Source organism: Erpetoichthys calabaricus, chromosome 5 (genome assembly GCF_900747795.2).
Source record: "Erpetoichthys calabaricus chromosome 5, fErpCal1.3, whole genome shotgun sequence".
Lineage (NCBI taxonomy): Eukaryota > Metazoa > Chordata > Cladistia > Polypteriformes > Polypteridae > Erpetoichthys > Erpetoichthys calabaricus.
The window spans coordinates 229,804,118-229,948,296 of record NC_041398.2 but is presented as its reverse complement, the minus strand read 5'-3'; the positions used below and the strand labels follow the sequence as shown (position 1 = coordinate 229,948,296).

The 144,179-nt window shown below is 38.7% G+C and overlaps 1 protein-coding gene across 2 annotated transcripts; it reads left to right on the top strand.

Annotated features, from left to right (window-relative positions):
* The first annotated feature begins 30,766 nt into the window (after positions 1-30,766).
* On the top strand, positions 30,767-123,199 carry amacr (alpha-methylacyl-CoA racemase). Of its 2 annotated transcripts, XM_028802630.2 has the most exons (7): positions 30,767-30,853; positions 33,893-33,944; positions 35,445-35,693; positions 51,020-51,163; positions 62,429-62,589; positions 83,486-83,672; positions 122,358-123,199. In XM_028802630.2, the coding sequence occupies exons 2-7, from the start codon at positions 33,923-33,925 to the stop codon at positions 122,765-122,767; spliced, it is 1,173 nt and encodes a 390-aa protein (XP_028658463.1). In that variant the 5' UTR covers positions 30,767-30,853; positions 33,893-33,922; the 3' UTR covers positions 122,768-123,199. The 2 variants fall into 2 exon arrangements, with proteins under 2 accessions (XP_028658463.1, XP_028658464.1); XM_028802631.2 differs by lacking the exon at positions 33,893-33,944 and having other exon boundaries at positions 30,773-30,853.
* Positions 123,200-144,179: the final 20,980 nt, after the last annotated feature.

The window sequence follows — 144,179 nt, the reverse complement described above, 5'->3', positions numbered from 1 at the left end:
ACTTCACTTTTTAATCCTAGTTACGACTTAAATATTCTGGCTAGCTTGTCTCACACAATCCTTTCTTTCTTTCCACTACAAGAAAACTTTAAAAACTCCAAAAATAACTTTTTTGTGAAATTGCATGCAAAAAAGTTTTAGTGTGACAGGAAACTCAGTTGTTTTGCTCATTATTACCTAACATATATTGTGATGATACATCATACATAAGCTATGGAGTGAAATTCAGGATATTGGACAAGGACAGTGGCAGTCCGGAGCACGTTGGTGTTCAAATAGGAATTACACTGTACTGTGGTCATGTGACAATATATCTGAAATGAGATAATAACACCACATTTTTAATCAAAGCAAACTAAAAAATTTTTTGAAATAGCTAGCGCTATCATATTCCTGCATATCTTTGCTAAATGATAAGCCACAATGAAACAGAATGAAGCATGTTTTTGTGTTTTTTTTTATATCAAATGCTAAGCAGCCATTCATAATATGGTAAAAAGAGAACAATTGAGGATTGTGTTAATAACTTTTACTGTTTCTTTTCAGGATATCTTTACTTAAATCATTTTTATTAGGCAGTTATAATTTAAGGCTTTGATGCCAGCACATTGATTGGTAGCAATTTTAAATCCATATTCAACAAATCAGCTCTGATTCATCTTTGTAATATTACTGAATAAAACCACTGGTGCTGCCTCCTATAATAATATGGAGTTCTATACCGATGTGAGTGAACCCACTGCAGATGTTTTCCTCTGCCCTTGAAGACCAATACTTCATTACAACACCTTTGACCTTCTTCCTGCTTACCAAAACTTGGACCACAATTCCTGGTATGGATTTCCTATTCTTGTGCGGTGACTATTACAGAACTCAAAATAATTTTTTGATGTGTATTTCAGTTGAATTCCTGTTGCGACTTCATTTTTCCCAGTTGCATTAATTTAAAGTCGATGGGTTCAGATTCCAAACGTATATTGAACATTTTATTGAAGGAAGTTAAATGAAAAAGAAATAAATATTTTTGATATAAATTGAAAATGAAGAAAGGGATGTAGAAATGTTTAAAAAGTTAAGTTTCTTATGTTTCCAATAGCAAGCTGCAGTTACAAAATTTGAACCACTTTTTTGAACTAGGTATTTTTAAATACATTCAAAAAGACAAACTTCACTGGCAGAGATCCATACTCACACAAAAACACAATGACTAAACCTAAGCTTTTTAAGAAAGCACATTAGAACATTAGAATGTGCCAAATTTAGACAGCATGTGCTTTTTCTAAAACTAACCAAGCTTACTATACATGAAATAATACAAGCAAAAAAATGGCCCCGTCCTCTAGAAAGATCTCAATGTTGGCTTTTCAAAAGAGTTAATGAAGTCCTCATGGCCTTTAAACACCACCACAAGTTAGATTGTGATGAACTGGGTCATCTCCACAATCCCTGGTAGTTCCAGGAGCCTCTCAAACCCATAAGCATTGAAGGTCATATCCTGAGATGAGCCGGGCAAATGAGGACACAACACACCCTCAGCAAGTGGTTGGTGCAAAAGTGTTTTGTGCTTTAATTAAAATCCAAGCAGAAAAGTGTTCAAAAAGTACAGTGCACAAAAGTCTTCCATAAACAAATAAACAATCCCATAAAATCTGAGTGTTCAGTACACGTTAAAAGCAATAAATAATTCCATTAAAAGCGAAGTTAAAAATCACGACAGGAAACCGTTCTTTAAAAATGCACAAGCCCTGCTGCGTCCTTCTAAAAAATGACGTCTCTTCTATGTAGCCCGAATGGGATCCTGCAGTCAGAGGAAACATCCTCCCGACAGGCATGGCCATCCCTTAAAATTCAGGCTTGGGTCTCTGTTGCCATCTGAGGCTCCCAACAGTGTGACTCCCTCTGCCCTTCCTCTGCTTTACGCGGAAGCCCAATTCAGCAATGGGTCACTCCAGCAAACTGAAGACGCTCTACTGGAGGAACCCTCTCATTCCTTCCTCTCTAACATCCATCTCTCTTTCTGTTTCTTGTCTCTTTTTTCTTCCCCTCTCTGTTGTGCCGTTATACTGGACGATTACGTGCAGGTATGTCTACTCCGACGTGTAAATGAGGCGCCTGACTGATCCACTCGCATTTGCATGTGAATGCAGAATCAGCCAAGCACCCCAATTAACCCTGTAGTAACATGTGCTCACACTTACCTGCACTCGATTGGAGCTTGCATGGTTCAGGACGCGATTATTTATTTAAAATTCTTGCTTCTTCACAGACTTCATATAACATGGATTTGGCTCTAGGATTAAGTGCACCACTGAACGTCCTGGGGCTGACCGTTTAAAGCTCCAGATTGCAGACAGAGGTATGTCTATGCTCCATAATAAATGGCCAGGCAACCTTGCCAGCTTTCCTACTCTAATATGGCCACTTGGCATTGAGGCCACTGGAAAATGGCAATGGTGGATTATGGTTAATCTTGAAGCTCCTGATGCACAGTTCTTGTGATTTGTTTCTTACTTTCAGAGGTAGTTTGACACTTTGTTGTGAGTGATGCAACAGAGGATAGATGAAAACTCCACATCATGTCACTTGCAGAAATTCGCAGATGATTCTGCACTTAATTGGTAAGGGAGATGAGACACAAGAGAGGAGTCAGGTGGAGAACTTTATTTCTTGGGGCAAAGAGAATTGGCTGCACCTTAATATCTGCAAAACCAAGGAACTGCTTATTGACTTTCACTGCACCAAAGAGCCTCTATGTCCAGTCACTGTTCAAGGAGTGGATGTAGAGGTGGTGCACTCCTACAACTATTTGGGGGTCTACATCAGTGGCAAGTTGGACTGGTCTCATAACACAGAGAAACTACAGAATATAAGAATATTTAACTTAGGAAGTGACATCCTTCAAGAGATGGCCACCAAATCAACAAGCTTATTAAAATGGTCCCCTCAGTTCTGGGACACACTCTGGACCCCCTGGAGAACTTAGCAAAGGAGAGAATTAAAACAAAACACAACAATTATGAACAGCACTGCACATCCTCTCTCTTGACACAGAAACACTGATGACTTTTAGCCAATGAATCATTCAGTATAAGTGTGTCAAGAATTGCTACAGGGGATCCTTTATACCAATAGCAATATACCTAAATAATGTCTCTCTGGGACTGGGACTGTCAAGTCAGATGTTTTCTTTCTTTTAAAATTTCTCTTCTTTTTTAGCTTTGTTTGTTTAGACCATAGCATATCTATCTATCTATCTATCTATCTATCTATCTATCTATCTATCTATCTATCTATCTATCTATCTATCTATCTATCTATCTATCTATCTATCTATCTATCTATCTATCTATCTATCTATCTATCTATCTATCTATCTATCTATCTATCTATCTATCTATCTATCTATCTAATAGTTAAACGATCTGGACTGTGCCTAATAGGGCAGGCAGAAGGGATATGTAATTGATAACAGGTATTCACCATTCTGTCACTAACTCGACACTAAATGCTATGCTGTAGTGAGTTGAACAGAATAGGGTAACTTACTTGGCAATTTTTCTAAAACTAATTGAAGTTTTTAAGATCCTAGGATTTAAGTGAAGTTTCTTGAATGGCATATAGGAAAGTTCAAAGAGTCTCTTTATTAAGAGAGCTTTATAAATGCAGAAGCACCAGCCTATGATGCCTATATGTGGGAGTTACAAAACAAAGCAATTACAGAATTTGAAATGTATACTTGAAAGACACAGAGATAGCAGGAAAAAAGACGTTTTTAGAAGTCTATGAAACCAGTGCAATAAATGACATTTCTACTTGTGTGTCCTTCACAGAGAATAGATGATGTTGGTTACATTCTTTATGCATGCTGCATCCTTCAAATACAAGGACATTTTTATTCTTTAAGCACAGAATGGAATGCAAATGTCAGAAGTTAAAGTATAATAATATAATGAGAAAATATATATATATGGTCACACACGTGCGCATGGGAGGCAGCTAAAGGGCTTGAGTAAGGGCAGTTCCGAGTCAGACCGGGATGTGGCAGAGTACACTGATTCTTTTTCTCCCGTTCCTGCATATCATTCACGGGAGATTCCACCTGCCCTCTTGACATCACTTCCGGGTCTGAGCCTATGGAAGAAGACCTTGCCGGCTCCAGCCCTGGCCCCTGTGATGTCACGTCCGGGCTCGAGCCTATGGTTGAAGACCCTTATGAGCCCGACCCCTTTGATCTCACTTCCTGTCTTCCCCTTTAAAAGCCTCCACCTTTATCCTATTCCCACAGTTCTGTTTTGGACTTGGTTTTGTGCACAGCAGTGCTGTGTAACATTTTTATGATTTTGCAGCCTGGATACCAATTATCACGGTGGCGCAGTGGTAGCGCTGCTGCCTCGCAGTTAGGAGACCCGGGTTCGCTTCCCGGGTCCTCCCTGCGTGGAGTTTGCATGTTCTCCCCGTGTCTGCGTGGGTTTCCTCCGGGCGCTCCGGTTTCCTCCCACAGTCCAAAGACATGCAGGTTAGGTGGATTGGCGATTCTAAATTGGCCCTAGTGTGTGCTTGGTGTGTGGGTGTGTTTGTGTGTGTCCTGCGGTGGGTTGGCACCCTGCCCGGGATTGGTTCCTGCCTTGTGCCCTGTGTTGGCTGGGATTGGCTCCAGCAGACCCCCGTGACCCTGTGTTCGGATTCAGCGGGTTGGAAAATGGATGGATGGATGGATGGATGGATACCAATTATACAGGTGGCTGCCCCAAACCTTGCTATGACTTGTGGTCAAGTTTGTGACAATATACAATATATTTATATATATAAAGGTGCAAAAAAAAAAAAAAGATGGCACAGAAGATGGTATGTGAGACTTTTAAAATGTATCATGTATTACTTTGAGGAATATGCAACACTTGAATATCAAAGCACCACGAATGCATTTGTATGTCGGCATTTTGCTTCATCACATCGAACCATTCATTAAACATCAAGGCACGCACATTGATCCCGGAGGATCCTAAAAGCGGCTGGAGTAGCAAGAAATTCAGGGTTTGAATATGGAGAGTTATGACGATATTCCAGAAGAAGATGACTTGACTGCATTTGGATAAATATATATTGTTGTACATGAATAAATATAAGATATCCCCTGAAAATAAGCCCTAGTGCATCTTTTGGAGCACAATTTAATATAAGACCCGGTTTTATTTTCGGGGAAACATGGTACCAGTAATTAAATGGTAGAATCAAGTCCCAACTTATCCACGGAGGATCTTATATACGATAATCCAATTATTTTTAAATTAATGGGTCTAATGCGAAAGTAGTTTCAGCCTTTCATGATTCAGTGTTGCTTGCCTGGGTGTCTGTGCTGCTTGTTTTTAATTGTCATTATTAAGATACAATGAAGGGAGCAAACTGCACCGAGAAAGGATAAAATATAATGAAAGCAACAAAAGAGAGTTAAGTATTTAAATCTATAGCAAAAACGGAAATATTTCTAAATGTCTTATACATGTAAAATCATGCTGCTGTGCTTTCTTAATGTAGAATAAAAGAAGAGAAAAAAAATACCAGCTAATTAATTGAGCTCAATGTTATCAGCTATTGTCACTGATTATGAATCTGGTTGAAGCAAAAACCTGAAGCCACAGTGGACCCCCAGGACGGAGTTTGAGAACCCCCTCTGGCTTAGTACATTTAATTTTTTTTACCAAACTTAGTTTTCTAACTTCTACATTGTTCCCAAAGACAGAATCTGGGAAATAACAGTTCAGCCCAGAATTAATTAGCCCAGAAGTCCAATTAAAAATAAATGCTGCTTGGAACAAAAACCTGCAGCCACAGTGGGTCCCCAGGACCGAGTTTGGGAATCCCTGATATAGTAGATTTATTTTTATTCTTACCTAATTTAATGTGTTTTCCTTTTCATGCATCACTTCTTTTGAGATCATGTAAAGCACTCTGAGCTATGACCTGTGTATAGAAATGTGCAATAGAAATAAATGTTGTTGTTGCAATGGAGAAAGTGGCTGGAATGATAACCTGCAGCTACAGATCCCTTCAGAAATTGACTCTGATACCATTGATCTTTGTGACTTTGGCATGAGGTAAATTCCATTACAATTTAGAAGCAAAACTTTTTCAGAAATAGGTTTATCTTTGTTTTATTTGCTTTAAAAGCAAATAAAAAAATCTCATCGTAGTTTAAATCCCACAGTTGCCTCACTGCTAGACCTCTGACAATCAGGTAATCCAAGAATGACTGATGTGTTATATCATTCATGTAAAGTGCCTAGAAAAGATTAAATATCCTGTATAAAATAAGTATTGATTTATTTATGAAAAAAGCCAAAAATCAATATGACATGCAGCAAAAACGGGCCATCCAGTTAAAGGCTGGCAACTGGGGTAGCTAAGAAATGGATTGGCATAAAAACAAATAGCAAGGGACCCCGGGGCCAGAGTTGTTCTAGAGAATTCCCATTGATGCACAATGTCTTTAAAAGCCCTGAAGGTACAAAATACATGAAGCGGGAACAGGAACGAATCTGAAACATTTTATTAATCTTTAGGGAAATTAAAGTGTTGGGATTTTCTCAGATGCCGTAATGTTGGTGGTTTACATTGTAAATGAAGCTGTAATCCCCTACAACAAAGGAGTTTAATTGCCAGGACCGAACAAGCAATTTGGTTTCAGGGTAAAGATTTACATTTTAGAATATTTATCTGAAAATATGATTTGTTTACTTAAAAACAAAAATCCTTCATTAGTCTTCATTCATGATTCATGCTTCACATTTATTTTTTACAGACATGTGAAGACAATTTACAGTAAGCACATTTCTATCTCTGTGTGAATTGCCTATCTGTTGCTCCATTTTTTTAATCTGACTAATCCAACTTGAGGTTCATGTGTAGCTGGAGACTGCTCCATCAGTTAATTAAAAATGAACCTTTAAGGATCTTGGTAACAAAGTAATCTGTGAGACTTCATGTGCACCTTTTAATATACTACTCATGGCAAATGCGTTTATCCTTCTGACATCTCTGACACTTGCAGCCCTGAAGTGGATTTGAGAATGTTATGCAATATTCAGAATGACTTAGATACATAATTCTTGATGAAAATTGTTTGAAAAATTCTCTCCAAACAAATTAAATACTTGTTATGCATGCATGTTAGAGGTCAAGGTGTGTAATAACCCGCCAGGGTGAGAGGAGGCGCTGTCGCTAACATTCTGCACTCCTTCTCTCCCTGCAGCTCTGACAAACTGCCCAGTGAGGGCACATAGCCACACCCCTTCCAGTTTCCCAGATATAAGACCTCCGGCTGCCCAGAAGGAGGCGTCTTTTTTGACCAGAGTGACCCACCGGAACCGTCCTGACTTACAGACCCTGAATGTGCGGCTATAGCCCAGACCTTTTTGTGAATGTGAGAAGCCTAGATGCTATGAGGCACTGTATTTTTGTTAAAACTTTCAGTTGAATTAAACGTGACGACCCAGTTGGCATCCCAAATTTTATTTTCTGTCATTCCTGCACTTGGCCACATATTTTTGGTTTATTGTATACATGTTAATGATTTATGTATTTTACATTTATCAGCTCCCCAGTTTATTTTTTGTCCTTTAATTATTGTAATGGATGGCTGGCATGGACTGGCATCCCAGCCAAGCCAGTTCAAGATTCCTTACCTGCACGGAAGGATGGCCCACCCTATAGGCAGAGTGCTCCATGCTGCAAACAGGAGATGGACAGGAATGAATATGCTGGCATCCTATATGGACTTGATAAAGGATCCTTAACTGGCTAGGATGCCAGTACAATGGAGGAACAGAGGGAGGCAGCTTACTTGGGTTATTTACTCCCCTGAAATGTTAGATGCTTTATAATGCACTGGTGAGGCCTCAGCTAGAATACTGTGTGCAGTTTTGGTCTCCAGGATACAAAACGGACATAACAGCATTGGAGGAAGTCCAGAGAAGCATGACTAGGCTTCTTCCATGGCTACAGGGGTTGAATCATGAGGAAAAATTAAAAGAACTGAGCCTTTACGGTTTAATCAAAAGAAGATCAAGAGGTGACATGATTCTTCTTCTTCTTTCAGCTGCTCCTGTTAGGGGTTGCCACATCAGATCATCTTCTTCCATACCGTCCTGTCTTCTGCATCTTGCTCTGTTATACCCACCACCTGCATGTCCTCTCTCACCACATCCATAAACCTTCTCTTAGGCCTTCCTCTTTTCCTCTCCCCTGGCAACTCTATCCTTACCATCCTTCTCCCAATATACTCAGCATCTCTCGTCAGCACATGTCCAAAACAGCGCAATCTCGCCTCTCTGAATTTGTCTCTCAACCGTCCAACCTGAGCTGACCCTCCAATGTCCTTGTTTCTAATCCTGTCCATCCTCATCACACCCAGTGCAAATCTTAACATCTTTAACTCTGCTTCCTCCAGCTCTGTCTCCTGCTTTCTGGTTAGTGCCACCGTCTCCAACCCGTATAACATAGCTGGTCTCACTACCGTCCTGTAGACCTTCCCTTTCACTCTTGCTGATACCTGTCTGTCACAAATTACTCCTGACACTCTTCTCCACCCATTCCACCCTGCCTGCACTCTCTTTTTCACCTCTCTTCCACAATCCCCATTACTCTGAATTGTTGATCCCAAGTATTTAAACTTATCCACCTTCACCAACTCTACTCTGTGCATCTTCACCATTTCACTGACCTCCCTCTCATTTACACACATGTATTCTGTCTTGTTCCTACTGACCTTCATTCCTCTCCTCTCTAGAGCATATCTCCACCTCTCCAGGGTCTCCTCAACCTGCTCCCTACTATCGCTACAAATCACAATGTCATCAGCAAACATCATAGTCCACGGGGACTCCTGTCTAATCTCATCTGTCAGCCTGTCCATCACCATTGCAAATAAGAAAGGGCTCAGAGCCAATCCCTGATGTAATCCCACCTCCAACTTGAATGCATCCATCACTCCTACCGCAGACCTCACCACTGTCACACTTCCCTCGTACATATCCTGTACAACTCTAACGTACTTCTCTGCCACTCCCGACTTCCTCATACAATACCACAGCTGCCCTTGAGGCACCCTGTCATATGCTTTCTCCAGGTCCACAAAGACACAATGCAACTCCTTCTGGCCTTCTCTATACTTCTCCGTCAACACCCTCAGAGCAAACATTGCATCTTTGGTGCTCTTGCATGAAACCATAGTGCTGCTCACTAATCATCACCTCACTTCTTAACCTAGCTTCCACTACTCGTTCCCATAACTTCATGTTGTAGCTCATCCATTTTATCCTCCTGTAGTTACTACATCTCTGCACATCCCCCTTATTCTTAAAAATCGGTACCAGTACAGTACACTTCTTCTCCACTCCTCGGGAATCAAGAGGTGACATGATTGAAGTGTTTCAGATATGAAGGGAATTACTCCAGTGGATCAAGAGTTTTATTTTAAAATGAGTTCATCAAGAACAGGGGGACAGAGTTGAAAACTTGTTAAGGGTAAATTTCACACAGACATTATAAAGTTTTTCTTTACACAAAGTACGATAGACACTTAGAATCAGCTACCAAGTAGTGTGGTAGACAGTAAGACTTTAGGGACTTTCAAAAATAGACCTGATGTTTTCTTAGAAGAATTAGGTGGATAGGACTTGCAAGCTTTGTTGGGCAGAATAACCTGTTCTGGTCTAGATTGTTCTAATGTTCTAATATTGTAATGGCAGCACCCTGGGTTATGGAACCTCTATGGATACCCATAGGGTATGTTGGGAAATGTAATCCTGTGGGGCTGCCCTGTTGGGTTCTGTGGTTGCAATCAGGGGGCACTGAAAGAATTAATGGTCTGTACTTCTTGGGACTCTGACATAATCCAGGAGTGCTTTCGCGGGACAGTGTCATGACACCAGAAGTACTCCTGGGTTCTGCATAAAATAACCGGCTGTTTCAGTACAATGGTGTTGGGCGAGAAGGTGGGTGATACTCACCAGGGAGAAGAGAAGAGAATACAAGAGAAGAGAAGAGAAGAGAAGAAAGAAGACTCATTCTGGTATTGTGTTGTATTATACAGAGAGAGAGAGACCTCTCAATGGTAGATTATAAAATAAATGTTCATGTTTCAACCCAGGACTGTGTTTGTGAGATTGTCTTTGGAGTCTGGGGATCAGTCACACTATTCAGCTGTTTTGCACTCTGTTTTCTTTACTTGCTCTTTTACTTTTTAGGCTCACGCGGCTCTATTTCATGTTCCTGAAAGTTCACTTAACTTGCAGCTTCATTTCACTTTGAATGCCTGTAGCACCTACAAAGGAATTCATTTCTAGTTTTACAGCTATATTTTCCATCAAGTCAAGTAATGTGGAATGATGATTTTTCTCAAAATTCATTCTCAAATTTCAAGGTAATATCTGATATAAAACTGTTAGAATTTTTTTTTAAACTGCAGCTTGTTTAAGTGAACATCATGCCCACTATATAATGTAATGAGGTATAATCCTGGAAAGAGACAGTGTCATGTTGTTAACCAACTAAAATACATAATTAGCAAGACAATTAAAGAAAAAAGTTTTCCAAAAGTGTTGCTTTAAAGTGCTATTAAGAAGGCTGTAGAAAATTTAAAACTGTAGGAATGGTCAATTTAGAGAGAAGAATAAAGAGAAGGGAAGAGACCACCATAGTGGAGAAGTAGTTTGGTTTTATGCCAGGGAGAGGAATAATTGATGCAGTCTTTGCATTGAGACAACTCATAGAAAAGTATCGAGAAGATCAGAAAGATTTGCATGTATTGTCTATTGATTTGGAGAAGGCTTATGATAGAGTGCCACATCAAGAGGTCTGGAGGTGCATGAGAAAGAAAGGAGGATTAGAGAAGTATGTGAGGATTGTTCAGGATATGAATGAGGGAGTGTAAAGAAGTATCCAGTTAGAGTAGGTTTACACCAGAGATTTTCTTGAAGTCCTTACCTCTTTGACATGTTTAGGAAGGTGATGAGTCATATGATAAATGACCAATTCCCACTGGTGCAGGCTTTTTGCTGATGACATTGTGTTGTGCACCATAAAAGAGAAAGTGGAGAGGAAGTTGGAAGAATGGAGATGGGCTTAAAAGTAGAGGGTTGCAGATAAATAGGAAGATGGAAGAATATATGAAGTTTAATGATGATCAGGATTTAGAAGTTAGCCTGCAGGGACAGCAATTGAAAAGAGCAGATACAGCTAAATATCTAGGATCAATAGTAGCCCCAGAGGGAAATTAGTTGTAGAGATAACTCATTGAGTGCTGTGTGGATGGAACAATTGGAAGAAGGTATCAGGAGTATTCTGTGATTGAAAGGATAAAGGTCAAGTTTATAAGAACAGTGGTAAGACCTGAAATGAAGGATTGAGTTGAGACATTGGCAGTAAAGGGAACACAGGAGAAGAAGTTAGATGTGACAGAAATGAGAATGTTGAGATGGATGTGTGGAGTTACAAAAAAGGACAGAATAAGAAATGAGACAATCAGAGGTACAACAAAGTGGGAGAGACATGTAAGAAAGTACAGGAAAGGAGGCTGAAGTGGCATGGACATGTGATGAGGAGAGATAGTGAACGTGTGGGTTAAAGAGTGAAGGGAATGGAAGTAAAGGGAAAGCAAGAGAGGCCAAAGCAGAGGTGGATGGATAAAGTAAAAGAAGATCAGTTTTTCAATTTGGCTTTTTCTTAAATGCCTTTCAGTTGTACTGCTAATAGACTATGCATAGACTATGTAGTCCATATATCAAATGGACTTCAGTCTTCACACATTATACACTCCATGACAAAATTTTGTCGTTAGTACTATAACATGAAAAAAGTGTCTATTTTAGGTGTTTGTTCAACATTTCTTGTGTTTCTCGCATTTCCTGTCATCCTACACTTACTCAGATATTTAGAGACACGGAACACATACGAAATGCATATGTTCCAAATAACAATATATTATTTACTCTATGCAACTATGCATATAATATATATTTATATATTAATATATTAATATTATAATATATATAATAATATAATATAAATATAATAATATAAATATATAATATATATTTAACTAAGCAACTAACTCGTGAACTATGATGTTTGCTGATGACATTGTGATCTGTAGTGAGAGTAGGGAGCAGGTTGAGGAGACCCTGGAGAGAAACAGGACAGAATACATGTGTGTAAATGAGAGGGAGGTCAGTGGAATGGCGAGGATGCAGGGAGTAGAGTTGGCGAAGGTGGATGAGTTTAAATACTTGGGATCAACAGTACAGAGTAATGGGGATGTGGAAGAGAGGTGAAAAAGAGAGTGCAGGCAGGGTGGAATGGGTGGAGAAGAGTGTCAGGAGTAATTTGTGACAAACGGATATCAGCAAGAGTGAAAGGGAAGGTCTACAGGATGGTAGTGAGACCAGCTTTGTTATATGTGTTGGATACGATGGCACTGACCAGAAAGCAGGAGAAAGAGCTGGAGGTGGCAGAGTTAAAGATGCTAAGATTTGCATTGGGTGTGACGAGGATGGACAGGATTAGAAATGAGTACATTAGAGGGTCAGCTCATGTTGGAAGGTTGGGAGACAATGTCAGAGAAGCGAGATTGCGTTGGTTTGGACATGTGTAGAGGAGAGATGCTGAGTATATTGGGAGAAGGATGCTAAGGATAGAGCTGCCAGGCAAGAGAAAAAGATGAAGGCCTAAGAGAAGGTTTATGGATGTGGTGAGAGAGGACATGCAGGTGATGGGTGTAACAGAGCAAGATGCAGAGGACAGAAAGATATGGAAGATGATCCACTGTGGCAACCCCTAACGGGAGCAGCCGAAAGAAGAAGAAGGAGGACCTCACACGCAGAAAAAGAAGATTTGAGCTGGGAGAACTTTATGCCCGAGTTGGGTGGATGGGATAGCAGGCTGCTTGCTGCCTGTGCTGATCGACACATTTACAAAAAAAAAAGATGCTGATGGAGAGGTGCTAACGGATTTAATGTGGGCCGGGATTACAAGTTTTTTGTAGGCTTCAGGGATTCTAGTGTTAAGCACATTTATGGAGAGATATCTAAGAAAGTACAGGAATGTAGGTTTAAGTGGCATGGACATTTACTGGGTGGAGACAATAAATACATGGGCAAAAGAGTGATGGGAATGGAAAGCAAGGGAGGCCAAAGTGGAGGTGGAAGGATAAAGTAAAAGAAGATCAGTTGAAGATCAGAAGGAAAAGGGTCTGACTGGGGAGGAGGTGCAGGACCGAGCAGTTTGGAGAAGGTTGATCAAGAACATCGGCCCCTCATAGAAATGGGAAAGATGATTAGGAAGAAGAAGAAGTAGGATTACTCAGTAATCCATAACACTGAAAAAAAAACACGCATACAATGGATTCAGAAAATATTCATTCTGCTTCACTTTTTTCACGTTGTTATGCTGCAGTCTTGTGCTAAAATCATTTAAATTATTTTTCTCCATCATAAAGCAACATTCAGTACCTCAGAAAGATAAAGTAAAAATTGGAATTTAGATATTTTTGCATGATTTGTAATTTAGCAGTGAATTTATAATGATGCCTAGTTTCTTAACATTTCACCTTACTCGTAAAAGCAGATGATATTGTCTATTTCTAACACTTCTTTTGTTTCACTTCTTTTGCGCCCAATGATTAACATATAAATGTAAAGAATTATTATTATTATTTCTGTTTTTCTTTTATCTGTAGCTTTAAGGAAATTAATGCTTGATGTGGCCACCAGTGGGAGCTCTAGCTCCCCAAACACCTAATACAAAGGCATGGACACGAGTGTAAAAAGCACAAAGAGAGCTTTTTTTATTGCAGATAACTCTTCAGCAAGTGTTTCCCACGCCATAACCACAAGGACAATATTCACAGTAGGCACTCAGCAATACTGTTTTCTTCTTTTCCTCTGTTTTGGTCATTGCCTCCACACGTCCTTGCAAGCGTTGTCCTCCTTCCTTCTGAATCTGGCTCGACCCAAGTGTGATAGGCAATGCCTTTAATGTTACACCTGGCAGCACTTCCGGTGTTCTGAAACTGCAGCTCAGAAGCACTTCCAGGTGAGGTGAGAGCTTGACAAAGTAGGGCTCCTCCAGGCTGTGAAGGAAAAAGGAGACAAGACTATCAGCAACAATACCCCCTCTCATCTTGGGGTGGTACCAGATACCATAGGTGAGCCCAGAAGGTGATCCTCTGGCATTTATATGTGACACTACATCACCTGTTTTGGCGGTGGCAATTAAGTTTTGAAATGATCAAGGTCTGCATGTCCGTTGAGAATAACTGGGGGCCCAAAATAAATCCCTGTAGCAAGCCATCATGAATTACTGAAACATAATCACCATAACAATTGTCTTCCAATTGGGAATGAAAGCAACTCAAGGTACTGCCATAAAGGGCCATCCACTGTGTGACCTCTAGGGGGTGCATTGCAGCACCCCACAGTCCAGACACAAGTTCTGGTATAATAAAAAAGTTTTATTTATGTAATACCTTATAAAAGGTTTGGAAATCACAAATAACAATTCTTCTTCTTCTCTCTTTCTTTTTGTTCTCCTTCACACCTCCAAGGCAACCATTGTACGTCCTCCAAACCCTACTCCAACTCACCTGGATGAGATTCAGCAGTTTCTTTTATCATGGGCTCAAGAGTACTTCGAGTCCTAAGGCATAGGCCATTGGAAGTACATCTGGGTCAAAGAGAAGTCCTACCAAGTAGGTATCATTAACCCTGGCAGCTCCCCCAGGTAGCCCCAACAGAACCCAACAGGTCTGCCTCATGGGAACACAGGTCCCAACATGCCCTGTGGAAGTCCATATGGGAATTCTGACCCTGGGATGCCGCCATCTAGCATACTGGGGGAACCCATAGTCCTAACAGGTTATCTCCCCCTGTCCTTCTATCACACTGGCCTCCTGCCCAGGTATTGTTCATCAGTCCAACCTTGCTGGGATGCCAGCATGCCCACTCCTACACTACCATCTTCTGCTACCCTCCTGGCTAAGGTACGGAACACCCTGCCACTCTTTTTGACCATTTACCACCTGGACCTTCCAGCCAGGTAAGGGAAGAGAGTCCATCACTGCATATCATCCATTACAACTGTTAAAGCTGGTCAATTAGAATGAAGTCATCAATGATATCAAATGGTACTCTCAGATCAAATAGAATAAAAACTGGTATATTATTTGCATTAGCATTAAATGTGCTTATACACTCCATGCTTTTACTGCACAATGAAAAACAAGCTAACTTTTGTTTCATTCAGCTAGGAGGTTTGTAAACTATTTACAGGAGAGGGGAAATATTTTTAATCACCTTTCTACACCAGTTTTCTTACCACTGAAGTCAGTTTTATTTGACCCCAAGCAATGAATAATACATACTTTGCTTCTGTCATCTTTGTCTTTTGAAATGTAAGTGCAATTAATTGTTTCTATCATCCTCACATATAGTAATACTCAAAGAAGCTATGGATTAGAGAGTGGCAGGTATCGGAATAGCTGCAATTTTACATCAAAGCCAGAGCTTGGGGCTACGTTGGCCTAAGAACACTTTTACAGTAGGAATTTCTGACCCCTGCAGTCACAAAATTACATCCATCTCTTGAGCTGACTGTGTGGTATTCTGTCCAATTTATTTGATATTTCATTGTGGGTTTCTGTCAGCAGATTGACATCCAGTAGTACTGGAAACACTAAAAAGAAGCAAGAAGCTGCCTTGTATGATGATTTTCTATATCTGCCTTAAACCTATAAAACACAATTACTGAAGCAGATTTATTTTCGATTTTTAACTTTACCTACTAGGATTCTATGTTGGCTGCATTCATTTTAACAAATGTTCAACTCGTTGGGTGAAAAAAGGGCATACATTTTATGAACTAAAAACTGACTAAAACTGATCACAGTATTTCAGCAGCCTAGGAATGATTTCACTTAGAAACTGCAAAATGCAAATTCCTCTGAACCACAGTCAATAACTTATCAGATTTAAGAAATACCTCATTCAGTCATTTATTCATTTTCTAACCTTGGTTATTCAAGTTCAGGATGTGAAATAATCAGCCTTGACACACACAAAAAAAGGTTTGGGTCAGCCACCCGTATACATAAGCCTGGCTGCAAAAGTGCAAAATACGATGCACAGTTGTGTACAGGTTTGAGTTTAAAACAGAACTGATCAACTGAAGGTAGTTGGCGAGGTTTTAAGGCAGATAAGGGGAAGTGGTGTCATCGAAACAGGAACCAGAAGTGACATCATCGGAACATGATCCGGAAGTGATGTCATTGGAAGTGACATCATTAGCACAGGATCCAGAAGTGATGTCCTCGGCACAAGAACCTGAAGTGACATCATCGGACCCAGGCTGGATTTTCTGTATTTGGCCTGCAGAGATAATAGAGAGAGGATTATTGCACTTTGCCAACCCCTGGCCTGGCATGGAATTGCCCTCTTTTGAACCCTTTAGCTGCCTCTCATGCGCACAGGTGTGATAAAGGGTAATGAAGGGCTGGAGACTATCCAGGCAGCATCGAGAGCTACTGTACATAAAGCCGGACCTTCGACAGAACAGCAGTCCATCACACAGCCATTTTTTGTCAGGCAATGTGTAGATTGAAAAACTTTTTTATTGAAAACTATGAGTCCACTTGTGGGAGACCACCTTTAAACACTGTAGTTTGCCTATTGGACAAAGCCTGGAGTGGAGGATGCAATTATCTATCTGCTCCACCAGGCTGGACAAAGCAATCAGCACTGGGAGGATTATGTTTTTTGATTTCTCCAGTGACTTCAATACAATCCAGCTACCCTTGTTAAGGGGTAATTAAAATCAGAATCACTTGCTGGCATGCAAAATTTAATAGAATTGACTTTGGTTAGGTGCAAAAATGTGGGATGCAAGACATTACCAACTCAAGATAACAAAATTTCAACCCACCATTAACCTGACACTGTGCAAACAACTATACAAATACAAGAATTTCTTGAAAAAAACATTTACAAACTTCAATAGTGAACTGAAATAAAAGGAAAAACTATGAAAAATAATATAGATATCAAATAGTACAAGATGAGCAAGTATGAAGTATTTACAAAATAGACAAACAGCACAGTTACAAGTTATATGTTGCAAAAACAGTTAGGAGTAACCCTATGTAAGTTTATTTAGGATCTGAATAATTTCAGAAAAGAAGTTGTGGAGATGACATGTAGTTTGGGGTGCAATACACCTGCACCTCCTCTGTGATGGCAATTAATGAACAGATGGCTGCTGGGGTGGGTGGATCAGCTGCAATCTTTCCTGCTCTCTTTTTTTGCTCTGTCGATGAACAGATCTTTTAATGTTGGTAGACAACAGCCAATAGTTTTCTCAACTGAAAAAATCATATGCTGCAACCGAGTCTTAGAAAGAGAGAAGGCAGAAGGAAAACCAGACTGTGATGGAGGAGGTCACAATACTCTCCATGATGGCTGAGAAAAAAAGTAATAATATCTGCCTTGATATGCCAAGCTTCTAAAGCTGGCGAAGGAAGAACAATCTCTACGTGTTTTTTGATGATGGAGGTGATGTGCTTGCCCCATTATAATGTATTAGGGAAGGTAGTCCCCAGGAACTCAGTGATATGCAGTTGGATGAACCTATGGTGTCCTGTATAATGGACTATCTGTCTGGCAAACCACAGTTTGTGAGACTCAAGGACTTTGAATCTGATAATGATGTGAACAACACTGGAGCACCACAAGGGACAGTCCTGTCTCATTTTTCTCTTCACTCTGTACACCTCTTTCTATAAATACTGTATAACAGCAGGTCATATCATTGCAGAAATTCTCAGATGATTCTGCACTTACATGGTGTATTGATAAAGGGAATGAGACAGAGGAGAGGAACTTTGGAACTTCGTTTCTTGGTGAAAAGAGGATTGCCTGCACTTTAACATCAGCAAAACCACGGAACTGGTTATTTACTTTCACCGCACCAAGGAGCCTCTATGTCCAGTCACTATTTAAGGAGTGGATGTACTTGGGGGTCCACATCAATGACAGGTTGGACTGGTCTTGAAATTGGGGAGAACTATATAAGAAAGGGCAGAGCAGGCTCTTCTTCTTTAGGAAAATATGTTTCTGTAATGTGAGAAGTGACATCCTTCACATCTTCTACAACTCTGTGATGGTGAGTGCAATTGTCTATGCAGTAGTGTGCTGGGATGGTAACACTGAGGCTCACAATTCTTTTAAAGGGCAAACTCTGACTGTGTTTTATCTTTGATTTCAACCTGGTTTGGAATATTTATGGAGTATGTATTGATTGATTCTATGCTCCCCCAAGAACACTGTTTTCTTATTGTGGCTTACCCATTTATTTATTATTGAAGAGACCACACTGCACTTTGTTGGACACTGGATTTTTGTTAAAGAAATTTTCGCAATCCATTTTACATCATCTCTTGTTGTTGTGTATTCTCTTTCGCCCTAGTCCATCTCAGTTCATGACAATTGATGTCCCGGGTTCAAAAAGAAAATGCCACTTGTTGGCAACCCAAGCAACACAGACTACTGTGGTTTAACAGTACTTTTTTAGTATCACTAAAACCTGATGCAGGTGTTGATTGATTACACTGTCTAATTAGGCAGCACTATAGGCATTGTGGGGATTTATCAGTTTATTCACTAGATTCTGGAAGGTTTTTGGTGCCCCGTGAACCCCAAAAGGTAGGACATAAGATGACAGAGATGGGAGTAGATTCATACCTGGTGGCATGGATTGTGGACTATCTTACAGACAGACCTCAGTATGTATGTCTCGGGAACTGCAGGTCTGACATTGTGGTCAGCAGCACAGGAGCGCCGCAGGGGACTGTACTTTCTCCGGTCCTGTTCAGCCTACATACATCGGACTTCCAATACAACTCGGAGTCCTGCCACGTGCAAAAGTTCGCTGACGACACTGCTATCGTGGGCTACATCAGGAGTGGGCAGGAGGAGGAGTATAGGAACCTAATCAAGGACTTTGTTAAATGGTGCGACTCAAACCACCTACAACTGACCACCAGCAAAAGGAGGACCAGGCCCCTCATGGACCCCGTGATCATCAGAGGCGACTGTGTGCAGAGGGTGCAGACCTATAAATACCTGGGAGTGCAGTTGGATGATAAATTGGACTGGACTGCCAATACTGATGCTCTGTGCAAGAGAAGACAGAGCCGACTATACTTCCTTAGAAGGCTGGCGTCCTTCAACATATGCAATAAGATGCTGCAGATGTTCTATCAGACGGGTGTGGCGAGCGCCCTCTTTTATGCAGTGGTGTGCTGGGGAGGCAGCATAAAGAAGAGGGACGCCACACGCCTGGACAAACTGGTGAGGAAGGCAGGCTTTATTGTAGGCACGGAGCTGGACAGTTTGACATCTGTGGCAGAGCGACGGGCGCTTAGCAGGCTCCTGCCAATCATGGAGAATCCACTGCATCCACTGAACAGTGTCATCTCCAGACAGAGGAGCAGCTTCAGTGACAGACTGCTGTCACTGTCCTGCTCCACTGACAGACTGAGGAGATCGTATTGAAAATAAATTAATGCATCTCTTTCTAATTAATTAATTAATTCATCTCCGGCGCCGCCGTACTTTTCTACTTTTATTTTTCTATTTTTATTTATTGATCACTCCTATTACTTTATTTTATGTGGATTCGTTCCCTGGACACACTTACTTTTTGTGAATTTCCCATTGGGATTAATAAAGTATCTATCTATCTATCTATCTATCTATCTATCTATCTATCTATCTATCTATCTATCTATCTATCTATCTATCTATCTATCTATCTATCTATCTATCTATCTATCTATCTATCTATCTATCTATCTATCTATCTATCTATCTATCTATCTATCTATCTATCTATCTATCTATCTACTAGTGTCCACTAGTTGTGCTAAACAAGTTTTTTTTCCTTAGATCCAGGAGCTACTGGAACTTGCCAATATCACTTGGTCACATCGAAAGCAGTGAAGTAACATGTGGACCCTCTGCCTGAGGCATTGGATAGGCCTCAGACTGGGAAGACAAATTTCCAGTTCCCATCAGGTTTGTGAATCTACACAATAGAAATGTTATCAAGGCCTATTGCTCTCTTCAATAACTCCCAAATCTAGCATTTTATGGAATTCAAGCTCAGTCTCCACAAGTTTGCAGAAGGGATACAGTAGGGGCAGTCAGTGATGATGGTGTGAGAGATTAAAGAGGTAAACCCCAGTTTGGCAACCACAACTTCAGCCACTCAGGTGTTGGGGTGTTTGACATGGAAGTTGTGGTATCTCTTTGGTCTGTCCATAGCTTAGCAAACTGATGTGATATATTTTCTCAGCCAGACGGCATTCAGGCTATTTCAGGACTCTTTGATTTCATGTGGTCCCTGCCAGTGAGCCATAAATTTCAAGTGCAAGATGAGAACCAGCACCATGATGCAGTTCCTTGCCTGGAATTCATAGATTGTTGTTTATTGTTTTTATGGATGGGCTTGCATCTAAGATGATCCTGGACAATGTATACTAAATATTAGTTGGCTGGTATTCTTGCCCTTCCCATGCCTCCTTGACCAGTTTCAAAATACCCCTCAGCTATCTTTCATACAGCAACTTGAATAGGAAAACCCCAGTAAGGAAGGAGAAAGAAGGAAATGACAATGGAGCGATTGGCTATGTGGCAGAGGTAGTCAAAGCCTCAGAATGGCAATAGACTGTTATAAATAGGAAAGATAGGGACAATATTGCCTCTTTAAGAGGAAGACAAATGGAGGTTGAGTAAGTGTCTGGAATACCTAAAAGACTATCAGTAGGTGACAGAAATATTACACAGTTTCACAATCATGGGGAGCTAGTGCCAATGCTGGCAGCAGTGGGCAAGAACCATTCCTAGACAGTATGCTACAATGAACACTCATGTGCATAGTGATAAACAGCAACTATGGGCTAGCATCCCTTGTGGAATGGGTATTTGTCTATTACCCACTTGTGAGGCCAGGGTGAAGAAAGGACAGAATGATTCCTGCTTTTGCCAAGGAGCTGTAGTGCTGTAGAGAAGCTCTGTTGGGTTCCATGGGTGCCGCCAGGGTGGTGCCGCAGGGATCCGTGATCCCTAGTTTGTGGGGCTGCTGACTGACCCAGAAGTGCTTCCTACAGGCAATGCCCTGGCACCAGATATACTCTCAGGTCTTCCATAAAAACAGCCTTATTGCTTGATCCAGGGGGTTAGAGTTGGGAGAGAAGGTGGACAACACTTGCCTGGGAGAAGTGTAGAAGAAAAGAGGGAGAACTGTATTGCTGTGCTGACTGTGGGGAAAGGAAGCCTGTTAAAGGTATTTTGTAAAATAAAAATATACTTGTTTTGAACCCAAGACGTGTGTCTGAGGTACCATGTCAGGGGTTTGAGGTGCTGCAACACCCTCGAGTGACCACAGCATATTAACACTTGGTTATATGGGACAAATTTGGAGTAACCAATTAACCTAACATATTATGAGGAGAACAAGCACACAACTAAGATGGTATCTGGACTGAGATTTGGAGCCAGTGTACCGGTGCTATGAGGGAGCAGCACTAAACATTTTACCACTGTTTCATCTGTGATAAAGACAAATATGAACAAAATTTCAGATATTTTTCAAGTTTGTGTAGCTTTATACATGCAAATGTAGGCCAAATCAAATCTTATACACGATGCTATAAACCTCTCAGCACCCAGCTTTGCCTTATGCATACCACTGGGTTGTGCACAATTGTGAATTCACATATTGTTTTTTTTTTTTATTCATGCTTTAAAAGGTATATTTAATTTTTTTTGCCGCCACAGTCTCTTTTACTAGGATTAGATGTAAAGCAGGGACCAGTTCTAGACAGGAGGCTTCTCCATATCACTGCACACACTGACTGCCAATGTGTTATAATCAATGTACATAACATTCTCATTCAGGGCCAGGGCGTATCACAGCAGCTTTGAATATAAGAGAAGAATCAACCCTGACAATGAGAGCCATTTCATTGCCAGACCCACCCATTCACACTCAAACTGACACCAATGGACTAACTTGTAAAAAAATGGGATTTGGGATGAACATGTGTAACAGGTAACTGTTAATTTATAATGCAAAAAAACACTGGTTAATGGTTGAATGTTATGAAAGGCAGATGCACCTGTGTTCATCTTGTTAATCGTTTACAACCATGTTGCAATTCTCAGTAAATATTACCTCAGATATATAGGAAGAATGTACTATTCTGTCTGTCATTATAAGAAACACATTCTCCCTGGGGCGGCACGGTGGAGCAGTGGGTAGCGCTGCTGCCTCGCAGTTGGGAGATCTGGGGACCTGGGTTCGATTCCCGGGTCCTCCCTGCGTGGAGTTTGCATGTTCTCCCCGTGTCTGCGTGGGTTTCCTCCGGGGGCTCCGGTTTCCTCCCACAGTCCAAAGACATGCAGGTTAGGTGGATTGGCGATTCTAAATTGGCCCTAGTGTGTGCTTGGTGTGTGGGTGTGTTTGTGTGTGTCCTGCGGTGGGTTGGCACTCTGCCCAGGATTGTTTCCTGCCTTGTGCCCTGTGTTGGCTGGGTTTGGCTCCAGCAGACCCCCGTGACCCTGTGTTCGGATTCAGCGGGTTGGAAAATGGATGGGTGGATGGACATTCTCCCTGGAATTCACTTTTCTGTATTCTCTGCAGTCCTCTCATCATTATACCGTACATTGCCTAAAGAACCCTGTGATCAGAAAATTAATACTTTTATATCTTTATTAGAACAATTTCAGAGTGTAGTGTGCTTTTCAGATGTTATACATATTATGGTTTTCAGAGGTAAAAATATTTTGAAATTCCTACTTTTGAGCTACTAAGGCTACATTCAGAGTGCAGTTAAAAATGTCTAAATTCCAATTTTGGCTCATATGCAGTTTTCTTATTTGACTGTTCAAATTATTTTTTCAAGCAATTCAAATCTGATATGACTGTGCATCAATGTCTATCCTGAATCTGCAAAATGATTACAAATTCATTAGAAGTGATCAAGCAGAAGTGACCTAATAGAGAACCAAGAACCCAAGTGACATGCAGACTAATGACAAACTGACTTGAGTAATGGATGTATTTTGTCAGCTTGAAAGCGCTCAGAGATGCTTTCAGTGGGATCACCATTGTCATACTTGTACACAGAAACCTAAGGTCACGAGAGAGGAGCCATTACTGGAGAGAACAAGTTGTGGATGGGGTTTAAAGCAAAATAGTGGTTTGACAGTTTGAGAATGTTGCTGAGACATTTGATTATGGCAAGATCTGACTGAAAGAGAAAAATGCATGCTTGAGGCATGACAGTGGGTTGCATTAGCAGGCTTTTTTTTTTTTTTCAATTCGCATATTTCCAAAAAGATTAAATTCCACTCACATAAGTGAAAACAAAACCTGCCCTATAACCAAACACATATGTCTTAAGTTGGGTGCATCTCTATTTAAACCACTAGCCTAAAATGTAGCTTACAGTCACAGCATAATCAAGCTGTTGTTATGCATCCGCACAAATCATACAGATATAAATTAGATTAAGGTCTCAGATTAAACTGACTGTACTAATATAATCGCAAAATTCAACAAAATTGATTATCTTTAAACACTTATATACAAATCCTACGAACTATTCCATGTCTATGTATGCAAATAATGCAGTATCACCATCCAATCAGTGCACAACACTAGTGAGCATTTTTCTAATAAAAGGCTATGGAAAACATTTTGTAGCATGTCAAAGGTGAAGAATGTAATCAGTCAAGGTGTACATAGTGATGAAGAATGGAGGACAATATTTGTCATGTTTGTGTTTTATATGCTATGCCAGTTTGAGGATTATAATTCTTATTGTCATTGTTTTTATTGTATTATATTGGATTATCTAAGATGTAGTCTATAAAGCTTGCCCACCATATTAATGACAGGCCAAGGTTTAATAAAATGCGTGCAAAATGGCCGCAAAAAAACTAATTTTACATGCCCCCTTAAAACAGCTTGTTATGCCCCTGATTCTGACTATAAAATTCTAAAAGTAATAGGACAATAAATGATTACAGCTGCATTAATATTTCTTCTTTAATTAAGGTGTTGTACCATGTTAGCCATTATGAATGTGAAGAAAAGCCAAGCAAAATGACACCTTTTATTGGCTATAAGAAGAAGATGTCACTGTCCATGTGTGCCAGTTTCTTCCACTGGGTCATCAGTTCCATGTAGTAGCGGTACATTTCGGTGTCTTGTATGTCTGTAATAAAAGGTGTCATTTTGCTTGGCTTTTCTCTACATTCTTTAATTAAGAAAAGTATACAAAAATGTTCATTAGAGCACTCAAGCTTTTATCTTCACCAACTGGACATTTTACCTTTAAAAGCAAAATGTCATTTTAATTAAAAAAAAATTCACACCTCTTGTAAACCTTAACATAAAAAGATAAATTGTGCCTTTCTTGAATGTGCAGATGAACGCATGGAAACAAGTCATTTCAAATGCTTTAGTTGTAATGTGCAACATGCCAAATTTTAAATAATATTGAAGCACCTCATCTTTAAAGTGGATAGTGAATTTCCTAACAAAATTGTCTATACAAACATTCACAGAGGGTGGCACACCTCACAACTTCACAGTCTGTGGTTCAAGATTCGGCCTTGTCACCATCTTTGCAGAGTCTGCACATTCTTCGTGTACACCTGTGTAGTGATGCAGTCTTTAAAATGTATTAAGAATTTAATACATCTTTATCTAAGCTTTTCTCCATTTTTGTATCTATTTCATTGCAGAGTACCGTTCAGTATTATTATTTGATCCCCTCCTCCACACATTTATCATAATACTATTTTGAAAGATTTGCACTGAAAGGGATTTGATCTGAAAGGGATTTGGACTGGTAATCGGAATGTTGCCGGTTTGGAACCCGTAAACGCCAAAAGTGGCTCTACTTCGGTAGACCCTTGAGCAAGGTCCTTAACCTGCAATTGCTCTGTTCTGGGTATGACGTTAATCTGCGTCCAGCCCTGCATGTAGGCCCTCCAACCTGCAGGGAAAAACCTGGGGATAGTGGCAGAATTGGCATTCTGGCCACCATAAAAAACCTCACACTGGTTCCATTCCATCTGAACTTGTGTGGTGCTGAGGTGTCACCCCGTTGCATGGCTACACTCGGGTCCTAATCTGGGATCCTGAGTTGGTTCGTCATGAGGTGGGTGCGGCAATGCGCTGTATCAGTGTGTGCTCCTAATCTCACCTCTATTTTGAAAACCACATTGCCAAGACACAGAACCTGGTTGCTGGGGGACGCTGTTCCAGAAGTTGATGCCACATGACGTCATTGGCTCGATGCTTTATAAGTTGACACTATATATACATTACAATTTAAGACTGTGGATAAATCAAAATGTTTTTTATGAGTTATTACAGGGGGTTCTGGTCTTTAAAAGTTTTGCATGTGTTTTGACTTTGATTTTAGTTCGTTTTTTGAGTTTAGGCAACAGCTCATTTGACTTCCCAGTTAATTTATCGTTTCTGGCTTTAGCCTTACATTTCAACGCCAGGCCTGTTTTAAAAATTTTAACTGCTTTGTCCTCATAGGTGGATTGGTCACACTTAATTTGACCTGGGTAAGTAAATGTGACTGAACCCTAGGATAGAGTGACAATGTATTCATGGTTGGTGTAAATTCTGTTGTCCATCTTCATAACTGACTGAATAACTAAGAACCCTTGCACCACTGGGTTAAGGTAAACGTTCTAACTGTTCGCAGTCTTTAAGGGATTACCAGCAAACTCATTACAGTGAACCCTCATTTATCACGGTTAATCCGTTCCAGACTCTACCGCGATAAATGAATTTTCGCGAAGTAGGATTCTTTATTTATAAATCGAATATTTTCACAGTTAGAGTATAGAAAACCTGTTTACGACCTTCTAAATACATTTTTTAACATTATTAGAGCCCTCTAGACATGAAATAACACCCTTTAGTCACCATTTCACTCGTATTACCCAATATATTAGACAAAATAAGAGAAAATAAGACATATTAGACGTTACAAATATCATATTATTATTATTGTACTGTACATTTAATTACACACACACACACAGTTCTTACACACAACCACTAACCTATGAAGGCCCGAGCTCAGTAGGAAAGTCTTCAGGTGGTGCAGTATCTTCAGCAGGTGCGTCGTTGTCTTCTTCCGCTGAAGGAGTACTAGGAGTAGGCAGTGGGTGTCTGGGTGCGCAGCTGAAGAACATCTTAATAGGCAGTTGCTGGCGCTGTCTTTTCATATGAGTGAGGAGGCTTTTGTAGGGTATTGCCATCTTTGATCATATCCAAGAGTTTCACCTTCTCCTGGATGGTAAGCATCTTCCTCCGGCACTTAGTTTCATTGTCAGAAGGCTTAGAAAAAGCAACACGTTTAGGAGCCATCGTGGGGCTTAGATAAAAGTTCTCAGAAAGCGCATGCGTAGTGACGTAAGCATGTATGAGAAAAAATCACGATAGAGTGAAGCCGCGAAAGTCGAGGCATGATATAGCGAGGGATCACTGTATTTCATACTCAGACTTAGCCTACACTAAAATGGATAAATTGGAAAATTTAATTTTCATTTCAAAAGTTTACCATATTTATTAGTGTTTTCAGATTGTCAGTAAAACACCAAAAATGTATACTGTACATCTTATCTATTGGGGAGGTGTGCTTTGTCAGCCAAGAGCAACTGTTTTTAAATTTTTTTTTAATGAAGGAAATGCAAAGTAAACTGAAATGATAAAAGCATGAGAGTGTGACAGTCTGGTTTGGCTCCAGCCAAACTTCACAAGGACATCGTCCCACAAAATCCAAAGACCTCATATACTGTATATACTCACCTATAAGCTGGGTCTTGAAATCAGAAAAATTGATCATAAAATCATACCCCGACTTATACGCCCGTTTTAAAATGCGACACTTAAATTTTTTTTTACATCTTCTTGCCTCCTCTAATCTCACACCAGTTTCTCTGACGCATCAAATTTTGTTGCACTAGCACAGTTACCAATTTTTTTCGCTACTTCAGCGACATTTCATTTAAAACCAGCTTCGTATTTTCTTCTGATCGAATGCTCCAAGTAGATAAGGGATGCTCTTACGATAAATGTGTATAAGGGTGTGAGATACCAAAAACACAAATCAGTGAAAACGTTGCTTTGGAATAGTTCAGGTATTACCGTGTGGTCACGTAGGCACAATACATAGGTAAAAAAAGGCAGTGTGCTCCGTGGTTACTCTCTCAGGTGGGCATGAGCATATCATAATCTCTTGGACCAATAACGTGAGTTTTCAGCATTCGACTACTATGACCAACATTATAAAATACGGGAAAGTATACGGTAAAATCAAGCCCGACTCATCCGCGGGAGAACTTATCCGCGAGTATATATGGTAATTATAGTTCTGAAGTAATTAATGTGCTATTTAATTGCAATATTTAACATGACAGAAATTAGCTTTTTCAGTACTGGGACTGCAACTGAGCAGAATTGCTTGCAGTAGGGGGGTGAAAAGATCAAAATCATGTGAATTAAACACAGTCGAAGTGAGAAGTATTCTATCGATAGAAATGGCTCTACGGCTACGAAGCACAAAGAATTGTGAGAAATCTATGTGCAAAGCCCAGCCCATTGACCCACACTCTTTGCATGCTGAGAACTTGAAAATGAAAATGCAAAGTGGAATTGCGTTTTACTTTTCATTTTTGCAGCTTCATTGCTGTTCAGGCTGAAAATGAAATAGCAAATGAGGTACTTAATTTTATTTTTAATTTTTGCAACATTCTTGCGCATTCACTTTGATAATGAAATTGCAAAAGAGAGATTGCATTTTCATTTTATAATTTTAATTTTCTTTTTTTGCAGAAAATACCTCCCATAGTTCTAGATGAGCGACCAGTAGTAATTAAATACGTGATGAATTTTACATTTCCATTTAGAAAACATAAATATTAACAGTTCCTTATCTTGAACTTAGTTTTTATTTGCATTTTTTAGGACCATAGGTATGAGAGTTTTTACTAGTATAGTGAAATATTCAAGAGCTTTAAGATGTAATACTAGTCAGCTGATGCAGAGAACTAAACACAGGATTATTCCCACAGTACAGACAAAATCACAAATGGCAATTTCACAATAAAACTGAAGTCAGTGCCTTATCACATGATAATCATACGTCAGCATTTTCAAAAAGATTAATTTACAGAAGTCAAAAATGCTGTTTCTGTGTGGATGAAAGGTGAAAACTCATAGAAATGATGTGTTTTCAAATGTATCTACAGTATGTTAGTAGAGCGTACCCCATAGACAATGCGCAGGGGCCGCACCTGACCCTGGTGGGAAGTGAGTGAGGAAGGTGTAGGACCAAGCTGAGAAGGATTGTCAAGCACATTGACTTTACATAATGTAGAAGTGGGAAAAGATAAAGAGGAACAAGAAGAAGAGTTGTTGATGGACAGAAATAACTATCACTTCAAACATCTTCATTTTATGAACAACTACAATACGTACTCAACCTCAGTAAAATTCCTTCTACTCTTCTCTCCACTGGTGTTTGCAACCACTTCCTTTATTTCTTTCAAAAGCAAATTTTTAAAAAAGTAAATTAAGCCAATGGCTAATCTGTAGCCCTTTTTTGTACTCTTCTGAAACGTTGGCCTTTTCATGAAGGACACTGGAATCTCTGGTAATACTGCAGAATAAGTTTGTTGCTATTTTACTGGACAGAAGAAAAATAAGAAGTTAAGGAAAAGCTAATCAGATCTAACTCGTGTGTTTTCTGGTTTACCCCAGGAATCAGTACTTGAGCCAATCTTATTTTTGATCTGCATGTTACACTTTAGCAAAATCCAGTGAGTTTATCATGTCCTCTCACTTTCATGCAACATAAAAACTTCTTCCAGCATTCATCTGGCATCATCCTGAGCTGTTCAAAGTTTGGACAGCATCTGAAAATTAATGACTCACACCTATCTCTGCTTTCTTGGCATCTAAATTTGAAACAGTTCTGAGGTAATATTTACCAGATTTAAAAAAAAAATGGAATTAATCACTTACTATCAATGTCCAGACACTTGACCTTATGAAATAATACAATATGAAATACCTTCAGAATACATAGGCATAGCAGACCATCCTTATCCATGCTTAATACTGATAAGTGAGTACATCCTTGCATCCAGGCTTATTGTAGCTCTCTGTGTGCTGACCTGCCTACAAGGTCTATTGAGAGAGTACAATATTCTCACAAAAAATTCACAAATGCACTGATAGATAGATAGATAGATAGATAGATAGATAGATAGATAGATAGATAGATAGATAGATAGATAGATAGATAGATAGATAGATAGACAACATCAACCACCAGTTGGATGATGCAGAAGCAATTAATGTGCCAGAATTGTCACAAACATTACCTGATAATTGGTGAAGGAGTGAAAGACATGGAATGATTTAAAGGACAGATTATCCAGGCTGTGGTGAACAATTTAGCTAGGGTGTCTGAAAGAGAGAAAGAGAGGGTTCTTAGTTTTTGTACAAATGTCTGTTTGTACCCATATGTACCTTTACAATCATCAACATGTTGTCTAAAATCTGGAAACTTAACCTCCTGGCTTTACCGAGTGTTAACATTAATGGGTGTTCATGTAAGTGTGCTCCTTTCCAACACTATCAGCATTGAACATTAATTGGACATTAACCTAATGATTATCATTTGTAAGCTCATAATGATCAGTCTATATTATACATTTCCACATATCAGAGTAGTTTCTTCATCCTGTTTAAATTAATCTATCCCATTTTTATATCTTCTTTTTTTATTTTTTTATATATTATTATTGTAAATAGCTGTGGTTAGGCAACGTTTTTAAGTTACTTTTTTTTAACTGTCTTATTTCGGGTACTGTGTTGCTGAGAGCTAGTGTTCATCAACGTCAGGCGAAAGGCAGAAATAAATTATACTACAGTACCCTGCTATACAAAAAATAACATCCGGTAGCTTTAAACAATCAGTTATTAGTCGCTTTCTAGCAGTTCAACTAAATTAGATTTATATTGAAGACCGGGAATTCTCTCAGTCATTGCCGGTCAATCCATTGGTGGCTGCCTGGGGCGTCATTTATGAAAGTTAAGGGGCGCACATTCAGACAGCTAGCGCGATCAACCCCAATGCCTCTGGCTCGATATGGGCTTCGACCTGCACCGCTCTCAGTCTCTCAACTGGTATGTTTGTCACTCTGATTTCCGGTTTTAATCGAACATTACAGATACGTATAGATTACCATAAGTAGTGACTTAAAACTGTCGGTTAAGAAGTGTTTATGTGTGTGCTTTGGCATGTGCCGAGCGATGGGCTGGCACTCCAGGATGGCATGATCCTGGCTTGTGACTACCGAATACCCGATACTAGAGGAAAGGTCTGGCTAATTCATGTGTTAATTATGTGGGTTCACGAAAGTAAGTAGGCTATAGGGCATAAAACGAACACTTTAGTTTATTGTCAACAAAACCTAGGATAAGATCATGTTCTGTTTAATTAAGATACTGTACAAGTTCACTAACCCAAAGGGCAAAAACTGCTACGCTAACTGGTTACGCGCTTACCCCTGTCCGTACAGTTGAATAAAACATCATTTCCCATAATGCAGCAGTACATTTTACCGGCGGAAGTACACTTTCTCTGTCTGTCAAAGAGTCACTTTGCTTCATCGCACCTTTATAGAATCCTACAAGCAAGGTATTCCTTTATATTCGAAAACATATCTATGACACTGTAAATGTAGGCATTTGTAAACTAATAAGTTTGAAGGATGCATGACGAAATTATATGCTTGACTGCAACAGTACTAGTGACAACTGATTAGACCGAACTTTGTACTGAGGCTTAATACGTAATAGAACGAAAGAGGACAGGCGAGAACCGTTTTTTAAAATTAATAGTTAATTTGTAATTAATACGGAATTAGTAAAGCCATGCCTAATTTCTGTTTTTTCCTTTCAAGTCTTTATGCATTATTCAGCAATGCAATGATTCATTTTGGAAACTAAATAACAAACAGCCTGTTTCGACTGAAGAACAGTATGTTCTGTCATTGTAAAAGTTTTGATAAACTCTCTCTTATCGTTTCATTAGATTTTATACTGTGCAAAAATTTTAAACGGATAAAGTATTGCTTTGTTCCATATTCAGAGTTTGATTTGTAGGTGCATTGTAGTCTTTGAAATAAAAATGCGCATAGCTGTTTTAGGAGTTTGAAATAAAATGATGCGTTTGGAAAATTATTCCAGATCATATTAAGGGCTATTCTGTACTTTTATGGAAAGCGCACTGTTCTTTGTGTGGTATATTAAGTTAGTTAAGAAAGTTTAAGCAAATTCATCTCTAAGGAAGGCAGTGCAGTTATTGTTAGACTAATATTTCAATTCTGCCTGCTTCCACTTTATCAGTTGTGTCAAATGTACGTCACACGTTTTTTTCCATCCATTATATTGTTTACGCAGTTTAGTATTTTTGAGCTGTGGACTTAAAACACTCCTTTGGGTTGGAACCAAGTGTACACTTTTAAAGTTACTTTTATTATTTTATTTTGTCACCTATTTTATATGCTGTTGCCATTGATATGTCTCATATACAGTTCAAATGAAATATATACATTTTATTTTGTAGGCAGTTTTTGGGTTTAATAGTGTCCTGTATATTTGAATAATTTTCCTTAAGTCCGGGCAGACATCTTTTAATATAAGCTTCCAAACACCAGATGAGCAATGTGATACTTTGAACAGAAATCTTTTTTGAATACCATCTTTAACCCCACACTGATCCTAAATACACACACCCTTCAGCCCTTTTCTATACTCCCTGTTCACATATGACTGTATAGTTAAACACAGCTCCTGATTAATCATTAAATGTGCTCATGACGCCACTCATAGGCCTGATATCTAATATTGGTGAAATGGCTTGCAGCAAAGAGATTTGTCTTCAGTGGTCCAAGTGCAACAATCTCTACTTTAATATCACCAAAGCTAAGTGGCTGCTCACAGACTTCAGGAAGCATGAGACAGATCACAGTCGCATCTACAACAGTATAAAAGTGTTTTTGAATTACCATTACTAATGAGAAAACACATATTTTTTATCAGGAAGGCAGAACAAAATCCTTATTTCCTCAGGCATTTTTAAAGCCTAGATATGCCAATCTATGCTCACTAATTTCTTTAGGTTCACAGTGGAGTCCTTGGCAATTGCTCACCTCTGTGACTGCACAGGGTGGTAAATGTGGCTCAGAGTATTACTGAAACACAGCTCTCTTCAGTTCAGGACATACAGTATATGAACATATTCAGCATTACTGAAAGCCTCAGCCATCCTGTTACTGTATCTTTACTTGCTCCTGTGTTCCAGTAAACAGTATGGGGCCAGTAGTAATCACATCACTAGATTAAGGGCCATATTTTGATGTCATGTTGTAAGATTGCTCAGCAGCGTCTACCTAATGTCATAATCATAATTACAACTGTATTTAATTGACTTGGATGTGTGCTAGGCTGGTAGCATCACTTCGGGTGAGTCCCACCGAATCAGTAAGCTAATTAAAAAGTCAAGCTCAGTTATGGCATGCACTCTGCAGTTCGTGCAAAGGAGAGGATTAAAACAAAAGTTAGTGTCATTATGAACAATGCTGCACATCCTCTCTGTGACACACCAACACTGAGGACTTTTAACCAATGAATCGAATAGCAGAAGTGTGTCAAGAAACGCGACTGGGTGTCACCTACATAATGCCTCACTGGGACTGTGACAGTCAAGTCTGAACTTGTTTCCTTTTTATTTTTCTTGCTTTGTAATCATCCAGGGTGTGTTCAGACCAAAATATATGTGTATATTTATTTATTTAGTTACATACTTACCTACTCATCTACTAATTTATGTATATATTTATTTATTTAAAGAGCTTCTGTAAAAAGGCAAATTTACCCTTGGGGGCAAATAAAGATCGATCGATCGATCGATCGATCGATCGATCTATCTATCTATCTATCTATCTATCTATCTATCTATCTATCTATCTATCTATCTATCTATCTATCTATCTATCTATCTATCTATCTATCTATCTATCTATCTATCTATCTATCTATCTATCTATCTATCTATCTCATTATACCCTAGGTTAATGATGTAGGCATGACTGAACCTGTGGATTTATTTATTGTCTGAACTTCCATACTACTGTCACTAGTGTGTAGGATTTCTGCAAGTAACAATCTCATTATACTGTCTGGTGATTTACAATATACTTCAAGATTTGCGTAAATGTTTTTTTCCCCTGTTAAAAACTTAAAAAAAAAAAAAAATACTGTATACAGAACTGCTGTGGGCAGACAACATTAAAACAGAAGCAAGACTTGATTTCATCATATAGGCTGTTGGAGATTAAGTGTAGTAACCCAACAGCCTATTGACATTGGGATTGTGTAAATTAGAGAAGCGATACATATAATTTTACATTATAGTTTCCTGGTAGTGCATAATGTGAGCATTTTACAGCTCCAAGGCAAGTGCTGCTATAGTGGTTGTCCTCCATTATAAAAGATACCATGCTGCTCTAATATCTTAGTCAGTCTTCACCTGTTTGCAGATTTATTTGAAAGTGTTTTGCCTCCAATTGCTCTTTAATAATTATAGATATGCACATTATGTGTCTAAATTCATTACACTCAAGCCAAATCTCCAGTAAAGTTTTTTTTTTCTTTTACATTTTCATTCTTACAGTGTGGTACACGCAGAACATTCCTAAAACCGATGCCAATTTACTTATTCATTGGTGAGTTGGTACAATCACCTGTACTCTCTCTTGTCAATAAGACCCCAGGTACTTTGCCCAGATGTTTTCTCCCATAAGGATTGAAATTATTATTATTTTTGTTTATCCTACTGATGAGTGGTGTGATTACACAGTGATTAGCGTTACTGCCTCAAGGCCCCAGAGAGCTGGGTTCAAATTCCAGCTGGGCACCGTTTGTGTGAACTTTGTATGTTACCTTCATATTTATACAAGTTGTTTTCTGCCTGCCCATATCCCAGTGATGTATATGGTATATTAACTGGCAACTCTTACTTGGTTGAGTGAGTATGCTTTGGGATGGACTATCTATTGTCCATTGTTGGTTTTGGCCTTAAATATGACAGATCTAGGCTATATTCCCTGAAACCCTAAAGTAGTTTTAAGTGTGTTTCAGTATGGATGAATGGGTTTTTTTGCAAAAATATTTTTCATTCCACAGTATTTGATCATGGTTTAGGTGCTTGCATTTGTAGTTAATCTTCAAAGTGCTTTATCCTCTTCTGTATTTAATCAGAAATTTGATGAGCTCAGAAATGCTGTATGTCAGCTAATTGCAAAAAATAAAAATAGCAATCATAATGTTATAGGCAGTGTTTTAGAAGCTGTGTCGTAAAACACAAAAATAGATTAAAGTAACCATCTGTAGCTTAATGTTGAGGGAATATGCATATTCTGGTTTTGTTCAGAGTTCTGCCTTTATATTTAAGATGAAAGTAATAATTAGTGCTATTCCAAAATGAATATCTAATATGCAAAGATGAATATAATATCCGTATAGACAGGTTGTGCTTTTTATATATTTGGCAGTTTAAAACCAATTGGCTTTATTTTTTCCCCACTGGGAATGGATTACAGACAGATCTTTTATTAGAGAATAGAGTTCTTCTTAGGCAAATGATGGTTTGTACAAAGTGTAATGTAATGCCTTTGTGTTAAGTTATCACTTCCTCCCTGAATCTAGTTTACATTATATTATTACTAGATTAATGGTCAAGTGTGAGTGTAAACTGAGAGGGATCAGTGACCCATCTTGGGTTGTTTTTCTGGTTAATTGCGAGGCGTAAGCTCCCCACAGCCTTACATTTGTATTAAATGGTTTAGAAGATGAATGTGTGTATAAGACATTTTACTTACTTTTGCCCTAAAGTTAGTATGTACAGTACATTTAGGGTAGCATGGTGGTGCAGTGGTTAGTATTGCTGCCTCATGGATCTAGCAAATATATTTCAAATCCCACCCCTATTTACTGTTATCTGTGCAGTTTGCTTATTCTTCCCATGTCTGCTTGGGTTTTCCTCTGGACTCTTGTTTTATAGTCTAGTAATACTTGAATACTTTTCATAGGTCTTTTACAAGGTTGAGTATATTTTATACAAGATGTAAGTGATATTTCTTATTTTGAATCTGAGCAATTTAAATCTAATTCATTGTGAAGTGTACTTTTTTTAAATATATGTTATGTTTCTTCTGATTCTCTAGTCATGGCATTATCTGGCATTCGTGTGATAGAACTGGCCGGATTGGCTCCTGTGCCATTTTGTGGAATGATCTTATCAGATTTTGGTGCCAAAGTGATTCGCATAGATCGAACAAACACAGTCTCATCAGTGGATGTACAGGGCCGTGGAAAACTGTCAGCAGCCTTGAATCTGAAGAAACCTGAAGGGGTGGCTGTGCTGAAAAATCTCTGCCTCAGATCTGATGTTCTAATTGAGCCTTTCCGTAAAGGTTGGTGGTAGATCTCTATTACTTGAATATATAATTTGTTAATGGGTGCACTCTGCTATGAAATTATTATTTGCAGATATTCTTTTCTTTCAAGCTAACTGATGTGATATATTATGTATGTACAGTATATGTATATGAATATATATTGTGTCCAGTAGGGGGCAGATGCAGCTGCACCCCAAACCCCCAGACACAACTACAACCCCACTTCCAATGAAGTTGGGATGTTATGTAAAACGTAAATAAAAACAGAATACAATGATTTGCAAATCCTTCTCAACCTATATTCAATTGAATACACTACAAAGACAAGATATTGAATGTTCAAACTGATAAACTTTATTGTTGTTTTAGCAAATCTTCACTCATTTTGAATTTGATGCCTGCAACACGTTCCAAAAAAGCTGGGACAGGGGCATGTTTACCACTGTGTTATATCACCTTTCCTTTTAACAGCACTCAATAAGCGTTTGGGAACTGAGGACACTAATTGTTGAAGTTGTGTAGGTGCAATTCTTTCCCATTCTTGCTTGATGTACAACTTCAGTTGCTGTATTTTGCGCTTCATAATGCGCCACACATTTTCAATGGGAGACAGGTCTGGACTGCAGGCAGGCCAGTCTAGTACCCGCACTCTTTTACTACGAAGCCACGCTGTTGTAACACATGCAGAATGTGGCTTCGCATTGTCCTGCTGAAATAGGCAGGGACGTCCCTGAAAAAGAAGTCGCTTGGATGGCAGCATATGTTGCTCCAAAACCTGTATGTACCTTTCAGCATTAATGGTGCCTTCACAGATGTGCAAGTTACCCATGCCATGGGCATTAACACCCCCCCATAACCATCACAGATGCTGACTTTTGAACTTTGCGCTGATAACAATCTGGATGGTCCTTTTCCTCTTTGGCCCGGAGGACACGACGTCCATGATTTCCAAAAACAATTTGAAATGTGGACTCGTCAGACCACAGCACACTTTTCCACTTTGCGTCAGTCCATCTCAGATGAGCTCAGGCCCAGAGAAGCCCGCAGTGTTTCTGGTTGTTGTTGATGTATGGCTTTCGCTTTGCATGGTAGAGTTTTAACTTGCACTTGTAGATGTAGCGACAAACTATGTTAACTAACAATGGTTTTCTGAAGTATTCCTGAGTCCACGTGGTAATATCCTTTACAGAATGATGTTGATTTTTAATGCAGTGCCGCCTGAGGGATCAAAGTTCACGGGCATCCAGTGTTGCTATTCGGCGTTGCCGCTTATGTGCAGAGATTTCTCCAGATTCTCTGAATCTATTGATGATATTATGGACAGTAGATGATGAAATCCCTAAATTCCTTGTAATTGTACGTTGAGAAACGTTGTTCTTAAACTGCTGGACTATTTGCCTACGCAGTTGTTCAAAGTGGTGAACCTCGCCCCATCCTTGCTTGTGAACGACTGAGCCTTTTGGGATGCTCCTTTTATACCCAAACATGACAAACACCTGTTTCCAATTAACCTTCACCTGTGGAATGTTCAAAACAGGTGTTTTTTGAACATTCCTCAACTTTCCCAGTCTTTTGCTGCCCCAGTCCCAGCTTTTTTGGAACGTGTTGCAGGCATCAAATTCAAAATGAGTGAAGATTTGCAAAACAACAATAAAGTTTATTAGTTTGAACATTCGATATCTTGTCTTCGTAGTGTATTCAATTGAATATAGGTTGAAAAGGATTTGCAAATCATTGTATTCTGTTTTTATTTACGTTTTACACAACATCCCAACTTCATTGGAATTGGGGTTGTATACAACTCAGTCCTGGGATCAAAGACAAGATATATATACAGTGGTACCTCTGGTCATGTCTGTAATTAATTCCAAAACTCTGGATGCGACCCGATTTGGTCACGACCCGAACGTAATTTCCCCTTAAGATTGTATGTAAATACAATTAATCCGTTCCAGACCGTACAAACTGTATGTAAATATATATTTTTTAAGCACAAAAATAGTTAATTATATCATAGAATGCACAGTGTAATAGTAAACTAAATGTAAAATCATTGAATAACACTGAGAAAACCTTGAACAACAGAGAAAACTAACATTGTAAGAGTTTGCGCTAGACCCTTATGAACCGCTCGCTGTAAACACTTTTTTTATGAGTTTTAAGTACAGGGAAAAAAAAATGAAATGCCACTTTTCTTGCAAAACTTTTCAAACCATCCTCTACTGGCTTTAATGTCTCACCTTCGCCACTCGAAGAAGGATTTTTTTCAGCAAATCACTATGAATCTTCCTGGCTTTTGCACATATAATCGGCTCACTTACGCTATCCCCTGCAAGTTGCTTTTCGTTCAACTACACTAGCAACAGTTTTTCCACCTCTTCCAGCACTTGAAGCCTCTGCTTGGTTAACATTGTAACTTCTTTTGAAACATCAGCTGCTTTGTTAGGCCCTGTATAAGCAAACAAAAGAAAATGGGAAATCATTGGCGCATACAAATGCACGTAGGGAAACCAGCCGCCAGTGTTTTTGTTCACCATCATAGCGTGTGGTCGTGAAGAGATGCAAAATTTTGGTAAACTTTTTGATCGTAACCCTATTTGTACATGTTCGAAAATGTTCGTGACCAGAGTTTCTACTGTATATATACAAGTGTGTGTGTGTGTATATATATATATATATATATATATATATATATATTGTAGCAGTAGAAGCGTGGAGCCACCTCTAACACCCTCAGGTACCACTCTTGAGACCAGGTGAAAGTATAATAATAATTATTTTTATTATACAATAGTGCACCAAGCACTCTCCTCACCACACTCATATACACAATAAACTCTCTCTTAAATACAATCCTCCACTCCCAGACACTTAGCCCACCTTCCTCCCAGCTCAGCTCAGTGTCTGGGCTTACCCAGAGTCCTTTTATAGCCCCTGACCCGGAAGTGGCTCCAAGCCAAACCCACAAGTCCGTTTTCCTTCCGGGTCAGGGCAAACAGTCCTTTTCTTCATCCCGGGAGCACGTCGCTTCCTCCAGTCACGTGACTGTGACGCACTCCCGGGTTATAGGGCATGCAAGAGTCCATGGGGCCCTTCACAGCGACTCCTGGCGGCCCCCAAGGTATCCAGCAGGGCTGTGTATAAAAACTACAGAGTCCATGAGGCCCTGCTGGAACTCGGGGCACCAATATGCTGTCCGGAGGGCTCCTCCTAGCGGCCTGGGGGTGAGGGCCGGACTGGAAAGCCGGCAATCCTCCACAATATATATATATAATATATAATTATATATAATATATAATTATACAATACCTTCAAATCCTTTCCGCAACTGACTACTTACGCAGGAAACTCGGCTTCTTTTATGCTAGATTTGAGTGTACTTCCGTTGCCACAGCATTGAATACTGAAAGCATTTCCGGGTCAGATGGAAACCCTTCAAAGAGGGTATAACAATTCCCTGCAGCTCCCCCTGGTGGTACCCAGGATCCCCAACTGGGCTGTTTCATGGGATTACAACTCCCAGCAAGCCCTGCGGGTATCCATATGGGAGTCCCACCACTGGGATGCTGCCTTTGTGTGCATGGGAGTAAACATAACTCCGGGGAGTAGTCACCTTCTGTCCTTCCATTACGGCCTTCTGGCTTGGCAAGGACTCTGCCTCCTTCCTGTTTAGGATGTTAGTTCATCCAACATAACACTACAGTATGTATATACAATGATTACGCTAGAAAAGTATGTCTGTGCTTTTAGAAAATGGAAGATATCTGAAATTAAGTTCTTTATAATGAAACTCATTTTAAGGTGCAACTTATTCTTAATATTTTCTTCCAACATTCTTCTTTTGAAACTTTTCTAAGAAATATGTCCAGTTTTGTCAAACAGCATATACATTTAATGTGTTATATTTTTTACTCTATGAGAACACAAAAGAAGTCTGAATTAGTGCAAGGAGCCCTAATTCATAAGAAATGTAATGACTTACTTCATGAGATAAAAGTACATAATAATCAAGAATATTTGCATCATTTATTTGAAATATTAAAATGTGTTCCCTACTTTAAATGCTTAAAGTCTAAATATTCTTGATTGTTATTATAATAGAAATATGTCATTTTTCACTCTCTGATAGAGGTCTAGAACCTTGGTAAAGGATCAAAAATATCATCATATTCGTAATTACAGACCTTGAAATAGTTTAAAACTATATCCCACATCCCATCTTATGTTTAAAATTTGTCATTTTTAACCTTCTGGGAATGGCTCTTAGAGGGCTAGGACTATCGATAAAGAATCAAATGTTAAAAGTATTATCATATTTGTGCTCAGCCACCTGAAAATAACATGAAGTGACACTCCACATGCCTATATTAAAAATAACCATTTTTTCAAAGTTTTGTGAAAAGGAGTAACTTTGATCTCTTGTGTCCCATTAGTGGGTGAACCACCAGGGTCAGTTGATTTACATGTACACCTTTAAGCCCTTATGGTCATTTCTGCTGAAGACACCTATTAGTTTATTCTTTATTATAAAGGTGTAACTTCCTGCATAAACTGTGGTTTAAAAATGGTCTAAGAATGAGGGTTTTTTGGGTCTAGAGAGCAAGAAATAGGAGAGGAACCCCAAATAGCTTTACATTTTGTACATTTAAATATGAATGGTATATCATGTATTTATTTTGTTTATATTCATTGCATCATACCACTAATACCATCAGGGTTACCTTTCACATTGCATTTTAGAGGAGGTAAAGCAACACCACATCACTTCAGTGGAGGACATTTTATGGTCTACAGAAGCTCTGGTGGACAAATTACAAGCAAGAATGAGATGTTACACTGTCCAGTGTCCATGAAAGTTATGATCCAAAATAAAGTACAATTTTTGGTTCAGTATTTTAATTTATTACAATTTACATTTAGTTTCTGTCTAAGGTCTGGAATGTTTAGCTGTGGCTTGCATCCATTACTAATATTGAATTTGGTGCCCTTTGTTTTGAGAACATGATAACATTTTGCCCTTTATGCAGGTATGTTGTTTTAAGTCTGTGACTTTGGGTTAGAAAAAATTCACTTAATTCTTTGGCATCATAAAATGTGATTAAAGGAGGTTGATGTCAGGAAGGGTGTCTAGCCATAAAAATGTCTGCCTCAATACCCACTTTGTGGAGAGCAACCTGGGTAAACCTGGAAAATGACTACTGGCACAGAGAAAGGTGGGTTGTTGTGCCTTGTACTCTTTGACTTTTTGCAGACTCGTTTGCTATACTCTTTGTAGTAATTAAAGTAATTTTTTGTACAGAGTTTGCTTATTCCCTCTTGTGCTGCTTCCTTATACCAATGATTATGCATTTTAGGTTATTTGGTGAGTTTGTCCCAGTATGTGTGATTGTGTTGGTGTTTGTATTTGTAAGGGACAATCCAGCAATGGAGTGGTGTTCCATTCATGTCTAGATCCTGTCTTGAATCAGATGTTGCACAGATGGGTCCAGCATCTCCACAAACCCATAATGGGAAAAGAGGTCTTAGAAAATCATTGTATGGATGTGTGACATATTTAAAAAATGTATTACATTGAGTAACTTCTTATATTGATCAAGAAGGAATAAAAATAGTCTTGTTTTATCTGAATTTTCAAATTCTTTCCTGTTTTACCATTATATTTTTAAAGATTTTAAACATAACCTGAACTTTAGCTACTTTGCACAAGTTGAAATGTTGTTTTCTATGTGAACTGATATTGTATTAGTATGAGATTGACCAAAAAGAAAATTACTGTTAATTTGATTATAAAATATCCAATGTCTTTTTTCACTTAAGGGCAGTGAATAGATTTGGTCTGTACAAAATATTGATGATTTCTGTACCAAACTTTAAATTCCATTTTAAAATTATATGACTTTATATGTTTTATTGCATGTACCAATATCAATATTTGTATTTTTAATGTTGTCTTATCTGTGTTATTTCTATACTTTTGCAATTTTCCTCTTATCATAATTGCAGTTATACTGGTGAGTGTGGCCCTGTCTTGCATATGGGTGCAATATTCAAACACACAGTATTCTGGGAATGTGTGTTTCCTGTTTATCTCCTAAGTATTAGTAATAATTCCGTTAAAAAATGCTTATTAAACTTATTTTGCACACTTTGAGCATAAGACAGGATGACAGACATGTGGATAATGTGACACCAGCTACATGAGAATTCTTTTTTTTTCTTCCCATGGACATTTTTCACATTACATTGGTCAGAACTGGTTACCGTTACCCTCCATTACATTGTAAACTGCTTACTCTGCATTTTGCATGAAAACATGAGATTACATTTTTTTTCTCAGCCAGTAAACTACCTATCAGAATATTCATTTATTCAATTTAGAATATTCATTTAAGGACTGAAGACCAATAGCAACTTGAAAAGTAAAGATCAGGAGAAGATGCATGACTACAAGTTATTTAGGTTTATGAATAACATTGTCTGGCATCTCTGCTATAATTTTCTATTGTAGTTATGCATATTAAAGGTAGAGTAGATGACACAATTGCCTACAAAAGCCTTTTGCAATCTAAAATACTGAGTCAAAATATGCTGTGTATTGTAATTCCTAAAACACTGACATGAGGAACTTTTAAGTCAAAACTGCAAAAAAAGCATCGGACAATAAAACAAAACTCTCTCCATCAAATAGAGAATTAGAATGTACCACCGTTGGACTGTTATCTTGGCTGCATTGGCATTTATATTAAGTATTTTACATCAACTCAAGTGACTTTGGTTGTCACATAAATTAGCATGAACGCACAGATGAGTGAAAAATCTGTGTGCAAGGTCCACAACAGTACAGTAATATAAATATGAATGCAAATTTACACAACAGAATGGCTTTACTTAGACACTTCCTAACCATAAATATCTTGTAGGTTTGGAATATCAATGCCAAGGATTTGTTGGGCAGAATACTTTACCTTCTGCAAAGCTTTAGCATTGAGGACAATGAAGTTCTCATTCTAGGCAGTGACAAAACCAGTTAGGATGCTTTCAGGAGAACCTGAAATGTTTTTTAGGAGACTGGTGCAGGTGTAAAGTCATCTGAGGGTGCCTGAGCTCTTGCCAAATCTCTTTAGCTGCCTGAGATAAAAAAGGCATTGTTGTGTATTCTTACCATATTTTTGGTGTGAACTGTTCATATGAGGTGTTCTGCAATATTTACACTGAGGAACCTGAAAACTTCTCACATTTACAGTCTTTGTTATGGTGCCGCTTTTTTTAAAAAGACAAGTGCCGTGAAATGCAGTTACCCTGCGGATAAAGGTGGTGTGGGCAAAGACAGGCTAAGATGGCGCAGCTGGCAGTGGGATTGGCTTGCGAAGAGGCATGTGCAGTTGAGATCAGTATGGTCATTCATTATTTGACTGTGAGGTAATTGAGTCAAAGTCTGTATTGGCTAGGATGAATATAGCGATGAATTGAAAGGTGTTGGTCAATTTTTGGAGTTGAGATTTTAGTATGTCCATTACAAAAGCAGTTGGAGAGGCAGAAGGCAGTTTCCTTTGGCAAGATGTAATTACCAAACCTGTGAAGGGATAGTGTAGGCAGAGGAGAACAGGATTGTGCTCAGCATTTTTGCATCTATCAAGATGGACCTACTGACATTTTTCCCCCTAACCTCGTCATCACATCTGTGAAAATTAGGAAAATCCTAGAATCAAGGACAAGGCAATGTTTTCCCAATTTTCCATTTTACAAAGAATGAAAAAGTCTTGTTTCTTACTGTTTGGCTTATCTGTTTCACATCCCATTCATGACCAAGTACTCAATGATATTTTAAGCCCATTTTGTTGTGACAGTAATATTCTGCTTTTAGTTGATTTACTGCCATCTGGCTATTGCCCTAAACAGATAAAGTCAGTTTTAATCTTACTCTTTTATGAATTAGCAGTTTATGATTACATTATCGCCATTGACTTGACATTTTTTTGGGTGTTACGTCTCAGTGGTCCAATAACATTCAGTTAATTCAGTATTATTCTACTGGGGTGGATAGTCACCGTGTTGTGTCTCAGGGACCACTTGAGCTATGCCAAAAGGCACGTATTTCCTGGCAGGTCCGCCCAGGTCAGACTATTTAAAAGGTAGAGATCAGACAAAGAGTGATCCCTGTGTTCCAGGTTTGGGAGTTAGGCATGAGGCTAACAACATGTAAAAAGCCCCGTTGTTAGAGAAACAGCAACGAAGGAATCAACCACAACTGTGTGTAACAGCCTTTCAGAGTTATCACATGGTACTCATATGACTTTCAGAGGTAAAAGCTGAAAAGAAGCCACTGACACAAAGACTGAATTCCTGCATGGCAAATGCAATTCCAGAATCGGTTTCTGGAACATGAGAACCATGTACAAAACTGCAAAGTGCTGTATATTACAGCAGAGGTGAGGTGCTATAAGCTAAACATACTGAGATTTACTGAGAACAAATGGACTGGATCTGGAAGAATGAGAACACAGACTGGAGAAACAGTACTACTGTATACTCAGGAAGAGAACATAGTCAATGCCATGAAGCAGTGTCTATCATTTTGAGGAAGGTACAGAGAAATACCAGATGGTATGGAAACCTATCAACAGCAGACTAATCGTGGCCAGAATGAAAGGAAAACATGCCAACCTCACATTGATCCAGTGGTATGTGCCGACAAATGATTCTTATAAGACCATTTACATATAGAAGTTAAGAAAATAATTACCATACCTTGATATTTTGGTACTAATGGGAGACCTAAATACCATATGGAGAGAGTCATGGGGAAGAATGGATGGGGTACCATGAATGAGAGTAGGGAGAGACTTGTGGAATTGACCACAGCCTACACCTTCACTATCAGTGTGCAGTTTTCCCACACCGAGACATACATAAATTGACTAGGATCTCACCCAATGGCAGAGCTTGTAACTAAATTGATGATCAGTGGTACATGGAGACATTCCCTACTAGAAAGATAGTTAAAAAAGGAGCAGATATAGAAAGTGATGGTTATATTGTGACAGCAATTTTGAAGATGAAGTTGAGAAGAACACAGGATGCAAGGTACACATATCTAGTTGAATTGATGCTGAGTAGTTACAAGATCAAAAGGTGAAAAATGCTTTAATTCTCCAGGAGTAGAACAAATTTCAAGCCCTGGCAGAGATAACAGATTTTTGTGAAACAGACACTGGCTCAGTAAAGAAGCTGGTAAGATAAATGTATTCGAGAGAGTAGTTTAGTTTAGTCGCAAACTTATAAAGAAGAAAGAATGGATATCATCAGAAACTTGGAAAGTCATTAAAGACAAGAAAACTGAAGAAGAAGCTTGCAGATACCAAATCAAAAAGACTATAGGAAAGATATGAGCTACAGTATAGGGAATTAGACCAGAAAATTAAGAGAATGGTGAGAAGTGACAAAAAAACACACATGAACGATCTTGTAAGCCAGACAGAGGAGGCAGCTGGAAAAGATGAACAGGGAACAGTTTATACGATAACAAACTTAGTGTGAGACGAGTACTGTGGCAACAATTACATTCCCGTAAAGAACAAGCAAGGAAAGTTACACGCAAAAAAGAAAGAGCAGGGAGCACACAAGTACCGAATGGGCCTCTACCAGCTGTAGAAGCAGATGTACAAGGAGCAGAAATAGACCTTGATGTCCAAGTTAACCTACCAGACAAGCAGAAAATTATAACAATAATGGAATTCGTAAGTCTCCAGATAGTCCCAGGACAAGAATCGGACCAGTCTGTTCAGCACAGTTAGGCAGGATAAAAAAGCTGAATGTCACCTTCAAAATAGGCTGAACAAGGCAAGAAACATTTTTAAACCACTCAAAAACATATGCAGGTCATCACAGCACAGCACAACCACCAAGCTGAAGTTTTACCAGAGCAGCATCCTGTCTAAACCCTGTACAGGTCAAACTCTGGAGAATGACAGAAAAAAGTGACATCAACACACTGTCTACATTCCACACCAAGATTCTTCTCTTGTTCATCTTATGGCCAAGAACTATTCCAAACCATGAGCCCGTTGCCAATAAGCTACAATATCATAGATACTATTCTGAAAAAGAGGAGGTGGGGTTGGATTAGACATGTGAACACCATCACCAAGACTGCTCTTCCCTGGAGCCCTGAAGGAGAATGCAAGTGAGGGAGACCCAGAAGCACATGTTGTAGATCTGACAGAGTTAAGGACCCTAAACCACAGCTGGGGAACCATAGGGAAGCTAGCTTAAGACAGACAGCAGTGGAGGACCTTTGTTGCTGCCCTACATGGCAGTCGGCATAACAGGCAATTCGAAGAGAAGAAGAACTATATATCATTAAGGAGTTTCCAATTTAGTAGCACTTTTTTGTTGCTCACTTCTATACTTCATTCCAAGCCATTTAAATCCCAGTGTTTGCTAATTTACCTCCTAAGTTGCTGACTCACATTATCAGATTGTATTTCCTTACCTATTACAAAGAGGATTTTGACATTTACATTGCTACAGTCCATTATTTTGGAACATTAAAAATAAAAAGGTGGCTCAGAAAATGACCATTCAATGTACTGTAGATATGATGTACAAGCAAAACTAAGGTGATAATCAATAACTTTCATAATCTATAAAGCCATAGTATCAAAAAGCCCTACCTTTTCATTTGAAGCTTACATTACTAGGGATGGCATAGTTGTGCATTGGTTAGCACTGTACCAGAGTTCTTGTTTTCAAATCCCAGAGAGTACTCTGTGTGTGTGGAGCTGACACCTTCTCCCAAAGTATCCATATCTGTTTGTGTTTTTCTTGTTACTCTTGCTTCCCCTCATATACCAGAGATGCAAGCAAATGTAAAGTGGCCTTGTTGAGTGAATATGAGTGTGTACAAGAACATGTCCTATAATGGTTCTGGTTACTCCTCCAGTTCAGATTCTTGCCTTGAATTTCATTATGCCAGCATATGCTCTGCCTCCCTTGGCACTGTGTTGTAATAGTTATTTTAATTCATCCATTTTGCAGTATTACATCAAGGCAGATAACCTTGAGGTAATCTAGAAGAGATTGTGACCTTACAGAATTGTTCTGAAACAAGGTTAGTTAATTAAAAATTCAATCTGGTTTACCATGATGTCTAAGATCAAATTGTTTTTCCCCATTTGCGTTATTCATACTTTCTTAACTGATAAGTGAGTCACTGTTTGATTCAAAAAAGATTATAAATAAAACTAAACAAAAGCTGATAATATACATGGAAAATGCAGTAAATGATAATGCAAATGTTGAAATATCTGATTTGCTTAATAAATTCTAATTTACACAAGATGCAGAAGAAATTATGATGTAGTTTGTCTGTTTGCAACTCCATTGTAGTGAGTACGATAGAGACTTGTAAGAGAGAGCTTAAAGTTGCCATTTCTGGCTCCAGCACACCTTCAAGTATCAGTGTAATTAGTTCAATTACCCATTTTCCCCAGAATGCGAAAGAACAAGAGTAGGGAAAGCCAAATTATCATTTAGAGATACCATTTAATAATTTAATGATATCTTGAAATATTTAAGTATATTTATAAAAGATTTAAAACTACAAGTAGAGAATTCAATACTTTTTTGGTATTATGATTAGATACTTTTAAATGTGCAGGAGCTAATGTAGTGCATTATAAAAATAAATTGCACCCTTCCTGGTTTCCACTCTTGTTGCTTATTCAAGACACTTAAATTGTTTCTGATCTCCAGAAACATTTAGTGTAATACAAAACACCACCTGAGTGAACTCAATACACAATTATTATATGATCACTTGAATAATATGATTATTATATGATCACTTGATTTATTGGAGGAAAATAATTCTCCAACACCTACAGTATATCCCCCACGTGAAAAATTGTCCCCTTAAACTTAATACTTGGTTATGTCATCTTTAGCAGCAACAACTGCTATCAAACACTTCCTGTAACAGGAAATCAGTCTTTGGCATCACTATGCAGAATGTTTGTCCCACTCTTCTCTATCGAATTGTTTTAATTCAGTCTGAATCAGCCAAATTGGAGTATGTCGATGATATTGTCCATCGTTGATTGGCCCCAAACATTTGCAGAAAATTTCTCGAAGTGGCAAACTATAGTCATCACTTTTTTTTTTTTTTTTTTAACTCTTGTGCGCCTCACAAGAAAACTGTCAGGTACTTATTCACAGTAGGGGCACATGCGTAGTTTCTTTAGCAGGAGTGCACTATATTTGAGGGAAGGGAGCCTGATTAGTGGAAAATGGAAAATGCTGCTGTGGTGCTTGCAGTCTCCACGTGGTCCGAGTGCTTGAAATGGACTGATACCAACGGATCTTGAAGCTTCAAGGGGACCCCTTAAGTGGATGACTGAGCATTTGTTTTTGGCACTGGCCAATACAAAGGTCTGCGGCCAATGGACTTCAGCCTATGTAGATTAAAATTGTTGAAACAAACTAAGGGCTGAGCTCAATGTGTTCCACGTAACCAATGATATTCACAGGAAAGGGGCTTTCTGTGCAAAAAGGTGAAAGGTTTTGAAATAGGAGCTGGAGCAAGCTGTGACAGTTGGAAGGGGTAAGTGTGGTAAATTGAGGTTCGATGCTGTTTGGTGGTTTAAATAAATAATCTCTGCATTCCCGTCTTCTTGGGGTGTTGTGGTGAGAGTGGTTCCCATGCGCGATGCGGGTGCGGACTGCCCTCTACTTAGTGCACAGGTGTAGGATCGCCCATGACCGTAATTTATGCTGGGAGCTGCTGATTACCACAGCTGTGCCACGTCCCCATTTTAAAAGGGAAGTGTGAGTGCGAGAGGAGGGAACTCAAGAATCGAAGAAAACAAGAAATGAACGGAAGTTACAGAAAGAGAGAGAGAGAGAAAGCAGGAGGCGGAAGAAGCCAGTGTGAGCGAGCTGAAGGGAGCAGACTTGAGGGAGAGAAGGCAGGCAGCTGGGAAGGAGAGCCCCTTGAGCAGAGCGAGAGACTGACACCGTGGGCTGAAGGAGTGATTGCTGTGGCTGAGCAACCTTGGGAGCCAGAGCGATCTCCATAAGAAGGAGCGACTCGCCGTAGAAGACCAGGAAGGCAGTGGGGGTCTTGAAGGCTTGGGAGGAGTGCTCTAACATGAGCACCATGGCCGCTGGGGTCTCAAGTCTAGGTCCAGAGAGGGAGCCTTACTGTAGCCATGGGACAGCAGGGACCCAGACCTGCGGAAGGACAGCTGTGTTTGTCAGTAAGGCCTCTATGGGATGAGCAGAGGAGTGAGGAAAAGGCACTGGGCTTTTTAGTAAAGACAGTTTCCTGCCAGTTGATTTTAACCTTGTTTTTAATGGATTTATTTATTTTGATTTTAACCTCCACCTCACCTTGGACAGTTTTGAAGCGCTGCACTTTTTATTTTGGGGCACCTTGTTCTGAGAATTGTTTTTAATAAAAGCACTGATCACTTTTACACCATCCTCATGCTCCAAGTGTGGTTTGTCCTCATCTGCCAAGCTCATCTCAGTTACAGTACTGATGGTGTCGGGTTCAAGAGGCTCCCAAAAATGAAGAGGGAACAAGGAGCCCACACGCACCCTCACATCAAGTAATGAAGAGGACTGAAAGGATCAAAAGTGTGCAAGTCACAATAGCGAAACAGTGTGTGTTGGGGCCGAATGAAACACCAGAGAAGCAGTCAGGGCATTCTCCATGGCCATAACAATGGAGAAGAGACAGTCGGGGCTGTAAATAGTAAATAGCTTCCTTCTTTTCTTACTCTAACATTGCTAAGAAAGAAAGAGAGAAAGAACTTTATTTGTTTCCTTTAAATAAACAAATAAATACATAAATAGATAAGTCAATAAATAAATACATATATACATGCTTTGGGAGAATAAACCTTTCAATTTTTTATTATTGCCGCAATCCAAATTGTCCTTACTTTCTCCTCTGTCCACACAGAGGGTCTCTCCAATAGGAAAGTGATCGTACTATGTAAACCAGATAATAAGTCTGAAAAAAAACTGAATATACTATATATCAAAGCAAGTCTTACATTTTTAAAAAAGCTACTGTCATTGTCCTGCATACACATTATACATTGGGAGCTCAATATACTAATCAACACTTCGCTTTATGCATTTTAGGCAACATGTCATCTGTATGCATAAGAAAAGACAAAATATATATTATAGCCAAGCCACAGTCAAACATGAAGTACGATTTTTTTTTTCTATAATGCATGTGTGTCGCTTTGTTTGTTCATATTGTAGAAAGAGAACATCTGAGAATGTCATAACTTCTAGTTTCCTGTTGGTAGACATTTATTCAAATCCAATGAGGCATTTAAAATGAGGCAAATCTTATTTTAGAATTGTGTGTGAATACGGCATCACGATTTGTAGTATTTTTAAATGATCTTGGAGCAAATCACCTTCAAATCATAGGAATAACATTACCGCTACATATGCAATGTATGGTTGCAACAATTTGTGAGACAACCAAGCTACTGAGTCCCGAAAAATTCTGCCCACCCAATGCCCTGCCATAGCATTGTACTGTATATTGACAATGTTTTGGAATGACAAGGTGACCTTTGGAAAGACATCGCAGAGCCCTACACTGAGTTTTCGGCTATGTACTGCCCATTTAAGGTTCCGCCACATCTCAATGGGGATCAAGTCAGGATTTTGAGTAGGCCGCACCAAAACCTTACTTTTATTTTTGTTTTTTTTTCTGCCTTTTAGAGGTGGACTTGCTCTTTTGCTTTGTATCGTTCTCCCTCAGCTGAGCTTCAGATCACATACTAATGACTGGACCTTCCCCTTCATTACTTTCTGGTAGAGAGTTGAATTCATGTTTCCCTTAGTTGTGGCGAGTCACCCAGCCCAAGAAGCAGCAAAGAATCCCCACATTGTAGCACTACTTCCACCATGTTTGACTGCAGGTATGATGTTCTTATTGTGGAAAGCCGTGTTAACTTTATGACAGATGTAACAGGACTCACGTCTTTCAAAAAGTTACACTTTTGACTCACAGAACATTATCTCAAAAGTTTTGGGAGTAATCCATTTGTTTTCTGACAAATGTTATATGACCGTTTATGTTACAACTCTCCAAGTATTTCTTTAAGAGTCACTTAATTTTTTTTTTTTTAATTGATCTTATTGGTATTAACTTTTTATTTTTAGCATGTGGCTGTGTCACACTGAAAATGTTTTCAGGGTAAGTTTACTATGTGATCTGCACAATGTTTTTTTTTGCTTTCTTTAAAGCTGTAATATGCCTTAAATGCTATGGTTTCATATATAAAGATATATCATTTTTTCCTTCAAAGGTGTAATGGAGAAGCTTGGACTTGGCCCCCTGGAACTGCTTAATGAAAATCCTCGATTAATTTATGCAAGGCTTACGGGATTTGGGCAGAGTGGATCATATGCAAAAGCAGCTGGTCATGACATCAACTATATTGCAATGTCAGGTAAATCTCAAAAGCAAACTCTTTTAAGCAGGTGACATTGACAAATAAAAGTGTAAACTACATGTCATTTACTTGTTGTGCTTAGTCCTTGAACTGAATGAGTAGTTCTTGTATTTTTACACATTTGTGAGTATGTTTAAATCTTTTTAATTTGTAATAATGCATAAATGAAAATGTTTTTGAATACACAGTCATGTCAAAAGATAAGTACACCCCACAGAAATTGTTGACTTTTTCAACATATTTCAGAAGGCAAACAGTACATCTTCATGAAAACTTTGCCTACGGATTAAGGTGATATACTTGAACAAGTGACACATAAAATTGACATTCATTCTCATCTAAATCAACAAAAATTCAGAATTGTCATTGGAAAAGTAAGTACACCCCTATATTTATCACCACTTCAGAATCAGGTGTTCCAAATTAGGTGCCAATTATTAGAACCTTGTTATGGATTTGCCCCAGGACCGTAACAAGAATCACTATCTACCAAGTACTCTACCTCAGCTGGTATTATATAAAGACTCGATATTACATCTGCTGCTGTTTGTCTGTTTGTACATCTCATAAGCTACTCTATAATGCACCTTGTCATTTTTTTTTTACTGTAATTGGCTTTTGCACATTGTACACAGGTCTACTTACAAGTTCTAATGTTATTTATTTTCTATGTTATACTTTTATACTTTTTATATTTTATTGTACTACGAAGATGAGAGAGAAACAGTATTTCGATTCTCCTGTATGTTCTGCACATACTGTATAGTGAATTGACAATAAAAGGCTATTTGATTTGATTTGATTTGAGATGCTCGGTGGTTTTACATCTAGATGGCGGTATCAATTTAGAAGCAATGGTGCCCAGAGAGAAAACTGTAATTTGGTGGTAAGACAGACTGAGAAACAATAAATTTAAGAGTATAAATATAAGGGGAGAGGGAAGAAAATGAACTACCACTAAAGAGGATAAAATAAGAGCAATAGATTACAAAGTGATATGAGCAGATAAACTGTTATAATTATTACACTGCTGGCCTTCACATTATACTGATTTTAATAACATGGTTTAAGACTGCAGTTTGCTCTTTGTTTCCCTCCAGTTCTCCTAATCTTTTGGAAAAAGGTTCTTTATTTTTTAATATATTAGTGCTATTGTGGTCCTAAAATGCAAGACCTACATGTTTTGTGCATACCATAAAGATGCCTCCTGAGTGGCTCCCCCTAGAGCTGCTCCAGGCACGTCCCACTGGGCACAGACCCTGCATTAGACCCAGGGCATACTGGAAAAAATGGCAGGTTTGAGAATACCTGTGAATTTCCCAAGAAGAGCTATAATCAATAGTTGTGGCATCCTGCATCCACAACCCTCACCAGGAAAAGCGATTTCACATGACATGAGATTTAAAGTTCTTGGCTGATATATGCTCATCTCCTTGGATTAGTAAAAGTGCATTTAAAATTGGTCTAAGATTTTGTTTTCCAGCTCTTGCTAATGATAGTGTCTGCTGTTTGTAATTATGACTACATTTTTTTCATTGAATAATCACCTAAAATTAAAAAAAAATCAATTGGTTATAGTTTTGGCCAATACTGACCTTATTGTATTGGCCAAAAGTGAGAAATCTGCAACTGTTTGCATAATAGGGTATTAACTTCTAATATGCAGTTTAATTTAAACCAGGTTGGCATTTTTGAGAACATTGGCTTTACTGAATTCTCAGATAGAGTGGAGATGGGAAAAAAAAAGCTTGTGACTGGCTGAACATGCTTTAGATGCCTTAAATTATGTTGTGTACACATTTTACTTTACTCTGGTGCAGATCCCAAACAAGATAGAGTGCAGCCCCAGTCTTATGGCAGAATGTAAGATTCATTCATCAATTTATTCTCTAAACCCACCTGTTCTTCTATGATGTAATTGCTGGGAACCTTTTTCAGCAGCAGGAAGTACAGAGCAGCATTAGGCTACTATATAGGAAATCCGTTCCTTAGAAGGCCCACTAATGGACACACCAAAAACTCAGTTAAACACGTACTGTATAGTATTTAATGCAGTGTATGGAAAGGAACTCGAGTACCAAAACAAAACTCAAGGTTTTTGACTATGCTGAATTGATTTCTCTGATTTTATGTATAGCACTGTTTTGAAGGTGGTAAATATATTTGTGTCATTCTGCAGCACCATCTTTTATTCTGTGGGCACAGCTGTTTTGTATTAATTTTGCTAGCAGCTGCTACTGTGTTGTCAGGTAGAACGGCCAGAGATGTTTGACGCATGACGTCATGGAGCAGATGGGATAAAGATTTGTGTCAGATACTTCCAGATCGATCGGATTTCAGCATACAAACTCCATAAAAAAATCTGTGTGTGTGTGAAACTTTGTTTTTTTGGGATTTCTAGTTCTCTTTGTTGACTTTGAGTTTAGGATTACATATTGGGTTTATTGCTAAGTATTCTGACTTACTGGTTCAACTTTTACTGTACATGTTTCCCCAGTCCTTAATTCTGTCAGTGTGTCTTGATAGTTTTCTGTCTTATAGCAGAACACTATTAAGTCTTGTAGTTATGATGCCCTTTATTTCTGACAAAACTCAGCTTTCTCTGGAATACAGAATATCAAGCATTATCAATTTAACTTTCAGTTGGTGAAATAGTTCATTGCAATTAGCAAAATTTGTATTTTCTGTTGAAAATAATGAATTCCTAATAATGAATAATAATGAATCTTCTGCATTTCATATGGAAGTAAATTGCAAACCAGTAGGGCAGCATAATTAATCAGATATATCTCTAAAATGAATGATGAGCATACAAGATCACCCACCACTAAGATTTCCAGAATAAAGAGTGGTGTTGCAAGGAGTATAGACTATTGACTGCAAGAGAAAAGAAGCAACTATTATTTACAGTAAATAACTTCATTCTTATTATGAACATGGATAAAAGACTAATAAGATATAAGTTCATCAGACATAATGAAGAACTATTCAAATGCAAATTTTACAATTTAATGTGAAGTATCAGTCAAGATGTTAATAGATGGTCATCTATTCAGCATACATTAGCTAGGAGAAATAACAATGTTAAAATCAATATTCTTCCCATCTTTGCTGTATGGTTTTTAAAGTATTCCTATATTTGCACTGTGATGGGTTGGCATGTTACTCTGTCCAGGGATTGTTCCAGCCTTGTGCCTGATGACTGCTGGGATATGTTCGGGCTGCCTCACAACCCTGCCCTGGATAAGCAGGTTAAGGAAATGGATGCATGGATGTAACTTTATTTTTATAAAAAAAAAAAACAAAAAAAATATCTTTGCAAAGACCTATATTGCTAATAATATATGTACTCTGAGACTGTGATAGAAAGCAACAGTTAATACAACTGCAACTGTTTAGTTAGTTATGGAAAGGAAATTCTGCCTAAACTCACAACTTTTTCATTTGCTCTGCATATGATCCATAACTAGCACCAGTTTACCAGCAATCCAGTGGCATATCATTTGCTCCAAATGTGCTACAAAGGTATGGGAGACATTTTAAAGTCTAAGCATTTCTGCTAGTTGCTTATGAGCAATAGCACATTCAAGTAAGAATTTTACTTTTCTCTGTATACGTGACAATAATTGCATTATAATCATATATTCTAACCATCCTTAAATGATACAGTATTTAATTTATGGAAGTCTCCTGGTTTTCAGACCTTTAGACTAATCTGTATTGACAGTATGTAGGACGTGAGATAAATCGGAAACTTTGTAGAAAGAAGCCTGTCCAATGTTTTTAATCTTCCATCGATATTTACAGTATGTTTGAAACTGTACTGACTAGTAATAATAAAGATATAAGCAGCATTTCCAGACTCTTTCAACACACTTGAAACAGAGTGCCCCTAAGTGATGTAAGGAAGTGGTGGGAACAGGGAATTCAAACTAGAATATCAGATAGGGAATGAAACTCAGCCTCATCAATTTGGGCAAAACATGACATAATCCAGTTATTAATTGTACATTGCACATACGTATGTTAGACCAAAATAATCTGAAGTATGTCTACGACAAGGTCTGAATTGTGAACATTGTCACTGAGTGTTTGCCTCACTAGGTCATTTGTTGTAGGAATACCCTACACCCAGAACATTATGAGCTTTGCATATTTACCAAACAGCTTTGCGTTTACTCCTTATCCTCTAACAGCATTATTCAAAGTCATACCAGATGGGACTAGATTATGCCACGAAAAGTCTATTGTGATATCTTGCACTACACTCTTGCACTTCATTTTATTTTACTCCATTGGAAGAACTGTAACATAAATTAATGGGAAAGGGATGCCATATTTTACCTAGAATCAAAGAAAAAAGCAAGTTTTGTCTGGAACTCATAGTCTAAAGCTGGGGTTCCCAACCTGTGGTGTGAAATTGCATTTCAGGGGTTCTGACAAAGATGAGGGTTGAGTCGCGATTCACCAAAATTGAGCTTGTTGTCCAACTTTATCATAGTGCAATTAGTGTCATGCAGTGTGCTCTCATTTGTAGGTTATTTATTAGATAGTGCTCCTGTTCTATGATATGAAAAGAATCAAGCATTCCACACACAATTATCACCTGTGAATGAGCCACAGAAATGCACACTCTTGTGGGTTCCTTGCTGCGGGTAGAGTATTCATAAAAGTGAATAAGAGAATAGAATTTGGACCTTACAATGATCCCTAGAAAAGGGTGAGGTCTCGTATTGATTTGTGTGCAAGTCCTGATTGTGAAATGGCATGGCTTCTGAGGTTTGAGTGACATTTTGCCAAGTTGCAGAGGGGGTTGAATCGGATGCAACACCTACTTCTTACACGTAGCCCATCTCTTCTGCTGGCAGTCGTGGAAGTAGCACAGCAATTTAAACTGTTTTTGAACTGCAGTGCAGGCGTTATCAGGGGACAGTGCTCTTCGACTGTGTTTCTTTGCCTAGCAGCACACTGACACCTGTTGCTTCATGGGAAACTCTAATCCCTCAAATCCCTCGATCGTAAATCATGTGTCATTTCCATGCAGTGCTTGATACTTTGCGGGATACTCCAACCTCTTGGTCATCAATCAAGCGTCTAAGCTTCACAAGGGACACATTTACAAGATTATTGAGATCTATAAAGGTAAATTGCTCAATTTATATTTAAATTTTATGCACTAAGCTAAAAGCTTATTTTTCTGAGTTCAATTTATTCACCCACAGTACTGTATGTGGTTGAATTTGTGGTTCAAAAATGAGAAATTTGACTTCTCCATTTTCAAATATGATATTACTTTTGTAGGAGGTGTAGGACATAGAAAAGGTTAGGAACACAGAATGCATTAACACTGTTCTAAAGTAAAAAAGTAGACCTCTGGTTAACCATTTTGATGTCATTGTATTGTGTTTTCAGTACACTTCACTAACCAAATTAAGCAGGGAAGGGATGTTGAGTTTGAATTAATTTGAAACATATGCCTGGAATATAGCACTGATTGTATGTTTTATTGAACTGCACTTAACCTAAGATATTTTTTATTTTATTACAATAAATTGCTCTACTCATAATGAAAATAAAGTAATACTGTAAGTAAGGATTTTTTTAATAACATAGAAATGCTACAGCAGCAGGCATAATGTACAGATGAGCTGGATAGACATTTAATGTCCTACAAAGCAGAAAATCTGGAGGTTTAGATGGTTACCCAGAAGAATTCTATAAAAAAAAAGAGCTCTACTGATGCCAGTTATGTTTATGGACGGTACAGAAGGAAAGATTCTATGCAAACCTCTACACCAGATGTTAGTATCCGATTTCCTCATAAGAAATATAAATATTTTAGAATGCACGTTAGGCAAAATATGTGTTGAACAAAATATTTATACAGTATTTTCCTGAAAATAAGACCGGGTTTTATATTAATTTTTACTCCAAAAGAAGCACTAGGGCTTATTTTCAGGGGATGTCTTATATTTATTCATGTACAACAATCTACACTTATTAAAATACAGTCATGTCATCTTCTCCTGCAATATCGTCATAACTCTCCACATTCAAACCCTGAATTCCAGCCTCAATTTCTTGTGACTCCAGCTGCTTTTAGGATCCTTTGAGATCGATAAGTGTGCTTCGATGTTTGATGAGTGGTTTGATGTGGTGAAGGAAAATTCCTATATACAAATGCATTTGTGGTGATTTTTATATTCAAGTGTTGCATATTCCCCAACGTAATGCCACAATATAATTTTAAAGTCTCACATACCGTCTTCTATGTCATCATCAGCATGTACAGCAGAGTATTTGAGCCATAGAGAAAAAAAAAATTAAAGACATGGTGAAAAGGTTTGTTTTGTGATTAAAGTAGAAATTTCATCTTTAATCTCGAAATGTTCACTTTAACCTTGTACAGTAGTTTACTTTACCATTGACCATTGTAAACGTCATCTTAAAACCGACTCAGTTGTTAATCGCTGCGTGCTTCTGGGGCTTCCTTCTGACCTGACAGCAGCGGCAAGCAGCAGTAGATCACCACACAGAACACATTTATGATATTCCAACTCTCTGCACTTTTAGAATCCTTAGATTTATACTTGATATCACTTTCATAATGAAATGCATTAAAGTATGTATGTTACATTTTACAGATAAATCATTAACCGTTTAAATAATGAATACTGTTAATAATTGCACATATGGGGGCGGCACGGTGGCAGAGCGGTAGCACTGCTGTCTTGCAGGGAGTCATGTCGCTGGTGTTTCCTGCCTGAAGTTTGCATGTTTTCCTGGTGGGTTTCCAAAGTGTGCTCTGTTTTACTTCCAAAGACATGAAGGTTTGGGGATTTGCTGATGCTAAAGTGACGCTAATGTATGTGTATGCTTATGTTCAGCTTGTGATGAGCTGATGCCCCGTCCAGGGATTTTGTTTCTGTCTTGCACACGATGCTTGCTGGAATGGGCGCATCCCTGGATTGATGGATGTAAACATCCTTTTCAGTGGTATTGTGGCAAGGTGTCCTCAGAATTTAATGGATGCTTAGGGCGATACACAACACAGCGAAGCTGAACGTCTTTCTCACTGTGATGATATCTCGCACTGCCACCTGGTGGAATCTTCCAGATTTAAAGAAAGTACACATGCAAGTATAAACAGTACAACGCTTGCGTAGCAGTAGCATCCACAGGAGCACGCATCGCGTTGCGTGAAGTATAAATCTGGCCTTAGTCGCCTTACTTTTCAGCTGACGATCTTGACTAGGGCTTATATTACAGAGCACCCTGAAAATCATGCTATGTCTTATTTTCAGAGTAGGTCTTATTTTTGGGGAAATACGGTATTTTGTCTAAAGTTCTTTCAAAACGAACAAAGAAATTATTTCCATCTAACATTTCACAAGATCAGGATTGTTTGGGGTATTACCTGATAGAACACTACTGCTTAATGACTAACCAATTGTTATGCCGTACACTACATTGCTAATATGTGGTCGTTGTCTTGCTCAACTGGAGGAATCCTAACTCACCTAGTATAATACAATAGGAAATTAAAAAAAAATGTAATTTACTTTACATGAAACTGGCAAAAAAACACTTATTAATGTTGTCCTCGATTATTTGGGCAAGTAGAACTATTGTTAGCCTTGTGAACTTCAAGTTAAGTTGGCTCCTTTCTCTCTTTGCTGTCGGGATGGGTCATGGTGGGAATATCTGATGCGTTTTGAAAAAGGTGTTGTACTGTCTGTGTTACTGACATGGAATACACCTATTTGTAATGCAATCATTCACTCAATAACAGAGTACAAAAATAAACAGGAGAAGTCAGTTTTGTAAAGTTAATCATTATATTGTGGGTAATAATAATGCAAGAATAATAAATACTGTAATTGCAAGATTATTAAACAATATACTATATAGTCTGGTAGACAAATGATACAATTACAACTTAATTTCCTTTGCTGCTGACACCAGATTTTGGATTAAGAGCAGTGGATATCAGGATTTATATATTTTCATGTACAGTATTATATTAACTTGCTCATTAATTTGAAGAGACTCAAATTTCTTGATCGCTTTTTGTAATTTCAAGGTTGACTTAGTTTTAGTAAATTTTTCTAATGAAAAATAATCATCTTCCATGCACTATAGGTTTTGTTTTTCTCCAAAGACATTTTTTTTTACAGAAATAGTCCCTGCTTTTAAGATAATACTGAAATACCAACAGAAAGTGCTTATGCAATTGAATCTTTCTATTGTGTGCTTAATTGATACAGTAATTGTGGACTGTATGTCCACTTACAGGTTTTCAAGTTTACATTATGCAGTTTCATTGTGATGGACTAACATGTTGTCCAGGACAGTTTCCTACCTTTTACAGAGTAACAAATATTCCTTCAATTCATTGATTTTTTCCCAACCTCAGAAGTATATTTTTGCAGAATATTCTTACTTTTTAACTTTTGAAGTGAAAATGTGAACTGTATTAATAACATAGAGGGTACATTGGGGAAAAATTGTACAAAGCTTATCGCATCATACAGTCATTTAACATAAGTATGCAAGGGTGTTAAGTGATTGGGTGCTTTGGGTACTGCAGCACCCCTAACTTTTGAGCATAGCAGTGAAAGCTTGAAGTACGTAATGTGATAAAGATGATTCGTAATCATTTAAGGGTGACTACAGTTAATTGATAATATGATTTTAAATAGTGGTGTGAAGGGTGGATATATATACAACACTGGATGATGCATAGCAAGAAATAGCCTTGGATGAAAATTAGTCCAGCACACACTTATATAGGACCAAATTATAGCTGCGAGTTATCCTACCCAGCATCTCCTTGGGTATGTGAGAGGAAAAGTGGAGTACCTGGAGGAACACCCACTTAGACACAGGAAGAGCATGCAAAATGAACACAATGATTGTTATATCTCAGCCAAAGTTCCTGCTCTGGCTGGGGTTCAAAGTCTTGTTTTATGTCCCTTTTGTTCTTTGCTGATTCATTTGTTTATGTTAATGTTACTTTTGTTAATAATCTCTATATATAATCTTCATTTGGATCTTGATCTTTGTTTGTCCGCGAATGAATTAAAAGAAGAAGCACTAGATGGCAGTAGAGAGACAGCTAAAACATAGGCATTGCATTAAGAATCTCCTCCAGGCTTATACTACTGAAGACTGTAGTACTCCAGTCACACCTCAAAACACAGACATTCAAACTAAACAAATTGTTGTGCTTTAAATTAACTAATCTTTATATACAATCTTCATTTGGATCTTGATCTTTGTTTGTCCGCGAATTCCATGCATGCGTAGACCACCTTCCAGTTTAGTACGTTGTTGTTACTCACGGATGTCAACAATGTGCCGGAACAACGAAAGGGGTGGTGGACAGTGTTACACTGGTTAGCTCCTGAGGCCTGGTTAGAGAATGAGATTGCCGAAGATAAAAGGTACGTGCCTACGTAACATATGAATGAAAGAAAGACAGTGCGTAAAATGAATGACAACGTAACCGCACGTTCCGGAAATTATTATTGGTACGTTGTAGCCGGAAAGTGCTGCGCGTCTCACAATTGTACCGTGGCTTGCTCACATGTCAGTGAAGTGATCCCTATTTATGCTTTAAAGAGCCTGGATACCTATGTGTCCCCCTTTTATAACTATTGCTCCGTGTATATTGCCTTACTCTTTGGAGTGCCACAAAGCAACCTGCGAGATTGGAGAAAGGTTGAGAAGAGATCGTGAGAGGAAACGACAGCGTCGTGAAAACGAGACGGACTGTGAACGGAGAGAAGCAGAAATGCTCCTACACCACCACATAATTACTATTCGGACAGTGATTCCAAGTAGGCCGTTCCTATCGAATCAATGTCCAAGGGTTTTCTTTTGTTTCCCTTATAAAAAATCATAATGCTGTGCGACGAAGGGCCCAGTTCACGACTGGCAGCCGCGTTCAAACAGGGAGCCCTTCACAGACAACTTTAACATGCGCAACGTAGTTGGGCGCACATGGCTAGTCTACTATATTTTCTTTGCCTATTTTATGCCCCATGTGTTTTGTGGGGAATCCTCCGAGAGGTGGGGCCACCTGCCAATTGCTGCCAGGATCTGCCCTCTGCCCTATAAATTACAGGGGTCTCCCACAGTTCCTGGAGATTTATTATGAATATGATAGGGAGTTGGTGAGTTTACTTGTGTTTATTGTTATTCTGGATTTTTGACTTTCTGCTCTGTGTTTTGACCTTGATATTGGAATTTCTTTTGTTTTAGAACTGGTTTGATATGGATTGCCTTCATGCTGCAAGCAATTCCATTTTGCCTTTGTGCTCCAAAGAGATTCATTGTGATTGGAAAACATTTTTTTGTGAAGAATAAATCTTTCATTTTATAACAATTCTACTAGGCCCTTTGTGTCTAGTCTGGGTTTTTGGCAATATTTCCTTCTGTAGTGAGCATTTCTGGAAATGGTTTTGGAACTTCTGTACTTTGGGACTCCTAGTTCACAACAATGATGAAAAGGCAGGATTCAAACCCATGACTCTATATCTGTAAGGCAGCTGTGCTGACCACTGTTACACTGTACCATCAAAATATGGACTAGAAGAAACCAAATTATCACTGCACACATCTCAAGTTCATATTTATTGTCATGTGTACACAGCATTTAGTGCACATAGAGAAATTAATATATACACTGTGTATATATATATATACATACACACAATAATTCTTATATGTCTGGCTGTTGGTTTCCTTGATAGTATAAATGGGTAAATATTATTGGAAATGGATATTATTAACCCAATACTGAGGTTATGTATAATTTTGCATTTACCAAAGTTTTTCTGTAGACATTACAGAAATGGCCCTTTTCTGTGTCCACCCATATTTAAAGTACAATTTGCTGATTTTGGCAGTTTAGTCAAATATACAGTCTGTAAGATACCGTCTGTAAACGCACATCTTACCATAAACAGTTACTGTATATCATCGGTTTTAGCATGAGTTAAAGCTCAGTGTTCTTGTTCTTTAAAAGTTTAAATTATGTTTCCAAGAAGAGGCACTTTATGCCTAACCTCATTCAAAGGTTTTCCAATGGATTTTTTTCTGATTATTATTATTACAAAAGGTAGAATAAACTGTAACATTAAGATTTGTAAAGCATTACCAACAGATTTTGTGGCTCTCAATATTTTTTTTTATCGCACTCTTTTGTGGAATGGCAAAAGTCTGCAATTCTTTCTGTTTTTGTTTGCTTGAATTCAGGTCTGTTGTCCATGCTTGGCAGAGCACATGAAAACCCATATGCACCACTTAATCTGCTGGCTGACTTTGCTGGAGGAGGACTAATATGCACCATGGGCATTATAATGGCTTTGCTTGAAAGGACTAAGTCTGGAAAGGGACAGGTTGTAGATACAAGTATGGTAAGTAACCATCTTTTGTAATTTGACATACAAACAAGAATTGGCTCAGTAATGACTCAGGCGCCGCCGAGAGTGGCAGCCTTTTCAGCAGCTCCGTGTACGACTTTATTATTCTACTTACTTATTTTTCTACTTTTATTTTTTCTCTTTTTTATTGATCACTCCTATCACTTTATTTTATGTGGATTCGTTCCCTGGACACACTTACTTTTACAACGTGGGCATGGATTTTTACACGCCGAGACTCATCTATTCAAGTACTCAACTTAGAGCACTGAGAACAAATGCCAGTGCCGGAGTGGTACCCTATTTACCCAATGAGGTAAGAAAGCGGTATTGTGAAAGCATAGCTGGCACTAAGCAGAAAATTAAGCGGCTTGCGAGAAAGTGGCGTTTTAAGCCCTCGGTGCCTTCTGTGATTCTGGGAAATGTGAACTCAATCTCAAATAAGATCAACGAACTGAGTGCGCTGGTGAAAAATGTCAGAACCTACAGAGAATGCAGTTTGTTGTGCTTTTGCGAAACGTGGCTAACTACCACCATCCCAGATGCTAACGTGGGCCTACCCGGGTTTAGCACGGTTAGAGCGGACAGAGATGCAAGTACCTGCGGGAAGCACAAAGGTTAATACATGGTGGTGTAACTCTGGACATGTTAATGTCAAAGTCTCCATTTGCTGCAGGGACATCGAACTGTTGGTCATAAGTTTGCATCCCTATTACTTACCCAGAGAGTTTGCACACGTCATTGCTGTTATCGTTTACATCCCTCCTCGGGCGGACGTGGAGACAGCGAGTGACATAATCCATTCTGCTGTTGCTAAGTTACAAACGCAGCACCCTGAGGCGCTTGTGCTAATCGCTGGAGACTTTAACCATGTGACGCTGGACAAAACATTACCTGCCTTCTCCTAGTATGTGGACTGTAACATCCGGGGAAATAAGACTATTGATTTACTGTATGCAAACGTTAAAGACACATACAGCGCCACCCCGCTGCCTGCGCTTGGGAAAGCAGATCATAACCTGGTTCTGCTTCAGCCTCACTACAAACCAAGAGTGAGGGTCCTACCTACAACTACACGCTCATTCAGGAAGTGGTCCCCGGAGGCAGAAAAGGCTCTGAGAGAATGCTTTGGAACTACAGACTGGGATATCCTGCAGGGATCACATAGTGAGAACATTGAGGAGGTTGTTGACTGCACTACCGACTACATCAACTTCTGTATGGACATTGTAGTTCCAGTAAGAACTGTACGCTGCTATGCTAACAACAAGCCATGGATTACAAGTGACATCAAGGGCCTTTTGAACCAGAAGAAAAGGGCTTTTAAAAGCAGTGATCAGCATGAGCTCAAGCGCGTGCAGAAGGAACTCCCGAGTTCAGCTCAGGGCGGCGAAGGAGCAGTACAGGAGAAAGCTGGAGCAGAAGTTGCAGAATAACAGCATGAAGGAAGTGTGGGATGGGATGAAGATCATCACTGGCTGCAGCTCGAAGCGGGGTGCCACCATCGAGAGAGACGTGAAGAGAGCAAACCAAATGAACAACTTCTTTAACAGGTTTGACCACCCTAACCCACTCTCACTCTCACCTCGGAGTACTGCACCCTCCACCCATCCTTCTGCTGATACCAGCATAGGAGAGACATCCCCACCAATAATTACAACAGCGCAGGTGAGCAGAGAGTTGAGGAGACTTCGTGCCAGCAAAGCAGCGGGTCCAGATGGAGTATCGCCATGACTGCTGAAGGTCTGTGCATCGGAGCTGGGGGGTCCTCTACAGCGCATCTTCAACCTGAGCTTGGAAGCGGGGAGCGGGGAGAGTCCCGAGGCTTTGGAAAACATTTTGCATCACCCCAGTCCCAAGCATTAAGAAGAAAGATGCCTCACGCCTGGACAAACTGGTGAGGAAGGTAGGCTCTATTGTTGGCATGGACCTGGACAGTTTAACATCTGTGGCAGAGCGACGGGCGCTCAGCAGGCTCCTATCAATTATGGAGAATCCACTGCATCCACTAAATAGTATCATCTCCAGACAGAAGAGCAGCTTCAGCGACAGACTGCTGTCACTGTCTTGCTCCACTGACAGATTGAGGAGATCGTTCCTCCCCCAAACTATGCCACTCTTCAATTCCACCCGGGGGGGTAAACGTTAACATTATACAGAGTTATTGTCTGTTTTTTACCTGCATTATTATCAATCTTTAATTTAATATTGTTTATTGTATCAGTATGCTGCTGCTGGAGAATGTGAATTTCCCTTGTGGATTAATAAAGTATCTATCTATCTATCTATCTATCTATCTATCTATCTATCTATCTATCTATCTATCTATCTATCTATCTATCTATCTATCTATCTATCTATCTATCTATCTATCTATCTATCTGTCTGTCTGTCTGTCTGTCTGTCTGTCTGTCTGTCTGTCTGTCTGTCTGTCTGTCTGTCTGTCTGTCTGTCTGTCTGTCTGTCTGTCTGTCTGTCTGTCTGTCTGTCACATTTTCAGTTTCTCAGTGTTTGACCTTAAATGTTACAGTCTTTTATATTTTTAAATCCTGTTTTTCTCACATTTTGTGTTTTTATATTTTTTATTCTACAACACTTACCTAATTAACATTTTCTATATATTTTCATTACGCTGTTTAATTAACTGTAAACATGTGTAAGACAGGATGTGGTCATCAAGGTTCATTAGGGTAAAAAATTGTAAATGGGTTGTACAAATTAACTCCATGGTTGCCTCAGATGACCATTCTGTGTGAGTGTTTAAAAAGGCAATTGGAAGAAGAAGCCAGTTAAGGGAGTAGAGTAGAAATAGAGAAGGGGTACAAAAGCACACTTGTTTTTTCTGCAAGAGAGGGGGTGCAAAAGCACAGTTGTTCATTCTGCAAGGAAATTCACAATGAACAGTAAGAGTTGCCATTTGGTAGCACACCACAAGAACGATAGTTCATTGCCCGCCAGTGACTCGCTATCTAACCCAGAAAAGTCAATTAACTTACTGGTGCTCCACTTGTTACAACATGGTAACTGTTTTTTGAACTTATATTTGTAAATCACTTAAAAAATGTATATAAAATAAATCGTAATATGAAAAAACTGGATATGCAATATGCTGTATAAAATGTTTTTGTAGCTCTTTTAATTAATCTTCCTTATTTCTATGTTTAATTTCTAAAATGGGATGGAATACTGTAGCATGGGAAAATTCAGAAAAATGGAAGCTACATGGCCCATTTTAGTATATCAAAACTTATCATTCTTAGTCAATACCACCTACTCATGCAGCTGAGGTACTGTCAATGCAAGTAGCTTAGAGGAAAGTTATAAATACAAGATGTGAGACACTCCAGTAAAAGAAGTGAGCTCTGAAAAGAATTTAGAGTTATGCTGACATAACATTTTCATCATCTAAGCAGTGCACATATCCTATTACAAAAAACAAATAAAATATTAGATTATATAGTAAAAAGTGTTGAGTATTAATTGTAGGATGTATTAAAGTCCAACCGATTCAGGAGTTTTATATTTGACAATAACAATATAACTCTGAATTAAACTATATTAGCACAATTATATAAGACAGTACTGAAATTGTGAAACAGTATTATATTCTCAAATTCTGTGCATTTTGCAAAACAGTAAATAAAACAGTAATATAATTATTGTAAAAAGCAGCTAATATGAGTAACATGGTCAAACAAACAATCCCATTGCAGTAAAGGAAGATTAAGATGTAGTAAGCACAACATCTCTGCAGGTATGCCATGGAAACAGTTGTTTTTGTCTTCAAGTTGCCCGTAACACTGAACACCTACTCACAGACCCCTGATGATGGTGGACAACCTAAATATCACTTTGCCTAAACACAGAGGATCAGAAAGACAAACAGTGGAGTGGTGGGATAGACATGGTGCAGGGTGTGGGGGACAGAAGTGATGGGCGCTTTTAACGTGTTTAAGTAATCAGAAGTGATTTTGCATGGGTTTCACATATGCGTACAGGAATGTGGAGTGTCCCAGTTCTTTTCCATACACAGAAAATCCTGTTTTTGTGATGGGCAATGCTTTTTAAGTGAATGCTGTGCAGTGCAGAATCATGAGCACTGCATAGTTTGCTGGACGCACTGCAATCAAAAAAAGCAAAATTTTATAGTAATAATGAAGCATTCAGATGCATGTTAAGTACAAACGTACATGCAGTAGCTCTTAGAACTTTTAACCTACATTCAAAAAATTGTAATATTTACTTATTTTTAATATGAGTATTCAAGCCTGGGCAATCTTATTATTAATAGGGTATGTAATAATTGGTAGAGACATACTGTCTTAATGCTTCACAGATTATAAACACCAAAATAGTTCAACATCTCCAACTCCCTTCCCAAACCCTTAATGAAGATATCTACTATGTGTGTTCAGAATAGCAGGCTATAGTCTGCAAAGCCACCGAGTAGTTTATAATTTGAACAACTGCATTTTAGAAGTTGTTAATGATGACGTACGTCTGCCGTAACATACTGTAAATTTGTAATGCAAACGGAATAGCAGTTAAACATAAGGTGTTGTACTTGTGACATTTTTTTCAATTTTAACAAAAACAAGGGCAGATGCAAATATTTTTGCAGCCCATTCAATTTTTATGCAAAACCTGTTTGTGATGTGCCAGCAGTCTGTAGCCACTGAATTACGTTCAGATGCAATCTTTTTTTAATGCGAAGAACACATGCAAAGTGAGAGTCACATATAATCTAAGCATCTGTCTTCATTGTTTGTTGTGTAACTAATTTTGAAATAGAAGTACAGATTTACTGTTGCGTAAAGAAAGGACAAAGCACTGAATGTTTGCTGGCTGTGATGAAATAGATTCAAGTTAAGCTTAGAAAACAGTCTTTTGACACAGGAATTGTTTATAATATGCACACAATGTATTGTAAATATTTATTCCTTAAGACCAAATAAGGCTTATCTACTGTATGAAATTAGTAGCATTCTTAATTGCACTTACCTCCACTTTAAGAATAACACTGTTCGTGTATGTACCAAATCCTGTGTGTTTTAACAAACTCAATCGCTCAAAATTTTAGTTCCTGATTGGCTCCTTATCTGAGTCACTTCTACCAGTACCAATTAAGTTATTAAGCCCTGTTATTTGCCGATCAGGTCTACCATGTGGTCATGCTGTAAACTAATATATTATGTAATAGTGAGACTGCAGCTCAACTGTATTGTGTGCAGTTTTGGTTACTATGCTACAAGGAAGACACAACAGCACTTGAAGCTGTGTAGAAGTGAGCAGCCAGCTTTGCCCATTTTAGGCTTGTGCCTGCCGTTTGAGTTGGGGCTTGGCTGCGTGGGGTGAGGCCTAACCTGTGGGCACCGACCTGTACAGAAGGCAGGTCTAGCGTTTTGTGTTTGATTTTGAGGTCTGCACCCATTTTTGAGTTTTGTTGTGGCAGGAATTACAACACTACAGTTAACACTAGATAATCACGCTTTGTTTGATATATTTATGCTATATCTTTGATGTTTTCTTTTAATATGTTTCATGTTTTTATTTTAATTGTGTGAGCTTTACCAAATCTGGTACAATGCTAATAAAGCTGAAGTAAAATAAGAAAATGCAAGTAGAGGAGATATTAGCTAATCTGTCTTTTTTTAAAAGTGGCTTCCTGCAGCGTTTACAAGTCCAGTCCAACACATAAGAGATTTGCTTTCAGTTTTCAACTTTTTAATGGGAATTACAGTTGAAGATTAAGATTGATTTGATTGTTAGTATTTTAATAGAGGGATATTGTATCTGCAGTGAAAAATTATAAATACTATACTATTACAAAATCTAGAGGTTTTAAAATACTGCCCTGTTTTTTATATTTATATTCATAAAAATTGATTGGCAAAGCAAATGTGATGTCATCTTAAAATTTACAAAGAAATTTACAGATTGTTGGTTGTATACTTTTTTTGACATATTGATTGATTGATGTTGGTTACAAAGTAGCCCAGTGATGACAAAAGTCAAAATCTTACTAATTTATTGTAACAGTGGCAAAAATGACAAAAGTAGTTATATATTTAATTCATATTCCAAGTGTACCATGAAATGATGAGTTCCCTGCAACTATGAATCAGAGTCTGGTGCCAAATCATGTCATGTTCAGAATGCACATGGAATCTTTGAATCATGTAATTGTTAAAAACAAAGTAAATTTGAAAACATTAAACAGTTTTGTTTCCAGCTGTCCTCTTACAAGTTGTCTCCAGGCATTAAATTAACAGTAACATATACTGTATTAATGGAAATAATTGGAATTGCGTATTGAGTTGATATTAATTAGGTAAATGTGATTTTATTATTTATACTTTTGCATTTTATCATCATAAGCATTACAATTAACTAGTACACAGAGAAGAAAGCTAAACCAATGTTTATCAGTGTAAACATTTTATGCAACAGATTAAATTACTGAGTTAATGGCCGATATTCTGGTTATAATCTGTTTTACCACTGTGCCATAGTTAGTTTAGCACTTATTCTGTCAGTTTAACAAACAAAAACATTTAGTCAAAGTTAAAGAAGGGAGGAAGTGGTGGCTCTAAGGGTAAGGTTCTGTGCTGGTATCTGGAAGGTTGTTGGTTCAAATCCTCTTACTGCCAGAGAGGATCCCTTCAGCAAGGCCCTTAACTTGGGACTCTGTACAATTACTGGCCGTGTACTCTGACCTCCAAAGGTCATGCGAAAAGACAATTTCCCTCTGGGATTATCAAAGTTTATAAAATCAAAATATGCATCCTTATATAAAATAGGTTTAAGAAATACACAATGATTATATCACTCCAAAATATTTTACCAACATTTGGAGAAATAATACTTTCGACTATAAATAATAATGAGGAAATATATGCTTTTTCAGTAACTCTGATGTAAAAGTAGTCTCTTAATGTCATCCAGGAGGTCTATGATCAAAGCAGACTGAAGAGGCACTCCTAAGGTTGAAAACAGACCCCTTTGTGATTAAGCACATGTGCAAATGAGTGACATCTGAGAAATGTATTACATTAACAAAACAGCACTTTTTTCCTCTTTCTCTACTCCAGTCAAATACATTCATATGAAAAAGTTTTGGAACCCCTCTCAGCCTGCATAATAATTTATTCTACTTTCAACAAGAAAGATAACAGTGGTATGTCTTTCATTTCCTAGGAACATCTGAGAACTGGGGTGTTTTCCAAACAAAGATTTTTAGTGAAGCAGTATTTAGTTGTATGAAATTAAATCAAATGAGAAAAACTGGCTGTGCAAAAATTTGGGTCCCCTTGTAATTTTGCTGATTTAAATGCATGTCATTGCTCAGTGCTAATTACTTACAACACCAAATTGGCTGGATTAGCTCGTTAAGCCTTGAACTTCATAGACAGGTGTGTCCAATCATGAGATATAAAGGTATTTAAGGTGGTCAATTGCAAGTTGTGCTTCCCTTTGACACTCCTCTGAAGAGTGACAGCATGGGTTCCTCAAAGCAACTCTCAAAAGATCTGAAAACAAAGATTGTTCAGTATCATGGTTTAGGGGAAGGCTACAAAAAGCTATCTCAGAGGTTTAAACTGACCAGTTTCAACTGTGAGGAATGTAATCAGGAAATGGAAGGCCACAGGCACAGTTGCTGTTAAACCCAGCAGGTCTGGCAGGCCAAGAAAAATACAGGAGTGTCATAGGTGGAGGATTGTGAGAATGGTTACAGATAACCCACAGATCACCTCCAAAGACCTGCAAGAACATCTTGCTGCAGATGGTGTATCTGTATATCATTCTACAATTCAGCGCAATTTGCACAAAGAACATCTGTATGGCATGGTGATGAGAAAGAAGCCCTTTCGCTTGTTGTATGCAAATGCTCATTTAGACAAGCCAGATTAATTTTGGAACAAAGTGATTTGGACTGATGAGACAAAAAAGTTATTTGGTCATAACAAAAAGTGCTTTTCATGGCAGAAGAAGAACACCGCATTCCAAGAAAAACACCTGCTACCTACTGACAAATTTGGTGGAGGTTCCATCATGCTGTGGGGCTGTGTGGCTAGTTCAGGGACTGGGGCCCTTGTTAAAGTTGAGGGTCGGATGAATTCATCCCAATATCAACAAATTCTTCAGGATAATGTTCAAGCATCAGTCACAAACTTGAAGTTACGCAGGGGTTGGATATTCCAACAAGACAATGACCCAAAACACAGTTCGAAATCTACAAAGGCATTCATGCAGAGGGAGAAGTACAACGTTCTGGAATGGCCATCACAGTCCCCTGACTTAAATATCATCGAAAATCTATGGGATGATTTGAAGCAGGCTGTCCATGCTCTGTAGCCATCAAATTTAACTTAACTGGAGAGATTTAGTATGGAGGAATGGTCAAAAATACCTCCATCCAGAATCCAGACACTCATCAAAGGCTATAGGAGGCGTCTAGAGGCTGTTATATTTGCAAAAGGAGGCTCAACTAAGTATTGATGTAATATCTCTGTTGGTGTGCCCAAATTTATGCACCTGTCTAATTTTGTTATGATGCATATTGCATATTTTCTGTTAGTCCAATAAACTTGTCCAGTGTCACTGCTGAAATACTACTGTTTCCATAAGGCATGTCATATATTAAAAGGAAGTTGCTACTTTGAAAGCTCAGCCAATGATAAACAAAAATCCAAAGAATTAAGATAAGTTCCCAAACCTTTTCATATGACTGTAATTAGCAGGACTCATAATTTCAGATCCCCACAAATTCAAGATGCATTCACAGGTAAGCTGATGTCTTGGTCTGCAACCATTATCTAAACATTATCTAACCTGAAAAAACTTGAACAAGAAAAATAAATAAATAAATAAATAAGACATTCTGCTTGCATTTTCTCCTGAGTTATATCAGAGTTTAGATTATCATAACCCAAAGTGTCTTTTCTATGATACAAGAAATACTAAATTAAATGAACTACAAAGGAGTATTTCACAAAGCTAATGGTACCCTAATGTACAGCACTTTGAAAATTCATTTTCTGTCTTTTATCATGTATTACTGCATATTTCTTACAATGAATACTGTCAGATTATCATATAAAACCAAATGACATATAAACAGATGTGTTTGATATTTATCACACATTCATTCCTTGTTGATTTAACTTAATCCAGTTCAGTGTCATGTGGACCAGAGAGCTTGTCACTCCATTTTATTGTAAGACACATTAATGCACACAGGCTGGTACAGTGATGCAGGGATATGAATGCTGCCTTTTGATAAGGGGTTTGCGTCCCGGGTGTTCCCTCCTTCTGTGTCTGCATGGGTTTGACATTGCTGAATTGGCTCTTATATGTAGTATGTGTTCACCCAGGAAAGCTTATCCAGTTTTCCCACTATCCTGCCCTGGATAATCTGGTTAGAGAATGGATGGATGAATGGATGGATTGTTGGGTGAATTAATGTACGCTCAGTTACACATTGCAAGTTTAGGATACCAGTAATCGAGCCTGCATGTCTTTAAGATTTAATAAGAACACTAAAATACTAGGAGGAAAATCCACATAGCCACTGCCTGGGTTGGGATTTGAACCCAGCACTCTGCAAATGTAATGCAGACGATTTAACAACTGTGCCACTTATTTATGTTTTTTAAGTTCACATTAACATTATTATTACTGGAGGTACTCAGCCTTATCTTGTCACAGATGTTCTAATCTCCCATGTGTTATAACATTTGATTTATATATAAGACGGACATTTCTCTCAGATATGAGTAGACCCTGCTTATTAATCACTCCCTGTGATTTCAGCTTAACTTAGTTTTACACATTAGTAAAAGGAAAGTAAAAAATGTCTACACCTCCTTTATTAACTTTGGTGCATAAGTGAAGTAAACGACTTATGTAAATGCTGCTTGAAGTAATGCATTGGAATATAATGCATCCATTTGTGTTGAGTGTGGAATTAGAACTAAAATGGCACCCATATCTTTGCTGCCCAGCTGTTTTAATAGTTAAACCACAAAATTCCAAAAGCATACGCCAGTGCCTAAGCTTGCACTTTGAATACAATCTTTGTCCCTTAGAATACTTCAGAAAATAGACCACTTTTAAGCTTACTGAAAGATTGGCCATTTAAAGTAAAAATCATATGATTCTGATTGCTGGCTAATCAGATGGTGCAGCACTAGAAGGTCTAAGGCAGGTATCTAGGTCTAGTGCTGCTTGATGCCTTGAGTCATTGAAAGACGTCATTTGGGACCTTTTTTAAAAATTGAACAAAATATACCAGATACTAATGGCATTGTAAACATGAAGTTTAATCATTTATGTGAGACTAGTGTTCATTGGAAACTTTTACTGAGTATGTGATTGACTGTTGTTAAATGTGTAAATATTAACAATAAAAATTAAAAAAAGTTTTTTTTATTGTAATAAGTGTAATAATGTGCTGTCAGAAGTATAGGTAAAACTAAATTGATGGATCAAACTATAATTCAATGAATTATTAATTATTACTTCTTACAACAGCACTTCTTTAACAGACTGTTTGTGAAAAAACAATGCTTAAAGTGTCTTTAAATAAAGTAGAAAGCACTCATATTTTACAAAGCTGAGGGTCTTTTTTATCTGTCACACCACGACAGCATTTTTAAAACTCCTCCAGTGATTACCTGTCTCTGTGAGCTCCAGGAGATGGTAAGTGTTAAAAAGAAAACTGTACATCTGAAACCACTTTTAACATTCTGTTTCGCCTATTAGCTCTAATTTGTAGTTGACTGTGTCTAGTGGGGATGGCTAATCCTGCTAAGGAACTGAGGCAATTTTTCTGTCAGCAATAAATAAGAAATACTGAGGTTTAATACCACGTATGATCACAGTGTGCTTTTTTGTGCATTTTCTAGTTCAGTACTGTAACAGGGTCAGCTATATCTGTTTGGTAGAGAGAGAGAGAGAAAGAAAGACACTATTAATTACATCCAGCTTACATTACTTACATTATGAATTTACTCAGGAAAATCATAGTGTAAAAATTCTCCTGGTTTTCAGCGAACAACCTTGGATTAATTCTTGGTAGTGGTGTAAACTTTTCATAATGGAGAAATTATTACATTTCTATGGCCTTGATGAAAACAGTAAACAAATATATTTTTAAAAAGCTTTTGAAGCTATTAATTTTATTGTCAAAAGTTAATATTTCTATCTTCTCAACTCCTCCTCTTCTCAGCTATTTGCTTATTTAGACAATTACTTAATGACAGCTTTGACTTAACATGCTAAAATAAGTTGCTTATTTTGGATGTGCATTGCACTGATGACTCATATACTCCATTATGAGATGAAAGAGAACAACATGTACATTTAAGCAAAGTACAATTTCAATTACTACTAGCACAGTGTTAGAAATTTAATTCCAAATAAGTTTCAAGACATATTCTAATTTAAAATCTTGTTTTGTAGTTGTTATTTTTAATTCAGTTTATATATTAATATTACACCATTTTTGCATTACAGCTTGTGAATTTGTTTGCAAAGATGTACCAAACAAGCTTTTCACTTATATGAGAATTATGTCTGTTGGTTATATAGCACTGCTGGCATGTACTTAATTATGGAAATGTGGCAAAGTTCCAGTCATCCAAGGCCACTCACTAAGTTTGTGATAAATTGGTTTCTGGTGTGTTCAGGGCAAAAAGTTACAAAAATTGACATAATGTTCCACACAACTTGCCTACTGTGAGCATCACTAATGGTGAATGAAATGTCCTACTTGTTTGCCTGTTATGTCCCAAGATTACCACTGAGTCTGTTATAATTTTTTTAAATCGATTTTTTCTTTAAAAAATATCTGTGGGTTTTTATAATAAATATAAACAATTATAATATAAACACACACCACATGCATAAATCAACTACCCCCTGATCTAGGGAAGGTCAAAAGTAAACATTCTTTCTCAATCCAGAAAGCCACACAGAGACTGAAAATGTGAACCAGTGTTTTTCTAGTTTTAAGATTTTTTTTTTTAATTTATTTATTGATTTTATTTTTTATTTAGTTTTGGTTTTTCATAATTTTCTGATTTTACGTTTTATTTAGGTTTTTGGTCTTTTTAATTAGTTATTATTTAGTTTTATTTTCTTGCAATTTTCTAATTTTTCCTTCTTTTTTTATTTAGCTTTAGTTTTTCAGAAATGAACTTTTAATTTTCATTATACAGTAATCCCCCGCTCTATCGCGGTTCAGCTATCGCGCCCCTGCTACATCTCGGATTTATTAATACTATTATAATTATAAGGGGGCTCCGCCCCCTGCTCGCTTCACTCGCCCACCCCCTCGTTTGGTTTACCAGATAAACAATTTAAAGAGATTGTTATTTTCATGGGAATTGTTACATATGCATTATTTTCATTCTTACTTTAAAACTTTTGTAAAAACAATATCTCTCCTTTATTTCCTGCCCCGGGCGTAGTTAAATCTCTTTCTCGTGGCACTTATAACGCTGCTCACATTGTAAAGGGGGGGTCTGAATGCACGCTAAAGAGATGCGATTGGTTCAGCTGATGTCTTGCTGCTGCTGCTGGCCAGCTGTGTGTTGTGCTTGTCGCGCTTTGCGTCAATCACTTAAAAGCCTGTACAGCAGCTGTCCTTTTGCCACTTCGTGTCTCTGCCACTCACTTTGTGATGATGGGGGGAGCTGAACGAACGCTAAGCAGAAGTGGACTTTGTGCTGGCTCTGTGCTGCTTGTTTTTCAGCTTGTCACTCTGCGTGTCAATCATTTAAAAACCTCTACAGCAGCTCTTATTCTGTCTCACTGCCTTGTCTTGCGTGATGTTAAAATGTTTTATAATAGAGAGATGTTACTCATATCCTTAGCCCGACATCCACATATCATATGTGTTTACAAAGTGTGTTTTAATAAGTTTACATGTGTTTAAAGTATGTGGGATGGGTATTTTAAGGCTTAAACTATAAAAAAAAAATGTGGTCTTTCTATATTGCAGATTTTCACCTATCACGGGTGCGTCTGTAACATAACTTCCGCAATAGGCGGGGGATTACTGTATTTTATTAGTTTTGTATTACTTGCCAAAAATGTCCACATGGAGAGTGTTGCAAGTGTAAAAACACAGTGTTTTCTATAGTTGTCAAATTGTATATCTTTCATGTTGTGCCTGTCAACTTAATATATACAATTTTACAGTCTGTGACAAAACTCTGTTTTCTTCTGATAATGTGACCATTCAAGACTTCCAGTGTAGTCAAAAATGCAAAAATCAAATAACAAGTGTGCTCTGATGTCATTTATTACCTTAACAAGTTTAAAAAATGGTACCGTATTTTTCGTACCATAAGACACACTTTTTTTTTCCCCAAAAGAAGGTTGGAAATGTCTGTGTGTCTTATGGAGTGAATATTGCGTCACAGACTATGATGTGTATTACCTGACTAAAGTCGACATCCAGGGGTAGAGGGCGACAAACTCACTGTTACGTTACAGGCATTCCCTCTGTGCTTGGAGGAATGTTAGACTCATTGACTTGGCATCTAATCCTTGCGTGTGCGTGAGTTGCGAAATGTAAACAAATGTAAACAATGGCAAGATGGCATCGACATCTCACGAGGGAGCGAAGCGAGTGCAGAAAACAAATGTTTTGTGCATTATCACTGAGTCGGACTTTTGTCGAGAGTGATCAGGAGATCGAACAAGAGAGTGAGGAACTGGCATCAGCTGATCAGGACATCAGCCGATGCCGCCCCAGCTGAGTGCATTCGTGCAACTATGGCAAGGTTCGTGTGGGAGGAATACCAGAATATCGGACTCGACAGATTACCAGCCGTTGGACTACTTCTGGCTGTTCTTTCCTGAAGCTGCCTTTCAGCTACTGTCAGACGAGACAAACAGGTAAGCAGAGCAATTTTTTGAATTGAGGGTTGTGCTTGCGCATTCTCGTTTTTCAAGTTGGAAACCCATAACAAAACATGAGATGAAGGGCTTTGTGGCATTACAAATATAGATGGGACTAGACTGGCGATATAACTTCAGGGAGCATTGGTCCAAACGTGCGTGATGATAGGTACGTGCTCCTGCAAAGTGATTGTGAGCAATTGAGCTTCATAAATTCTGACACTAGCGATGAGGAGTTCTTGGGGTTTCCATAAAACTAGAAGAGTGCTTGAACCTTAAAGTCTCTCCTTATTTGGCAATGACAGTGATAATGTTTCTTAATACTGCTGTTGAATTTACATGGTTAAAATATTATTCTGCTATATTTTATTAAACATATTAGTACACCATTTGGTTCAGAATATTTTTTTTCTTGTTTTCCTCCTCTAAACCTAGGTGCGTCTAATGGTCAGGTGTGTCTTATGGAGCAAAAAATACGGTAATTTCATTTCAAAAATGAAATGACGCAGTAAGACCACTGCACACATAATACTCTTTATTTATATTTATTTTTTGTATCTCCTGATATGGACTATATATGTCATCTACCCATTTTGAAACTTTGAAAGTATATTTTTTAGTGAATTCTTACTTTCCTAATTTTTCAGTACTTGAACAGTGTTACTAGCACTAGCAGAAATAGAGTTTTTCCATGCAAATAATGCATTTCTACAAGTATACCATTCACATTAAAAACTGAACATTTGTTATACCAGCGTCTCAGATTTTTCACTCGGAAAGCAACATTCAAAACCTGGTGAGCTCCCTGTGAGTCTAGTTAGTTTCAGTGTATTTATAAAGCCGCGTCAGGAATGTGGAGCTAAGAAAGAAAGGGTTACCACACAGGAACAGTAGCACTACTTTGACGCTGGGTGCCGCCAGTCTGCAAAACCGAGCGGAGAAATTGTGTACTCCAAGGTATGAGTTACCGTGGAAATGTGCGTGGCTTTACGCCAAGTTTACAGTGGTGTGAAAAACTATTTGCCCCCTTCCTGATTTCTTATTCTTTTGCATGTTTGTCACACAAAATGTTTCTGATCATCAAACACATTTAACCATTAGTCAAATATAACACAAGTAAACACAAAATGCAGTTTTTAAATGATGGTTTTTATTATTTAGGGAGAAAAGAAATCCAAACCTACATGGCCCTGTGTGAAAAAGTAATTGCCCCCTTGTTAAAAAATAACCTAACTGTGGTGTATCACACCTGAGTTCAATTTCCGTAGCCACCCCCAGGCCTGATTACTGCCACACCTGTTTCAATCAAGAAATCACTTAAATAGGAGCTGCCTGACACAGAGAAGTAGACCAAAAGCACCTCAAAAGCTAGACATCATGCCAAGATCCAAAGAAATTCAGGAACAAATGAGAACAGAAGTAATTGAGATCTATCAGTCTGGTTAAGGTTATAAAGCCATTTCTAAAGCTTTGGGACTCCAGCGAACCACAGTGAGAGCCATTATCCACAAATGGCAAAAACATGGAACAGTGGTGAACCTTCCCAGGAGTGGCCGGCCGACCAAAATTACCCCAAGAGCGCAGAGACTACTCATCCGAGAGGTCACAAAAAACCCCAGGACAACGTCTAAAGAACTGCAGGCCTCACTTGCCTCAATTAAGGTCAGTGTTCACGACTCCACCATAAGAAAGAGACTGGGCAAAAACGGCCTGCATGGCAGATTTCCAAGACGCAAACCACTGTTAAGCAAAAAGAACATTAGGGCTCGTCTCAATTTTGCTAAGAAACATCTCAATGATTGCCAAGACTTTTGGGAAAATACCTTGTGGACTGATGAGTCAAAAGTTGAACTTTTTGGAAGGCAAATGTCCCGTTACATCTGGCGTAAAAGGAACACAGCATTTCAGAAAAAGAACATCATACCAACAGTAAAATATGGTGGTGGTAGTGTGATGGTCTGGGGTTGTTTTGCTGCTTCAGGACCTGGAAGGCTTGCTGTGATAGATGGAACCATGAATTCTACTGTCTACCAAAAAATCCTGAAGGAGAATGTCCGGCCATCTGTTCGTCAACTCAAGCTGAAGCGATCTTGGGTGCTGCAACAGGACAATGACCCAAAACACACCAGCAAATCCACCTCTGAATGGCTGAAGAAAAACAAAATGAAGACTTTGGAGTGGCCTAGTCAAAGTCCTGACCTGAATCCAATTGAGATGCTATGGCATGACCTTAAAAAGGCGGTTCATGCTAGAAAACCCTCAAATAAAGCTGAATTACAACAATTTTGCAAAGATGAGTGGGCCAAAATTCCTCCAGAGCGCTGTAAAAGACTCATTGCAAGTTATCGCAAACGCTTGATTGCAGTTATTGCTGCTAAGGGTGGCCCAACCAGTTATTAGGTTCAGGGGGGCACTTACTTTTTCACACAGGGCCATGTAGGTTTGGATTTTTTTTTCTCCCTAAATAATAAAAACCACCATTTACAAACTGCATTTTGTGTTTACTTGTGTTATATTTGACTAATGGTTAAATGTGTTTGATGATCAGAAACATTTTGTGTGACAAACATGCAAAAGAATAAGAAATCAGGAAGGGGGCAAATAGTTTTTCACACCACTGTAGGTTTTATACATCGCGATTTGAGCGTGGAAACGTTCGTACGCAACATTTCTGTGCGTACGCACCGTTTATACATGAGGCCCCAGGAGTTTATGATGTTTGAAATTGAATTATTAACTCGCCTGTTAGATAGATAGATAGATAGATAGATAGATAGATAGATAGATAGATAGATAGATAGATAGATAGATAGATAGATAGATAGATAGATAGATACTTTATTAATCCCAAGGGGAAATTCACTTTAGCATATTACACTTTAGTATTTTTTTAACCAGCTAATGATGCAATTATAATCTTATAATAGTAAATGTAAACAAACCTAACAGAGTGATTATGTGACAAGCCAGATTTTAAAAACACGATGTCAAAAAAACAGTTTTTAAAGAGTCTAAATTTTAATATCCTAATTTTCCTGGAATTTACTTATTCAACAGTACATTATGATAATGTTTAAATTTGTATTTTTAGTATTGATTTTATAAAGTATTTTTCTGTTGTTTGAGAGAAACCACCATAGAATAAATTTAGAATGTACACATGGTAAGATAAATAGGGTAATTCGTGGTGATAATATCTTTATAAAAACCCTATGCTGAAATCCCCCCAGGACATTACATTGCCCTGTTTGTTGTTACACTGGGGGAATCCCCATATCTATTACAATTAAGTACTGCATTATATTTTCATATTTATGAATGTCAGTACAAATTTATGTAAATGATAATTATCTAACTAGTTGATGAGTATACCAGTATTGTAAAGCTGTTGTTACTATTAGTGCTTACATATTTTATACTTGTCTATTTATATATTTTATATTTGTTACAGAAACATCACGATATTGATCACTTGAATAATGAGGATACTTTTAATGAAAAGCCATTGAATGGGATTTCAGTTTTTGTCATGGTATCAAACAGGTATTGATTATTGTCAAATTTCACTGGTATTGGTGTCAAATACATAAATTCTGGTGTACCTAATTTTTACAATACTCTCTTTACATCTCCTAACACAATTGGAATGTAACTACGCTTCGCAAACCTGCTTAATTCAGTTCAGTAAGTGACCTAAGTGATGGACTAGCACCCTGACTGGAATGAAGGGTGATTCCTGGCAGAGCTGGGAGGCTGTAATTGATGGACACTATAATTGGAGGCATAACCCACCCGGGATGGTGCTTTAATTGTTATTCCAACTGGGTCGAAAGATTAATGGAGAGACTGGAGGAGGTTGTCTGTCAAGAGCAGTTCACCTGCAGTGATCTGTGGGATTTGTAGTCCTGAAGGACAAACCTGTCAGGATTATTGGGTGCCACCAGGGGGCACTGCAGGGAAAGGAACTTCCTGTTTCATGGGGATTCCACCTGACTTGGAAGTGCTTCTGCCATTCAGTGCTATGGCACCAGACGTAATGTTGGGTCCATCATAAAAGAAGATGCTTGACTTCATCCAGGTGAGCTGGAGCCGGGTGGAAGAGTACAATGCTTGCCTGGAGGAGTGTTAAGGGAGATTATTGAATTTTTTCAAGAGAACATTTTTGTATGTTGAAGAAAGAACCTATGAAAGGTACTCTTGTAAAATAAATACACTTTATTTGTATCCTTAACTGTGTGGCTGCTTTTGTGTTTGGAGTCAGGGTTCTGTGGAGCCCTTTATCGGTCACAAGGGTTTTGAGAGCCTTGCTCACAGACATAATTATGTACTGTAAATTCGTCATATTTGAAAATATATTTTATGCTATCTTATATAAAAAATTAGACATGTTGTACGTTTTCTTATAACAAAACCAGTGGATCATTTCTGTGCCATATTATCTTAATTCTATTTTATATTAATTAAATGGTTTTCAATTTTATTATTATAGAAATATTTAATTTTTCAATAGTTTTGTTCACATTGCCTATACAGTATATGCATCATTACATCTAACGATTATGTTTTATCATAATTACAGGACCTTGAATCATATATGATGTAGCATGCCACATTACATGTGGTCAATTGCAATGAACAAAACCTTTGTAGGCTGTATTTCACTGGTCTCATTTTTGTTTTGGGGGTCTTTTACAAAATTAAGATCCCATGTTTTATTTATAATTAAGTTAATAATAATAATAATTTTTTTTGCTTCTGTCATCTTTAAAAATTAATGCTATCGGTGAAGTTAATTCTGCCACCTTCACACTCAATAATTAATTACAGTAAGTGGTAATTTATTAAAATCATATAAATAATTCTCCTCATTCTTCCCTATTTTTATTCACAGGTGGATTTACTGTATTGGTTTTACTTTCAAATATCTGAATAAGTTAGAAATCTCACTAATTAGTACAGAGTAGTGTCTGCTAGGAAATGATGCAGTGTAGAGTTACTGTAGAAACACCACTTTAAAAAGAAGCAGATACCTGAAACCCAGTAAGTACTTGTTTGTTTTTGTGCATGCATGCTGCACTGCAATTGTAAATAAATCATTTCTTAAATCTGTCAAAAACGTATCATTTAGTTTTAATGGAAGTAATTTGCATTTACTTATAGTAGACATTACACTACACTGAAGCATTTGTTTTTAATTTAAGTTGGGCTGTAGTACTCATAACAGATTATGAGTAAACACTCATCATAAGGGTTATTCAACCAGGTTCTATTGTTTCTGAATCCATACTTCTTGTACCCTTATTGATAAAGCACAGGGAGTGCTGGTTTAAGATGTTTTACACATTTTATAGACAAAATGTGGAAAGAAGTCATCAAAACATTCATACCTGAATAACTGCATATAACTGAAATTGCATACTTCCATTCGATCAAGCAAATGCTGCTCTCTGTAGAGAGCAAGCAAATGAAAATCTTATTATAGATGACTTCACGAACATATTCAAATGTAAAGATTAATGACACTTAAAAAAAAAAAATAAGAAACACATTACTAAATGTCAACAAAGTGAATTTTCTATGCAACATAACTTATGTAACTTTCTGATACCAATGTAATCCAACTGAGGGTTGCAGAGGGGCATAGTCCAACTGAGGGTTGCAGAGGGGCATAGCCTGCCCCAGCAGGTCACAAGGCAGAAAACAGCCCTTGAGAGGGTGCCAGTTCATCACATAGCCCACTCGTACACTGTTGTTATTTGTTGGTTTTCAAAGATTGATGGTTAATTGTGCTTCATATTTCTTAAACATTTTTGAAAGAATTACCTGATAGAGATTTTAAATCTAAGTTGACATTATGCCACACCACACAGAGATGAATAACCAATCTACTGATGTTTTATATGTGTTATGAAGACCAAAAGAAGTCTTTGTTCAGGTCTTGTTACTTAAGAGCAAATGAGTAATATATATGTGTTTTTGCAGTACCTAAACTAACATTTTTTTCCAGTTTTCTTCTACCATATATTTTTGTCTGGGTTGTCATTGTTGTATAAGAAATATCATTCAGAGTTGCTGCTTAACTTGACCTATAAGTAAGCTATTGTAATAGTGTTGGGCATTGTCTTGTGTGTTTAACTGGCATGAGATGTGAAACTTTCACTGCAGTTCCAGAGCTGTTCTTCAGTCTTTGACTTCACATTTATATCAAACCCACAACCTTAGCCAAACTGAAATTCTTTGGAAAATAAACTGGGAAAAACTATTTCTGAATCTGATAAGGAAGTATCAGTCACAATTGAATTGCACTCCTAGAAACATATCCCAGACACAGAGACACCTGATCTTGAGTGGTTTTATTGCCTTGGTCATCTAGCAGAGAGTCCATAACTCACCTTTGCCAAGCTTGATAAACAATCCTGAATATCAGTTACCAACCAAAATCTTGAAGTTAAGTGCATCCAGAGAACCAATTTTCAAATGTCTACTCCTTCTTTTACAATACAGTGTCAGTACTAACTCCCTGCTCACTCAGCATCAACTCTGCCAGAGTTTAGCTTCTGCTTCTAGGGTGTGACCCACAAAAAAGACTTGAGCACATTTGAAGGGGAGTCCCAGTGCTGGGCCACAGCCGTGGAATACAGCCTATAACTATAGTCCATATTCAATGGAGGCATTAAAAACTGTACGTTTTCAACTGCTGTTTTAAAAAAAAAAATGTCTGTGGGGACAATGGTGTAAGATGAAACTGGCCTTGTGAAGACCTCTTCCTTTGAGAAAAGTCATATTTGCATCCTGAAGCCAGAATCTGTGAGCATATTTTTAATAAACCCTATCAATGTGCTGTTTATGTATTTTTTAAGAAAGAATTTGATTAGACAAGAAATGAGACGTTTATAATCCAATATAAAATTTGTTGGAATACCTATCATTACTTCCTCACTTCAAATTCAGTTTTTCTTTCTTTTTTTTTGTTTTATAGGTTGAAGGAGCGGCATATGTTGGGTCCTTCATTTGGAAATCTCAAAATCTTGGTCTCTGGAACAATTTACGTGGAGAAAACTTGTTAGACAGTGGGGCCCCTTTTTATGAAACATACAAGACGTCTGATGGAAAGTACCTAGCTGTGGGCGCAATTGAGCCCCAGTTTTATGAGGAGCTAATTAAAGGTAAATTTACAGTTAGAATTGTAACACAAACCTGGAACATCTAGGGACAGTTATTTAAGTCACAACTTGTCCATCAATTAAAATAATATAATAGAATTTGAATAACAGATTTAATAATGAATTATGCCCAATTAGTATTCTCTGGAAAGATGTACAAAAATCCAGATACTGTATATAAAGATTATTTTATAAAAGCAAAGAAAATAAATGAATTGAATATTTATAGAAGATACAGAGTTACACGAACAAAAATATATAATAGCACAGTTGTAAGGTGTTGCATGTCTTCAATTTTAAAAATAAAAAAATGTAAAATATTTTTTAAAAATACCTCATTTTAGTTGATATGTATGAAATAACACTTCTGAGCTCAGAAAGAGGATGCACAAACTGCTCAGAATAAAAGACTTGTGTTAACAAATTATAAGATATATGCACAGGTGCATTCAAGGACTTTTAAAAGTTGGATGTAATTTTTTTAGTTCTGCTTATTTACTTCATTAAAGATGTGGATATCTAATTTTTTTTATTAAATTATTTTTGTAAGCATTTGTTATATCCAAAAATAGTAGTCGTAATAGAATTTAATTATATGTATTAGTAGAATCGATAAAATAACATGTTTCAGTAGCATTTTTTACATGTTGTTACATGTTGTACTGTTGTTATTTGTTGGTTTTCAAAGATCAATTGTTAATTGTGCTTCATATTTCTTAAAAATTTTTGAAAGAATTACCTGATGTTAAATCTAAATTGACATCTCAAGATAAAATTATTGTCTGCTACGTTGTTGACTAAGACGGATAGAAGATCATTGTTGAGCTTTGTCAGTAAATTCTATTGTCAGTGAAATTATAATTCATTATAATCTGCATATAATTCTGCTGCGAGTTTGTTATATAGTGTAATGCTGAATACATGTTTATTCACAGTACAAATACTGTAGTTCACAGTACACATGGCTATACTTGGAGAGTGCCTCTTCTGTTTATTTCTAGAGAAGTTAAATGACCTTTTTGCTTTCCTGGCATTCATGTTCTACTTTTATGGTTACAGAGATTGTTTAATATACCTAGTTTTACTTAAAACAGCTGAAGAAGCAAGTTGGTGTTGCAAAAGTTCATATAATCAGCTTAGGTCAGGGGTCCCCAGCTCTGGTCCTGGGGGACCACAGTGGCTTGCAGGTATTCTTACCCTTTTCTTAATCAGACACCTGTTTTTGCTGCTAATTAACTTTTTTGAATTAATTTTAATTTACTTGCTTTTGAAGACTCAGACTCCTTAATTGTTACTTTTTCCTTAATTAGCTGCCAAACAATGAGGTACAAAATGAGCCAAAACATGACCAGCAAAACTGTGTCCATCATACAATATCTGAAAATACAGAAAGGTGAAGGTCTCAGGAATGTTGATCTGCTCAGGTCCACAAAACATTTGAACAGTGCTCTTAGAAAAGAGAAAAATTAACCATTCAGAAATGTCTGCTATTGCACAATGAGAGCAGCAACAAGCCATGGAATTAAAGAACGGGTTTAATTAACAACAATATTCGGTACCTAATTAAGAAACTGGTTGGAGTGAAATTGGTTGGAGTTTGAGGCCCTGACTTAGTTGGTCTTCTGTTGGCTCACTCATTTCACATTTCATTTCTGTTTGGGTGCCATTTAAGGAAAGAAATTAAGCAATTGAGATGAATGATGAAAAAATTCAAGGGAACAAATCTTAAAAAAAGACAACTAAAATTAATTCAAAAGAAGTTAATTAGCAGCAAAAACAGGTCACTAATTAAGAAAAGGGTTAGAATGAAAACCTGCAACCACTGTGGTCGTCCAGGACTGGAGTTGGCGACCCCAGTGTATTCTCACCACACGTCATTCACTTGTTTTGGAGATTTGTTTTACTATCAGAAAAGGCTATTGGAAAAACAAAGGAAAATATACTAGTTCAAATAACTTGTAAATGTGAAACAGTAATTCATCAGCAATTGAGGTCACATGGAATTTTTGATGGTGCTTTAAATGGGAGTTTTTCAAAATTTTCTAATTTGTACAGGCTTTATTTGAAATATCTTAACAAAAACTGAACTTTCACAAGTGAGATTGTTCATCAGTGTTATATTTGTCATTATGCTGTGTTCACACAATGATGATAAAATAACTAAATAAATAAATAAAAGAACTGTCACATTGTGGAGTATAGCAGAACGTCCAGAACAAAACGTGGCAGGCAGTGACGTCTGTTAAGGTAAGTCTGCCTGGAACTGTAAGAGGTTGACAACGTATAGGCGAGTAGGAGACAGAGTATCAGTGGGTCAGCTCTTTCCCTGACTACAAATATGCTTGCCTTCAAGCTTTTTCAGTTGTCCATGGAGGAATATCTGACATGAAGCTGCCAGTGCCAGTGCTTCGCATGTCTAAGCAGTTAACACAGAGTGGAATCACTTGATTTCTTATTCCTCACTCAGACTTCCCCCAAAGCAGACATGGTATTTTGTTGTTTAATTGATTGTATATTACCTAATGTAGCTTATGTTACAGCCTACATTTGCCTAAAAAATACTGTAACTAATAAAACTAGGAAATAATCGGTTCAAATTGACTGTGCTAATATTTCCATCTATTTGGGCTAAAGGTGAAGATAGTTAGACTTACTTTAATTTACATTTACATTTGTTTGATTAGCAGATGCTTTTTTTTTTACCAACATGACTTATAAAGTACGTCAACATAATTGAGTAACATCAGTCTGGGGACTGTTTTAAACAAGTATAGCAGGACAGGTTACAAAGATTGATCACCACAGGTGGACAGCTATAAACTCAGTGTACCAAAAAAGATCAATTAGCAATATGACCGAAATCCATAGAACAAAACATTCTTATTAACAATTTGACACATATTCACAGAATTGTAGGGTTTTGATAGAGTCAGCATTTTCAGTGGAGGTGGGCAGCTTGTTCTACCAACTAGGAGCTACACATGAAAAGAGTCTGGATTGAGATTTGATCCCACACAGTGGTGACATCACCACACACTGTTCACTCGTAGACCTGAGTTGGTGAGAAGGTAGCATAGCACCTCACCAATGTCTCCATATACAAAGGTGCTGACCCATTGACTACTCTATAGGCAAGCATCAAGGATTTGAACTTAATGTGTCCTTGCTACAAGTAGCCAATGTACCGACCTGGAGAGAAGAGTGACGACATGCATTCATCTTAGGTGGCTGCCGGGCCACTGCATTTCAGACCATTTGCAGTGTCCTCATGCTAGTGGCGAGTTGCAGTAGTCCAGACGTGACAAGACCAAAGCCTGGAACAGAACATGTTCCGAATACTTAGTCAGAAATGGTCTGACTTTTGCAGATGTCCTACAGATTATAAATGATACATTTTATGACAATGTGCAATTTAAAACAAATAAAGAGCCCCATCAGAGGCTATTTAAATGTTTTTTCCAGTATTTTCTTTGCTATTTAAAAGCCTAATCTGTACACAGGTTCAGTCTAATTCAGGGGTGTCAAACTCCAGGCCTGGAGGGCCGCAGTGGCTACAGGTTTTCATTCTAACCCTTTTCCTGTCAGTCCTCTGAATTTATTCCTTTCTTCATTAAATGAGAGCCAAACAAAAATGAGAATGTGAAACAAGCCGACAGATGACCAGCTAAATTGGGATTTGAAACTCCAACCAATTTTCACTCCAACCAATCTCTTAATGAAAAGCTGATTCTTGCTGTTAATTAAACTCGTTATTTAATTCCACAGCTTGTTGCTGCTCTCATTCTGCCATGGCAGACATTTCTAAAACTGTTGATTTTCTGTTTTTTCTAAGAACATCATCAAAATGTTTTGGTGACCTGAGAGATCAACCTTACTGAGAGCTTCACCTTTCGTTATTTTCAGATATTATGTGCTGAGCACAGGTGAGCTGGTCATGTGGCGGCTTGTTTTGTGTCTCATTATTGTTTGGCTGCTAATTATGGAAAAAGACACAACTAAGGGGTCTGAGTCAAGTTAATTAAAACTAAGGCAAAAGAAGTTAATTAGCAGCAAAAACATGTCACAAATGAAGAAGAAGGATAGAATGAAAACCTGCAGCCACTGCGGCCCTCCAGGACCAGAGTTCGACACCTGTTGTCTAATTAATGACTTCTCCTCTCCAGGTAACAACTGCGGAGCTGACTTGTGTGTATCACACAGTTAAGCACAACCTGAGCTCTGACAGTGCTGACTGTGCACAAAAGCTGAACCAGGATTTCATGTTCCTGTTTTTAATATTTAATGTTTTTGTTTTTTTAATTGATAGTACTTTTTGGTATGGTGTCTTGCAAAATATCAACCCACACAATGTGTTGATTTTCCCAAATATTATAGCAACCTGTGTTGTTCGGTTGTTTTTGCGTGGTGTTTCGTTTACATAAAACTTCAGTAAACTTACTGGAATAATTTATTATACATAGTTAAGTGATTATTAAAACTGCATTGTATTAAAAATTAATCACTGAATTATTTCTGCCTTATGGAAAATATTAATATGCTTGAAGGAAATACCATAAATTGTAATTAATATGCAGTTAATTTTGATTAAAAATTTTAATTGCATGACTAATTGTGATTACAATTTTTACTGTAAATGACCTGCAGCCTTAGTGATATGCAACTGAAAGTATTTTGTGCAGTTAAAAGAATATTTATGCAATCAGTTGTAATAGTAAGATTAATCAAAACAAAGGGCGTATTTCTTAAGTAAATTTGTGTAGATTCTTAATTATTAATATCACATGGTTACCTCATACTTTTATTTATGGTATTTTGATTTGTTAGCATCATGAAAGGAACAGTGTTAAAAGAGGAAGTTGACATGCCGCTAGTACAAAGCAAAAAACAATAACAAAGGAATGGAAGCTGTTTTCATTAATATCACACTTTCATATTGACTTGCTAATTCTGATATTATAATACATGTTATACTTAGACAATTGTATTGAAAGAGATGTAACATAATGGCAGAATATTCATCCTGCAAAGCTGGAGCACTGGATTTGAATCTTCGTTTTATTGTATAATATATATTTTATTGCTTATGCAAACATTTGTTTACTGGACTTATTTAATAATTTGTGGAACATCCGTACTTAGTTCAATTTGCATAGCACGCACAGTACTGTAATAAAATACCAGAGAGACTGCTGTCTTAAAAATGCAACTATTTCATTACTTGTTTAGCAGTCAAAGCCATAGAGTCTGTTTTGTGTGTCAAATTAATTGGCAATGTAAAGTCACCCTGGTGTAACTGAACATGATGTTACTGTGAGTGTGCCTTGTGGCAGTCGACGTGGTTAGCAGGAGTTTGACCTCCTGAGCATATCTGTGTTAAAAGGAGGATAAGCAACCTCAGCCATTTCACAGCCATAGTAGCCCCAGAAAGCACCTAGCATCTGTGATGAGAAATGGCTGATGAGGCAGGGATGCTGCTGCATGACGCTTTAGCTTCATAAAGTGCAGACAAACTGCAAGGTCATGGAGGAAGTTTAGATTTCTTCATTAGCTTGTCTAGTGTGGTGTATAGGCAAGGAAGCTTAAAACCATTCAGCCATTTTTGCATTCACCTTATGAAAAATGAAAACATAACAATATAAGTAATTTTATCCAAGCAAAAACAATTATTCTACTATACAGTATTTAACATTATGGTATGGATAAAATAAGCTCATTCTCACACGTACATTGATTCTTACACATTTCCCACAGAATAGTAGCGATAGTACACTACATGACAGAAGATGACAATGAATGCAGCATGCTGTATACAAGACAGACATTGTTATCCCAGCTCGTACATCTGTTCACCACACCATCTCGGTTCAGCTTGGCTCACATTCACTAACACCTGCCAAGTCGGTACACAACCTTGGGGTGGTGACTTGTGACCAGCTCTCCTTCAAGGACCATGTTGCTACCACCTTTCATTCTTGCAGATTCACTCTGTTCAATATTCGCTAGACCAGACTGTATCTGAGAGAATAAGTAGCACACCTCTTGGTCCAGACTCTGGACTATTGGAGCTCTCTGCTGGCATGTGTCACCAAGTCACTGCAGATAATTCAAAATGCTTTGGCACGTCTGGTGTTCAAACAGCCGAGACAGGCATCACTGTACTCTCTTCAAATCACTACACTGGCTTCATGTAGTGCAGGTATTAATTTTAAATCTTTGATGCTTGCCTACAGAGAAGTCAGTGGGGCTGCACCTATATATATATATATATGAAGACACTTGTGAAGTCCTATACTCAGATCTGCTGATGAACAACGCCACCTCAGCATACTATCAAATGTTAGTCAAGACTCTCTTCGTGTGAAACTCCTGCTTGATGGATGTAACTGCCCACCTCTATTCGAAACTATCACTCTCCCAATGTGATCAAGATGTATTTGAAGATCCTCTTGTTAGGCTGGGTTCTATAAATATGGGAACTGTAACTAGCTTATGTGTTGTTTTGGGCTTTTCCCTCAATTTTGTAACTTTGTCCTATAACACTCGTTTCCAAACAGTTTCCAAATTGATGTCACTCAGTTATAATGACTTCTTGCGTAAATTGCTGTGCATAAAAGCATCTACTAGCCAAATAAAAGTAAATGTAGTTTTGCATTGGATGAAACACACACACACACACATATTTATATATGTAAAATATGAAATTTGTCCAGCATACATAAAAACCGGTCTGTGTCCAAGTAATACATAATAATGTGATACGGGAGAACTCTGCACTGTTAAGTTTGTTTTTCACAGTGTATTTGTATTTTTGTATTCAACACCAAAGTTCTTTGTACAATACCATCCATGTTTTATTTATGTATTTACAGGTATTAATATAGATTTTTCAGAAGCTATGAGTTGACATTAGAAATTCCTTAAACAGGCTTCTTAGTAACTCATCTGTGACACTGTAATGGTTGCCAAAAGTAACAGATAATTTTACAAGTCATCTACAGTGGTATCACTAACCTAATTATCAAATCGTATTCTCAAAAATGTTTTTTCTTGTATATGAATAGGGAATTGCAAAATACATACTCATATAATTATTCTGTCCTTAGCAGGTGTAAATTCACAGGTGTTGCCGAATAGTTAAACAGTAGATAACTACACAAAAGATTTGAAAGATGGCTCAAAGGCAGGCATATACACAATGTATTTTGAGCTTTAAAGATTTCCAATTTTGCCTCTCCCATCATTCCTTTTGACTTTCTTGTATACGTAGCATAGAGAAAGTATAGGAATCATGAAAAAATTTGACATTTTAGTCTTTCCTTTGTCTGAAAATACCATTTCTGAAATTATGTCTATCTGTGTGTAAATTAGATTTTGTACACCTGATTTATATCAAAAATAAGGAATCCTATCAAATTTTGGGCCACTTCTGGCAACCGGAAGTGGTACTTTACGTGAATACTTTCTCAAGTTTTCAAGTAAACTGTGGTTATGATTATAGGTAGATTATTCAAATTTTGTAGAGATATTTCTAATAATAAAAAGCAAATAGATACAAAATTTGAGAAAAATTACTCAACCAGAAGTAGTATTTTATTTAAAAAACCATCCAAATTTTTTGTATCATAGAAATATAAATGTGTACACGATATTAAAAACTGTATTCAATATAACACATATTCTTTCAATAACTATTATTAATTTTATTTGATACATCATCAGTTTAACAATAATGTGTAAACATTGAACATGCCATGTAAATATAAAGATGTAATGGGAACACTAAGTAGCTATGTCCCCATTGTGTTCCTGGTAATACATTTAATTTTATATTTTTTTTTATTTCCGTAATCATTATCATAATTAAATGTAGCTAAATGCAGTTGTACCAATAGCAATTTATTGCAACAAATATATAATACTAACACGTTTTCTTTGTGTTTAGGTGACTATAACTCTTTTCACTTTGCTTGTAATCATGAAAAAAATTCCACCACCGTTTTCAACCTCCCTAAGTGCGAAAATATCATTTTAATATGAAGTTTGATTATAGAGATAAATGATTATGAATGGATATTATCAATTAGTTATAATGAGAAACAAAGACATGCTATTTGAGAAATATTGTGCAACTGGAAGTTGTTCTGATGACCTTTTCCTCTGTCTTAGTATATGAGAAAGTTGAGGGGAGCACACTCCCAATTTTTTATCCTTTCCTGTCTTAAAACAAAAGCTTCTCTAAGGCTCTAAATAGGTAGTTTGCAGACTATTACTAGGCAATAGGTTAAACCACTTGCATGTGTAGGTGTTGTATATACATAAAGATGGGCGATAAACAATATTTTTGCATCACGTGACTATATGTGGTGAAAAGAAAAATAGATTAAGTTGGACTGCCTTGCAGTTTGATGACCAGTAGATTGTGCTAATATGTCAGTTGGTTATAGGTTTCATAAGACTAAATCCTGCTACATCAGTTCCCAAACTTAACAGTTGTAATGCCTTGCAGATTGATGCAAAAATCCATTTGACTTTTCTGGTAGGAAAGAGAAAAATGGTCTTGAACCTGTCCCTTTTTGGTTAATTAAGTTATCTGTTTTCTTGACTACAGCACAGAGGAGAGGTAGTTGTTGGGATAGCTGGTATAACTGATAATGATCATTGCCGTGGTTCGACATTGGTTGATGTAGATGTCCTGGAAGTTCAAGAGTCCACACCCAATAATGTATTCAGCTGACCATGCTACTATATGCAGAGCTTTGTGGTCTTGCTGCATGCTGTTCCCAAACCAGGCAGTAACACTTCCTGTCAGGACACTTTCAGTGGTGGATATGGAGAAGTTCTTTAGTAATTGGGAGTGCAGCCTAAATAAAATCTCTGAGGTTATAAAGACATTTTAAAGCCTTCCTCACCAAGGTGTCAATATGCTTGGACCAGGTGAGATCCTCTGTGGTGTGGACACCAAGGTATTTGAAACTATCCACCTTCACCACCATTCTGAGGGGTTGTAGTGCCTCTGCTCTTTTCTCCAAAAGACCACAATCAACTCCTTTGTCTTTCTGACGTTCGCGATCCTTAGTCACAATATTCTAATGTTTTGAATTTTTTTATATCTATCTTGCACCAAATTAGAAAACCTCGAGTTAATAATAAATTTCACTTAATTCATTGTATTAATGAAATGAATTTCAAGAAACTCAAAATGCTCAAAGGAAGAGTTGGAAAACTAAGTCATGGCACATAACAGACACAGCAAATACATGGGTTAATCTTTGCTTAGGGTAATGCCTTATGTGATAAACAATTACATTTATCATTAATTGATATTAGAATGATTCTTACTGGGGCAACATGGTGTGTGTGGTGGTAGCTCTGTTGCCTCACAACAAGGAGAATGAGATTTACATACTGGGTGGATGATTAAAATCTACTAGCAGGTTGCATCCTTTAACACTGGAATCCATGAAGCCTACCAAGAAAACTCATAATCCTGGGCCACTTTAAATTCCTTCACACCTCTCCATTAGCGTCTTTTGTTTTGTAAATATGTCGATCAGCACAAGCAGCAAGCAGCCTGCTGTCACACCTGCATTTCATATGTGTTCCATGTCTACATTGATCTATGTAAATGTAGGATGACATGAAATGTATGAAATGCAGGTTATGTTGAACACATAGCTAAAACAGAAACTTTTTTCATGTTATAGTACTAATGACAAACTTTTGACATGAAGTGTATAATATGTGAAGACTGAAGTCCAAATAACAAATAAGCATTTTCACAAAAGGTACACGTACATCAAATCAAGCGTGCTTTTACTCAAGAGTATAACCAAAGAAAAAGAAATCGGTTAGGGTACGATACAGACACGACCACTTGGGTGGAGTAGCGGTAAGGACTGCTGACTCATAATCAAGAGGTTGCGGGTTCAATTCTGGCCACTTCCCAGAATTACCGTTTTGAGTAGTGAGTTGCTCTTATTGTTACTATTATACAATAAAAATATACATTTGATTTGAGTCTGTAACAGCTGGGTAAATCCGTATGGTTTATGGATCAGTTTATAGATGTAGAAGGGAAGGTGGGGAGAAGTGCTAAAGGTGCAAGACCTTATAAACAGTGATAAGTCTATGGGATTTGAGGCATTCTGATAAAGTCTACACAATAAAGAGTACAAAAGGGGAAAGTAGAGTCAAACAGGACTCTACCAAGACTAAACATGCATATTTGTATATAAATGCCTGGCCAGATTATTCTCCATCAACGTTCCAGAGGTGCTCGACCCCGCTAACAGATGCATCTGTACCCACCCGGAGCCCAAGCACAACATATTTTCTTATTTATTAAAATCACGCACTCTACCACACTGATGTTAAACAAACAATAGGTTTGCATTATTTAACCATCATTGGGGGAAAACATTCGGTGGGGTTTTCAGGTCACCTTCAGTACAGCTCAAGACAGGTTATGCTAAATGCTCAGGTAAACGTCTCAGAGCAGTGTTGTGCTGAATAGTGAAACAGCACAGGAGAAAGGAACAAAGGACAGAAAGAGGAGGACGTAGTCAATACCACAAAGCGAGACTGTAACCAGGAATTCAAAGAACTGTTGCCTAATACCTATACTAAAATCAGAAGTCTAAAATAATGTAGCAGAAAAGTTCTGTAACTAAATAAATAAAAAAATAAACATAAGCAAAGTCTACTGGGATATCCACAATCCTGGATAACAACAGGACAGAAGGGCAACCCTTTGATCCCATTGTATAAGTGATGTCATGCATGAGTGCTACCAGGCCACACCCAAGGTGAGAAAACAACTAATTGCAGCATCTGTGAAGAATAAATATGACGTAAAAAAGATTAGTAAATAATTTTAAGCCATTCAAGTAGCTGTCCGTATAAACAACCACTAATTTAAATTAATTCTCCCATCATGCATAAAAAAAAAATACCAATGAAATATAACAATAATTCCATAATAAATTATGAGTGCGCCCTGCGGTGGGCTGGTGCCCTGCCTGGGGTTTGTTTCCTGCCTTGTGCCCTGTGTTGGCTGGGATTGGCTCCAGCAGATCCCCGTGACCCTGTAGTTAGGAATTTTGTGGGTTGGATAGTGGATGGATGGATTATGAGTAAAAATGATTTACAATAGTCAGGGCAGGGCTGAACAAACTGCACATAAACAGTGAAGCTTTATGTGACAAGTGATTTTTACGTGAAGAGTCATATACACAGAATTCTCATTGCCCCACTGTTTGCAACAAGTAAAAAGAGACACCTGGGCATAAAGTGCATGCTTCTCTGCTTTCACTTTAAAATCAGTTATTGCACATTCAAAATCTGAAATTCATCTTGGTATGAAATATAAATCAGTCTTCAACCTCTTCTGTCATTGAAATTGGGGGATCATGGCAGTCAGTTCCTTAAGTTGAAAGGGATGATTGAGCCAAGCTGTAATTTAGCTTTTTTAATTTAAAAAATGAATTGGCTGCTTCTGGAAGTAAAGTTTAAGGACAAGATAGCAATCTGAAAAAACTCTCAGTGTGATATTCTATGTGTAGGGTAAAATTTTCCAAACCCAAAGTTTAAATTTAATTATGAATATTCAAATGCATATAATTAAATGGGTATTGTGAGGGTAACAGTCCTTACATATAATATGTACCAGTACAACTGATTTTCATATGTCAGTCCTTGCAAACTGCCTGCTTCATATGATGATCTAAAATGTGAAAGCTAAAACAAAATAAAATACAGAGTCTCTGCATGCTTAATTAACAAATAAAAATTATTAACCTACTATTTCTGGTTTACCCCGTGACCTTGTGTTCGGATTCAGCGGGTTGGAAAATGGATGGATGGATGGATATTTCTGGTTTAGGTGGAAATAAGAATGAGTTCAGTGCACCACTGGGGATGGGGTAGGCTGTGATTAATTGTCTTCAGGATGGCATTGACCTATTGCATTGAAAAATATTACATTACCATAATGTATTGATAGTTTTTTGGGATCAAAGGTGAGCAGACGCATGTTAGCCTATCATCAGACACTAGGCAGGAACAGACTCTGGATAGCCTCTGGGAATAGTCTGTCTATTCTTCTGATTGAATTTTTCATTTTACTATGCAATAGTTTCTCATGGAAAACTGTATGTAGGAAACGGTATTTAGAGAATTCAGTCTTTTCAGAGATATTGGATTTTGCACTCAAAAAGATACGATCTACTGACTCTGTAATACAGCGGGGAAACTTTAGCAGTAATGTGAGAAATGATGAAGATACCTAGAGGGGTGTAATGGGGGGGGGGTTACCTGATTTGAATTCCAGCAGTCAATTGTTACAGGATTTCTATGCTACTCATGAGTTGTTCATAATGAACATCACGTTTGAACACAATGTTGCTCATTCTGTATGTGGCAGAGGTCAGTGGCGGACTTTATAGTAATTTCATTTGGACTGAGACAATATTTTTGGGCATTATGACTCTTTTTCTCTAGATGGCGTGCTCTACGTGTATTTACAGCTGAGTCATCCTCTTTCCATTACTTAATGACTAATATAACTGGACTCCAGAAGATCTTCTGTGACTTGGATATCCTGTCTCCATCCCCTGACTTGTGCTTTTCAGTCACCTGTTCACGAAGTTGCTTGATGTGTTCTTCTGTCTTCATTGTATAGGTTAGGCCACCATACTGATTCACCTCAAGCTGGGCCTTCCAGATACAGAAGTGTTTTACTACAATAAATTGAAACCTTTTGACTATAAGTATCTATCTATCTATCTATCTATCTATCTATCTATCTATCTATCTATCTATCTATCTATCTATCTATCTATCTATCTATCTATCTATCTATCTATAGGTTATCTCCATTGAAATAATTGTTTGACTTCTAAAACCAATTGGCTGCACAAGTGCTGATTTAGGGGCATCATATTAACCTCTTTAGTGTTAGACTCAAGCATCACTCGGGCTTTAAAAACTGTTAAAAGCATTAGTCCTGAGTGTCCATGCATAAGACCTGAAATTTTCTCAGGCTATAAAAGTGCCAACAGCGTCAGTGCCGAGTGTTACTCTGGCAACAGTATAGGCGTGTCTTGGTAAATGTCAGACCCAAGAGTTACCTAGGAAATGGTGTAGATTCGTCTTCTCCTAGCCTCATAATGGCGTCTCAATAGAAACACCTCTCATCAGTAGTGATGATGAAGTGAATCTGTCTTCAGGCAGCGAAATTAAAACAGACAGTGAAACTGAAAGGGAGACTCATGTCACTGGCATACGTGCAGTGTACTGTTCATATTATTATTATTTGTAAAATTATTATACTTTCTACACTTCTGGCTTTGTACTTTTAGTGTTTTGCACATTTTACAGTAGGAAGTTGAGATTTAATAAAAATGTCATTTTTCAAGCCAAAAAATGCAAGCTTTTTAAATGTTTTTGAGAAAAAATGTAAAGCTATGGAGCTTACAGGGCGGTGAATACTTATATGATCAGTTATTTTGTGTTTTAATTTCATTTAGACTACTTTGCAGACATATGTATTCACTTTGTTGTTAAATAGTGTTTTCTTGCTGGTCAGTGTCAAAAAAAAATTGAATCCACTGTGATTCCATGCTTTTATTGCATCCCATATTGACAATTTTAACTCCCTACTGATAGGTGCCCCTTTTAATCTTTTACCACAGCTCCAGTTGATTCAAAACTCTGCTGCAAGAGTCCTTACACAAACCAGCAACAGTGAGCACATCACATGCATCCTGCTTCGACTCTAGAACAAGCATCTTGGCAGAAGCAGCACAAAGTCCACTTCTCCTTAGCGTGCATTCAGCTCCCCCCTTCACAACGCAAAGTGGCAGCAGCATAGCGTGCCTCCGGGGAGCGTGGGGTGGGGGTTGAATGAAGTGATCGAGACCAGATTATCTCAGACAGACACTTTGACGACACGTCCTGCTTACAAACAATTTAAAACAAGTTCACTGACATCTAACCTAGCAGTTGTTGGAATGCTTTTGGCAGACAAACTTCAGGTGCTCCCAGCTCTTAAAACAACGACAAGCAAAACACGCAGCTTGCCAGCAGCAGCTGCAGAAACCCAGCAGATGATCTGAGCACTTCTCCTTAGCGTGCGTTCAGCCCTCTCCCCCCATCCTCCTCGTCCTCCTCCTCCTTCAGAACACACAGAGTGACAAGCAGAACAGGCATCTTGGTAGAAGCAGCACAAAGCCATAGCTGATCTGTCCATTTCTGCTTAGTGTGCGTTCAGCTCCCCCCTTCACAAAGTGAGCGGCAGAGACGCGAAGTGGCAAAAGGACAGCTGCTGTACAGTCTTTTAAGTGATTGACACAATGTGCGACAAGCACAACACACAGCTGGCCAGCAGCAGCAGCAGCAAGATACCAGCTGAACCAATCACATCTCTTTAGCGTGTGTTCAGAACCCCCTTCACAACGCGAGCAGCGTTATAAGTGCCACGAGAAAGAGATTTAACCACGCGGGGCAGGAAATAAAGGGCAAATATTGTTTTTACAAAAGTTTTAAAGTAAGAATGAAAATAATGCATATGTAACAATTCCCATGAAAATAACAATCTCTTTAAACTGTTTATCTGGTAAACCAAACCCGGGGGTGGGCGAGAGAAGCGAGCAGGGGGCAGAGCCCCCTAGTAATAATAATAGTATTAATAAATCCACGATGTAGCGGGGGCGCGATATAGCGGGGGATCACTGTATAGCAGAATTGGAAGGTGGGTGTAATGGAAGGGGTGGAATACTAAGGTGGGGTTTGGAAGGTGTTGGTCATAAAATCATATTTATTTATTTTAATGTGGATGTTTTTCCTTTAAGTCTGCATATGATGTGTTCATGTCCAAGTGTCTGTTGATAGTGATCAGCCAGCTCTCTGGCATTTTTAGTATTAGCCTTAAGTTTTACGTGTTTCGTGTCCCAGTTAAACATGTGTCCAGTTGAACTTGTATGTGCATATATCAGAAACTGTTGGTCCTTTCTTCTGACAGCATTCTTGTGTACATGTTGCAAGTGTTTTAGATGTTTGTCCCAGCTGGGCCTTCCATGTACGGTATACTGTATACTGCATTCATTGTCTTTGTTGATGATTTCCTGCTTTTGGCATTAAATCAGGCAAAACACCTTTCATTTACTTTTAATGGAATCCAAATTAAACTATAAGGGATCACAGAATAGCACAACCATTAAATAAAACATAGTAATAAGGAAAATAATGAGATGGTCCAGTTCAAAAGTTTTCATACCCTTAGTTCTTACTACTGTGTATTACCCCCTTTAGCATCAATGGTGGCATGCAGTCTTTTGTGATAGTTGTGGATGAGGCCTGATTTTCTCTGGTGGTAAAGCTGCCCATTATTTTTTGGCAAAAAGCCTCCAGGTCATATAAATTCTTGGGTTCTCTTGCATGAACTACACTTTTGAGATCTCTCCAAAGTGGCTCAATGATATTGAGGTCAGGAGACTGTGATGACCACTCCAGCACCTTCACTTTTTTCTGCTGTAGCCACCAAAGGGTTGACTTGAACTTGTGTTTTGATCATTTTCATGTTGGAATGTCCAAGTCCGCATCCCATGCGTAGCTTCCGGAATGTTAAATTAAATTTTCCTCCAATATTTTCCGGTAACATACTGCATTCATATTGCCACTAATTTTCACTAAGTGACGTGTGCCTCTGTAGCTCACACACTCCCAGAACATCAGAGATCCATCTCGATGCTTCACAGTAGAGATGGTGTTTTTGTCATGGGCCTTGCATTTATGGTTGTGACCATAAAGTTCAAATTTGGTCTCGTCAGTGCAAAGGACTTTGTTCCAGAAGTTTTGAGACTTGTCTAGATGCTGTTTGACATATTGTATGCAGACTGTTTTGTGGTGTTGGCACAGTAAAGGCTTTTTTTCCTGTGCAGTCCATTTTTGTTCAGGAACCTCTTTATTTTGCATCTTGAAACAGCAACACCACACAGAGAAGCCTATATTTAAGCTGAAGTGACATGTGGCCACTTTTTTTTTTCTTGGCTCTTGACAAATGATCTTGGTAGTTGAAATATTGAAATATTGGTTGGTCTGCCTGACAGTGGCTTGGTAACAACAGAACCCTAACTTGGACAATACTGACAGGCATTTTCAGATCACTGGATATCTTTTTATATCCTTTCCCCGATTTATACAATACAACCTTTGACAGGCCTTTTGCTTTCCCTATGACTTGGTATCCAGCAAAGTCAGTGCAGCTCTGCATGAATTTCAATTGACTATGCACAGACACTGATGGAAATCAAAGAAGTTACAGGTGTGGACACTCTACCTTAATTTGAACCTGTATGTGTCAACTTGTGTGTATTATTTTTTTAAATTAATCCTTTCCTTTGTCTCTCTTTTCTCCATAGCCATTGGTGGTTTTAAGACATTCAGTAAAAGGAATAGAAAACTATATGAAAGTTAATTACAGTTAATATAAGGTTAAAAGCTATGTTTATGATATAAAAACATACTTAATTAACTCTGTACTGTATCAAATTTGTGTCTACCCTAAACACTCCTGTTTAATTTTTCAAACAATAATAACACCAATGTGCCCTCCCATACTTGGCTTAACTCAAGGTGGATTATTAGATATTTTATATTTCCCAGTAGCTAATTATGCCCGAACCCTAATCTGTTTTGTAATTATGATAGCAGTGTCTCCCAATCTGCCAGTTACACTCATTTTTAATAATAAAGCTCTGTGTATTGAATGACAGCCCATTTCCTTTCCACCTTGATCTCTTTTAGGTATTAACAGCTCCTGAGATGTTTTTGATAATTTAGGTTTGTGGAGATTCTAGACTCTAAGAATCAGGTCTCCATCCCTTCCTCCTGTTTCTTTTTTATCTTCAGCTAACATCTGAGATCTAAAAGCACCCAAAGCGCCTACCCCCTTGTCATTTCTTCTTGGTAGAACAAAATAAGAATCCACTCTGTTTGCTGTACTGTGCAAGTCCATTGATCATACTTCTATTCTGTAAATGTATGCAGGACTTGGAATTTTATTTTTGGCAGAAGCGGGGATTTCCCCTGGTAATAACAAATGGGGAGTATTTTATAGGCTTGGGGGCTGATCTCAGTGTAGGTTTTATAAAAGTAATATGATCATCAAAGACTACTTAATTAATCTTACCATGTGCACGCACCCTGCTGTATTCAGTAAAATGTAAAAAATCTAAGTTCAAGCATTATAATAAAAATACCAAGACTGTTCAGGATACTTTCATTTTCAACACCTTACTAAGAAAAACTCTTTAAAGCTCATTTTTCAACAGCACACTTTTCAAATTAAGTTTGTCAGAAAGTCACTTTGTCAGGTCTGTGACATTTGCTGTTGTGAGTTTTATATTTTCATCATCAGATACAGGAAACTTTAGCTGTTTAATAATCATACTGACAGGTAACATTTAAAGGATGGGTCATTTTAATTAATTTTTAAAATGTAACACATTCCCAATACCCAAGTCTCTGAATTTCCCCCATTTTCACATTTAGCCCAGCTTTGAGGCTTCCTTGATGTAATCAAACTTTTCAGCTGATTGGTGATTAGTTCATTTTTTAGAATTCCTACAAAAAGGCAATTGTTTTGTTGTTTTCAAGAGTCCTCATAATAAACAAATTGGCATTTACTATTGCTTATTCTAGTGGACTCACCCAAAATTTGCTGCTAAACTGCAGTGGGCTTAAATATATTGTCTGTAATAGGAAACTGTATCCCATTTGATCTCATTCTTCTTTGTCGTCTTCTTTTTCCTCTTCATATGTTCCCACTTGTTTTTGAGGCCAATGTGCTTGATCAACCAGCTCCATACAATGCAGTCCTGCACCTCCTCCTCAGTCAGACCCTTTTCCTTCAGCTCTTCTTTTACTTTATCCATCCACCTCTGCTTTGGTCTCCCTCTCTTTCTCTTCCCTGTACTTCCATTCCCATCACTCTTTTGTCCCAATAATTCATTGTCTATCCCCATCACATGTACTTTCTTAGATATCTCTCTTTTGTTGTATTTCTGATTGTCTCATTTTTTTATTCTGTCCTTTTTTTAACTCCACACATACATCTCAATATTCTTATTTTTTGCCACATCTAACTTCTTCTCCTGCACTATCTTTACTGCCTGTGTCTCAGCTCCTTACATCATTGGTGGTCTTACCACTGTCTTACCTTAATTCTTTGATTCACACACAGTACCCCTGATACCTTCTTCCAATTGCTCCATCCATAATGCACACTATGGGTTATCTCTGCATCTAATTTTCCTCTTGGGTTACCACTGATCCTAGAAATTTAAATTTATCTGTTCTTTTCAGTAGCTCTCCTGGCAGATTAGCCTCTGAATCCTAATCATCATTAGCTTCATGTATTATTTCTTCTTCCTATTTTCCTTCAAACCTCGGACTTCCAAAGCCATTCTCTAATTCTTCCAGCTTCCTCTCTACTTCCTCTTTTCTGGTGCTGCACAACACAATATCATCAGCACAAACCATGCGCCAGATAGATTGGTATTTTTTCCTCCCACTTACTCTCATACTATTCAAATACGTGCCATTGTGTGTTTTCACTGTATTTTTCGATTTTATTTGTTCTACTATTATTTGCTACTTTGGTCCTCAACAATACACAAATGTAATGCTTTTAAATCAAAGAAATAATTTTTTATCAGCCTATTTTCTCCATCTCTGCAGTTGTTACATGCATTAGATATCATATCATTAACATGGTTGACCTCTTTTTGTAAAGCTGAGTCATACAAGTGACTGGTCAACTTGGAAGCTTTGAAACACTGACTACAGAAAATACATTTTGGAACGAATGTGCAGAGGAGGTCCTTTCTTCACTTTTGAGGACTTGCTACAGATACAGATATAAACACTTTGGAATGTGTCTTGGCACTGCCTGTGTAGAGCGTCCTTGTTGCTCTTGCCTCTGTGCAGGCTGTCCTCCAATATCCCAAAGAAGGGTGACTTAGATTATCCAGTGACTCTAATTTGGATTTGTTTGAGAAAGTGTGCTTGACATCCAGGGTTGTTTTCCACACCTCGTGCAGCAGGAATGAGCAATGTTTTCTTACAAACCTGAAGTGGATACTCTGGCTAGAAACCTTTAGAAGGATGGATGGAAAGCTATAGCCACATTCATTATATTGAGAGGATGAGTGTCAAGACCCTGCTTGTTTATCTTGCTATTTTTTTAAATTTCCGTATTCATCAGTTAAAATGTTTGCAAGTCATCACTAATTGGTCACATCATTGCATTCTCAAACCCTGCATAAATTGCGTATTTTTTTATTTTTCACATTATAACAGGAAAATAATTGCAGTCACAACAGCCTTTTTTCATTTCTTTTTTGTCTTCAAAGAGCCTGCTTTACAAAGGTAAAATGTGTTGGATTTTGAAGTAACAAGTTTGATTCTTGCAAGCTTGTGCAGAAATTCAAGTCCTGAAATGTATTTTTAATGGAGTACAGGAAATGAAGGGGGCAGCTCTGCACTATATTTGTACTTCTTATAACAAAAGTAAAACATGACTGTGACTCATATTCTTTCAAAACAAAAATACGTATGAATTTTTTTGTGCTCTGTATTTCCTTTTGCCTTTGTTTAACAAGATGTTGCTTTAGATATACACTTTTTGCAAATGTTTTCCTTTTCCATGATTTGCTTTTTTATTATTGTAATAATTCTGCAAAGCATGTCTTTTATTTATTTTAATAATCTACTGTGGTGCGCTGAAGCTCTCCACAATGATTACATGGAAAAAGAAGACTTGGAAAATGGGTGGAAAATGTTTGGAAAAGTCATGGGAGTATAAATAGTCAAAAGAAGAATTATTTAAATCAGACAATAGTACCTTAACTAGCCTTGGAATGTTAACGTTATAATCTTAGTAACAGTCAAACAACCATTTAGAAAATGAGTTTCTAAAAGAAGTAGTACATGGAATAACTCAGGCAGAACTAAAAGCTTTAAGTTTACAGATTATAAAACAGAAGAGTCAGTGTGTTGAAGCCTAATAAAACCCCTGGGCTTAAATGGGATTTTAATAGTGGCATAAAAACAAACTTAAAATGTTATTTATAAACCTTAATTAAGTTTATTCTGGCAGGTACCTCAAATGGGAATAATACCTGATGATGACAAAATTGCAAATGTGACTCCAATCCACAAGAAAAGGGGTGAAATTAATCCTAGTAGTAACAGACCAGTAAGCCCTATTTATACTCAATGTAAAATTCTGGAACCAGAAATCAATTGGAAGACTGTTTTGGGTAGACTATTAAAATAATATACTAAATAACAGCCAACATAGATCTTTCGAACATTTTAGAATATGCAACTGGCGCAGAAGCAGAAAGCAAAGAATATGTCATACTTACTGATACTTTGATACAGTTTTACACCAAAAGTAACTTTGGAAATGCAAGCCATTGGCATCAGAAGTAACTTACAAAACTGGAGTTTAAGTTGCTTAATTTGCCAGAGACAAAGAGTACAAAAAAGAGGGGGTGTGCTCCACACGGGATGTGGTCATCACTGGTGTCACAAGGATCCTTCTCCTTGCACCTTCCCTGTTTAAAACTCATAATAATGACACTGATTCTAATGTGGTTAGTAAATTTGTGAATTTTGCAGATGACACTAAAATTTGAGGAACAGTGGGTACTGTGTTGTTAGCAAAAAAAAAAAAACATTGTGGATAATCTTGAAAACTGTATAAATACATATAAAAGTGCAAAGTTTTCAACTCAGGCAAAATCAAAATTAGTTATTAGTACAAGACATTCAATGCTGATCTACAGTGGTAACTTCTAAAAACTTCAGTGTTTACATTGGCAAAACATGCTAAGGAAATGTGCAGAATAAAATAAAGCAAAACAAATTTTAGGTTAGACTATAACACTGACTTCATCTGGAGTACTGTAGGCCTAAGTAGTAGAAAGGAGAACAAAAGGTGCCTTTTGGGACTAAACTGCTAAGTCTTACAGGCTCACAAAATTAAACCTCATTATTCTTGAGCAGAAAAGACTGTGTCGGGGCCTAATTCAGGTCTTCAACATGTACATGATAAATTTGATTCAACTGATTTCCTTCACTTAAGCAGTGAATCCCATACTCAAGGACACCAGTGGAGAGTAAGGAGATGCACATTTAAGACTGAAGCCAGGAAGCGGTTATTTATACAAAAAGTCACAGAATTCTGGAACAAAAGAGCAAGTAATTGAACCAGAAACCCTGACAAACGTTTAAAAAGAATCTGGATGGGACGTTTGGAAAGTTTCACTGTTAGCTAAACAAATGAGAATGAACTGAATGGTCTCCTTTTGATGGTTGAAACATCTTATCTTCTTATGTTATAATGAATACTGACATTTTTCAAAGTATTTTTCCTATTGAACCACATTTATTAATGACTATAAAAGAGCCATAAACAAGAACACAGTGCTTACTCAGACATATTGAAGAACACTCAAAGGTGAAATTGCTGGTAAATATGCAAGCAATGAGTACATAAATAGACAATAATGCAGTGTTTCATTTTCATAACAAATTATACCCCTGTCTTAATGTGTGGAAAACCGTAAATTGCGGTCAGGAACTGGGGAAAACATAATTAAGAGTTTTGAAGAGTTTTGAAAATACTCTGAAATTATGGATGGGAGATTGTAATTCTTTCTGAAATACAAATAATGGTACTGTTTACTAACATTTTGACATAAACAAAGTGGTTTTCTATGTAGAGTTGTACGTCTAATGTGTCAAGTGCAGGGAAGTTCATATTTTGTACAGAATGTTCTGATTTTGAAGGCATTACAAAACATTAATTGCTAGCCTCTAATATTTATTTTTTTGTCTTGTTGTAAGTGCTATTCAGTCTGCATTTTCACATCTTTAAAAGTAGGATGAATTTATTCACTGGAATATGAGTTTCAAATGATTTCATCTTTAGGCCCGTCTCTGCTCTGGAATTGGCTCAAGATGACATCCCCTTTTGGCCTTTCAGGCTCTCCAAGATGGCAGCAGTACTCAATTTGGGTTGTTTGAGTACAGACCACCTACCTAAAAGAGTGTGTATAATATATATATATATATATATATATATATATATATATATATATATATATATATATATATATATAATATATATATAAGTATCAGTTTTTAATAGAGCAGAAATTCTAATATCCAGATTTTTTAACATTAGACTGTAGAGTTTGGGGGATTATGGTTTCAAGCATCCACACAGAATATGACTTAACATTTTCTGTTCAAAATGTTATCTGAAAAGAGTTCATAATGGCTAAAAAAAAAAAAAAAAAAAAAAAAAAAACATAACCTGGGAATTCATTTAATTTTCCAGACCAGCAAAATATTCTAAGGACTGGTACTGGTTTGTGGACCAGTAGTTGGAAAATAAACTATTATGCACTTATGTAATGGAAGGATAGAGAATAAGTTTATATTTTATTACCTGTAACTTTATTGTTTCTGTCTCACTTTATAAATTTGTAATTTAGCTTTTTTTTTTCCTTTTTTAAATTTATCCAGTTGTTTTTATATGCATTTTACTTTGCTTGTCCACTTGTCTGTAATTGTGCACATTGTTTTCCTTTAGCAAAGCTGAACTACTTAAAAAGAAAGTCAGCTGAAATTAAAGCAAAAAAGTCAGTTTAATTAGCTGTAGTAATTAGTTACTAATGAAGGAAGTTACGGGATCATAAAATCTACAGCCACTATGGCCTTCCCAGGATTTGAATTTGACACCCCTGTGTCACCTTATCATAGCAAGGGCGAGGCCCTTTCTAGACGTATCACACAAAAATACATCCTTTAGTTTCTTGAGAACTTAATTTACATGGATGATAAGAGAGTTTGATGTTAGCTGTGCAGTCAAAGACAGCAGCTCATGTCTGGGAGCTGCAGTGAGGTTTTTATGTACCCTGCCAGTGGAAAAATGGACAAGGCCACTTTTTGCGTAATAATTTCAAGGTTTAGATATGTGAGGGTCCTCTTAATGACATCAGTGTTAACATAACACTTTGAGCTACATCATTTGTATGGAAATGTGCTATATAAATAAAAAAGAGTCACAATTCTGTACCAGAATTTGAAAAGTATCTGGATGAGGTTAGAACATTAGAACAATCTAGACGAGAACAAGCCATTCAGCTCAACAAAGCTTGCCAATCCTACCCACTTCACTAGCACACTACTTGGTCAATTTTTTTCACGTGTCTGTGGCTCTTTGTGCAAAGAAATATTCCTAATGTTTGTGTGAAATTTACCTTTACCAAGTTTGTATGAGTACTGCATCCCCGTGTTCATGTTGAACTCATTTTAAAGTCACAACCTTGATCCACTGCACTACTTCCCCTCATAATTTTAGACACTTCAGTCATGTCTCCTTTTAATCATATTTTGCTTAAACTGAAAAGGACAGCTTAGCAATTAGTTAACTAAACTAGCTGGAAAGACTGAATGGTCTGCTCTTAAGTATCAAACTTTCAATCAGTTGGCGGCAAAGGAAATGCTTTTGTGTATTATAGTATTTACGAGTTTCTCTAGTGGGTATTGAAGGTTTCAAGAAGATGTACAGTTCAATCAACATGTTATTCATTTTTTCTTATGCATCTCTTGCTGTTTCTTTGTAATCATTCTCTCTTGTAATTGTGTTTTAAAATGTCTTTTAACTCCTTATTAATAGGGCATGGCGGCGGGGTGCCAGCTTTACACAACTTTTGAGTATTTCTGGGACTCTGTGTGCTTATGATCTCTTTAGATCATAATAAAGCCCAATATGATTTTAATAATTAAAAATACAACGCACCCACTATAGGGGGTTAATCTGTCAAAACCCAACTAGTCACATAAAGGGCAATGAAGAACCTTTATAAAATAAAAATACATATTTTTACAAAAATGCTCTGTGGCTCAAAAATCAGTTTTAAGGAACACAAGGCAAAAGACACAGAAGGCAGTGCCTTCAAAACAGGCAATTCCAAAAGCAAACCAAGGAATGATCAGAAGACAGAGCAAAAGATCACCAAAATCCTGTCACTCACAAAAAATATCAAGATGGCAAAAATGCAGGAGAACTCACCACAGCGCAAGCACATTCACAATAAGCTGCAAAGAACTGTGGGTTTCCCTCAGCCTTTATAGAGTTGAGGGCAGTCTTTTGACGGTGATGGGCAGGTGGCCCCACCTCTTGGGTGAACACCCACAAAACTCATGGAACATTAAAGAACATGTACTGGTACATAAAAACTAAATGACATTGCGGTAACAACAGAACACCTCACCTCCCGATTCATGCCCACTGAATACAGCCAGGGATTGGGAAATGCGTCTCGACCCAAATCAGTGACTCACCTTCCCATCTGAAATCGCATTCACCAATCTGTGCCCAAATATGCCGCTATGTCTTCATCATTGACCTGACAGATCCTTGGGAGGATGCCATCGATGAGGCATATAAAAGAAAAAAGCTGCTGCATGCTAGTCTCGTAGCTGAGGCATAGAAGTGAGACTGGAAGGTGAAGGTGCGTGCAGTGGAGGTGGGCTGCAGGGGCGTTGTAGCCAGTTCCACTATAAAACTGCTGAAGGAAATGGGCAATAGAGGGCAGATCCATCGGAAGGCAATTAAGGAACTCACCGCTGTTAAGGTCACTAGTTGTGTCTGAAGCGAAAGGAGACAGTGCAAGCTGCCAAGTGACCACTTAGTAACCATCCGACATAAACCCAGGTCTGACCAGCCTGTGGTGGGCCTGCCTCGGCTGAGGGTGTCTTGTGGCATAAAGGCTGAAACACACCATGAGGCCGGGGTACACAAATGATGATGTGTCGTACGGTGGAAGCAACACTAAGTGGTCATCATCAGTGTCATTCCAACAAGGAAGACACCTTTAACCCCACCTGAAGGTAAGTGCTATGCTGAATCATCAGGGATTGTAACACCTGGCCCTATTAAGCAAATTTATGATCTATTATTTTGTGTATTTTTCAAGTTTTACTTCTCCAAATTCAGCACGGTAATCATTCCATGGCCATTACAATTGGCTTTTCTATATTTATTGCAATCTTGTTCTATAATATCATGAAAATGTAAAGTAAAAGTCATATGATGTGTTGCCTCTCAACTGCAGATACAGGCTGTGTTTCACATTTGTAAAGATCATCATTTTGCTATTAAAACAGTTCTCCAGGTAATATGTAAACATGCTATAAGATATGTTTGAAGACACTGACTCAAAAGCAAAAACAAGGCTGTCTTTAAAATTCCCGAGGAGATTCTGCTATGCTAGTTACCCCCTGGTTTATTTGTAAATTGGCCGAGCGAGACATCTCATCACTGTTCCCCAGTGATTTCAATTCACTTCCACTTCTAGGCATGTTTTGGGTCACTTTTATATTTGACATTTTTCATATATTTTGTTGGAAGCTGCCAAGAAACCCCAAATGATATCTTTTTCAAAACGTGTCATATCTTATGATTTTCAGGTATTTTTTTTTGACAGGTAGCCTGCATTTGTACCCTTAACATCTGTAATTTCTAACTCAGTTAACATCATCTGAGTAAGAGCTCCTTAGGGCCTCAAGCAAGAATCTAATTGTGTCCTGTGTTAATGACAGGCATTGAATTTGCCTAACATGTATTTGTAAAATCTTGATAATTACTTTAGCTATTGTAGTTTTGAAGTAGAGTATGCAATTAGACACCTGAATTGTCTGTACATCATAAATGTTGGAAAATAATTCTTCATTATAATAAAATAATAATAATAAATTTTATTTATATTGCACAGCATTACAGCCAATTATGAGTTTTATTTTACCTTTTCTGTTAACCATCATATGTATTGGGGCGGTACCCAGCCGGGACGCCTGGAAGGACTGGAAGAGAGACTATGCCTCCTCCGGACCACAAGAGGGCAGCCGCACTGGTTGGTATGGAGACCACGGGAACAGAGCATGGAAGCTCAACCCTATAGGGGCCTGTGGTCACCACCAGGGGGCGCCAAGATGCTTATGAAGCCCTGGATGTCAGCACTTCCACCACACCAGGAGGTGCTGGCAGAAGGAAAACCAGGGACACCCGGAGTGCTTTCGGGTGCTCAGCCGGCACTTCCGCCACGCCGGGAAATGTCGGTGGAAGTTCATCAAGGGGCATCTGGAGCATATCCGGGGCAACATAAAAGGGGCCACCTCCCTCCATTCGTCAGCTGTAGTCGGGTGGAAGAGGACAGAGCTCGGAGGAGAGGAGTGGAGGCGGTGAAGAGAGAGGCATTGAAAGAGGCCCAGACTTGAGGGTGTGTGGTGCAGGGGCACTGGGTTTTGTGCAGTACTTTTGTAAATAGTAGAAATGTATAATAAACATGTGTGATGTTGTAAACCATCGGTGTCTGCCTGTCTGTGTCCGGGCTGGTCCCCACAATAGCAACCTTGATGGGGCTCTCTGCCTGTTTCAAGGCAAGGAACCTGCCTATAAAAGTAAATTTTGTGGACGGCCCGGCATAGCAGAAGAACCCACACACGCACTGCGGTAGCGGTACGGCACAACCCCGCGGGAGTGACTCACCCAGAGAACCACTGACGGTTCACAGATGCGCCATTTCCACCTGATGCGGGAAGAACAGACCCAGCATAGCAGGAGTGCAGCGGACTCTCACGAGCACTCCACTACTGAGGACGCCCGGGACGGCATCGCGTCCAGCAAGGCCACGCCGAGGAAGACCCCTCGGACAGACGGGATCCAGGAGGTAAGTCCCCTGCCCAGTGGCAGTCGGCCCGGACTTTGTTTGTATGTTGCAGGTAGGGACTGCCCGGATCCGCATTGGTGGCAGACGTGTGCCGATCCGCGGGGCTTCGTCAGCAAGGCGGCCGCAGAAAGAGCTGAGGAGGAGGAACTCGCCACCGCATCAAGGGCTGGAAGGGAAAGATGGCGGAGAACTGGTAGTCCCTCCCCGAGGCAGGTGAGGGATTGGACGGTGTGTGTTGCATGCTCGCCAATGGTTGGTCGGAGGCGGGACCAACAAATGTCCGTCCTGAGCCAGGGAAGGACCCGATTGGGCCGAGGAGAAGGCCCCATGGCATGCAGTCGGCGTGTACGGCTGAACGAAAGGTAAGTCCACCACCGGCTGGCGGTCTCTGCTTTGCTGGCAGCTCTGTGCAAGCTGGAGGATTGCCTTCAGCCCGCAGAGTCGCTATTTCAGGTGATACGCGCCCTCCGGGTTGTATTGCAGAATCTGTAGGGGAAGGCATTCGCGTCCGTGAAGCTGCTGCGACAGTGGGCAGAATGGCGCAATGCTGGATCCTCCGGCCGGAGTGACGCGGCGGTGCAGGTGAGTGGAACCGGCACCGTACAAAGAAAGGGAGACCCCAGCGAGAAGAACCGTGATGTTGCTGATCGGATTCAAGTAGCGGGGGCTCCGATAGTGGATGCGGCAGTGATGGCCGATCGCGTGGTGAGGGCGGAGACAGCGAGAGGGCAGTCAGGACACCGGCTGATGTGTGCCAGGAGTCCAAGGACCCTATTTCCCCCGAGCCAGCGTCAGTCTCACGCCGCTCTGCAGGGACGCAGACGGCATGGGGTTTCTTCCTTTCCCATAGGGAAACCCAAACCGTCATGGCGTCCCAGAGAATGAGGAGGACCTGGAGGAAGAGAGCTGGCTCCTCTGATAAAGAAAGACGTGAGGCTGGGAGCTGACGTTTGGTGACGGGCTGCCCTCTGCAGAGTCAGAGGAAAGTCCCGAAGTCGGCTGAGAAGACGGGGGTGCGAGCGGTCCCGTCAGATGTCCCAACCCGGTGGGCACGGAGGTCTCGGAGGGAGGGCCGAAGTGACAAGTACCGAGGTGCAGGTCGGAGGGGGGAGTGTTGCCTGTGTATGAGACAGAGAGATGGCGAGTGGCGGCGTCAAGGCAACGTCTCCGCTTGTGTTATGCAGGACTGGGCCCTGGACTGGAATGTGTTGGCTCCCCGCCGTGGGAGACCTGCCCTCGCGGGACGGGCCACTGGCCCCTATGGGTCTCAGCTGGCGGGGGGCAGTGTGGCGAGTGGCTGGGGGCAGTACCAAGCCGGAATGCCTGGAAGGACCGGAAGAGGTACTATGCCTCCTCTGGACCACGAAAGGGCAGCCGCCCTGGTTGGTATGGGGACCACGGGAACAGAACATGGAAGCTCAACCCTATAGGGGCCGTGGTCACCACCAGGGGGCGCCCAGATGCCCTGGACGTCAGCACTTCCGCCACACCCAGAGGTGCTGGCAGAAGGAAAATCAGGGACACCAGGGGTGCTTCCGGGTGCTCAGCCGGCACTTCCGCCACACCAGGAAGTGCTGGCAGAAGTTCATCAAGGGGCACCTGGAGCATATCTGGGGCAACATAAAAGAGGCCACCTCCCTCCATTCGTCAGCTGGAGTCGGGTGAAGAGGACAGAGCTCGGAGGAGAGGAGTGGAGGCGGTGAAGAGAGAGGCACTGAAAGAGGCCCAGACTTGAGAGTGTGTGGTGCAGGGGAAATGGGTTGTATGCTGTACTTTTGTAAATAGTAGAAATGTATAATAAACGTGTGTGGTGTTGTAAACCATCGGTGTCTGCCTGTCTGTGTCCAGGCGGGTCTCCACAGTATATAAAAAGGTGTTACAATAATAGAGAACATTTGTTTACTAATAAGAAATATCGATTTCCAGGTAGTAAAATTATTAGTTCTGCGCAGTCAGCAGAATTTCAGAACAAATGATTGTCTGGATATTCTAAATGAAATGATTAAAGCACCCTACATATGGAGCTTTGTACAATTTTTGAAAGTGTAATTTATATCAGGGTAAGGTTTACACATGGGAGAGCATACAACCTCCCTTCAATACATGATTCATTACAAGCAAATGACAGTTTTCTTACAAAGATGGATGTTGCATGTTTCGACACATTTCCTCACCACTGTGTAGTAATGACGCCTAATAGTGTCTGCTTTGAAGTGTAGTGACAGTAAATTACTTTAGTGTTAGGAGTCCTAGAATCACTGTACACTACAAAGTCGAGAACATTGGTGAAGGTGTATTTTTTTATTATTCTTTTGCATTTTTTGTCACTTTTTTCTGATGTACAATTGACATTGCTTTGTTTGTTTTCCTTTTAAAGAAGGGGGTTTATAAATTAAAATGACTAAGCTACTTGTCTAAAAATACAGCATCAGCCAGGAGATACCAGACATTTCATTATTTGTGTGCCTATTTAAACTGACTAAATAAAGGTCTTTTTTAAAATGTTTTAGTCTAAAGCTTATTGTATGACAATGTATCACTGCACACAAATAATTTTAGTCTTTTATTTGATAGATATGATGAAAGTGAAGTTTGCATTCTGCTTCATGTGTGCTTTTTTTTGTGTATTTTGGGTTTTCTTTTTAGATCCTAAAATCATACTATATAAAGTGGAGGGAATATAAAGGGGAAGGAGCCTGAGCTAGTGCGCGAAGTTGAGAGGTTCCGGCTAGATATAGTCGGACTCACCTCGACGCACAGCTTGGACTCTGGAACCAATCTCCTTGAGAGGGGCTGGACTCTGTACCACTCTGGAGTTGCCCCCGGTGAGAGGCGCCGAGCAGGTGTGGGTATACTTATTGCCCCCCAACTTGGAGCCTGTACATTGGGGTTTACCCCGGTGGACGAGAGGGTAGCCTCCCTTCGCCTTCGGGTGGGGGGACGGGTCCTAACTGTTGTTTGTGCGTATGCACCGAACAGCAGTTCAGAGTACCCACCCTTTTTGGAGTCCCTGGAGGGGGTGCTAGAGGGCATACCTTCTGGGGACTCCCTCGTTCTGCTGGGAGACTTCAATGCTCACGTGGGCAATGACAGTGAGACCTGGAAGGGCGTGATTGGGAGGAATGGCACCCCCAATCTGAACCCGAGCGGTGTTTTGTTATTGGACTTCTGTGCTCGTCACGGATTGTCCATAACGAACACCATGTTCAAGCATAGGGGTGTTCATATGTGCACTTGGCACCAGGACACCCTTGGGCTCAGTTCGATGATCGACTTTGTGCTCGTGTCGTCGGACTTGCGGCCACATGTCTTGGACACTCGGGTGAAGAGAGGGACGGAGCTGTCAACTGATCACCACCTGGTGGTGAGTTGGCTTCGATGGTGGGGGAGGATGCCGGTCAGGCGTGGTAGGCCCAAACGTGTTGTGAGGGTCTGCTGGGAACGTCTGGCAGAGCCCCCTGTCAGAAGTAGCTTCAACTCCCACCTCCGGCAGAACTTCGACCACATCCCGAGGGAGGTGGGGGACATTGAGTCCGAATGGGCCATGTTCCGTGCCTCTATTGTTGAGGCAGCTGACCAGAGCTGTGGCCGTAAGGTGGTCGGTGCCTGTCGTGGCGGCAATCCCCGAACCCGTTGGTGGACACCGGCGGTGAAGGATGCCGTCAAGCTGAAGAAGGAGTCCTACAGGACCCTTTTGTCCTGTGGGACCCCGGAGGTAGCTGATAGGTACCGGCAGGCCAAGCAGAATGCGGCTTTGGTGGTTGCTGAGGCAAAAACTCGGGCGTGGGAGGAGTTTGGGGAGGCCATGGAGAACGACTTTCGGACGGCTTCGAGGAGATTCTGGTCCACCATCCGGCGTCTCAGGAAGGGGAAGCAGTGCAGTGTCAACACTGTATATGGTGGGGATGGTGCGCTGCTGACCTCGACTCGGGACGTTGTGGGTCGGTGGGGGGAATACTTCGAAGACCTCCTCAATCCCATTAACATGCCTTCCAATGAGGAAGCAGAGCCTGGGGACTCAGAGGTGGGCTCCCCCATCTCTGGGACTGAGGTCACCGAGGTGGTCAAAAAACTCCTTGGTGGCAGGGCCCCAGGGGTGGATGAGATACGCCCGGAGTTCCTCAAGGCTCTGGATGTTGTAGGACTGTCTTGGCTGACAAGCCTCTGCAACATCGCATGGACATCAGGGACAGTGCCTCTGGATTGGCAGACCGGGGTGGTGGTCCCCCTCTTTAAGAAGGGGGATCGGAGGGTGTGTTCCAACTACAGAGGGATCACACTCCTCAGCCTCCCTGGAAAAGTCTATTCAGGGGTCCTGGAGAGGAGGGTCCGTCGGATAGTCGAGCCTCGGATTCAGGAGGAACAGTGTGGTTTTCGTCCTGGTCGCGGAACAGTGGACCAGCTCTATACCCTTAGCAGGGTCCTGGAGGGTGCATGGGAGTTTGCCCAACCAGTCTACATGTGTTTTGTGGACTTGGAAAAGGCATTCGACCGTGTCCCTCGGGGAATCCTGTGGGGGGTACTCCGAGAGTATGGGGTACCGGCCCCCCTGATAAGGGCTGTTCAGTCCCTGTACGATCGGTGCCAGAGCTTGGTCCGCATTGCCGGCAGTAAGTCGAACCCATTTCCAGTGAGAGTTGGACTCCGCCAGGGCTGCCCTTTGTCACCGATTCTGTTCATAACTTTTATGGACAGAATTTCTAGGCGCAGCCAGGGCGTTGAGAGGGTCCGGTTTGGTGGGCTCAGGATTGGGTCACTGCTTTTTGCAGATGATGTTGTCCTGTTTGCTTCATCAGGCCGTGATCTTCAGCTCTCTCTGGATCGGTTCGCAGCCGAGTGTGAAGCGGCTGGGATGAGAATCAGCACCTCCAAATCCGAGACCATGGTCCTCAGCCGGAAAAGGGTGGAGTGCCCTCTCAGGGTTGGTAGCGAGATCCTGCCCCAAGTGGAGGAGTTCAAGTATCTCGGGGTCTTGTTCACCAGTGAGGGAAGAATGGAGCGTGAGATCGACAGGCGGATCGGTGCGGCATCCGCAGTAATGCGGGCGCTGCATCGGTCTGTCGTGGTGAAAAAGGAGCTGAGCCGCAAGGCGAAGCTCTCAATTTACCAGTTGATCTATGTTCCTACCCTCACCTATGGTCATGAGCTATGGGTAGTGACCGAAAGAACGAGATCGCGAATACAAGCGGCTGAAATGAGTTTCCTCCGCAGGGTGTCTGGGCTTTCCCTTAAAGATAGGGTGAAAAGCTCAGTCATCCGGGAGGGGCTCAGAGTAGAGCCGCTGCTCCTCCGCATCGAGAGGAGTCAGATGAGGTGGCTCGGGCATCTGATCAGGATGCCTCCTGGACGCCTCCCTGGTGAGGTGTTCCGGGCACGTCTAACCGGGAGGAGGCCCCGGGGAAGACCCAGGACACGCTGGAGGGACTATGTCTCTCGACTGGCCTGGGAACGCCTTGGGATTCTCCCGGAAGAGCTAGAAGAAGTGGCCGGGGAGAGGGAAGTCTGGGCATCTCTGCTCAAGCTGCTGCCCCCGCGACCCGACCTCGGATAAGTGGGAGACAATGGATGGATGGATGGATGGATAAAGTGGTGTCTTTAAAGTATAAATGAGTTTGGACATGTACAACTTCTACAAAAAGTATTCACCCCTTCAGAAGTTTTAAAATTTTATGATGTCGAAACATAGTGGATTTAATTTGGCTTTTTTTGAAACTGATCAACAGAAAAATAGTTTAATTTCAAAAACATATCTCTACAAAGTGGTCTACATGAATTGCAAGTATGAAACGCAATATAATTGATAGCTTAAGTATTTACCCGCTTCTAATCAGTATTCAATAGGCGCACTTCTGGTAGCCAGCCATGACAGACTTGTGTTTGTGTGCCCAGGTCTCTCTTTCTCTGTCAGCAAGGGTGTGATCATTCCTTTTTACAGACTCATTAGAAAAAAGCCACTCAGCTACTGTGTACAGTATTTGCATTTCACTATGTATTGTGGACTTACTCTATCCGTCATTCTTACACAAGATTGCTAAGAACTGAAACAGGCTTTGATTTGAATTATTCTAATACTCATAAGTCACCCAACATACTAAAGTCAGTCATACTTTTGTGACACTGCTGGAACTCTCTACTTCTACTGTGTTAATGTATTGAATATGCAAATAGCTATTAGAAAAGTATGTAGGCCTACTTTTAAATAAAGTCAGGGGTTCAATTAATACATGAGCATAGAAAGTAGTCTAGACAATTCATGGAATTAAATAGTGAATTATGTACTTGAAGACACTGGTGTAAATCATTGGGAAGAGCATATAGCACTTCTTCAAGCAAAAGGTCATGGGGAATCTGGGTCAAATACTAAAATTACTAACCTTTAAATTCAGGATAAGCTACAAATATAGTATATGCTCATTAACAGATATAAACAAAAGGGCAAACATATTTTCAGCTATACCTACTGTTTATTTTATGTATAGAAATGAAGACACAAAGTTTGTTACATGCATGTATCTCTTAAGTTTATGCACAGTGCAAGTTTCTTTGCTCTTGTTTAAGTAAGATTGGTCACATGCTGTATTCTTTATGCAAGTCATTCTACTCGTGCTAGGAGCTTTGGGCAAGCATACAGTATAATTATTTATTGTCACTCATTCAGTTGTTATCTCAGAACACAGTCTGTAGCCTTGTAAATAAATCTTTTCAAATATTTAGCATGTTTTGTAATTCAGGACATGGACACATCACGTCAAAGTGTAATACTTGCAAAATATTACCCTGCCGTTTTACCTGTGGGATGTGATAAGTAGCATATTATATATGTGTTTTTTTATTTACATTTTTTTTTATTACCAGGTTTTCATTTCTGATATTTTTAGTTTGGATATCTTTTGAAAAAAGTTTTTTATTTCCATCTTGTTGTTTTGTTTTTTTTTTTTAAATAACTTGTTCAATTGTGTTATGTGACTGTGATTGTTGCATCAAAGATATAAATATGCTGATGGTTTAGGTGTACCTTATCCCTCATTGAATAAAAAATGCATTAAAAAAGTTTTCTTTATTACCAAGTTCACCATATTGTCAAGTTTTGTTTTTGTTTATGACATTCCTTTTGGCTGTCACTCTTGATTCTCATTTGGACTTCCTATTTTCAGCTGCTTTTCTTTCCCGATCTCTCTGTGGACTTTAATCTCAAAAATTCCACTTTTACATTGTAATTTATTTGTCAATAAAGCAGAACATTGTAAACTTCATCTGTAGAATCGATGTTTAATTTACTAGTTTCCCAAATTCCATCATAATTAAAATAGCACGTTAAATGTTTCGTTTTCTCTGTGTTCCCCAATCTAGTCAGTCGTTAATCTCTACATGCTTTTTAAATTAGCTTTCTCTTATGCGGACAAGAGTGTGCAGGCAGTGATCGCCACACAGAATAAGTTACGTTCATGATATTACCGCTCTCTGAACATTTTAGAATATTAAGATATGTACTTGATATTTTCATGATGAAATGCATTAAAGAATGTATTAAACATGTGGGGCAACAGTGGTAGTGATGACAGATAATGGAATAATTTTTTGCAGTACTTTCTCTGTCAAAAATACCACGCCCCAATTCATGCTCTTCCATTTTCTTCTACACGTAACCAATCACCACATAATAAGCGTCTATAATAAATGGAAAAACCAGCTGCAACCTTAGAATGCTGATTCTTCAAAACTTTTAAGGAATATTGAAAAATCTTTGTTAAATGTGTTTAATTATTCCATTTATCCAGGGTTGCGCCAGTCCCGGCAAGCTTAGTGTGCAAGTCAGGAATAATCCCTGGATGGGGCATCAGCTCATCACTACCGCTGCGCCACTGTGCCCCCACATGATTAATTATTTAAACGGTATACATTATTTAAATGAAATTAACAGTTTATCTGTAAAATGTAATACTTTAATGCATTTCATCATAAAAATTATATCAAGGACACATCCTAGTATTCTAACAGCGCACAATTCCAAGAGGATAGCGCTTGGAAATCTAAATTGACTTAGAAGTCAGTCTTCTATTGCTCTCTTCTATTGAATTGAATTGAATTGAATTCCTTTATTGTCAATGTATGGTACAATAAAAATTCAATATGCAACTCCTCCATGACAATATTTTCCTATAAAATGATTAAATATAATAATATGATTTAAAGAAAAATAGTTCTACTGGGAGCACTTGATACACTGATTGGGGGTGTTTATTGCCCTTGGGGTGAAACTGTTTCTAAGCCTCGAGTTCCATACAGGAAAGGCTCTTAAGCGTTTAATGAAGTTCAAGTAGACTGTGGCATGGGTGATTGGAATCCATGCAGATGCTGGTGGTCTTCCTTGAGGCTGCAGCATATGCTATAAATGTCCTCCAGGGCTGGAAGCTCTATCCCAATAATCCTCTGCACACGCGACACAACCTGATGTAGAGATTTCCGATCAGCTGCTGTGCAGCTATGATACCATACATACATACAATGGGTTAAAATACTCTCAGTGGTGCCCTAAGAGTAACAACGCTAAAGCAGCTATAGTATTTGGAATAGTTTGGCCATTCCGTGCACCAGTATTGTTACAGACTGTTTACAATTAAGTGAATTAAGTTTGTAAGAGATATGTAATTAATTTTAGTGTATTTGATACCGCCCGCGTCATTGATGCGAGTATGAAAAAGAAAGGAAAACGACACAGAAACAGTAGCAATGCTTTGATACTGGATGCCTCCAGTTTGCAAAACTTAGCGGAAAAGTGCATACATATGTTGTGAGGCTGCCATGAAAATGTGTGGGGCTTTATGCCAATTTTAGTTTTTATGCATCTCGAATTTAGTGTGGAAATGGGCATACGCAACATTTTTATGCGTGTACACCATTTATACATGAGACCCCTGGTCTTTATTTTTCTCACAACAATCCACAGACACTTACTTGTACATGTCTCAAAACAAGGTATATGTGCAGACTGTCTCCTGAGCTGGAGTGGAATGAACTATAAAATACAAATTATGTTAAAAGGGCAAGCTGTGACAGCCAAGTCAGAACATTTCTTTCTTTTGATTTTTTAAAATCATTCCAGTGTGTGTTCAGATCAAAATGTGTGTGTATATTTATTTATTTATCAATTTATTTATTTATTTAAAGAGCTTTGGTAACAAGTCAAATTTCCCCCTGGGGACAAATAAAGATTGATCGACTGATCTATCTATCTAAAGTGTGGTAACCACTGTTTTGATTCAATTTAAATTATTCATAAGTACTTTATAAGCTTGTTGGTAGGGATGTAAGAACAGGAGTCTTTGGTTGCACATTAGCACACAGTAAATGGAAAACAAAAATTTTCACAGTACCTTCAGAGTAAAATTTTTCAGCAACTTCTGTTCAAAAAACGTTGTTAAGAACAAAAGAATCAATTTTCTAAAGTAATATGAATGCAATATTTGGAAATATAGCTACTTTTCTGTAAGTGCATTTCTGCATGCTGAGTTCAGTAACGGTGAAGATGTGGTGTCTTATGAGTAGGATTCGAAATAGCAATGATTCTCATTACTCCACACTCTTGGGAGATGCAGTTTTACGGGCAGTGTGACGGTTTTCCTGATTTAGAACAGATTCAAGTAAAAATTTCAATACACAGGAAAACTATGGTCAAATAACCAAAAATACCTTCACCTACATTGTTAGTATCCATACAACACTGCACAATTTATATTCCTGAAAGGTTGTGACAGTGTTGTTTAAGATTTCAGAGTTTTGTTTGTAGTGAACCTTGCTATTTGATACTATTCACAATATTATTTCTTCATCTCAAATCTATTACTCAGGTTTGTTCTGATAGTGATTGTAATAATTTTCTTACATTTTTTATTGGCAAGGTTAATGTTGTTCGGGCTAATATTGTTCCAGCTGTCTTACCTAGTGCTCTCATTCACTCATGTTCCGAGTCTTTTGTGTTCTCAGAAGTTTCACTTTTGGATCTTTCTGACTTGCTCAGGAAGATGAAACCTTCATCATGTCCTACTGACCTGTTGCCAACATCATTAATGTTAAAATCTTTGAGTTTTATAGGTCCGTGCCTTTTGAATATCATAAATTGCTCCTTGAGATCTGGTGTGGTTCCATCGTATTTTAAACATGCTGTAATTCAACTGTTGTTGAAAAAATCTAATTCTGATCCCTCTATTTTGAGTAATTACAGGCCAATTTCAAAACTGCCTTTTATTGCCAAAGTTTTAGTAAAGGTGGTTGAACAGCAACTTTGTTCCTTCTTAGAAAAGCAACGGTTCTTTGATTCTTTTCAATCTGGTTTTCAGAGGCGACATTCTACAGAAACAGCTCTTCTAAAAGTTTTTAATGATCTTTTAATTGCTGCTGATGCAGGCAGGTGCTGTGTGCTTGTACTGTTGGATCTTACCGCAGCTTTTGATACGGTGGACCATCAGATCTTAATTAATAGATTAGAGCTGTTAGGTGTCTCTGGCTCTGCTTTGGACTGGTTCTCCTCTTATTTGTCAAATAGGAGTTTCTCAGTCGGTGTGGCTGGCTTTTCATCTGATTCTGCTCCTTTGACATGTGGAGTGCCACAGGGCTCGGTTCTTGGATCTATACTTTTCTCTTTATATCTTCTTCCCCTATCACAGATTCTTAACTCTTTTAAGGACATCTCGTATCATCTATATGCAGATGATATACAGCTTTATTTTTCAATTAAGCCTAACCAAATTAATACTTTTGTCACTTTGGTTGATTGTCTGTCTCAGGTTAACGACTGGCTCAGTAGTAATTATCTGCAGTTGAATTCAGGAAAAACTGAGGTACTAATTGTTGCTCCTCCTGTTCTTCATTCTCAGATCAGTTTAAAATTATCTTCTGTCTCTCATGTTATTAAGTCGAGTCTACGTAACCTTGGGGTTATTTTGACCAGTCCCCTGACACTTCTTTCTTTCATTTAAGAAATCTCTCAAAACTAAGATATGTTGTTTCAAAATCAGAATTGGAGATGCTTGTTCATTCTGTTATTTCCTCACGGCTTGATTACTGTAATGCTCTCTTTACAGGTTTGAGCAAGTCCTCTCTCTCACGCCTTCAGTTACTGTAGTTCAAAATGCAGCTGCCAGGCTCCTAACTTGTACTAGCCGGAGTGATCATATCACCCCCATTTTGCACACACTGCACAGGCTCCCAGTGTTTTATAAAATTCATTTTAAAGTTTTGGTACTTACTTTCAGAGCTTTGCATGGACAAGCTCCTGAGTACCTAACCAGCCTGCTCCAACGCCATACAGCTTGTCGGACTCGAAGATCTGGGCAATAGGGCCTTCTCGTTGTCCCACGCACTCGGCTAAAAACCCGTCGAGATCGTGCCTTTCAGTCTTTGGCACCAAGACTATGGAATAGCCTGCCTTGTGGTCTGCGTGGAGTCGAGTCTATTGATTCTTTTAAAAAACAACTAAAAACATTTCTTTTTAAACAAGCTTTTAATCCATGCTGAATAGTTTATTGTTTTTATTGGTTTTGTTTATGTTTTGTTTTAATTGTTGTATTTGTACTGTATTTGCTGTTCAGCACTCTGTGACCTTTTGTCTGTGAAGGGTGCTATATAAGTAAACTACTACTACGTAATCCTCATTTAACAGCATTGTCTGCATTCTGTTGGAGATTTCTTACAAAACCTTTAATATAGGCCACAACGTGTTTTCCTCTTGAAATTGTAGCTGGTTTCTTTTTAAAAATACTTCACATTTATAAGAAATATGAATGACTACCACCAAACAGGTAGCTACTTTACAGTGTTTACAATGTAATGATTATGTCCAACATTGCTCACTGTTCCTCTCTCATTTCTCTTTCATTAGGCCTTGGTTTGGACTCTACTCAGTTGCCACTACAGATGAGTAATTCTGACTGGCCACAGCTAAAGAAAATCTTTGCAGATGTGATTGCAAGCAAAACCCAGGAAGAATGGTGTAAGATTTTTGATGGGAAAGATGCTTGTGTCACTCCGGTATTGTCACTAGATGAAGCTGCCTCTCACCCACACAATAAGGAACGTGGATCTTTCATTGTAGATAGCCAGGGTGGTATTAGCCCAAGGCCAGCACCCCTTCTGTCTAGGACTCCAGCTAACCCAAGCCTCAACAGTGACCCACTAATAGGAGAACATACAGTTTCTATTCTCTCTGAGTTTGGATACAGTCAAGAAGATATTGAAAACCTTATGTTGTCTGGAGTTATAGCCTCTAACAAAACAAAATCAAATTTATAGAAATTTAAATTGATCATTTTGAAATCAATTAGACTTCTAATTCCAGCCACATTACAGTGAATAGAGTATTTTTGTTAATCATCAGCGATTTCTTTCTAAATGCGTGTGACAAAACTAACCATGTTTAGCAAAAACATTGTATTATTTCATCGATTACTACATAATTTTAACCAAATAAAAGATGGTGCTACCTCATTTTCCATCAGGCATTATGAATATGAAGATCCAGAAGCATCTACAACACTATCAATAATACCATCAAGGATTACGATTGGTTTTGTTTTTTCTTTTTCCTTTTCCTTCTCCGTGCCTGTGAATCCTGAATTAGACAAAAAGGAAAATTAATGGACTGTTAGAAAAAGGCTTCCTATTGTTTTCCTCAAGGGATGTAATGTTGGCTATTTAGGGTTACAAGACCTGCTTTTTCAAGTATTTATTTGGTTTGTCTGCAGTTATTTTTCATTTGTTTAGAATAATTATTTTGTTCACTGTAATAGAATCTATCCAACCATCCATTATCCAACCAGCTATATCCTAACTACAAGGTCACGGGGTTCTGCCGGAGCCAATCCCAGCCAACACAGGGTGCAAGACAGGAAACAAACCCCGGGCAGGGCACCAGCCCACTGCAGGCCACACACACCCACCCACACACCAAGTACACACTAGGGACAATTTAGGATCGCCAGTGCACCTAACCTGCATGTCATTGGACTGTGGGAGGAAACCCACCCAGACACGGGGAGAACATGCAAACTCCACGCACCCAGGTCTCCTAACTGCACCACCGTGCTGCCCTGTAATAGAATCCTCAAAGTCAAACCATCATATCTGTAGCAGTTTTATCCTACAAATTGGGATATTAAATTAATAAAATTAAGTATAACTAGAATCCACATTACATTGAAAACCACCAGAAAACTGGAACAGAACACTCTCATATACATAATTCAAACAAATATGTATAGATGGATTCAGGGACATACATAAAGGTGACACAATGCTTAGCACTGTTACATATTGATGAGTTTAAATCTCAGCCCAGGCAGTATTGGTGTGCAGTTTCTACAGCACACTCCACTAATATTGGTGCCCTGAGTAAGTACAAGTAAAATGGGCTGCAAAAAAGTAATTATTTCATATCCTATTGATCTTTCATTCAAAACATTCACACAATTCTAACCTTTAATAATAATAATACATTTTATTTATATAGCGCCTTTCCCATGCTCAAAGCACTTACAGAATATAATAAAGAATGGCAGGGTATACAGTATATAACATTGTACAAACCAGATAAATAAATAAAGAAGATTAAGACAGTGAATTCTGAAAAAAAAAAACAGACAGCATAATTGATGGTCTCGCACACACATACAGGTTACATGAGCATCTTGACAGAGAAGTAAACTGAGAGAAGGGTAATAAAGTCAAGTAGAGCTAAAAGCCTTCCTGAACAGATGAATTTTGAGTTGTTTTTTAAAAGAATTCATGGAGTCAGCTGACCTGATTAATTTTGGTAGGTCATTCCAGAGTCTGGGCGCTATACAGCTGAAGGCCCTGTCACCCATGGAGTGTAGATTAGTGAGGGACACAACAAGATTGCCAGAATCAGAGGACCTTAGTGGGCGGGCAGGCACAGAGTGATGGAGAAGGTCACTGATGTAGTTTGGCGCGAGGTTATTTAAAGCTTTGTAGGTTATTAGTAGGATTTTATATTCGATTCTGTAGGACACAGGGAGCCAGTGGAGATGGAGCAGGATGGGTGTGATGTGCTCGCTGCTGCTGGTTCGAGTAAGGACTCTTGCAGCTGAGTTTTGAATAAGCTGGAGCTGTGATATAAGATTAGAAGGGGCACCTGCCAGTAGGGAATTACAATAATCGATGCGGGGTGTGATAAAAGCATGGACAAGTTTCTCAGCATTAGAAAAGGAGAGGAAGGAGCGAATACGGGATATGTTACGGAGGTGAAAGTAAGAAAGTTTCTTAATGTGATTTATGTGGGTGGAATAAGAGAGGGAGGAATCAAAAATGACACCAAGATTTTTTACAGTAGAAGCAGGTCTGATGAGATCACCACCAAGATAGACTGGGAAGGAGCTCATTTTATTAAGTTGCATTTTGGTTCCAATTTGCAGGAGTTCAGTTTTATTGCAATTTAATTTTAAAGAGTTCTGCTCCATCCAGGTTTTAATTTCACTAAGGCAGGTTGTGAGCTGAGAAAGCTTTGATGAAGTGCCACTCTTAACATTGAAGTAGAGCTGGGTATCATCTGCATAAAAATGATAACCCAGTCCATAGCTACGGATAATATGGCCAAGGGGAAACATGTAAATACAGAAAAGCAGAGGACCAAGGACAGAGCCTTGAGGGACTCCTTGTGCGACTGGCGCTGAGCTGGATCTGCTGTTGCCAAGACTAACAAACTCTTGCCTATCAGCCAGATAGGACTTGAACCACTGGAGGGCAGTGCCAGAGATACCCAGCATGTTCTCCATTCTGGACAGTAGAATGTCATGTCTGATAGTGTCAAATACTGCACTGAGGTCTAACAGAATTAATATGCTGGTTTGTCCAGAGTCTGCTGCCATAAGCAAATCATTGATTACCCGTAGCAGAGCAGTTTCACAGCTGTGCCGCGCCCTGAAACCAGACTGAAAGGGTTCCATCAAATTATTAGAGGTTAGGTAATTGGTGAGTTGGGAAGCTACAACACGCTCAAGAACTTTTGACAGGAAAGGTAAGTGGGAAATAGGCCGGAAATTGTTAAGATTGTCAGCATCAAGACCAGACTTTAACATTGGGGTTACAGAAACAATTTTAAAAGTGAGCGGCACAGAGCCGGTGTCAAGGGATGAGTTTATTATTGTTGTAACAGTCGGGATTATGGCATGAAGGCAGAATTTAAGTAGTGTGGTGGGGATGGGGTCCAGTACACAAGTAGTCGGCCTCATCTTACAAAGCAGGTTATTAACAAATGCAGATGTGACTGGTGAGAACTTAGAGAAGGAGCTGGATGGAGTGGGAAAACAGGGAGAGATATAAACAGATGATGTATTTATGTTAGTTGAATTATTTAGATCATTAATTTTGTTACGGAAAAAGTGGAGGAATTCCTCACAGACTTCAGTAGAAGAGGTAGCTGGGCCAGATGCGGGTTTGAGTAGTTTATTAACTACAGAGAACAAAACCCTTGAGTTATCATGGCCACTTTCTATTATTCTGCCATAATGGGTGTTCTTGGCAGAAGTTAGTGCTTCTCTGTAAGCTCTTTGGTGGTCAGAGAAAGCCTGGATGTGCACGGTGAGGCCAGTCTTACGTGACATTCTCTCAACCTTTAATGGAAGTAAAATAATTGAAAGGAAAAAGAAATGATCACAAAACAAATTCCTCAGATATGTTAGCAAGTCATTTGGGTAAAATCTACCTGAAGTATAATCCCATTCAGATTTTACGTTTTTAAGGTCATCTCAGTTGTTAGGAACATGGGCAGGTTGTAGGTGGGCAGCCATAACTTCCTGTTCCATTGGCGTATACATATGCAGTGGCACATTGGCCAGATTTCCTTAGTCATCCATCACAATGGGGAAGACCCAAGAATGCAGTAATGATGTGCGACAAAATGATGTTGAACTGCACAGATCATGAAATGGCTAACAGAAAACTGTTGAATTGTTAAAAATGACAATTTCCACAATCAAGACAATAATTAAAACATTTAAAATCAAATGAAGATGTTAAGAATTGTCCTGGAAAAGGACTTGGTCTATATTGACCCACACACAGTGAGCAGCAGGCTGGATCGAGTGGCAATACAGTCTTAAAGCATCAAAACTGGAGAACTGTAGACATTAGTTGGGTCTTAGGGTCAAAACGTCGCCAAAATTATAGTTTACCAAACGTTGCTGGAACGTCGGGTTAGATGGAACAAAAAAATACTGCTTTTTAGCAACAATTACTGGGGTGAGTATAGCCTACAGTAGATGCACGAAGAAAAGTACCATATCCCTACTGTGAAGTACGGTGGTGAACCATTGATGTTGTGGGACTGTTTTCCTGGCAAAGTCCCTGGACATCTTGTATATTGTATATAGTATTGTGAACTTTGTCAAGTGTCAGGAGATATTAAATCTAAATTTGACTACCTCTGCCGGGAAGCTTAAATTGGGCTGTGGTTGGGTCTTCTAGCAGGTCAGTTACCCAAAACACACCTAAAATAATCAACACAAAAATGGTTTGGTAATCACAAAATCAAAGTTTTGTCAAGGCCATCCCAGGCCATTGAAAATCTGTTGGGATGAGCTGAAGATAAAGGGAGGTTCTACATGGAGGAATGCTCTCAGATCCAACCTCATTAAGCATTTTAAGAGAAGACTCTAAGGTGTTGTCCATATTTTTCCTCCCACAGCCCTGAGACATGCAGTTTAGGCTAACTGGAAACTCTGAAATGGCTGAGTGACTATGGGTGTGTGCGTCTGTCTGTGGTTGATTCCTGACATCACCAAAATAGACTCCATGACCCTGAACTGAATTAAACAGATTCTAAGATTGATGAATCAAAACATATTTTCATCATACAAAAATGCACTATTACACATTTTTAAATATAATAAAAAATAATTGTTGCCTTATAACACTATGTTTGAATTTAGCTAAAGAGTTCATGGCTATTTTTTTCCATGAGTATAGATACTTTCAGAATATGTCTTGTAAACTACAGTATGTAATCAGGGTCATTTAAAAATATTTCTGAAATACCTTCAGTAATTTATGTATTTTAAAAGTGAGACCGATATGAACAGGCTCTGAAAGGTATAGTTTACACTAATTCTTCGCTGCTTTGCCACAATAATAGACAGTGTAAACATCATTAAGAATTTTATTTGATTTACAATGGAAATCTTGTTGCTTTGGGACATGTGTAGTGGTTTAAGTGGACTGCAAAAATGATTGTTATGCTTTAAATTGAAACTGTTAGCTAAGTTAAATGTTGAAGTCATAATAGGAATAACTACTTGCGTGAAATATCCAGGAATGTCTCCTGAATTCTGTAACTTACTACATGCAAAGCAAATGAATCATAACTGTAGTATCTATCTATATATCTGTCTATTCATTCAGTTTCTAAGTACACTGTTTTCCTTACAGGGACAGGTTGAGCATGTCTCAGTAGCAATGGGAAGGACTCTGCCCTGGACATTATGCTGGTTCATCACAGGGCACGCTCACTCACATGCTAGGAAATAAAAGAGTCGAATCCACAAATCCACAACGTTTTGCTTCCTAAAAAATGTTGGCGATTATAGCTTCATAGATAGATACTTTATTAATCCCAAGGGGAAATTCACATACTCCAGCAGCAGCATATTGATAAAAAAACAACATTAAAGAGTGATAAAAATGCAGGTATAACAGACAATAACTTTGTATAATGTTAACGTTTACCCCCCCCAAGTGGAACTGAAGAGTCGCATAGTGTGAGGGAGGAACGATCTCCTCAGTCTGTCAGTGACAGCAGTCTGTTGTTGAAGCTGCTCCTCTGTCTGGAGACGATACTGTTTAGTGGATGCAGTGGATTCTCCATAATTGACAGGAGCCTGCTGAACATCCTTTGCTCTGCCACAGATGTCAAACTGTCCAGCTCCGTGCCAACAATAGAGCCTGCCTTCCTCACCAATTTGTCCAGGTGTGAGGTGTCCCTCTTCTTTATGCTGCCTCCCCAGCACACCACCGCGTAGAAGAGGGCGCTCACCACAACCGTCTGATAGAACATCTGCAGCATCTTATTGCAGATGTTGAAGGACACCAGCCTTCTAAGGAATTATAGTCGGCTCTGTCCTCTCTTGCACAGAGCATCAGTATTGGCAGTCCAGTCCAATTTATCATCCAGCTGCACTCCCAGGTATTTATAGGTCTGCACCCTCTGCACACAGTCACCTCTGACGATCACGGGGTCCATGAGGGGCCTGGTCCTCCTAAAATCCACCACCAGCTCCTTGGTTTTGCTGGAGTTCAGTTGTAGGTGGTTTGAGTCGCACCATTTAACAAAGTCCTTGCTGAACAAATACAGTTTCAGACTGACTGTATCATGTAGAAATATGGGGAAACATGAAAATAAACTGAATTTAGTATGTTTAATGATGCTGACACATTGCATTACTTCAGTTGAGCTAATATTGTTTTGTTGCCGATTTTCATTTGTGCTCAGCATCTGCTGCTTTTCACTTTGGTGTCCAACAACAGTTGCCAGCATTCATGGATTTCAATTGCCCTGATGCTGTTTGCCATAATTGGCACATTCTGGTGAAATTTGATACCATGTTTGTTACTAAATGCACCAAGATTAGTAGCGAAGAAGCCCAAGTATAAATGTGCAAGTGTGTTTAGCAACCTGTTGCACTTCATGATTTTGTATATTTGAAGCATCCAGTCAACCAGCTGAATGTACAGTAGGCTGGTGCTTTGTAGTTGCCAAGAAAATCCTTACCAACATTCTTGAATCCCTTTCATGTGATTTTTCTCTGGCCCCACTAACAGATCTTCAAACCGCCCGTCATTGGTGACATGTCTAACGTGTGGACCAACAAAAATGCTCTTTTTAAACATGGTATCAGTTATTCATGGAAACATCTATCTCAAATATTGAAATCCTTTACCTTCCTTGTTCACTGCTTTCAGCAAATATGTCATCAGTTCCAAGTTTTATATGAACCAAATGCTTATGGAGCAGTCAGTTCTTTTATTGTAATGAGATTCTTCAGCATGGCTGTCCCAGTCGTAAATGAAACAACAGTATTTGGTATGGCAGAGCTGAAGTCCTAGTAGCAGTGCCACTACTTTTAAATGGGCACAAATGTTCCAGTTCTAGATGTTGTACTGTATATGTACAGTATACTTATAATATGAGAGGAAATCACAACAATAGGCAATTACAATAAAATGGTATGTGATTGGAAAATGTAAAGGTAATTTTTGTGGCCAAACTCCAAAAGGTATACAAATAAGTGTCCAGGAAGCAAAATCTTCATTGTGCAGTGTACTTAAAATTTTCACAATACTTTAGTCAGATTGTTATGGATTGTGCCCAAGCAACACTGCTACTGCACAGCATTTGGAACTATCTTCAGTGCAGAGTTAGCTTTCCAACACCCCCATTTGTTTGCACCTTCTCAAGTGCCTCTGGTTTAGTTACATGGTCTGGAGAAATGCAGCCATATTGACATGGAATTCTAAACTTTTCAGGTATTAGTGAATGTAAGGATGTGTAATGGGGATTATGGAAGACAAGTGAAAATGAGAGTGCAGGCAAGGTGGAATGGGTGGAGAAGAGTGTCAGGAGTGATTTGTGACAGACGGCTATCAGCAAGAGTGAAAGGGAATGTCTACAGGACGGCAGTGAGACCAGCTATGTTATATGGGTTAGAGATGGTGGCACTGACCAGAAGGCAGGAGACAGAGCTGGAGGTGGCAGAGTTAAAGATGTTAAGATTTGCACTGGGTGTGATGAGGATGGATAGGATTAGAAATGAGGACATTAGAGGGTCAGCTCAAGTTGGACGGTTGGGAGACAAAGTCATAGAGGTGAGATTGTGTTGGTTTGGACATGTGCAGAGGAGAGATGCTGAGTATATTGGGAGAAGGATGCTAAGGATAGAGCTGCCAGGGGAGAGGAAAAGAGGAAGGCCTAAGTGAAGGTTTATAGATGTGGTGAGCGAAGACATGCAGGTGATGGGTGTAACAGAGCAAGATGACGAGAACAGGAAGAGATGGAATAAAGATGATCCGCTGTGGTGACCGCTAACAGGAGACAGGAGCAACCAAAAGAAGAAGAAGAAGAAGAAGTGAATGTAAGGATGTGTCAGTGTGTCCTTTGATGGTTTAGTCTCGGCCTTTTACTCACAGCAGCTAAGGTAAACTCTTCTCTTGTGTATTGGATAAATTAAGCTTTGTCAATGTTTGGATTTACTCAGTTGTCATAAAAACCAAGCGACACTATCCTGTAAGTCCAACACGGCAACTATAATTACCAGTTAGGCAGGATCTCCCTGCATATTTAAGATCAGTTCCAATCAATATTGTTCATTATCTACACAACAATTTACATGTCCTGCAGCCACTTTGTTGTCGGTTAGAAGCATGACTAGTAACATGATCGAACATCCACTTAATGCCATCTCAGTAAGCTTTTGTGTACTATCTGTTCTCAAGCAGCCCCGGGTTAATTACAGCAACTCAATGGAAACTGTCAGCAGTGCGCGAGACGGTGAAGGGAGGGCTAAAGTCTGGGAAATGTTTGATGTACACATAAACAGGAAAAAAAAGTAATTCATTAATATTATAGTGTATTAAACAAAGAAATATAATTATGTGATAAAAGAGTCTTAATTAAACCATTTTTCTCATCATCCCTAGAACAGTAGGAAACCACATAAAAATTAGGTTGGCAGTATAACTGATTAAATTCTTTTTTTTTTGGTTGTTTTTAAACTTGTCAACAGCATTTAATTTGATATGTGTACTACTAAATATCAGACAGGTTTTAAATAGATCATGTTTCAGGAATTGTTACTTGCTTCAGCTGAAGTAATTGATCTGCAACTCCTAATGATTTTAGGTGGTTACCCAATTCATCTCATCACATTGTAAAATTTGTACACAATTCTTTTAAAGAATGGTTTTATTTCACTGTATGTTACATATGAGAATCCTGTAAGAAAGAATTTAATCTGTTGTTTATATTATATTATCTATTAAAAAGTGTCTTTGTTTTGTTATTTTAAACTGGAACAGTCATGTTGTGTTATAGTGACGGTGAAAAGTACTCTTTTACAAGAGAGCTTTGGAAAAAAAAGCACCATGTGAAACAATGCAGCCTTTTTAATTAAAAGTCACCAGAAAAGATCACACCAGTAATGGCACTCATATGGTACTCAGCTGGTGGAAGACCTCAAATCTAAAAAATTAAAGCACTGGAGTTGTGGCAGAAACATGTTGCTCAAAGAAGGCACACGGAGTTCCAGGAAGGTAGCAAAATCCAGTTTTATTGCGTGATGCATACACGGACCCCAATCAAATGAAATGAGCAATCAGCAAATTCAGCAAGCTTACAGTTATTACAATTCTTACAACTTATGCAAAATAATCAACTCCTTCTCTCCACTCTTCCCATCATTACCTAATGTCCATCACCTGACCAAAACTGCCATCATTACTTCATACCCTGTGTAGGGCTGCAACGATTAGTCGACTCTATCGATGATGTCGACCACAAAAAAATCATCCATCCATCCATTTTCCAACCCGCTGAATCCAAACACAGGGTCATGGGGGTCTGCTGGAGCCAATCCCAGCCAACACAGGGCACAACGCAGGAACCAATCCCAGGCAGGGTGCCAACCCACCGCAGGACACACACACAAACACCAAGCATACACTAGGGCCAATTTAGGATCGCCAATGCACCTAACCTGCATGTCTTTGGACTGTGGGAGGAAACCGGAGCGCCCGGAGGAAACCCACACAGACACGGGGAGAACATGCAAACTCCATGCAGGGAGGACCTGGGAAGCGAACCCGGGTCTCCTAACTGCAAGGCAGCAGCACTACCACTGCGCCACCGTGCCGCCCCAAAAAAATCATCGACGCTGATTTTTCATTGTTGATACGTCATAAACAGAACTTTCAATAGAGGCTCCAGTCACAAAGAACCACATTGGTTTTTGCAACTGCAATGCACTACATGAACATCTGGGGGCAGTATCATTTGTTATTGTTTGTCAAGACTGCACACAGTCCTACCAACGAAAAAGTACGTCAGGAGAAGAAGAATGTAGCGGAAAATAAACGTGGTTGCAATGGTGAGGAGGAGGAAGGAGATGGAAACAAAATTGAGACAGAAACTTTCTAAAGTGTGGGAGCACTTCACCGAAAAAGAAAAAAAAAAGCTGAATGCAGATTATGCAAAGCGGAGCTTTCTTTTCACGGCGGCACCACCGCGATGCATGAGCATCAGAAACGCAAGCATCCTGGAGCTGTGATGCTGCCGTCTCTTGAGAAGTAAGTTTTAGTGAGTAAAGTTAGTGTCACGTGTTAACGTTGATGTTTGTACTATAATGTGTATATCAAGGTTTCAACAATGATAGTTAATCTTTAAACCGATACTGACTTGGGGGTTAATGCACCATTGGACGGCAAATATTTTTTACCTGCACTTTTTAAGTAAACGTCACAATTCACAAAGAAAATGTGAAATTTTAATGGAACATGTATTATTTTTCATGCAAAGAGCATCATGATTACTGCAGCACTGATCATTTCACACACTGCAAATGAACTGTAAAAACACTACTGCAATAATCTATTATTATATGTTCAAGGTGCAACTGAAGCCATTAATGAAATTCAGTAAATCAGCGAACCATCTGTGCTTGAACTGGCTGCATGCAAGCACACAGACGTAAGCGCTGACGCTTGCAGGCCAGTCTAGTGCAGTGGCTGAATCCTGGAGACAGTGATGCTGCAAGGCGCCAGTGGTCATGAGCTGGCTGCTCAACGAATATACGGCACTGACTGCACTTTTCCCAGCTCATGCCTTGAGTGCTGGCAAATTGCTTTGTGAAGCGACTATAGCCGGGTGCGGCATTCAATGAATGTACGTCGCCGAATATACTTGCCCCCTGTGTGCTGGCAAATTGCACTGAGACACGACTGTAGCCAGTTGCGGAATTCAACGAATGTACATCGCCGCATATACAGGTGCTGGTCATAAAATTAGAATATCATGACAAAGTTGATTTATTTCAGTAATTAAATTCAAAAAGTGAAACTTGTATATTAGATTCATTCATTACACACAGACTGATGTATTTCAGATGTTTATTTCTTTTAACACTAGAATTACCAGAGTCTATGAAAACACTCGTAGATCCGGCCCACCTTAAATCGCTTCTTAAATCCGTTCACACCTCTCCGCCAGCGTCTTTTGTCCTCTAAATGTGCTGATAAAAGACAAGCTGCCAGCAGCCGGCTATTCCATCCCCCCTCCGACTTAGAACGTGAACGCACTTTTCCCAGCTCATGCCTTGATTGATTGTCTGGGAGTGAACTGGAGTTTTAGAGTTGAAATAATAGATCGTTATTTGGAACACACACATTCCATGTGTGTACCGTTTCTACAGTAATCTGTGTAAACACATTGTTAAAACAGAAACTTTTTCATATTTTAGTAATAAATGTTACAAAATGTAGGCATAAACTTCAGAATGTGTAAAGCCCGAGTTCCAAAGATCAAATAAACACTTTCACAAAAGATAAAACAACAGTTTCCGTGGCGTAGCGCGCTAAGATTTGCAACTCAGAGTGAGTAGCTTTTCTCTGCCTCACAAACATGAGTTCAATTCCCCGCTGGGGATGAAGTGTTACTTCTTTTTTTCTTTTTAACCTCAAACGGACATAAAATTTGTAAATTGGTATGCACTGTCAGTTAATGAGATCGTTATATTTTCATGTGGGATGCTCCTTTTAAAATATTTTTTTTAACAATTGAGACTGCAATTAACATGAACAACTGTCCTTATAACTTATTTTTTTCAAGATCCAGCACTGCGTAATACAGAGACAGACAGACAGAGATATATAAATAAACAGGGAAGGCACATGTTTGTTTTTATTTCTTCATTAACTCTGAACATTAGATCCCAATTCTTTATGGCAACTGTGCTTTCTAATAAGTACGATATGTCAGCTTTTTGATGTATAATAAGTGCTATTCATATTCATTTTGATATTTTTTTTCCATCTGGGCTCCACTGGAGTACATGCACATTTATTTAGGCACCTACAGGAGTCCCTGATCCTCCACGCAATGTTTTCTTGTCTTATCACACTCAACATGTGACTTGACTTTGGTACTTATCTTTGGTTCCATTACCAAAGTAAACTCCAAGAGACCTTGAGACTCCCTCAGAAAAAGTTTTAACCTTCAAACTGAGATTTGCATCCTGGGAAGATGTGGACAGAAGGTTCATTCAGAGGAGAAGGAAAGATGCTTCATTAGTTATCTTAGTCAGCCACATTTATCTGAAAAACTAGAGTCCTTTATCACTAGTTTCTAGAGATGTCCGATTCTCTCAATTAATTAACTCTGCAAACACTCTTTTGTTAACATCATAATACCTATTCTTCACTCTGGATTTCTGACTTCTGTTAAAGTCAATGATGACCAAACAGGAAATGTCCCAAGTCTCTCAAATTTCTTTGTGTTTATAAAATCTGTTTCTGCTTTGAAAATGCTCACATAAAGCCCATATTGTTTAAGCTTCATGTGACGGACCTACTGCACTATATGCCCCATAGCTTATTCATGAGGGGAACTACAAAGAGCAATAATCCACAAAGCGAGCAGAATCAAGTCGAACGGTTTACTTTCTAAACTACTTTAAATACTCTTTCTTGTTAATATTAAGTAACACCCATACATACATTAATTTACTGAAGCAACTTGATCCAATTTTAGGACTGTAGGCTGCTAAACTCTACCCCAGCAGCATTAGTCACATGCACCAACCCTGTACAGGAAACCAGTCATGCACAAGCACAGGGTATAGAAATTCAAAATAATTTAATGCTCAATTTCAGAAACCTTTCTCTACCAGCAGCAGCTCACAATTCTTGATTGTGCTAACTTGTCACAATTAGAACAAGACTGAAAACCACACCAGGCTTAAATAACACAATTCAGATACATTAAACATAGACACGAGCATACAAATGTATGAACAGGAATTAGGTGTTGTAGAGATTTAAGTGAAAGTCCAGGCTGATTCCAACACTGCTTGTCATGTGATATGCGAGTTAATCATATCTCTACTTTGCATATGCCACACAAACCAACAGCAACTAAAAGGCTACCACAACCCACCCACAACCTCCAGCGCCACCTAAATAGCAAATATTACTGAATATTTGGAGGAATTAAATTTAATTCTCTAGCTAAAAAAAACTGTATTTTAGAAAATGTATTAAAAAGTACACAGTGACATGAAATAACACCTAATAACTATATAAATGCCACCCTGTTCACATGAAAAATGTAAGGGCTTAAATTTCAAAATATTCCTAATTGCATTCTTGTTAAGCTTTGCAAAATAAATTTGTACCTGAGACCACAAAATGGGTAGCTTTTGAAGCCATCTGAAATTAACATCTTTGAAAAGCTGCAACTGAAGACATTTGGAATTGGGTTTTTATTCCAACTCAGAAAATATTTTATGATGTCCCAGACACCTTTAAATAATTAATCTAAAAGACTTGTAAAGCATCTAGAAGATATTTTAATATAAAGATATTTTGAAAATATACTGCTCAAAAAACTTAAGGGAACACTTTTTAATGAGAGTATAGCATCAAGTCAGTGAAACTTGTGGGCTATTGATCTGGTCAGTTAAGTAGCAGAGGGGCTTGTTAATCAATTTCAGCTGCTTTGGTGTTAATGAAATTAACAACAGGTGCACTATAGGGGCGACAATGAGACGACCCCCAAAACAGGAATGGTTTAACAGGTGGAGGCCAGTGACATTTTTCCCTCCTCATCTGTTTGTTCACTCGTTCTGCATTTGGCTACAGTCAGTGTCACTACTGGTAGCATGAGGCGATACCTGGACCCTACAGAGGTGGCACAGGTAGTCCAACAGGATGGCAGGCACATCAATATTGTGCCATTGCCAAAAGGTTTGCTGTGTCTCGCAGCACAGTCTCAAGGGCATGGAGGAGATTCCAGAAGACAGGCAGTCACTCTAGGAGAGCTGGACAGGGCCGTAGAAGGTCCTTAACCCATCAGCAGGACTGACCGGTATCTGGTCCTTTAGGCAAGAAGGAACGGGATGAGCACTGCTAGAGCTACAAAATGACCTCCAGCAGGCAGGCCACTGGTGTGAATGTCTCTGACCAAACAATCAGAAACAAACAAACAATCAGAAACAGACTTCATGAGGGTAGCTTGATGGCCCGACGTCCTCATGGAGCTCGATTGGCATTTGCCATAGAATACCAGAATTGGCAGGTCCACCACTGGCGCCCTATGCTTTTCACAGATGAGAGCAGGTCCACCCTGAGCACATGTGACAGAAGTGAAAAGGGTCTGGAGAAGCCGTAGAGAACGTTATGCTGCCTGTAACATCGTTCAGCATGACCAGTTTGGTGGTGGGTCAGTGATGGTCTGGGGAGGCATATCCATGGAGGGAAACACAGACCTCTACAGACTAGACAACAGCACCTTGACTGCCATTAGATATCGGGGTAAAATCCTTGGACAAATTGTCAGACCCTATGCTGGTGCAGTCTGTTCTGGGTTCTCCTGGTGCACAACAATGCCTGGCCTCATGTGGCGAGAGTATGAAGGAATTGATACCATTGACTGGCCCCCATGCTCGTCTTACCTCAATCCAATAGAACACCTCTGGGTGCGACATTATGTTTCGGTCCATCCGACGCCGCCAGGTTGCACCTCAGACTTTCCAGGAGCTCAGTGATGCCCTGGTCCAGATCTGAGAGGAGATCTCCCAGGATACCATCCGTTGTCTCATTAGGAGCAGGCATGCATACAAGCATGTGGGGGCCATACAAACTACTGAGTATGATTTGGAGTTGCTGCAATTAAATTTTGGCAAAATGGACTAGCCTGCCGCATCATTTTTTCACTTTGATTTTTGGGGTGTCTTTGAATTCAGCCCTCTGTAGATTGATAATTTTCATTTCCATCAAATGATGTGGCATCCTTTCGTTCCTAACACATTACCCAGTCCATATCAGTAGAGATATCCAGCAAAGTTTTTTTTTCTTTGAGATCTGATATGTTTTAAAAGTGTTCCTTTAATTTTTTGAGCAGTTTATTTTAATGGCTCTCAAATTAATCAATGTAACCAATATGGCAATTAAGTGTGTCCATTTTATAATTTACTCAAATTGCATGTGAAAACATATATTTGAGTACAAGAGTAATTTTGCTTTTTAGAACACCTGCAAGTGATAATTTTTGTTTTATCATACTCAAGGATAATTATTATATTCTACTCAAAAAAATGGCATGAGAGGTTGATACAGTAGATAGTCTGAAGAAAAAAAGTACTGGACAGACTGTTAGTAGCAAGTGAAGTGACATAAAAAGACAAAAAAAAATAATACAGACAATCCAATTTCTTCATCCTAACTGCCAGTCATGAGCAGTTCTTAGTTTAAGTTTACTTTTCTATGTAACGCAGTACAATAATGTGAATTTCTTTACTAACTCACATATAGAAGAATAATAATTTGAATGACATTAAATATTAACAGCATGAAAATGTGTATCAGATATTTAACTGGGCTATAAATTATAAATAGAATTCTGTGGCATAGAGAAAAGCAATCTTATAATACACAAGCATGCAATCTTACAATTTTAGGAAAATCTTTATTAAAAACATGCATATGTTCCTAGTGAAAATAGTTCATCCTACCTCACTAAGGAAGCCTAATATTTATCCATCCATCTTCAACCCCACTTAACTCAATTCAGAGGTGTAACTGGGAATGAAGTCAATCTAAACAGTATCAGACAAAAGTCAGATATGAGACAACAGTCCATCAGAGCGTATCTTATGCACACACCCATACAGCACCAACTAAAGAGTTCAGCAAATTATAATACAAGAATGATTAGAGGGTGACAGAGAGTAAACTAAAAAAATGAACAACAGGGGATAGATAGATAGATAGATAGATAGATAGATAGATAGATAGATAGATAGATAGATAGATAGATAGATAGATAGATAGATAGATAGATAGATAGATAGATAGATAGATAGATAGATAGATAGATAGATAGATAGATTTTATTAATCCCAAGGGGAAATATATTAGAAATTATCTATACTACTGCTACATAATTATACCTCCAAATAAATTAAGAAAATAAAACAATATCCTGAGTTCTTTGTTATTATAACAGCAGCTATCCTGTAGAAGAAGGTAAGCTCTACCAAAGTAACAAAAAGGTGCATCTTCAAAAGCCACTTAAACATTAATTCAATGAAGCAGTGTATCTGCATTTCTAGTCTATTGCTTAGCAATGGCTGAAACATCTTGCTGGTATTACTAGTCCATACCTGGTTGCTCGAATTCAAAACAGAGACATCCTTACAACAACGTCTCTGATGTTTTCAAAAAACACACAACAATAAAGAAGGACGAAGGTCCTTGAGTTGATACACTTTGTGGGAGCACCTTTGAAGTCCTCATTTCAAAAGCTTTACCATTCTAAGGTCATAGATACATAGAACTTTATTTGTCACTAGGGGAATATTTGGCCTGCGGTGGGTTGGCACCCTGCCCGGGGTTGGTTCCTGCCTTGTGCCCTGTGTTGGCTGGGATTGGCTCCAGCAGACCCCCGTGACCCTGTGTTCCAATTTAGTGGGTTGGATAATGGATGGATGGATAGAATATTTGGCTTTTTACAGAGACTCTAAATAAATAAATAAATATTTTTTTATTTACTTATGTAAGGACTGGGAATCAATTAAAAAAATTAAATATTAATTGCATAAATGTATGTAATTAATCTCAACTAATCACATCTAACATTAAAACATGTCATTATAACAGTAATACATAAAACATGCAGCAAATACACACTAAATCACAAATACAGAATCAACACAAAGGAATAAAAAAAATTAATGGCATAGTTTAAATTTAAACAATTACCTTAAAACTGACTTTTAATAAAATACTACTTGAGTAAGTACGACCTGAATTTGAATGACTTCCTATAAAGTCAAGTTGAAAAGAAGGCAATAAAAACAACCAGGGCCAATGTATTAATTATCAAATTGGCATGGCATATGAGACACAGATGTGTCAAAGTAAAAATGAAACGATCGAAATGAGGTGTTCTGTGAGACCTGACTGTGAATGCACTGCTGAAGACTGAGTTAATTGAAAGAATAAGCATCTCTTAAATGGGCATACATTAAAACTTGTGCTAAAACTCCATAATTACTATCCTCAATTGTTCATCACCGTCAAAGACTGGATGATTATCCTCTACACAAGCATTTTTCAACTGGTGCTCCGTGGAAATAACAGTGTAGTGGCACTGGGTCCAGACCTGATACAGACATGCTCCTCAAGTGATCGAGATCTGTCTGAGGAGGACAGGACTACCTGGAGAGGCCGACATAAAAGCAGCTCTATGATGGCTGTTGTGCAGACACATTGCTTGGAAAGCACTTTAGCAGACAGGAGAAATGTTGGGGGTCTATCTATGTGGATGCATGTTCGCCATCGACTTTCACAGAGCCGAGGGACAGTGGGCATACGAGTTGCATCTGACCCAGTGTCAGTGGATTGAGACAGAAAGATGACAGCTCGTATGACCGGGCAAAGGGATGAAACAGCTGGAAAATGCATCCAAAGTGCTCACTGAGTGCTGTGTCTGCAAAAGGCGATCTCCGTGTTGCATTTTTTTGCCGCTCCCAGCCCCTGTTCCTGCCCTTTTGGACAGCTGAGCACGTCTAAGAGATTTAATGCTTTTGTGGTTGGTGGAATAGTGGTGTGCCTTGGGTTTTTTTTTTGGGTTATATAAAGTGTGTCACCACCAAAAAACAGTTGGAAGACACCGCTTCACCTACACCTTTGCTCCTAGCACACTAAAAAAGATCTCTGTAGCTGCTATCTCACTTAAAAACTGACACAGTGCTTTACTTGGATGGTTATGTTGCATCTTTGCATAAATTAGCAAAGATACTGCAAACTGGAATCATGGGCAGGGATAATCATTACACTTTTGTCATTATATTGGAGCAGTCAGCACTGTAAGCTGGCTGGCAGACTGGAAAGCTAAATACAGGGGTACCAGAAACTTATTTTATTTTTACTGCCACTCAAACATCACTTATTTAGCATTTGTGTGTATGTCTTTGATTTGATCTTCTTACAGCAACATGAAATGATAAAAGGTGATTTTTTATCTTCGCAACGTTTCTCTAGCATTGCACCAGGACTGCCACCATAAATCCCCCCTTTCCACCCCTTTTGTCCCACTCCCCTGCATCTATGTCAGTATGTATAAATCTAGAAAATGAGCAAAAATCCTACGTATTGACATTTGGCTTATTGCTGTAAACTGCATAATATGAAATGTTAAACCTTTAAATGAAAATTTGATTTCATAAAATTTTTAAAGGTGGCATATAAATATGGTACTGGTAGTTTAAGTAATTCTTTAGGTACACACTAACTTATTTGTATTATTGTTTCGTAATGTTTAAAAAAAAAAAAAAAACACATGAAAATGCTGCCCTGACCAAAGTACTACCTGTGGCATTTGCCTTGTTACCGGTCCTGGATGCAACAATATTTTTTAACATGTTAAATGGGACACACAAATCGCAAAAATGAAAACGTTAACTTTCCCAGGCCTAATATACACTTTGCCTTGTATATATACATGACGGACGTTCAAAAAGTTTCCGCACTTTTATATTTTCATAGGAAACGGTGAAGGCAGGAGTAGTAGTAATTGGGCATTAAAAAGTTGGTATGACGCTGGAAAAATTGCATTGCAAGGTGACTATGTAGAAAAAAAATTAATTTTGTCTTTAATTAGCTGTGTTAACAAATTAAAGGAGTGGATGAATGAGAACTACTTGTCTTTAAATACAGATAAAACAGAGATGTTAATTGTTGGAGGGAATGACGCTGATCATAACAATATATTGTCATCTTTTAACTCAGTTGGAATCCCAATTAATTTTACTGAATCAGCCAGCAATCTAGGAGTTATCTTTGACTCTAGCATGTCATTTAAAGTGCATATTACAAAGTTGTCCAAAACATGTTTCTTCCATCTTAAAAATGTTAGGAAATTAAGACGCTTTCTAAATAAACAGGATTCTGAGAAATTAATTCATGCATTTATCTCTAGTAGGATTGACTACTGCAATGCTGTGTTCACTGGATGTTCAAACTGTTCTTTATACAGCCTCCAGTTAATCCAAAATGCTGCTGCAAGAATTTTTACAAGAACAAGAAAATACGAACACATAACTCCAGTTCTTAAATCCTTACACTGGCTCCCGGTTAAGTTTAGGGCAGATTTCAAAATCCTCCTTTTAACATATAAAGCATTAAATGGCCGAGGTCCAGCTTACTTGTCTGAACTTATCATGACTTACAAACCAGAGCGCACATTAAGATCTCAAGATGCCAGTCTGCTTATGGTTCCAAGGATTAATAAAATAACAATGGGAGGTCGAGCTTTTAGTTACCGGGCCCCTAAACTGTGGAATGGTCTGCCTGCTACTATAAGAGATGCCCCTTTGGTCTCAGCTTTTAAATCCCAGCTGAAGACTCACTACTTCAGTTTAGCACACCCTGACTAGAGCTGCTGATTAACTGTACAGACTGCATCTCTGTTGTTAGTCATTAGCACTTAAACATAAGTAACATGACAGTTATAATTGGATACTAACCCTCACCTATTCTGTTTCTCTTCTCGGTACTCAAATGTGGCACTTGGTGCCACGGCCCACCTGCCAAGTTGTTCTGCCTGCCTAAGGTAAAGTCATCCCTGATGGAGGATCGCAGGAATCGTGAGAAAAATCGGATTGGCTGGCCCAACACTGTTTCAGCCGTGGAATGGCCAAATGGGGGAGGCAGCTTGATGGATGAGGTCTCCAGGAGTCTAAAATTATCTAAATCTTATTATGTGATATCATCTACTGTTAAATTCTGCTCCGTACTTCTAAAAATGTTTTTTTATTTTTTATTGAGGATTTGTTCTGTTCTGTGTATTGTATTGTATTGTATTGTATTGTATTGACCCCCTTCTTTTGATACCCACTGCACACCCAACCTACCTGGAAAGGGGTCTCTCTTTGAACTACCTTTCCCAAGGTTTCTTCCATTTTTTTCCCTACTAGGCTTTTTTGGGAGTGTTTCCTTGTCTTCTTAGAGAGTCAAGGCTGGGGGGCTGTCAAGAGGCAGGGCCTGTTAAAGCCCATTGTGGCACTTCCTGTGTGATTTTGGGCTATGCAAAAATAAACTGTAATGTACTGTAAAAGTGATGTAATTTTTTTTTTGAAATTCTTTTAATTTTTTAAACATCCTTTGTATGTATGTATGCACGTATATATTGTCGTGGACGGCCGAGGTCCTTGCCGGAAGGAGCAGGGGAGGAGATGTGGCCAGAACATTACCTCCTCTGGAACGCTAGGAGGCAGCCACCCTGGATGACAGCGGTGCTTTAGACTCCTGCAGGGCTCCATTGGAGTTGGAGTTTGATACAAACCTGTTGGAGTCCATGTTCGCCACTAGGGGGTGCTGCCTGAAGTACATCACCAAGCACCTGGAACACTTCTGGGTGCCTTATAAAAAGGGGCCATCAGACACTACTTGGTGAGCCAGAGTCGGGAGACGAAGTTTGCTGGGAGGTGTGGAGGAGAAGAGAAGGAAGAGAAAAGAAAGGAAAAAGGACTATATTATATTGCCTTTACTCAAATGAATTTTGCAATTCCCTGCTGTCCTTTTTTAATGAAAAAATCCAGAAGATTCATCAGTCTCTCTGAACAGATTCCTCCAGTACTTCATTTGAATTTCACCCACCAACTCACTCATTTTCCTCTTTTCAGCTTCCTACTTTATCAGAAATCTCAGATCTTGTCTGTAAGTCTAAGCCATCCACCTGTGAACTGGACCCCCTCCCTACAGTTCTGGTCAAAGCCTGCCTCCCCTCTCTGGTCCCTCTTATCTCTGCTATAATCCACTCTTCTCTCACTACTGGTACTGTTCATCTTTTAAAACTGCTGCAATAACCCCAATACTGAAAAAACCTGGTGCCGATCTGACTAATTTCAGTAATTTTCATCCTATTTCTAATCTACCATTCATTTCCAAAATTCTTGAAAAATAGTGGCTATTCAACTTCATTCTCATTTATCTCAAAATAATCTGTATGAACAGTTCATCTGGTTTTTGTCCCCTCCACAGTACAGAAACGGCACTTACTGTATAAAAATGAAATGACCTCCTTATGGCAGCTGATTCTGGTTTAATTCCTATTCTCATCCTTCTTGATCTGAGTGCGGCCTTTGATACAATTTGTCACACTACTCTTCTTAACAGATTATCTTCGATTGGCATTACCCACACTCCACTAGATTGGTTCAGATCCTACCTCTCAGGCCACACTCAGTTTGTTCAACTTAAAACTTTCACATCCCAACCCACCACTGTTACTTCAGGTGGGCTCTGTCCTGGGGCCCCTGCTTTTCATTATTTATCTCCTTCCCCTTAGTAATATCTTACGTAAATATAACATTAGCTTCCATTGTTACGCTGATGACACCCAGCTCTATCTCACTAGCAAACCTAC

Excerpts from the sequence above, each read along its gene's own strand:
- amacr (XM_028802630.2), top strand. The coding sequence starts at position 33,923 with ATGCCAATTTACTTATTCATTG. Across the intron at positions 33,945-35,444 it reads GCCAATTTACTTATTCATTG|TCATGGCATTATCTGGCATT; the intron begins GTGAGTTGGTAC and ends CTGATTCTCTAG. Across the intron at positions 35,694-51,019 it reads AATTGAGCCTTTCCGTAAAG|GTGTAATGGAGAAGCTTGGA; the intron begins GTTGGTGGTAGA and ends TTTCCTTCAAAG.